The 144,179-nt window shown below is 46.0% G+C and overlaps 1 protein-coding gene and 1 pseudogene across 1 annotated transcript; one reads left to right on the forward strand and one right to left on the reverse strand.

Annotated features, from left to right (window-relative positions):
• Positions 1-32,049: 32,049 nt before the first annotated feature.
• LOC141129517 (uncharacterized) lies at positions 32,050-121,633 on the reverse strand. Its single transcript, XM_073617599.1, has 5 exons — positions 121,549-121,633; positions 66,436-66,777; positions 58,070-58,321; positions 51,930-52,157; positions 32,050-32,408 (listed from the first exon to the last, which is right to left on the reverse strand). The coding sequence occupies exons 1-5, from the start codon at positions 121,601-121,603 to the stop codon at positions 32,212-32,214; spliced, it is 1,074 nt and encodes a 357-aa protein (XP_073473700.1). The 5' UTR covers positions 121,604-121,633; the 3' UTR covers positions 32,050-32,211.
• LOC141129890 (ATPase MORC2 pseudogene) lies at positions 82,958-90,723 on the forward strand (annotated as a pseudogene).
• Positions 121,634-144,179: the final 22,546 nt, after the last annotated feature.

Below are 144,179 nucleotides of genomic sequence, written 5' to 3' on the forward strand. Positions count from 1 at the left end.
GATCAAAGATCAGCTCAGGAAGTGGTGGTCGGACCTCAAATTAAGGGAGCATGAACAGTACAGAAGGATCAGGAGAGTGCTGCAAAAAAGTAAGTAGTTGTGCTGTGTTCCTATTCTTTATTTTTATTACGTTTGTGCTGCTCCATGTGCTTTTCTTAACTGTTGTACAGTTTAAAATGGCAACTTTCATGTTCATGGGCACATTGTTCATTCGTATGAAACATTGTTCGTTCGGCCTAGAAAACACCATTGTTTTGGCCATATGCATTTGAATACATTTTTGCTAGCCTACTTCTCTTAAAATAATTTGGTTGTGTAGATGGGTTTATAACTAGAATGAAATGCAAACTAGATTGTGTGTAAGGAGAGGACACTCAGCAGCTGTTTACACATCTGGACACTGGAGCACTAGTGTGGGACACAAGAACACCCTTTTTATTAGGGGGCCCACACAGGTGCTCCAGTGTATACTATAGGGGGGTCTCCATCTGTGAAGCTTGGACAAGACAGGTAAAGTATTCAAGCTTGACAAAGGATGAAAATATTTCTTTATCTTTCAACTCTGCCAAAATAGGCAATTGTACCCCACTTCCAAACAATGTTTCATATTCCTATTTCTGCCATGAAATATCTGTGCTAAGGAAAGGCTCCACTCATCAGAGGAGACCACAGACCCCCCACCTCGGGAAGAAGGTGAAATTCCCCAAAGCCAACAGGAGGAGGAGGAAGGAGACGTGGTGGAACTAGTCACCACAACAGGTGAGTGTCTGCGACCACAGGCTCAGGTAAGAGATGGATGCCGCCATATTTATAATACATGGTGTATTTTTGTTTCTCTGTTTTTAGGTGATCGTGATGTTGTGGATCCAGGTCATTTCACCAGTGAAAGTGCCCAGATCCTGATCGGGGAGATCATGGGGTGTAAGAAGGACTTGGAAAACATACAGAAAAACATCAATGATGTTCAAAACAAAATGAAGAACATCATTTATGTTTTAGGGAGAGTTTAAAACACCTCCAAATCCCTTCCCTTTTTTTGTGCTTTTTGGAATCTAAAAATGTCTCACATTTTTTTACATATTCTCAAAAAGCCAAATTTTGAAGATGCACACAGTGTGTCAACATGTGCTATCTGCCATCATGGGAGATCAATGTAGGCATTTTGGGGGTGCAACCCCTTCCTCAATAATAAAGTAGCTGAGAGGAAGGGGTTGCACCCCCAAAACACGTCCCTTGATCCCCGTGATGGCAGCTAGCACATATTGACACTCGGCAATTTGTGTGCATCTTCACAATTTGGCTTTTCCTGGGGTGACTTCACCCCATCTGAACGCAATATCAAACACAGTTTATAAATACTCATGTGTGATATTGCCTTCAATTTATAACAAAGTTGAACTTTGTAAGTTCCAGATTTGTGTATTTCTTGTTGGTTTTAAACATGCCTGTTTTACCTTAAATGGGCATTTCTACTTTTATTAATGTGACCAAAAAATTGTTATACAACAAACATGTTGGTTTGTTTTAAAAAACCTTTTATAAATGCACATGTGATTGTGCTGATATTAAAAAGATTGAGAATCAAGAATGTGTGGATTATTGTTTCAATGCTCGAAAACTTTTTTTGTGGTTAAATTGTGGTTTTCTGTGACAATGGGGGTTATTTCCTAAGAGCAAATCCACTTTGCACTACAAGTGCAGTTTCAGTGCAGTCTCAAGTGCACTTGTAGTGCAAAGTGTCTTTGCCTTTAGTAAATAACACCCAACAGTGCTTTCTAACTTTACACAATAACGCCATTTTCAGGACTCCCCAAATTTCAGTCATGGTCAGCTAAAAGAAACGCAAGCAGTAAATGTAAGCAAAGATTTGTTCAGTTTCAAATATTTTTTTATTTAAAAAATGTCTCACATTGTCTGGCATATTGATGGCCCCCCAACCCGCAAAGTATTCCATGTATCTTAGACGGACCTTGCGGGCACTCTGGGGGGGCAAGCCAGGACGGCCAGCTTCAAGCGCCGTCAGGGTTGGTTCATTGAGATTAATAATTCCGGCTTCAAGCCCAACTGAGCCAGCATAGTTCACAGAATTTCTCCTTAAAAAGTTGTGGAGAACACAGCAAGCCAGGATGATGTGATTGAGTTTATACTCCGCCATGTGTATCGGTGTAAGAAATAGGCGGAACCAGCTGGCCATTATTCCAAACGTGTTCTCCACCACTCTTCAGGCTCTGGCCAGCTGGTAATTAAAAACTCTCTGGTCCGGGATGAGGGTCCTCATAGGGAATGGCCGCATAAGATGGTCCCCCAGCGCAAACGCTTCATCCGCAACGAAGACGAATGGGAGTCCTTCCGCATTGTCTTCTGGAGGTGGCAAGCCCAAGCTGCCATTCTGGAGACGCCTGTAGAACTCCGTGTGGGTGATGACTCCACTATCTGACATCCGGCCATTCCTCCCCACGTCCACATACAGGAACTCGTAAGTAGCCGACACCACCGCCAACATCACAATACTATTAAACCCCTTGTAGTTGTAATAGTATGACCCCGAGTTTGGTGGTGGGACTATGTGGCTGTGTTTCCCATCAATTGCCCCTCCACAGTTAGGAAAGTCCCACCGCTGGGCAAAGTGGGAGGCCACAGTCTGCCATTCCTGTGGGTTGGAAGGAAACTGTGGAGTCAAACAAGAAAATAAAATTAATAATTTTGCACATAAACATGGAAAGCAGATTAGACACAAACATTCTTGGCCAACATCAGTATTACATTTATTTTAGGAAGTATTTAAAGACAAAGGTATAAGGTCCACCTATCAGATTCCTCCCCCCTCTCATGGGTCATTTAAAAGAATTTATGGGGGAGAGATGTTTTGAACAGGTAACCCTCTCCACTTCATTGAGAGATGAATGCCTAAATAATGTGTATTACTTGGAACAGCCCCTCCTTACTTACACTATTGACAGCCCACTGGACAGGTAAGAAGTGTCATAATACAAAGATATAAATACACATTGTACACATTTTAGCACATTTGTACATTCTGCTATTACCTATCAAGATAATAATAGGATCCAAAAACTTTAAACAGTACCATTTGAAAGTATTCAGGCAGGCCCTTGCACTACATGCTTTGGGGAATTCATCCATAAATCTGACCACAAAAGAGGTGGGTATAGTGTGTATGGGTTTGGCAAAGTCAGCAGAGGATTGAGGATAGATAGAGGATTGGTATCAGCTGAGTAAGCAGTTGGGGGGAGGGAGGGTTCCAAATGGTTTTTGGACCCAAAAAAAGCCTCTGGCACTCTGTCTGAATTTCAAGCACACATCACAATTTACAACATTTTAGGGGGTATTTAGGTTAAAGCACTACTATGGAGCTGACAAAATACATTGTTAAGTGACTACACAAGGTGAATATAGGCCCAGGAGAGCATGCTGGGGAGGTTAGTAAGGGCAAATATGTATGAAGGACAAAAAAATTAACTAAAAATGCAGCATGCATGAGGACAAAGGGGACATTCACAGCATATTCCAATCAGGGTAATTAGGGAATGAGGAAAGAAATACAATATATTAACAAACATTAAATGCAATAAAATGTGATGTTAAAGGATAAAAATCTTACCCTAATATACTCCTTCTGCAGGACCTGGATGATGGCAGAACAGGTCTCCGGGATAATGATCCCCAGAGTCTGGGGGGAGATGCCTGTCGAGAACTTGAGGTCCTGCAGGCTTCTCCACGTCGCCAAGTACCGCAGGGTGGCGACGAGCCTCTGCTCTAGAGTGGTGGCTTGCCACAAGCAGGTATCCTGCCTGCTGATATAGGGGGTCAGCAAAGTCAACAAACGGTGAAATATGGGGTCCGTCTTCCTGAGAAAGTTCCTGAAATCGTCAGGATTATTCTCACAGATCTCATGGAGCAAAGGCATGTGACAGAACTGGTCACGATGAAGCAACCAATTCTTGGTCCATGAACTCCTCCTCGCCCTGTTCATGGAATGGGCTTGTGTCAAAGTAAGGACCCCAACACCAAGCCCCCGCACAGCACGAACTCTACGATGAGTATGTATATGTAATATGGCTAGAAAACGGTCGGCTGCACAGAACGAAGTAACAGAACGCACTGAAGAACAGCAAGGCCTTTGAAGAGCGACCTGAAAATTAGTAACAAACGAACAAGAACACAATGACAGGTCAATGGGAACTCGCTGCACGCACTGAAGACCAGATACAAACCCACAAGCACAAACTGAACAGCAGAAATACGATCTGAAAACCACGAGTCTGAAAAAGCACGAATCGTCTCTCACCAAACTTTTACTAACACGAGATTAGCAAAAGGAGCCCAAAGGGTGCCGCGCTTACTACTGAACTGCGCTTTTATAGTCTTGTCATGCGTGGTGTACGTGACCGCGTTCTTGGCGTTCAGAAATTCCGACAACTTTGTGTGACCGCGTGTATGCAAAACAAGTTTGAGCCAACATCCGTCTGAAAAAATCCATGGATTTTGTTGTCAGAATGTCTGACCGTGTGTACGGGGCATTAGTCTGCTGGGGCTGCCAAATCCAATCCAAGATGGCGGCACCCGGCGGCAGTGTCACATGATAGGTAGCCAGGAAATGAGATGCCTAATATATGCCCCCTAAGAGCTTGAAGGTGCTCCTTGGATTTTGGGCCCCATTATGCTGGTAGGATGCAAAAATAGTCAGACACATGTGGTATCCCCATACATGGGAGGAGTAGCAGAATGTGTTTTGGGGTGTATCTATAAGTTGGCCCATACTGTGTGTTATAAATATCTTATTAATCACTTTTTTACCCCCTTCATGACCAGGGCATTTTTTGATTTTCAGTACTGCGCTACTTTAACTGGTAACGCGGTCACGCAACACTGTACCCAAATGACATTTATATAATTTTATTTACACAGAGTTTTCTTTTGGTGGTATTTTATTTTATTCCATTGGGTTTTAAAAAAATATTTTGAAATAATATATATTTTCTACTTTCTGTTATAAAAAAAGTCCAATGAATTCAAATTTCGTCATACATTAAGGCCAAAATGCTACATGACTTTGGAAAAACAAATCCCAATAAGTGTATATTAACCGATTCAGCCCCGGAAGAATTTACCACCTTCCTGACTAGAGCACTTTTTTGTGATTCGTCACTGCGTCGCTTTAACTGACAATTGCATGGTCGTGCGTCATTGTACACAAACAAAATTGACGCCCTTTTTTCCCACAAATAGAGCTTTCTTTTGGTGGTATTTGATAGCCTCTGCCATCCTACCTTCTTTACAAGCCGCTGGTTCCATTAATGGTTTAGCCTTTGCCCATCATAGTAGGCATATCCCCCCCACAAGGATGTTCTGGGTTTGAGAAGCACAGTGATGGACCATTGCCTTGGACCTGTATAGCACCCTGTTGTTAACTACACATATTGCAAATAGGGATGAGCCGAACACACCCCGGTTCGGTTCGCACCAGAACCTGCGAACGGACCGAAAATTCGCACGAACGTTAGAACCCCATTGACGTATATGGGACTCGAACGTTCGAAATAAAAAGTGCTCATTTTAAAGGCTAATTTGCATGGTATTGTCCTAAAAAGGATTTGGGGACCCGGGTCCTACCCCAGGGGACATGTATCAATGCAAAAAAAATTTTTAAAAACGGCCGTTTTTCCGGGAGCAGTGATTTTAATGATGCTTAAAGTAAAAAAAAAAGTGAAATATTCCTTTAAATATCGTACCTGGGGGGTGTCTATAGTATGCCTGTAAAGTGGCGCGTGTTTCCCGTGTTTAGAACAGTCCCTGTACTAAATGTCATTTTTACAGGAAAAAATCTCATTTAAAACTGCTTGCGGGTTTAATGTAATGTCGGGTCCTGGCAATATGGATGAAAATCAGTGAGACAAACGGCATGGGTACCCCCCAGTCCATTACCAGGCCCTTTGGGTCTTGTATGGATATTAAGGGGAACCCCGCACCCAAATTAAAATAAGGAAAGGTGTGGGGCCACCAGGCCCTATATACTCTGAACAGCAGTATACAGGCGGTGCAAACAAGACAGGGACTGTAGGTTTGTTGTTAAGTAGAATCTGTTTGTCATTTTGAACGGGTACATTTTTAACGTGTTTAGCTCCAGCCAAAAAATCTTTTTTAAGCTTTTTGAAAAACATAGGGAAGGGTTATCACCCCTGTGACATTTGTTTTGCTGTCTGTGCTCCTCTTCAGAAGATTTCACCTCACTTTTTGTCCCAATGACAAATGTTTTTTGAAAATTTGGGTTTTTTTGTGGAACAAGGATTGGAAAGCATCAGTGGAAAGGAGAAATTTTTTTCCCATATTAACTCTTACAGGAAAGAATTTCCCTTCCTAGGGGTAGATTTCATCTCACTTCCTGTTGTCTCCTTCCATTTGCAAGTAGGAGTCGTTTGTAAGTTAGATGTTTGAAAGTAGGGGCCTGCCCTATATACTCAGCAGAAATTTGGCCCTTAGGTGTTGTTGTGGCCACAACACGTAAGCCCTCACAGGGCCCTGCTGTGAAATATTAGATCAAGAATTGTAATTACATGCCCCTGTTAAACAGGGGCAGAAAAACTGGGCCTTTGGTGGTGGTGGTGGTGGTGGTGCTGGTGCCACAACACTGTAAGTCCTCACTCGCTCTTGGTGGGTGCAGAAATGGGCCCTGCTGTGAAATATTAGATCAAGAATTGTAATTACATGCCCCTGTTGAACAGGGGCAGAAAAATTGGGCCTTTGGTGGTGGTGGTGGTGGTGGTGCTGGTGCCACAACACTGCAACCCCTCACAGACACTCTAGTTGGAACGCAGGAACGAGCCCTGCTGCAAAGTATTGCATCAAAAATTGTAATTACATGCCACTGTTGAACAGGGGCAGAAAAATTGGGCCTTAGGCACTGGTGCTGGTGCTACAACACTGCAACCCCTCACAGACACTCTAGTTGGAACGCAGGAACGAGCCCTGCTGCAAAGTATTGCATCAAAAATTGTAATTACACGCCCCTGTTGAACAGGGGCAGAAAAATTGGGCCTTAGGCACTGGTGCTGGTGCTACAACACTGCAACCCCTCACAGACACTCTAGTTGGAACGCAGGAACGAGCCCTGCTGCAAAGTATTGCATCAAAAATTGTAATTACACGCCCCTGTTGAACAGGGGCAGAAAAATTGGGCCTTAGGCACTGGTGCTGGTGCCACAACACTGCAACCCCTCACAGACACTCTAGTTGGAACGCAGGAACGAGCCCTGCTGCAAAGTATTGCATCAAAAATTGTAATCACATGCCCCTGTTAAACAGGGGCTGAAAAATTGTGCCTTAGGCACTGGTGGTGGCGCCCAGAACCAAAAATGTTCTTTCAAGCTATCAGCGTGATGATTGAGGAGGAAGAGGATAATTACTCAGGGATAGTCACTCAGCATCAGCATAGGCAGTCTTTGAAGGGATCTGAGATTTAAAAAAAAATTATTCGGTTACATCAGCATCAGGTGCTTGGTAGCTGGTGGTGGTCCAAGACTGATTCATTTTTATGAAGGTCAGTCGATCGACCGAGTCGGTGGACAGACGCACCCTGTGATCGGTTACAAAGCCTCCAGCAGCACTGAATGTGCGTTCTGAAAGAACGCTGGATGCAGGACAGGCCAGTAGCTCAATTGCATACTGTGCAAGCTCTGGCCAGTGATCCATCCTCAAGACCCAGTAACCCAGAGGATTTTCGGTGGGAAAGGTGTCCAAGTCTGATCTTGCCCCTAGGTATTCCTGCACCATGTAAAACAGATGCTGGCGATGGTTGCTGGAACTGATCATACCTTGGGGCTGCGGACCAAAAAATTGTCTGAACGCATCGGTCAGACGGCCACCTTCTCCACCGCTCCTTCTTTGACTGACCAAAGCCTCAGCAACACGTTGTCCAGAAACAGGAGTTTGTAACCTCCCAGTCTCTGGGAACGCGTTGCACAGACCTTTCTGCAAGGCCTCCCGAAGATGTTTCATCCTCTGCTCCCTCTGCGATGGCAAGATAAGGTCCGCAACCTTACCCTTGTAACGTGGATCAAGGAGGGTTGCCAGCCAGTATTGGTCCTTCTCCTTGATACCACGAATACGAGGATCCTTACGCAGGCTTTGCAGGATCAGGGAGGCCATGCAGCGTAGGTTTGCTGAGGCATTCGGTCCGGAGTCCTCTGGGTCACTAAGGACGACATGGTCCGCAGCCACCTCCTCCCAGCCATGTACAAGTCCATGTGTTTCTTGGGACTGATCCCTTAAAGACTGCTGCTGATGCTGAGTGCCAGGCTCCACCTCCATACTGACACAATCTTCCTCCTCCTCCTCCTCCTCCTCCTCGTCCTCTTCCTGTGTGATCGGCGGCATGCAGAAACACTGTCTGGATAAAGGGGGCCTTGAGAGCTAAGGAAGTCCACCTCTTCCTGCCTCTGTTCTGCCTCAAGTGCCCTGTCCATTATTCCACGCAGTGTGTGCTCCAACAGGTGGACAAGGGGGACAGTGTCACTGATGCATGCACTGTCACTGCTCACCATCCTCGTGGCCTCCTCAAATGGTGACAGGACAGTGCATGCATCCCTAATCATGGCCCACTGGCGTGGGGAAAAAAAAACAAGCTCCCCTGACCCTGTCCTGGTGCCATAGTCGCACAGGTACTCATTGATGGCCCTCTGCTGCGTGTGCAGCCGCTGCAGCATGGCCAACGTTGAGTTCCACCTGGTGGGCATGTCACAGATTAGGCGGTTCTTGGGCAGGTTAAACTCCTTTTGGAGGTCCGTCAGCCGAGCACTGGCATTATATGACCGGCGGAAATGCACACAGACTTTCCTGGCCTGCCTCAGGACATCCTGTAAGCCCGGGTACCTGCCCAAGAACTGCTGCACCACCAAGTTAAGGACGTGAGCCAAACAGGGCACATGGGTCATTTGTCCCTGTCGAAGAGCAGAGAGGAGGTTGGTGCCATTGTCGCAAATCACCATTCCTGCCTTAAGTTGGCGTGGTGTCAACCACCTCTGAACCTGCCCCTGCAGAGCTGACAGAACCTCTGCCCCAGTGTGGCTCCTGTCCCCCAAGCACACCAGCTCAAGCACCGCATGGCATCTTTTGGCCTGCGTACTTGCGTAGCCCCTTGAATGGCTACGGAGCACCGCTGCTTCCGAGGACAAAGCACAGGAAGAGGCCATGGAGGAAGAAGAAGAGGAGGGGGTGGAGGAGAGAGGTGTGTCACAATCATTAGCATTTTGGAGGCGTGGTGGCGGAACAACCTCCAACACTACTGCACTTTGTCCTGCATCCTTCCCAGCTGCCAGCAGAGTCACCCAATGCACCGTGAAACTTAAGTAACGTCCCTGTCCATGCCTGCTGGACCATGAGTCAGCGGTAATATGCACCTTACCGCTGACGGCCCTGTCCAGCGAGGCATGGACATTGCTTTTCACATGCCGGTAGAGAGCCGGAATCGCCTTCCGTGAGAAAAAGTGGTGTTTAGGTACCTGCCACTGAGGAACCGCACATTCCACAAACTCATGGAAGGGGGCAGAGTCTACCAACTGAAAAGGCAGCAGTTGAAGTGCTAGCAATTTTGCCAAGTTAGCATTCAACCGCTGCGCATGTGGATGGCTGGGAGCAAACTTCTTTCGGCGGTGCAGCAGCTGGGGCAGGGAAATTTGCCTGGTACAATCTGACGTCGGTGTACCAAAAGCAGATTGCCCACAAGTACTTGGCTGTGACACACCTAATTCTACGCCTTCATTCCTCTCAGTGCAGGTCTCAGAGAGGACTGAAGGTATAGTGGGGTTGGAGATCTCAGCTGATGAGGAGCAAGGAGAGGTCCTCTTTGTTCTTTGGTGTGGGTCTTTTAGATACGCTTGCCAACGAACTGCATGGCAGGTCAACATATGTCTGGTCAAGCATGTGGTACCCAAGCGGGAGATGTTTTGGCCACGCGAGATACACTTGAGACATATGTTGCAAATAGCAGCGGTGCGATCTGATGCACTCGTCTCAAAAAAGGCCCACACCAAAGAACTTTTTGAATAACGCACAGAGACTGCAGCGCCCTGCACATGTGGAGCTTTGGGGTGTGATGCAGTCAATGTGCTGCCCTTAGGCTGGCCCCTGGAGGGCATCCTGCCTCGTTGGTGATGTGCCACCTCCTCCTCCTCCTCCTCTCTCCTATCAGGCACCCACGTTGAGTCAGTGACCTCATCATCCCCTCCCTCCTCATCACTGGAGCAAACCTGGCAGTATGCTGCAGCATGACTGCCAGATTGCTGTCCTTCTTGGGCACCCCCTCTGTCTGCGCTCATGTTACTGCCTTCATCGAGCTCAGTATCATCATCAGAGCCTTCCAAAGGCTGGGCATCCTCCTGGAGCATGTACCCAACACTGTGGTCAAACAGTTCGAGGGACTCCTCAGGAGGACATGGTGGGGCTAGGGAAGGAGTCACTGATGACATTGAGCCGAGGGAAGAGGCCGCTGCTTTGCCAGACAAAGTACCCTGGGCATGGGTGAGAGAGGATGAGGGGGATGAGGACGGCTTGGTCATCCACTCGACCAAGTCTTCCGCATGTTGTGGCTCAACATGGCCAGCTGCCGAAAAAAAGCCCAAGCGTGTCCCACGGCCACATGCTGATGAGGATGCACCGTCTCCATGACCAGCACTAGACACAGAGCCTGCTTGCCCTCTCTTATTGGCTTGTGACTGTCTGGCTCTCCTTCTTGGCCTTCCAGACATACTAATGGCCTGTAGCTGCACTAAGCTGGGATATATATACATATATATATATATATATATATATATATATATATATATATATATATATATATATATATATATATATATATATATATATATATATATATATATATATCCCAGCTTAGTGCAGCTACAGGCCATTATATATATATATATATATATATATATATATATACTGATACTGCAGCTAGCAAAATCAACTGCCTGCCTGTAGTATGAGAACACCACCAACCTTCTACAGGTAGCTTTAGCTGAGCACTGTGAGGTGGACGCACCCCACTAACTTGTAGGTTTAGCTGAACACTGTGAGCAGGATGCACCCCACTAACTTGTAGGTTTAGCTGAACACTGTGAGCAGGACGCACCACACTAACTTGAAGGTTTAGCTGAACACTGAGCAGGACGCACCCCACTAACTTTTGTAGGTTTAGCTGAACACTGTGAGCAGGACGCACTGCACTAACTGTAAATAGTCTAGCTGCCTGACTGTGGTACTAATAGGATCAAAAGAACACCAGTAATTTTCTTCAGGTAGCTGTATATACTGTAACAAGACAAGCCTGCCTGTCAGTAGGAAGATAACAGGAACGGATCTAGCTGAACACTGTGAGCAGGATGCACTGCACTAACTTGTAGGTTTAGCTGAACACTGTGAGCAGGACGCACTGCACTAACTTGTAGGTTTAGCTGAACACTGTGAGCAGGACGCACCGCACTAACTTGTAGGTTTAGCTGAACACTGTGAGCAGGACACACCCCACTAACTTGTAGGTTTAGCTGAACACTGTGAGCAGGATGCACTACACTAACTGTAAATAGTCTAGCTGCCTGACTGTGGTACTAATAGGATCAAAAGAACACCAGTAATTTTCTTCAGGTAGCTGTATATACTGTAACAAGGCAAGCCTGCCTGTCAGTAAGAAGATAACAGGAATGGATCTAGCTGAACACTGTGAGCAGGACGCACTGCAGTAACTTGAAGGTTTAGCTGAACACTGAGCAGGATGCACCCCACTAACTTGTAGGTTTAGCTGAACACTGTGAGCAGGACGCACCGCACTAACTTGAAGGTTTAGCTGAACACTGAGCAGGACGCACCCCACTAACTTTTGTAGGTTTAGCTGAACACTGTGAGCAGGACGCAGTGCACTAACTGTAAATAGTCTAGCTGCCTGACTGTGGTACTAATAGGATCAAAAGAACACCAGTAATTTTCTTCAGGTAGCTGTATATACTGTAACAAGACAAGCCTGCCTGTCAGTAGGAAGATAACAGGAACGGATCTAGCTGAACACTGTGAGCAGGATGCACTGCACTAACTTGTAGGTTTAGCTGAACACTGTGAGCAGGACGCACTGCACTAACTTGTAGGTTTAGCTGAACACTGTGAGCAGGACGCACCGCACTAACTTGTAGGTTTAGCTGAACACTGTGAGCAGGACGCACCACACTAACTTATAGGTTTAGCTGAACACTGTGAGCAGGACACACCCCACTAACTTGTAGGTTTAGCTGAACACTGTGAGCAGGATGCACTACACTAACTGTAAATAGTCTAGCTGCCTGACTGTGGTACTAATAGGATCAAAAGAACACCAGCAATTTTCTTCAGGTAGCTGTATATACTGTAACAAGACAAGCCTGCCTGTCAGTAAGAAGATAACAGGAACGGATCTAGCTGAACACTGTGAGCAGGACGCACTGCACTAACTGTAAATAGTCTAGCTGCCTGACTGTGGTACTAATAGGATCAAAGGAACACCAGTAATTTTCTTCAGGTAGCTGTAAATACTGTAACAAGACAAGCCTGCCTGTCAGTAGGAAGATAACAAGAACAGATCTAGCTAAACTGAATACAGTGTATATATATATATATACACAACACCTGGGATGCATATATATACACAATACACTGTAAGTGCAGCTAACTGACTGACTGTTCTGCCTAATCTATCTAACTCAAATCAAATGTCACTGTCTGTCTCTCTCTCTCTCTTAATGAACGCCGTTACACACACTACACAGGGCCGCCGTGCAGGCGGCCTTATATAGTGTGGGGCGTGTACTAAATCCCCTGAGCCATAATTGGCCAAAGCCTCCTTGGCTTTGGCCAATTACGGCTTTCTGTTCAGGCGGCGCTGTGATTGGCCAAGCATGTGGGTCATAGTGCATGCTTGGCCAATCATCAGCCAGCAATGCACTGCGATGCCGCAGTGAATTATGGGCCGTGACGTGCCACACTAATTTGGCACGAATGGCCCATATCGTTCACAATTCGACGAACGATCGAACAGCCGATGTTCGAGTCGAACATGGGTTCGACTCGAACACGAAGCTCATCCCTAATTGCAAATATTGAGGTGATCACTCTAGCAGGATTCAGTGTCTGAAGCAACATCATTACAGGCCATCAATACCACATGGGGCCAGGTCTGGTTTCCAATATATTATGGATGTAGCACTTATCTACATGCATTGCTGTGACGGGAGTGACTTTTGGGTGCAGGGTGACCAAGAAAATAATGAACCCTGTATATGACCATATTAGAAATAGTGGCTGATTCATAATGCTGGGACAAATACTGTTAGGAGATGCTGATGTCAATTCCAGCCACCTATCTCTGTCTGTGTCTGCTATAATGTAAATTAGTCTAGTATGACTTGTCGCAGCTTCTAAGAGTCTTTCACTCATTGTGCTAATTAACCCAGCAATTGTATGAAGGAGTTCTGTATTGAGATGTATGATAATGTGTATTGTATAGTTGGTGAGCTAGAAGACGGGAAGTCTGTCCTAAAGGTCTTGTCTCTGAGTCACCTAGGCTGTCTAAAAGATTTGATAATTAGCTCATGGTAATTAGGTTTCTGGTTACAGGTTGTATTTTCATCCTGCTGTATATATTTGTGTGAGATCTCTAAATAAAGAGTCATTCTTGTTTGACCCTCAAGACAGAGCCTTGTCTCGTACTTGGGGTGAGAATTATTTGTATGGGTTTCTTGTTCAGTTGATTGGGGTGTTCGGTAGCTGCCTTTCTGTTCAGAAATGGAATGTCCTAAACGGCTTTAACCCCTTTCATACTCGGGGTGTCGTTACAATTGGTGGCAAGCAGCGGGATGATTCCCACAGCCCAGAAGGACAGCTACAAGAGGACACAGGCCAATGGAAGCATGGTATGAACAGCTAAAGCAGTCTACCCTCAAGGTCTTACTGGAGAACCGGGGCTGACCTGCCAACAACTGCAAGAAGAGGGACATTATCGCAGAACTAGTCGAAATGGATACAGCCGAAAGACCCAACATAACCGAAAGGCCCAGCGTAACAGACAGGACACCAAAGAGGCAAGTTTTGATCAGGCTGTTAACATAAGACTGGCACATTATGGCCCTAACCCTACAGCGGAGGTCATAGACCGATTTATAGGGGCTGTGGAGTCAAATCGGCTACAGCAAAGAGGTGCTGCAGCAGCAGGAGTCACAACAGCACCAACTGAAAGGAGAAAGGTACATTTTGCTGCTTTTAAAAATTTTATTGAAACGGAAGGGGAGATTGATGAGTACCTTGCCGATTTTGAATGGCAATGTGCCCTACACTGGGTGCACACAGAGGAATGGGTTACCATTTTGTCTGGGAAATTGTCCAGCCGGGCCAGTGAAGCATTCAGGACCATCCCAGATGAGGAGATTATAAACTATGGGCCGGTAAAAGAAGCACTTTTGGCCAGGTATGCCATCACACCGGAGGCATACCGGAGGCATACGAGAGACAAGCAAGCAGACTGGAGACTCATACACCGAGTGGGCATGCCACCTATACTGCACAGTATCCCACTGGGTCACTGGATGCCAAGCAGTATCCGGGGAAGAGAGGCTGCAGCTGTTCCTGCTGGAGCACTTCATTGACAAGCTGTCCCCAGAAGTCAGAGAGTGGGTCCGAGACCAAAAACCTTTCACCTTGCCTGAAGCAGCTAGCCTGGTGGACAAATACACAGATGCCCACAAACTGGATAACCCTGTGGTCAAGACAACAGCTCGGGTGGATTATCGATCAGCGGCACCCCCTCCAGCTGGCACCTACCAACCACAGTCATACCGCTCTACAGCACCACCTCCAGCGGCCAGTTATTCTCAGCAGCCCAGGTTCAACTCCCAGGACTACTCACAACCCATCAGGTGTTTTGGGTGTAAACAGCTAGGGCACAAAAAGCCATACTGTCCGTTGAATCCAGTCAGGCAGTCCCAGTCATGGAGAAAGCCAGCAGGGGGGAATCCCCTCACATCCATGCCTGTGGCTCACTGCGTTGAGGAGGAAGAACATTGGGGCGTCCTGCACGAGGCTGATCCAGTACAAGCAGCTAACCAGGACAACAGGCAGCAACACAGGCAGACTGTACGGGTTAATGGAAAGGTAGCCAATGGCCTATGTGATACTGGCGCCACCATGACCCTACTACAGAAGAACCTCATCCCAGAGTCAACACACCGGAGACACTGTAGCCATAAGGGTAGCAGGAGGCACCGTTTTCTGGCTACCCATTTCTTGTGTTCACCTGGATTGGGGGGTTGGTTCAGGACACGTGAATGTGGGGGTCATGAAGGATTTGCCAGTGGATGTACTACTGGGGAATGATTTGGCCCCCCTAATTTCTGCTTACTCCCCGATGGGCCCGGCTGAAGCCTACCCGTGCCCAGACCCGCCATGTTGGAACTGGCCTGGAAAGGCTATCTTCCCGACATGTACCTTAGATCAGGCTCTCCTAGGCTGGGATACGCCAGAGGCATTCTGGAGGGAAACCCGGGAGGACCTGGCCTTACACAAGTATAGGGCTAAGGCAGATACTCAGGAAAGAGGAATAGATGGGGAGCTTTGTGAATGGGTGGGGGATAGACTGTATATGTATAGGATCCCTAAGCCATCCCCGAGAAGTAAAGCCCCTTTGCAGAAACAACAGCTGGTGGTAGCTAAAAAAATTCCAGCTGGAGATTCTGTGAATCGGGCATGATGTACCACTAGCAGGACATCTAGGGTCCCGTTACAAAGCCCATAGAATTACACAGAATATCTTCTGGCCCAATTTTAACCAGGATGTGCGTCAGTACTGCAAAACGTGTGACACATGTCAATGGGTAGGTAAGCGGGGGAACAATCTAAGGCCAGACTTATGTCCATGCCTATTATTGGGGAGCCCTTTTACCGCATAGCCATTGACATTGTGGGTCCCTTGGCCAGGCCTATTCCACCCGGGAAGAAGTATATTCTCACCATGGTGCAGGGCTCAAAATATCATATCATACCCCACCCCACCCCTAAACACTCCCTCATAAATTCTCAATAAATGACACCTAAATGTTTTATGCAGAATTAAGTTATAAAAATAAATATTAACAACAACTTTATCCGTGCCCACCAATGCAAGCTGCCTGTGTCTACCAATGCAGCCTGTGCCCACCAATGCAGCTTGTGCCCACCATCCACCATGCAGCCTGTGTCCACCATCCACCATGCGGCCTGTGCCCACCATGCGGCCTGTGCCCACCATGCGGCCTGTGTCCACCATGCAGCCTGTGTCCACCATGCAGCCTGTGTCCACCATGCAGCCTGTGTCCACCATACACCATGCAGCCTGTGTCCACCATGCACCATGCAGTCTGTGTCCACCATGCAGCCCATGTCCACCATGCACCATGCAGCCTGTGTCCACCATGCAGCATGTGTCAACCATGCAGCTTGTGTCCACCATGCAGCCTGTGTCCACCATGCACCATAAAGCCTGTGTCCACCATGCAGCCTGTGTGCACCATCCACCATGCAGCCTGTGCCCGCCATCCACCCTGTGCCCACCATGCAGCCTACCTGTGCAGGGGAGGAGAGGAACAGTAGAGCGGCCCGGATGTTCAGAGCGCATATTCAGGGAACACAGCAATAACAGCTTTCATTTCAATTTCTGTGTTCCCGCCGCTCAACATCATATACAGCCCCGTCCACTGGCTGGGGAACATTGAATGACAGATCACACGTCCCGGGATTGGACGTGTGATCTGTCTGTCAAAGTCCCGGGACCAGGAGGAGGGGCTGTATCTGACAGCGAGCGGCGGGGAACACAGCAATGTGAAATGAAAGCTAAGCAGCTCTCTCTCTCCCATCCGTGATCGCTGGGAGAAGGATTCCCTTTCCACCCAAGCTGCCGGCGGTGCTCGCCCCCCCCCCCCCACTCCAGGCAGCCCTTCCTCGCCAGCCCTCAAAATGCACTTGCAAAATGTGAGCAGACGAGTGCAATTTTTGAAGGCTGCTGTGGTGGACTACTCCACCCGTTACCCAGAGGCAGTAGCTATGTCCAACATTGAAGCATAGACAGTAGCTGATGCCCTGGTTAAGATATTCACTAGAGTGGGGTTCCCTAAGGAGATTCTCTCTGACCAGGGAACCCAGTTTATCGCTGTGCTCACCCAGCAGTTGTGGAAGGTGTGCAATATTAAGCCCTTGCTGAGATCACCTTACCACCCCCAGACTAATGGTCTCTGTGAGCGCTTTAATGGGACCTTCAAGCAAATGCTAAGGACCTTTTCGGACGCTTGCAGAGACTGGGAGAGATTCCTGCCCCACCTGTTATTTGCATACAGAGAGGTACCCCAGGAAGCTACTGGGTTCTCTCCCTTCGAGTCATTCTATGGGAGAAGGGTCCGGCAGACCCCTCGATCTCATTAGAGGACACTAGGAGGGAGAGACAGAGCAGGGGGGACCTCCATAGTGCCCTATGTTCTGGAACTCAGGGACCACATGGAGCAACTGTCTCTGATGGTAAGGGAGAATCTCCAGGTGGCCCAGGGGAGACAGAAGAGATGGTACAGCGTATCTTCAAGGTTGGGCAGAAGGTCTTAGTGCTCAAGCCTGCGAAGACCGACAAGATACAGGCATCTTGGCAGGGCCCATATAAAGTAGTAGCCCAGGTATGTGATACTACCTATGTTATTGCCAGCTGTGCAGATGAAAGAAACCAGCAAACCTTTCATGTGAACATGCTGAAGGAGTATCAGGAATGGCAGGAGGATGTTGCTGCAGTATGTGCCCCTGCTGCGGATGACTCTGAAAGTTTACCCCTCCCTGACTTACTAGAGAGAGACCCCCAGACTGAACTCATTAGCCTCGTACAGCTAGGGGACCGGTTAAGCCCCACAAAGAAGCAACAGGCTAAGCGGCTTCTGTGGGAGAAACAGGCAAATTTCTCCCAAAAACCGGGCTACACGACCCTGGCTGTGCATAGAGACCCCTGGACAAGCACCCCTTCAACAGCCCCCCTACCGTATCCCTGAAGCAGTCCGAGAAGGAATGCGGAAGGAGATACAGGAGATGTTTCAGTTAGGAGTCATTGAGCCCCCCGACAGCCCTTGGGCCTCGCCTGTAGTCCTGGTGCATAAGAAAGACAGAACTACCCAGTTCTGTGTGGACTACAGGCGACTCAATGAGAAGACCACCCCTGACGCCTACCCGATGCCCAGGGTGGACGAACTGCTAGATCGTATTGCCAGGGGACGTTATTTAACTACAACAGACCTGTGTAAGGGCTAGTTTGGGGTGGGGCTGTATTCCAATGTTCTCTTGTGTCTGTCTGCCTTGGATATCACAGGATGTGTATCTCTATGGAGGGAGGGTGGATTCCACCAACAGCTCTCCCTGCTGATAAGACTGTTTAATGATGAGAAGTTAAACACAAGAAAAAAAGACCTCTCCTGCGCTCAGGTGTCCATGAACTGGATATGTGGTGCAGCCACCTATAGAAGTAATGCCTAGCATCTTGCAGCCCTCATTTGAACAATGGGTATTCAAGCTAAAAAAACAGAAAAGAAAGAGGGCGCACCAACCTAGTGCATTACCACTGATAAACTTTAATGCAGCATAAAAACAGTAAAAATTATACTCACAAACGAGCTAATAAAGATAGCTTTTGAAAGGGCGCAAAAGCGCTGTTTCTGTGGATCGACACCCCAGGACCTGTTGCCGAGAGGATCAGACCAGCGCAAATGGCTGATGGCTTACGCGTTTCGGGGGAGCACCCCTTTCTTCAGAACCTAAGTGGGCAATGGTTGGTCTCTCGAATTGCTCTCTCTATAAATGTATGTATGTGCCTGTGTCTACCCCACCCAATTAGTGACAACGCCCCCTCCCACAGGTATTAGGCACCACCCACCCATTCGGGTTAACCCTCCCTATCCCATCCCTCTGAGTGTGTTTCCACATTAGTAGCCAGAATATAGAGGGCAAACATCACTCTATATTGTCTGCTAAAAGAATGATAGTAATATTAGTACAAAAAGAAATTGATTAATAAAAAAAAAAAAATTAAATATAAATATCGATATAAATATAAACATAAAATCACTGAGCCAGCAGATCAATTTCACTCTCACCATAGGCTATGTACAACAGAACAGGGGAAGGGGGATTGGGTGCACCAAAGCAAAGACACCTCACCTCCTGCATGCAGCTCTAATTGTGTCCCCATGCCTCCGATCTACTGGGGTGGATGGTGCAGGGCTCCTCCGGCTCCCAGGAGCCATAATAGTGCCGCATGTCGTGTGTGGAACGCACGCCATTCGACAGACCAGGAAGTGCGGGCGTTCCTGCGTTCCACCCGCAACTTCCGGTCGATCGTGGCGTCATTTCCCCCTCCTCCGCAGGCGTCAGAGGTCACTGTGCACCATGAACACGGCCCGGAAGCGTGGGTGTGTTTGCGTTCCACCCACTGCTTCCGACCATCAAACCTATGGTAAATAATGCACGCGCATCTCAGTAAGGCCGCGCGCTCTCTACTAATCTCTCCACTACTATCATTATCATTGGCAGAGACGCGATCTGGCTATGCAGGACAGGCAGCATTCTACTAGCAGCGCTCAGCCCACTTTTCTCTAAGCCAGAAAACATTGGTGAAAAATGGAGGGGGAAAGGAATGTATAATTTAAAAAATTATTTAAAAAATAAGAATAGAATTGAAAATATTGTAATATAAATGTCGATTCCCAAAAAAGGAAGTGAAAAAAAGGGATAGTGGAAAACGGAATCCAAACCTATAATGTTGGTCATAATATAAAATTGTTAGATTAATAAAAGGAGTCCGCAGAAGTATCCTTCCAAGGTACAGTAGATCATACCATATCCATAAAATTCATAGATTGACATGTAACATATAATATACTTACTGTTAAAAAAAACTTAATGTTAAAAAACAACACATGGAAGTCCATAACAATTAGTCGTCATGATATCAGCATGATACTAATCTAGAGGAAGAAGGATTATAAAATAATAATAAATAATACATAGTATAAAATTCCTAAGAATACATATGGCATCTCAAAGTGAATACTGAACCTCATCAGCCTATATTAATATTAGTCACCATTAGACACAGCAATAGAGTGTTCCTACTAAGAGGCTACACCCCACTCCATGTAGATATAAAATATATATAGATATAGTGACAAATATGTACATAAACCATATAATAGTAAAACATAATGTGCCAAATGACCGTGGTACCCATCACCTCAGCATATACCCTGGAAGATACCTCTGCGGACCGGCAGGTCCTGGGGTGTCGATCCACAGAAACAGCGCTTTTGCGCCCTTTAGAAAGCTATCTTTATTAGCTCGTTTGTGAGTATAATTTTTACTGTTTTTATGCTGCATTAAAGTTTATCAGTGGTTATGCACTAGGTTGGTGCTCCCTCTTTCTTTTCTGTTCTCTAATGATGAGAAGTTAAACACACCTGAACTGTGTATCTATTGTCATTGGACAGTTTAACCCGCCCTGCTTTCCAAGGGTGGAGGGGAGTGTTTTGAGGTGGGATCTGTATAACGTGTTTGAATAAAGAATCATTCCTGCTTGAACCTGAAGACAGAGCATCTAGTCTCGTACTTGGAGGAGAATTATTTGTATGGGTTCCTTGTTCAGCTGATGGAAGTGTTCAGTAGCTGCCTTTGTGTTTGGGTATGAAATGTCCTAATGACTATAACCCCTTTCATACTCGGGGTGTCGTTACACTTGTATACTTATTTTACTCTGCTAAATGTGTATTAACATAATTTTTGTAAAATAGTTGTCTTTAGAAGTGAATCAACACAGCGCCAATTTGAGTCTTGTAGTCCTTCTAATCCAAATATATATCTCCCAAGTTTATAGAGTGATTAGGCTGGAGAAAGGGGCGGACAGCTCTGAAACACGTTGCCTGACCAGCCCATTCCCCCCATGTGTGTCCCTGTGTGTTCTCTGACTGGTTTCCTGTATCTCTCCACTGAGGAAGAGCATCTCCTAGAGTGCAAGTGCTGGATTTATCTGTGACAGCTTGGTCTGAGGACCGGGATCACCACCGTGCTCTGCCTTCTCCCTGGAGCTTTGGGGAAAGAACTTTCTTATGCTGCAATCTACATTTTGGGCGTAAGTGGATATTGTTTTATTGGGAGTTACATTTTTACATCACTAAAACCTGCTTGTACCCTGTGCTTTCTGTGCCAGTGCGATTCCTCCCAGATCCTGATGATGGCGCTGCAGGGGGAGGACAATGTGACTCTGGATGGATTATAGTACATGACATCCATTCTTCAGACTTCTATTTCCTCTGATGGACATTCCATCCTATCTACAGGACTCTTTATGGATAGTACTGCCCCACCCCCCACATATATCTCTTACATTGTGACTGTATATTCCTGTCACTGGATGTGTAGATTATATCTCTTCTTTATCAGCAATACACATGTGCAGAACAAATACATTTGTTAAGTTTCTATCAGTTATTGAAATAATTTTGTTTAGTTAAAATTTTTTAGTTCATTTTCATAATTAATTTATTTATTTTCAAATTTGATTCACATTTTCCAAATTTAGTCAAATTCAATTCGACCAAATTCAGAAAATTTGAATCAGCATTCGAATCACAATTAGCATTCAAATTTATTCTATTCAAAATTTGAATTTCAGTAAGATGGTTTTATTTTCTATTTTATTTTATTTTATTCTGTTCTATTCTATTCCTTTATTTTCTATTCTATTCTTTGCTGTTCTATTCTAATCTATTTTATTCAAAATTCAAATTTCAGAAGATGGTTATATTCTTTCTATTCTATTCTATTGTATTTTCATCTATTCTATTCTGAATTCAAATTGCAGAAGATGGTTTTATTCTTTCTTTTTTATTCTATTCAATTTTTTTGTTGTTTTCTATTCTATCCTCCTATTTCCAATTCTATTCTATCCTAGTCTTTTTAATTCAGATTTATTCCATTCAAATTTTGGAAGACGATCATATTCTTTTTATTTTGTTTCTATTTTATTGTATTATTTTGTATTATATTCCCTCATTTTCTATTCCCTTGTTTTCTATTCTATTTTATTCTGTTCTTTTATTTTCTATTCTGTTCTGTTGTACTATTCTTTTTGTAAGGATGTTAGAGTGCTGCTTTAACCACTTGACCACTGGGCACTTAAACCCCCTTCCTAACCAGACCAATTTTCAGCTTTTGGTGCTCTCACATTTTGAATGACAATTACTCAGTCATGCAACACTGTATCTATATGAAATTTTTGTCCTTTTTTTCACACAAATGGAGCTTTCTTTTGGTGGTATTTAATCACCGCTGGGTTCTTTATTTTTTGCGCCGTAAAAGAAAAAAGACTGAAAAATCTTTAAAAAAATACATTTTTCTTCATTTCTGTTATAATATTTTGCAAATTAGTAATTTTTCTTCATATATTTTGGCCAAAATGTATACCGCTACATATCTTTGGTAAAAATAACCCAAATCAGTGGATATTATTTGGTCTTTTTGAAAGTTATAGAGTCCAAAAGCTATGGTGCGAATATCTGAAAATTGATCACACCTGAATTACTGATGGCCTATCTAATTTCTTGAGACCCTAACATGCCAGAAAAGTACAAATACCCCCCAAATGACCCCTTTTTGGAAAGAAGACATTCCAAGGTATTTAGAAAGATGCATGGTGAGTTTTTTGAAGTTGTCTTTTTTTCCCACAATTCTTTGCAAAATCAAGGTTTTTTTTTTACTTTTTTTTTTTTCCACAAAATTGTCATATTAGCAGGTTATTTCTTACACACAGCATATGCATACCACAAATTACACCCCAAAACACATTCTGCTATTACTCCCGAGTACGGCGATACCACATGTGTGAGACTTTTACACAGCGTGGCCACATACAGAGGCCCAACATGCACAGAGCACCTTCAGGCGTTCTGGAGTACCCAGGCCAATTCTGACATTTCTCTCCTACATGTAAAAATCATCACTTATTAGCTAGAAAATTACATAGAACCCCAAAATATTATATATGTTTTTTTTAGCAAAGACCCTAGAGAATACAATGGCGGTCGTTGCAACTTTTTATCTCGCATGGTATTTGTTCAGCAATTTTTTTAATGCGTTTTTTTGGAAAAAAAACGGTTTTGTGCTTTACAAAAACCAAAACAGTAAAGTTAGCCCAATGTTTTTGCATAATGTGAAAGATGAAGTTACACCGAGTAAATAGATACCCAACATGTCACCTTTCAAAATTGCACGCGCTTGTGGAATGGCGCCAAACTTTGCTACTCAAAAATCCCCATAGGCGACGCTTTAAAATTTTTTACTGGTTACATGTTTTGAGTTACAGAGGAGGTCTAGGGCCAAAATTATTGCTCTCACTCTACCGATCGCAGCGATACCTCACATGTGTGGTTTGAACACCGTTTTCATATGTGGGCGGGACTTACGTATGCGTTCACTTCTGCATGCGAGCACACAGGGACAGGGTTGCTTTAGAAATTTTTTTTTTTTTTATTGTTTATTTTACTTTATTTATTTTAGTTTGATGCTTTTTTCCCCCAAAAAATGTTTTTGACCACTTTTTTTCCTATTACAAGGAATATAAACATCCTTGTAATAGGAATATGGCATGACAGGTCCTCTTTACAGTGAGATATGGAGTCAATAAGACCCCACATCTCACCTCTAGGCTGGGAAGCCTGAAATTAAAAAAAAAAATCGATCCTGGCTTCGATCGTAGCGGTGAGTCGGTAGAAGCGCGGGAGGGGGGGACATCCCCTCTCGCCTCCCGTAAGAACGATCAAGCAGTGGAACAGCCGCTATGATCATTCTTATGGTGTAGGGAATCGCCGGCTGAAAAAGCTGATATCTGAATGATGCCTGTAGCTGCAACCATCATTCAAATATCTCCGCACAAAGCCAAGGACGTTGTATGACGGCCGACGGGCGGGAAGTGGTTAAAACGCATTTTTTTTTTAACACAAAGTTGTCCATTTATACAATATTTCTACCACATAACATGTACATACCAAAAATGACACCCCAAAATAGATTCTCCTACTCCTCCTGAGTACGGCGATACCCCATGTGTGAGACTTCCACAGCCTGGCCACATAGAGAGGCCGAGTACAGCCGAGCATGGCTCAGCATGGCAGGGTATGGCGGGGTATTGCGGAGTATGGCGGGGTATTGCAGAGTATGGCGGGGTATTGCAGAGTATGGCGGGGTATGGTGGGGTATTGCGGAGTATGGCGGGGTATTGCGGAGTATGGCGGGGTATTGCGGAGTATGGCGGGGTATGGCAGAGTATGGCGGGGTATTGCGGAGTATGGTGGGGTATTGCATAGTATGGCGAGGTATTGCGGAGTATGGCGGGGTATTGTGGAGTATGGCGGGGTATTGCAGAGTATGGCGGGGTATTGCGGAGTATGGCGGGGTATTGCATAGTATGGCGAGGTATTGCAGAGTATGGCGGGGTATTGCGGAGTATGGCGGGGTATTGCAGAGTATGGCGGGGTATTGCGGAGTATGGCGGGGTATTGCAGAGTATGGCGGGGTATTGCGGAGTATGGCGGGGTATGGCAGAGTATGGCGGGGTATTGCGGAGTATGGTGGGGTATTGCATAGTATGGCGAGGTATTGCGGAGTATGGCGGGGTATTGCGGAGTATGGCGGGGTATGGCGGAGTATGGCGGGGTATGGCAGGGTATGGCGGAGTATGGCGGGGTATGGCGGGGTATGGCGGAGTATGGCGGGGTATGGCGGAGTATGGTGGAGTATGGCGGGATAATGCGGGATATGGCAGGGTAATGTGGGGCTTTGCAGAGTATTGTGGGGGTATTGCAGAGTATTGTGGGGTATGGCAGGGTAATGTGGGGCTTTGCAGAGTATTGCACAGTAGTAGGGATGGCTGAGCATGGATGGATGGATGGATGGCTGGATGTCTCTGTGCAGCACTGTGGGCACTACACATCCAGCCCACAGCGCTGCAGACATCCATCCATCCCCCTCTCCGCTCACTGTGTACCGATCGGTACACAGGAGGGGAGGAGAGGAACCGGCGTCATCAGATGATGCCGGTCTGTTTACATGTGATCGCGCCATCATTTGACGGCGCGATCACATGGTAAACGGCCGCGATCAGCGGCCATTTACCGGGATCCGTGGATGTGTTCGGGTGCGCGCCCCAGGGGGCGCGCGAGAGGGGAATTCTGGGAGGACGTCATAGTGCGCCCTCCCAGAGTTATCCAACCGCCCTGCAGCCGTCATTCGGCTATGGGCCGGTTGGTAAGTGGTTAAGATATGTTATACAAGAAGAAATGTATTTTGCTTTCTTATGCAGAAAATTAGAAGTGCAAAGATTATTTGCGAGCTATGTACTTGAACAGGATGTACATGTGGTTAGCCTGACATTTTAATATAGACAATGAATAACAAAGTTATAACATGTTAGAAGTTGGGTCTCTGGAACATTGGCAGATTGCCTAGCATTCATGGTCACATATATATAAACTTATATTTAGATATAAATAGTGCACAATAAATAAATAAATTGTGTAAGTGATCCAGCACAATACCTCTAATATAAATAAACCAATAAAAATTATATAAAATCTACAATATTGTTGGTGTGTATAATAAATGGATATTCCTCAAAATAAAAAATATTTACACAACTAATCAGTGAATCATTAATAGTCCATAAGTGCTGATTAAACGTGGATAAAGTGCTGTTATAATAAATACAATGTAAACGAACACAGTGAACATGAGTTGATAGATGATCTTGTGATTTTCGTGATAACCACACCACCGCTATGTGCTCACAGAACTCTCACCTTAGCGGCACAGTAAGAATGCCTAATTGTATCCTTTAAAGATGTAATCCTCGTAGCCGGGATAGTGGTGTTGATCCGTTCTGTTTATGGGGAAAGACCCCTCCCTGTGGTTGGTGGACTCCACATATAAAATAATAATAAGGCCTCCAATAGGGTAATAACGTAATGCTAAAGAGATTTATTAAAAGGTAGCCGCTTACATTACAGTAAACACTGTTGCGCCAAACATCAGCAAAGAAACAGCGTGATAATGATACCCAATACGTCACTTCCGGTCCACGCTGTGTATTTCTGGTTACGTCCTACGCGTTACGTCATAGAGAGAGAGAATATATCTTAGATAGATTGAATATCTTTACTTTCTTGGTAGGATTATTACAAAAAAAACAATTTGAACAAACAGGTTGTACCTCCATCTACAATATGACAAAGCGCTCGTGCGTGAAACGCGTCGTCAAGGCAAATCCAGGACAGTGGCCCCAGCTAGAGCCTTGCCACAGCGAGCATTGATCCATTGATCCATCCATCCGTTAACCCTGTGAAGCTTCCACATTAGCCAGTAGTGGTTTTTCCAGCAACTCCATCCCCATCATTCCCTCCCGGTCAGATGGTTTCTGATCAGTCTCCCTGTTGGCTTCATTTCATTCAGTCTATTTATCTCTCATTGAATCTCATCAACTTTTATTTATTTGTATTGACTTTATGTTTTTCCTAAGAGCCCCAGGCCGTTCTGACAGATGTGAGCTCTGTTTAGCCTGTCGGCACTTTTATTTCTCCCCTGATTAGCCTCTCAGGTCTAGTGTTGGCCTCTGGGCAGTGTCACTATGTCCCAGTGAGGAGTTTTTACCCCTCCATCTGGAGACTCAGCGGCTTGTATTCCACCCGCTGACATCCCGGCGGCTCCCCTGTGCTGACGTCATCACTCATCGCCACGGAGCTCCAGCTAGGCCGTCCTCCTCACGGCGGAGCTTCGGCTCAGCGCACGCCACAGCCACTCGACAGCGTACTGCAGCCGGCGAGCTCCCCTGTACGATGCTAGTCTTCCCACACCATGGGGCAGTCGTGATCGTTCTCCTCTTCACTTTCTTCTGCTCCCATCATTTCATCCATTGCCTCCTATTGTAAGTACTACTCCGGTTCCACCATTTCACTCATTGTTTTCGGTTGGGGATTTTTTTGGACTGATCTCCTTTACTGGTCTCCTGTTGCTCGAAGGCTGACTGTCCATCAATGCAAGTGCCTTTTACATATTGAAACTTGATGCTATACCATTTAACTTCTTAAAATCTTGTCATTGTGTTTTTTAATCTTGTGTTACTGTGGTGCTTCCTGCAACATTTTTCTATAGTTTGGTTTTATTATTTATTAGGCATTTTTGTCAATTATTATTGGTTTATTAAACTACTTCATTGATTTATGTCTGTTGCAGTTTGCTCTTAATGTACCCTGAGCGCTGGGCTCTATTTGTTTCTTTACAATATAATATTTGTCACCTTCCACAATGGAGAATAATATCCCAAAAAGTCAGAATTGCAGTAAAAACTGTAACCAGAAAAAAGACGACGTCACCCAACATGAAAGACTAAAGACAACATTTACAGACAAAGGTTACTCCCAGGAGAACATAGAAGAGACCAACCATTGGTTTTTGGAGCCTTCACCCAAAACTAGAAAGAAGTAATAGCAAAATTCAAGGAGTGAGAAGAATTACTCAATACAATTATTCCTCGTCCCGGGAATGTCATGTTAGTGAGAGGCTCCAGTACAGACTACACACCCAGTACAATCAGTCTCACTACTTCTCCTGAAGAACTACAATCAGTCTCACTACTTCTCCTGAAGAAGTACAATCAGTCTCACTACTTCTCCTGAAGAAGTATAATCAGTCTCAATACTTCTCCTGAAGAAGTACAATCAGTCTCACTACCGCTCCTGAAGAAGCACAATCAGTCTCACTACCGCTCCTGAAGAAGCACAATCAGTCTCACTACTCCTCCTGAAGAAGCACAATCAGTCTCACTTCCTCTCCTGAAGAAGTACAATCAGTCTCACTACTTCTCCTGAAGAAGCACAATCAGTCTCACTACCGCTCCTGAAGAAGCACAATCAGTCTCACTACTCCTCCTGAAGAAGCACAATCAGTCTCACTTCCTCTCCTGAAGAAGTACAATCAGTCTCACTACTTCTCCTGAAGAAGTACAATCAGTCTCAATACTTCTCCTGAAGAAGTACAATCAGTCTCACCACTTCTCCTGAAGAAGTACAATCAGTCTCACTACTTCTCCTGAAGAAGCACAATCAGTCTCACTACTTCTCCTGAAGAAGCACAATCAGTCTGACTACTTCTCCTGAAGAAGCACAATCAATCTCACTACTTCTCCTGAAGAAGTACAATCAGTCTCACCACTTCTCCTGAAGAGGTACAATCAGTCTCACTACTTCTCCTGAAGAAGTACAATCAGTCTCACTACTTCTCCTGAAGAGGTACAATCAGTCTCACTACTTCTCCTGAAGAAGTACAATCAGTCTCACTACCTCTCCTGAAGAAGTACAATCCGTCTCACTACTTCTCCTGAAGAAGTAGAATTCAGTTCAGGAAACATCAAGAGGAACCTCCAACCCATCACCTGTCCAGCAGAATAGTAATACACGGTGATGGCACTTCTGAGTCACTTTTATCACCAATGACCCCAAGTGCTTCAGATATATTGAAGGTGGATAGGTGGGGGTTGGGGCACTGACAAATACCGAGATGCCTCAATGTAAAATTATGATGTCATCTATCTGTTTCTAAGCATATTTATTATAACACTAATACAAAATAAATTGATTACCTTATTAATGTCTTGATCTGCTTCCTTAAGGGCTCCTTCACACCATACATGCATGAAAACTGATGGGAACTGAAGGGAAAACCGACATCAATTTCACATCAATTTTCACACGCGTCAGTTATGTGCCCTATTCACGCCAATATTGATGTCATGCCAGTTTTTTTCCCGTGCAGAAAAAATCCTCATGTGATACCAGTGTTGTGGCCCTTGCACAACGCATGCAGAAATGGTGTGAACGAGGCCTCAATGTCCACCTCTATTCATTGAGATACACTTTAACCGCTTGCCGACCGGCTCACGCCGATATACGTCGGCAGAAGGGCACGTACAGGCAGATTAACGTACCTGTACATTGCCCTTTTAGAAGCGGTTTGCGGGCGTGCCCGAGCGCCCGCCGTGACCTCCGTGAGTGTGATCGCGGGTCCCGCAGACTCGATTTCCGCGGGGATTTCCGCGGGGATTCCCGCGATCGTCTCATGGAGACCAAGAACGGGGAAATGCTATGTAAACAAGCATTTCCCCGTTCTGCCTAGTGACAGGACACTGATCACAGCTCCCTGTAATCAGGAGCGGTGATCAGTGTCGTGTCACACGTAGCCCCTCCCCCCACAGTTAGAATCACTCCCTAGGACACACTTAACCCCTTCACTGCCCCCTAGTGGTTAACCACTTCACTACCAGTGTCGTTCACACAGTAATCAATGCATTTGTATAGCACTGATCGCTGTATAAATGACAATGGTCCCAAAAATGTGTCAAAAATGTCCGATGTGTCTGTCATAATGTCGCAGTCCCAATAAAAATCGCAGATCACCGCCATTACTAGTAAAAAAAAATAATGATAATAAAAACTATCCCCTATTTTGTTGACGCTATAACTTTTGCGCAAACCAATCAATAAAGGCTTATTGCAATTTTTTTTTACCAAAAATATGTAGAAGAATGCGTATCGGCCTATACTGAGGATAAAAAATGTTTTTTTATATATTTTTTGGGGATATTTATTATAGCAAAAAGTAAAAAATATTGCGTTTTTTTCAAAATTGTTTATTTATTTTTTTGTTTATAGCGCAAAAAATAAAAACCGCAGAGGTGATCAAATACCACCAAAAGAAAGCTCTATTTGTGGGGAAAAAAAGGACATCAATTTTGTTTGGGAGCCACGTCGCACGCCTGCGCAGTTGTCAGTTAAACGACGCAGTGCCGAATCGCAAAAAACGATCTGGTATTTTGCCAACCAAATGGTCCGGGGCTGAAGTGGTTAAGGTACCCACTGTCCGGGCACAATAGGGTCATCTCACTGTCTCCTGGTAGAGAGCTCTAGGTGGACTAAGTGAACCTTAAATAAAACAACCTCAATGTTTAAATCTATATATATATAGCGAAAAGGATCCCTCATATAATGGGACTTTAACGGCTCAAAAAGTATATTAGTCTACAAATAATATAAATGTTATTCAATCACATAAAAGTGTATATAAAAACTTTTTTACATAAGAAATTACATGAGAAAAATATGCAAGGGTACAGTATACTTCTACTTATTTGTACATAATAGATCATAGTCCAAATCACATAGAACCACTGACGCGTTTCATAGACATTTGGCTCCTTCCTCAGGGGGAGCTCTGTGAACAGTACAAAGTAATATGGAGAGTACCCAGGGAAAAGATAATCCTTCTCACAACCCCAGAATAGGAGAAGTGGATAATCGCCACCTGTATCCGATTTCACACCCCCTAAACAAAAGGGAGGAAGAGGGGAGAACAAGGAGGTGTAGGTCCCCAGACCAGCAGGCCAGTCGATGGGCACTGAGATCCCCCCGAACTGAAATATCCAAATTTGATGTCCCCGGATCCAAGCAAAACTTAAAGTGATTGTAAAGGCTCGCTTTTTTTAATTTATTTTTTAATAACAAACATGTTATTCCTCCCTCCTCTGTGGTTGTTTTGCTCAGAGCAGCCCGGATTATCCTCTTCTGGGGTCCCTCTTCTGCTGCTCCTGCCCCCCCCTCCATCCTTTGAGTGCCCCTCAGCCAGCAGCTTGCTACAGGGGGCATCCAAGCCGAGTCAGAGCTCCGTGTATCCATTCAGACACGGAGCACCGACCTGGCCCCGCCCCCCTCTCCCCTGATTGGCTGACTGACTTTGATTGACAGCCACGGGAGTGTCCAGGATGGCTGAGTGGACATCGCTGGAGAGAGAAGGGGCTCAGGTAGGTAATTAGGGGGATACTGGGGGGGCTACTACACAGAAGATTTTTTATCCTAATGTATAGAATGCATTAAGATAAAAACCTTCTGCCTTTACAACTCCTTTAATGTCAGAGTAGTATAACAGATGAACAAATCTTTGTCCTTAAGCCATCGTTCACATTGGAGCGACTTGTCATGTGACTTGACAGGCCAAATCGCATGACAAGTCGCACCATGTTGCCGGTAATCACACTGTTCAAATCAGTGCAATGCTGACTTTGCGGCCCTGCGGCGCTTTAAAAAAAAGAGATTCCTCCACTACTTTTGGTGATTTTGGGTGTGACTTGCATAGACATCTGTGCATGAAGTTGCACGGATGTCTTCCAAGTCTCACCCGAAGTCACATTAATATGCAGCTTTGAAATTTCAGGTGAAGTCGCACGATTTCAAAGCCGCAGTCAATGTAAATGAGGGCTAAGGAATCATAAATGATTCCGAGCTTCAAGGGGCCTTGTGATTTGGATGGTCAGGTCAGCCAATGTCGGGTAATAGCTACATCTTGATGTCATCTAGGGCTGGTTGGATAGTCGATGACCTTCTCTAGGTGTCATCAGCTGGTAGAATGTAATTTCTAAAGGCTCGGTGAGTGATTCTGAGGAAAGACTGACAGAACTTTTTATATTTTCCTTCAACCAATCAAAATTACCCAAATTGCTCTTCTGGTTCAGTTATGGTCTGGATTTGAGTTTCCTCTAATTAGCATCTTGAGAGTCTGAGATTCCTCTTATAGCAGCTTTATCATATTGAAACTGCTGACACCCCACTTCTGGGCTCATCATCATCATCCCTCAAGATGTTGTGATGTATGCCCTCCTCCCCCCCTCCATATCATGTACAATCAGATGGAGCAATATATGTTACAATTCATGGCAACAATTTTTATGGAAGTTTCATTTGAAGACAATTTTCCCTGAGCTGAGCTGATCTGACACATGTTGTGATTGGTTGATTCCGTCACTGCTATTACTTACACACACTCTAAGACACTACATCTACAATCTCACAAACTAAAGACATTTCAGGTGTATACATCTATATCACTTTATAACTAATTACATTCCAACTATTATTGGTGGTCAATACACAAGGTCAGCAGGAGACACAGATATGACCATGTACTGCAAGGTGCTCCATTCTGTAGATGTGTTTGTGACCTCATACAACTTCCAGGATGAATCTGGTTACATCTTTATGTTCCTTCATTATAGGAAGTTGGTTCCGTTTCCATCTCCATCTGATCACTTCTCGTCCTCCTCACACTCCGATTCTTCTCATTCTTCTCATTCTTCATCTTCCTCCGGTCATTGACTATAAAGATGAGGAGCCCAGTGTAGAGGACAAAGACCGCACCGGATGACAGGAAGTGACCCCAACCTGACCAAATTTCTGGTAAATGGAGATAAAATATGGAGATACCATGAAAGAGATATACAGAACCCCAATATAAAATATCAGACACAGGCAGATCATTCAGTAGGAACTGTATCAGGGAAGTCACAATAATTACAATGTGGAGATTCTTCTTCTCTTGATAAAGATGTAGCTGGTCCTAAATCATTCCATACACATGGAGAATAGAAGGGGGTCAGATTATCATCAGACAATGACAGCGGGCCGGGTGAGGACATGTCCATGTGAGAGTCACCAGCCATCACATCTATAAACATTTCCAAAAGTATATGAACCCCCTATGAGGGGGAAGGGATGGAGATCACGGCTACTTTATGAAATCTGCTGACCTTATACTGGGATGTTTAATGGTCCTGAAATGGAAATAATTAGCAGGTGTTGTGTGCTCAGCACCCTACATTCTAATCACCCAATCAGAACAGAGCTCTTCCATCTCCAATTACAAGGTTTCCCTCTCCTGAGGGCGCCATCCTCTGGTATAGTGTGGGCGATGTCCCCACTAAGGATGAGCAGGAACTTAGGTGTGGATGGAATTTTGGGTGTTCAGACAAAATCCAAACTTTTGGGATGTTCATCATGAAATACTCTGCTGAATGTCCCATAATACATTGCAATCATCTGTCTTTTGTCAAATTCTATAGTTATGGTTGTAGACAAACTTGCACCCCACATACTATAAGAGTAAATTGTCCCAGCAGCCCCTCCTCAGTGTATGGGAGTTCAGTGTGGGGGGCAGATGACAGTATTACAGGGAGAGAGAGTTGACAATGTATTGTTCTACTCCAGGTATACAGCGATATATACAGTGCAATGTACAATACTATATCAAGTGCTGTATAGTGTCAGTGATACTTTCCAGTGAATTGCAATTCCTGTGGATAGAGAGAGTGAAGTGTAAGCCCACCTGCATTTATAAAACATAGCTGGATACTAATATTTATATGTAAAGTTGAACCAGGGAATATCCAATTGCCTCTCGGGGGATCAGGAAGGATTTTGGAGCAAATTGGATCACGCGTTATTGCCTTTTTTGCCTTCCTCTGGATCAACTGTGAGAATAGGATTTTGTATATATATATATATATATTGTGGCAGAGCGTTGCCCTGCCAGGGTCTAGAAGGAGGAGGTGACCCAGAATTCTCAACCAGACAGGTTGAGGGGCTCCAGGGAGCTTGTAACATGGAGAGGAAACTGTCCTTTTAGTTTCCTCCTTTCTTAGAAAGGTCCACTTTGGGACCTGAAGCCCGGGGATTTCTGAGATCTGGGTGGGATAAAATCCCCAGTAGGGATGAGCTTCGAGTTCGAGTCGAACTCATGTTCGACTCGAACATTGGCTGTTCGCAAGTTCACCGAACAGCGAACAATTTGGGGTGTTCGCGGCAAATTCGAATGCCGCGGAACACCCTTTAAAAGTCTATGGGAGAAATCAAAAGTGCTAATTTTAAAGGCTAATATGCAAGTTATTGTCATAAAAAGTGTTTGGGGACCTGGGTCCTGCCCCAGGGGACATGGATCAATGCAAAAAAAAGTTTTAAAAACGGCCGTTTTTTCAGGAGCAGTGATTTTAATAATGCTTAAAGTCAATCAATAAAAGTGTAATATCCCTTTAAATTTCGTACCTGGGGGGTGTCTATAGTGTGCCTGTAAAGGGGCGCATGTTTCCTGTGTTTAGAACAGTCTGACAGCAAAATGACATTTTGAAGGAAAAAACTCATTTAAAACTACTCGCGGCTATTGCATTGCCGACAATACACATAGAAGTTCATTGATAAAAATGGCATGGGAATTCCCCAAAGGGGAACCCCGAACCAAAATTAAAAAAAAAAAATGACGTGGGAGTCCCCCTAAATTCCATACCAGGCCCTTCAGGTCTGGTATGGATATTAAGGGGAACCCCTGCCAAAATGTAAAAAAAAAAATGACGTGGGGTTCCCCCTAAATTCCATACCAGACCCTTCAGGTCTGGTATGGATTTTAAGGGGAACCCCGCGCCAAAAAAAAAAAAAACGGCGTGGGGTCCCCCCAAGAATCCATACCAGACCCTTATCCGAGCACGCAACCTGGCAGGCCGCAGGAAAAGAGGGGGGGACGAGAGTGCGGCCCCCCCTCCCTCCTGAACCGTACCAGGCCACATGCCCTCAACATTGGGAGGGTGCTTTGGGGTAGCCCCCCAAAACACCTTGTCCCCATGTTGATGAGGACAAGGGCCTCATCCCCACAACCCTGGCCGGTGGTTGTGGGGGTCTGCGGGCGGAGGGCTTATCGGAATCTGGAAGCCCCCTTTAACAAGGTGACCCCCAGATCCCGGCCCCCCCCCTGTGTGAAATGGTAAGGGGGTACATAAGTACCCCTACCATTTCACGAAAAAAGTGTCAAAAATGTTAAAAATGACAAGAGACAGTTTTTGACAATTCCTTTATTTAAATGCTTCTTCTTTCTTCTATCTTCCTTCATCTTCTGGTTCTTCTGGTTCTTCTGGCTCTTCTGGTTCTTCCTCCGGCGTTCTCGTCCAGCATCTCCTCCGCGGCGTCTTCTATCTTCTTCTCCTCGGGCCGCTCCGCACCCATGGCATGGGGGGGAGGCTCCCGCTCTTCTCTTCTTCTTTTCTTCTCTTTTTCTTTTCTTCTTTTCTTCTCCGGGCCGCTCCGCAATCCATGCTGGCATGGAGGGAGGCTCCCGCTGTGTGACGGCGCTCCTCGTCTGACAGTTCTTAAATAACGGGGGGGGGCGGGGCCACCCGGTGACCCCACCCCCCTCTGACGCACGGTGACTTGACGGGACTTCCCTGTGACGTCACGGGGAATGCCACAGGGAAGTCCCGTCAAGTCACCGTGCGTCAGAGGGGGGCGGGGTCACCGGGTGGCCCCGCCCCCCCGTTATTTAAGAACTGTCAGACGAGGAGCGCCGTCACACAGCGGGAGCCTCCCTCCATGCCAGCATGGATTGCGGAGCGGCCCGGAGAAGAAAATGAAGAAGAGAAGAAGAGAAGAAAAGAAGAAGAGAAGAGCGGGAGCCTCCCCCCCATGCCATGGGTGCGGAGCGGCCCGAGGAGAAGAAGATAGAAGACGCCGCGGAGGAGATGCTGGACGAGAACGCCGGAGGAAGAACCAGAAGAGCCAGAAGAACCAGAAGAACCAGAAGAACCAGAAGATGAAGGAAGATAGAAGAAAGAAGAAGCATTTAAATAAAGGAATTGTCAAAAACTGTCTCTTGTCATTTTTAACATTTTTGACACTTTTTTCGTGAAATGGTAGGGGTACTTATGTACCCCCTTACCATTTCACACAGGGGGGGGGCCGGGATCTGGGGGTCACCTTGTTAAAGGGGGCTTCCAGATTCCGATAAGCCCTCCGCCCGCAGACCCCCACAACCACCGGCCAGGGTTGTGGGGATGAGGCCCTTGTCCTCATCAACATGGGGACAAGGTGTTTTGGGGGGCTACCCCAAAGCACCCTCCCAATGTTGAGGGCATGTGGCCTGGTACGGTTCAGGAGGGAGGGGGGGCCGCACTCTCGTCCCCCCTCTTTTCCTGCGGCCTGCCAGGTTGCGTGCTCGGATAAGGGTCTGGTATGGATTTTTGGGGGGACCCCACGCCGTTTTTTTTTTTTTTTTTGGCGCGGGGTTCCCCTTAAAATCCATACCAGACCTGAAGGGTCTGGTATGGAATTTAGGGGGAACCCCACGTCATTTTTTTTTTTTATTTTGGCCGGGGTTCCCCTTAATATCCATACCAGACCTGAAGGGCCTGGTATGGAATTTAGGAGGACTCCCACGTCATTTTTTTTTTTTAATTTTGGTTCGGGGTTCCCCTTTGGGGAATTCCCATGCCGTTTTTATCAATGAACTTCTATGTGTATTGTCGGCAATGCAATAGCCGCGAGTAGTTTTAAATGAGTTTTTTCCTTCAAAATGTCATTTTGCTGTCAGACTGTTCTAAACACGGGAAACATGCGCCCCTTTACAGGCACACTATAGACACCCCCCAGGTACGAAATTTAAAGGGATATTACACTTTTATTGTTTGACTTTAAGCATTATTAAAATCACTGCTCCTGAAAAAACGGCCGTTTTTAAAACTTTTTTTTGCATTGATCCATGTCCCCTGGGGCAGGACCCAGGTCCTCAAACACTTTTTATGACAATAACTTGCATATAAGCCTTTAAAATTAGCACTTTTGATTATTCATGTTCGTGTCCCATAGACTTTAACGGTGTTCGCATGTTCGAACGAACTTTTTTCCTGTTCGCATGTTCTGGTGCGAACCGAACAGGGGGGTGTTCGGCTCATCCCTAATCCCCAGTCCTGGGTCCTGATTTTGAGAACAGCCAGCATACTGATTGGTCAGGTGTGTGCTGGGCTTTTAGTAGTAACCTGACCATAGTTCTGGGCTCCACCCCGGCAGATAGGAAGTCTGAGTACCAGGAGTCAGGAGGGCTCCACGTGGGAACCAGAGCAGCAAGAGGCTGCTAGATATATACACCAAGGTGGTCGGTGAAACAGTCTCTGTATGGGACAGACAAGGGCCTGGAGGGTAAGGCCAGAGCTGCAGTGCTGCAAGTGAGAGCCAACTAGGCTGAATGTCATTTTTTGTTGATGGAAAAAGGAATGCTGAAAACCCCTGTGAGGGAAACCTATGTTTGTTTGCTGAACTTACTTTTAATAAAAAGGGGCAAACAAGAAAAAAGAACATAAAACACAACATAAAAAGAAGAACCAGCGAGTGGCGGTGTCCTTAAAGCTTTACATTGGACGTTGGTCCTTTACACGTGGTGGAGAATGCGGGGACAATCTGAGATCCCTACAATCAAGTAAGTTCATCTGTTCTATGAACTGTGTTTGGACGCATGAGACTGCATAATCTGTGTGTGCAGGTGAGGAGAACCTGCAAGAGGAAGGTAACTAGCCTTAAAGAGACAGTGCTCCAATTTGTTGCTGAACTGTGCAAAGTTATTCTGGAGTGACTATACAATACAATGCAATACTATACAGTACTATGCAATACAAGCAAAACGTTTAAATACATTTTGACTTGATATACAAGCGACGTCTTGATATACAAGTAGCGTCATGTCACAAATGAGTATAAAAGAGAAGAGAGGCGCCTCTAAGTGTAGCAATATGGTTCCATTTATTGAAGGTTCAGCATTTAGCAACTCACATTGTTGATGATTAAAAGAGGCACATCTAATGGCCCGTACACACGGGCGGATTTTTCGATGGAAAATGTCCGATCGGAGCGTGTTGTCGGAAATTCCGACCGTGTGTGGGCTCCATCGGACATTTTCCATCGGAGTTTCCGACACACAAAGTTTGAGAGCAGGAGATATCCGTTGTCGGAAATTCCGATCGTGTGTACACAAATCCGACGGACAAAGTGCCACGCATGCTCAGAATAAATAAAGAGATGAAAGCTATTGGCCACTGCCCCGTTTATAGTCCTGACGTACGTGTTTTACGTCACCGCGTTCAGAACGATCGGATTTTCCGACAACTTTGTGTGACCGTGTGTATGCAAGACAAGTTTGAGCCAACATCCGTCGGAAAAAATCCTAGGATTTTGTTGTCGGAATGTCCGAACAAAGTCCGACCGTGTGTACGGGGCATAAGTATGCAGACATCCGGGGTAAAGCTGTCCACATAGACCATCCCCCGCACCGCCATCAATGTTATCCTTTCCACGCTGTGCTTCATGGGAGCTTCAAGCCTCGCTTTCAAATCGCTCTACTGCAGGGTAGTCTTCCCGGTCACGCAGACTGACAGCGGTGAGAGCCGGCAGTGCGGGGGATGGTCTATGTGGACAGCTTTACCCCGGATGTCTGCATACTTAGATGTGCCTCTTTTAACCATTTGCCGACCGCCGCACACCGATGTACGTCGGCAGAATGGCACGGGCAGGCATATGGGTGTACCTGTACGTCCCTGCTTCCCAGCAGGCGGGGGGCCTGATCGGGTCCCCCCCCGGTGCCTGCGGCGGTCGGAATTGTTCCAGGAGTGATCCGTGCTCAGGGGGAGGCCACCGATTCATGGCCATCCCCTCGCGATTGCTCCTGACTGAGAAGCTTCCTCTGCTCCTGTAATGTAAACAGAAGCAGGAAGTGATGTCATCTCTCCTCGTGCTGGTCTTTTTGTTCCGGCACCGAGGAGAGAAGACATCAAGTAAGTTTTTACCAACACTATACTAACAGTGGAACACGTAGGCACACAAATCACCCCCCGATCACATTTAGTGACACAGGTGACGCTAGTTAGGGAGGTAAGTATTTAGGTTCGCCGTAAGCATTTTATAGCGTCAGGTACCCCCATATAATACCTAATAAAGGTTTTAACCCCTTGATTGCCCCCTAGTTAACCCTTTCACCAGTGATCACCGTATAACTGTTACGGGTGACGCTGGTTAGTTTGTTTTTTACACCCGTCGTTTATTACCTAATAAAGGTTTAACCCCCTGATCACCTGGCGGTGATACAAGTTAGGTTTTAGGGTCAGATAAGGTCTGTGTCGCCCCAGGCAGCATCAAGTTAGCGCCAGTACTGCTAACACACACGCACACAGCATACACCTCCCTTAGTGGTATAGTATCTGATCAGATCTATACTAGTGTCCCCAGCAGTTTAGGGTTCCCATAAACGCAGTGTTAGCGGGATCAGCCCAGATACCTGCTAGCACCTGCATTTTGCCCCTCCGCCCGGCTCAGCCCAGCCCACCCAAGTGCAGTATCGATCGATCACTGTCACTTACAAAACACTAAACACATAACTGCAGCGTTCACATAGTCAGGCCTGATCCCTGCGATCGCTAACAGTTTTTTGGTAGCGTTTTGATACAATCGCTGACAGTCAGGAGCTTTTTTACCTGTGAGTCTCACTACTGTATAATCTAAATTTAGAGCCCAAAATGGCAAATCGAAGGTACACTAGTGAAGAGTAAGGATGAGCTTCGAGTTCGAGTCGAACTCATGTTCGACTCGAACATTGGCTGTTCGCAAGTTCGCAGAACAGCGAACAATTTGGGGTGTTCGCGGCAAATTCGAATGCCGCGGAACACCCTTTAAAAGCCTATGGGAGAAATCAAAAGTGCTAATTTTAAAGGCTAATATGCAAGTTATTGTCATAAAAAGTGTTTGGGGACCTGGGTCCTGCCCCAGGGGACATGGATCAATGCAAAAAAAAGTTTTAAAAACGGCCGTTTTTTCAGGAGCAGTGATTTTAATAATGCTTAAAGTCAAACAATAAAAGTGTAATATCACTTTAAATTTCGTACCTGGGGGGTGTCTATAGTATGCCTGTAAAGGGGCGCATGTTTCCTGTGTTTAGAACAGTCTGACAGCAAAATTACATTTTGAAGGAAAAAACCCATTTAAAACTACCCACGGCTATTGCATTGCCGACAATACACATAGAAGTTCATTGATAAAAACGGCATGGGAATTCCCCAAAGGGGAACCCCGAACCGAAATTTAAAAAAAAAAATGACGTGGGAGTCCCCCTAAATTCCATACCAGGCCTTTCAGGTCTGGTATGGATTTTAAGGGGAACCCCGCGCCAAAAAAAAAAAAAACGGCGTGGGGTCCCCCAAAAATCCATACCAGACCCTTATCCGAGCACGCAACCTGGCAGGCCGCAGTAAAAGAGGGGGGCGAGAGTGCGCCCCCCCCTCCTGAACCGTACCAGGCCACATGCCCTCAACATTGGGAGGGTGCTTTGGGGTAGCCCCCAAAACACCTTGTCCCCATGTTGATGAGGACAAGGGCCTCATCCCCACAACCCTGGCCAGTGGTTGTGGGGGTCTGCGGGCGGGGGCTTATCGGAATCTGGAAGCCCCCTTTAACAAGGGGACCCCCAGATTCTGCCCCCCCTGTGTAAAATGGTAAGGGGGTACTTACCCCTACCATTTCACTAAAAAACTGTCAAAAATGTTAAAAATGACAAGATACAGTTTTTGACAATCCCTTTATTTAAATGCTTCTTCTTTCTTCTATCTTCCTTCATCTTCTTCTGGTTCTTCTGGTTCTTCCTCCGGCGTTCTCGTCCAGCATCTCTTCCACGGCGTCTTCTATCTTCTTCTCCTTGGGCCGCTCCGCACCCATGGCATGGGGGGAGGCTCCCGCTCTTCTCTTCATCTTCTTCTTCTCTTCTTCTCTTCTTCATTTTCTTCTCCAGGCTGCTCTGCACCCATGCTGGCATGGAGGGAGGCTCCCACTGTGTGACTGCGCTCCTCGTCTGACAGTTCTTAAATAACAGGGGGCGGGGCCACCCGGTGACCCCGACCCCCTCTGACGCACGGGACATGATGGGACTTCCCTGTGGCATTCCCGTGACATCACAGGGAAGTCCCGTCAAGTCACCGTGCGTCAAAGGAGGGAGGGGTTACCGGGTGGCCCTGCCCCCCGTTATTTAAGAACTGTCAGACGAGGAGACGCCGTCACACAGCGGGAGCCTCCCTCCATGCCAGCATGGATGCGGAGCGGCCCGGAGAAGAAAATGAAGAAGAGAAGAAGAGAAGAAAAGAAGAAGAGAAGAGTGGGAGCCTCCCCCCATGCCATGGGTGCAGAGCGGCCGAGGAGAAGAAGATAGAAGACGCCGCAGAGGAGATGCTGGACGAGAACGCCGGAGGAAGAACCAGAAGAGCCAGAAGAACCAGAAGAAGAAGAAGATGAAGGAAGATAGAAGAAAGAAGAAAGAAGAAGCATTTAAATAAAGGAATTGTCAAAAACTGTCTCTTGTCATTTTTAACATTTTTGACAGTTTTTTAGTGAAATGGTAGGGGTAAGTACCCCCTTACCATTTCACACAAGGGGGGGGGCCGGGATCTGGGGGTCCCCTTGTTAAAGCGGGCTTCCAGATTCCAATAAGCCCCCCGCCCGCAGACCCCCACAACCACCGGCCAGGGTTGTGGGGATGAGGCCCTTGTCCTCATCAACATGGGGACAAGGTGTTTTGGGGGGGCTACCCCAAAGCACCCTCCCAATGTTGAGGGCATGTGGCCTGGTACAGTTCAGGTGGGGGGCACACTCTCATCCCCCCCTCTTTTCCTGCGGCCTGCCAGGTTGCGTGCTCGGATAAGGGTCTGGTATGGAATTTAGGGGGACTCCCACATCATTTTTTTTTTTTTTAATTTTGGTTCGGGGTTTCCCTGTGGGGAATTCCCATGCCGTTTTTATCAATGAACTTCTATGTGTAATGTCGGCAATGCAATAGCCGCGAGTAGTTTTAAATGGGTTTTTTCCTTCAAAATTTCATTTTTCTGTCAGACTGTTCTAAACACGGGAAACATGCGCCCCTTTACAGGCATACTATAGACACCCCCCAGGTATGAAATTTAAAGGGATATTACACTTTTATTGCTTGACTTTAAGCATTATTAAAATCACTGCTCCTGAAAAAACGGCCGTTTTTAAAACTATTTTTTGCATTGATCCATGTCCCCTGGGGCAGGACCCAGGTCCCCAAACACTTTTTATGACAATAACTTGCATATAAGCCTTTAAAATTAGCACTTTTGATTATTCATGTTCGTGTCCCATAGACTTTAACGGTGTTCGAGTGTTCGAACAAACTTTTTTCCTCTTCGCATGTTCTGGTGCAAACCGAACAGGGGGGTGTTCGGCTCATCCCTAGTGAAGAGGCCTACACGTTTCTGAGCATGACAGATAGTGAAGAGGAAGTCACTCATCTGTTAGATTCAGGCTCAGAATACGATCTGACGACGGAGTTGTGGTCCCTGCCAAGGTCAGGCGTACCAGACCCCAAACTTCTTCTGAGTATTTTGCAGATCTCGCTTTTTGTCACAAAGTTTTGAAAGTTGAAAAAAGAAAAAAAAAAAATTTTTTTTTTCTTCATTTTCAAAAACAAATGAGAGCTGCAAAATACTCACCATGCCTCTTAGCAAATAGCTTGGGGTGTCTACTTTCCAAAATGGGGTCATTTGGGGGGGGTTTGTGCCATCTTGGAATTTTATGGCCTTCAAAACTGTAATAGGTAGTGAGGAGTGAAATCAAAAATTTACACCCTTAGAAATCCTGAAGGCGGTGATTGGTTTTCGGGGCCCCGTATGCGGCTAAGCTCCCAAAAAGTCCCACACATGTGGTATCCCCATACTCAAGAGAAGCAGCAGAATGTATTTTGGGGTGTAATTCCACATATGCCCATGGCCTGTGTGAGCAATATATCATTTAGTGACAACTTGTTGTAAATTTTTTTTTTTTTTTTTTTTTTGTAATTTTTCAATCACTTGGGACAAAAAAATAAAATATTCAATCGGCTCAACCTGTCTCTTAGCAATTTCCTTGGGGTGTCTACTTTTCAAAATGGGGTCATTTGGGGGAGTTTTGTACTGCCCTGCCATTTTAGCACCTCAAGAAATGACATAGGCAGTCATAAACTAAAAGCTGTGTAAATTCCAGAAAATGTACCCTAGTTTGTAGACGCTATAACTTTTGCGCAAACCAATAAATATACGCTTATTGACATTTTTTTTTACCAAAGACATGTGGCTGAATACATTTTGGCCTAAATGTATGACTAAAATTGAGTTTATTGGATTTTTCTTATAACAAAAAGAAGACAATATCATTTTTTTTCAAAATTTTTGTTTTTTTTTGTTTTTTTTTCCATTTATATCGCAAAAAATAAAAATCGCAGAGGCAATCAAATACCATCAAAAGAAAGCTCTATTTGTGGGAAAAAAAGGATGCAAATTTTCGTTTGGGTACAGCATTGCATGACCGCGCAATTACCAGTTAAAGCGGCGCAGTGCCAAATTGTAAAAAGTCCGTCGGTCACTGAGCTGCCAAATGGTCCGGGCTGAAGTGGTTAAGCCCCGGAAGGATTTGCCCCCTTAAAGTGGAGTTCCACAAAAAAATGGAACATCCGCTTCTCTGGTTCCTCCCCCCCTCCGGTGTCACCTTTGGCACCTTTCAGGGGGGAGCAGATATCTGTCTAATACAGGTCTGTGACGTCACGCGTAGGGATGGGACAGGCACCTTCCACTGACAGAAGCGTACGAGCTCGCCGCTCGTTGGATGTATGCGCTTTCTGTTGTACACTGTGTGAGTACCTTTTATACTTTTAATAAAGCGTGTTTGGTTTAAAAATTACTACACTATATTGCATCCCCTTCCTTTTTGTGGCCACCCTGCCCCCTGAGGGTCTAAGGCTCCCACCTATTAGAGTGATTGGTCTATGAAGGAAGTTTGCTGTTTGCACTAATTCACCGATTGGCACTTTAAGGACTGATGAGCTATTGAAGACATTTATTTATTGCACAAGTCACTATTTTTGGAGTGTATATATGTCTTTATGTTTCCTGCCTTTTGAGCACTGATTTGTTTGCACTGGACACTTTAGATTATTAAGTACGCTCTGAGATCTCCTCGGACGTACAGTATAACACTGTATTCTTTTTAATCTTATTTGCTACATATTGGGTTTATTAACCTTTTGAAACCCACATACTTATATATGCACGATTTGATTTGGTTGACACTGCATGTTTTGCATTGTTTATGATGATGATATTGCATTTTATTTATATGCAACAGTTCAGGTATATTGATTTACCACTTTTTGAGATTAGATATACCCTATTGCAGTTTGTACCTCACGTTACATAGTTACATAGTAGGTGAGGTTGAAAAAAGACACAAGTCCATCAAGTCCAACCTATGTGTGTGATTATATGTCAGTATTACATTACATATCCGTGTATATTGTGGTCATTCAGGTGATTATCTAATAGTTTCTTGAAGCTATCAATGCTCCCCGCTGAGACCACCGCCTGTGGAAGGGAATTCCACATCCTTGCCGCTCTTACAGTAAAGAACCCTCTACGTAGTTTAAGGTTAAACCTCTTTTCTTCTAATTGTAATGAGTGGCCCCGAGTCTTATTAAACTCTCTTCTGCAAAAAAGTTTTATCCCTATTGTGGGGTCACCAGTCCGGTATTTATATATTGTGGGGTCACCAGTACAGTATTTGTAAATTGAAATCATATCCCCTCTCAAGCGTCTCTTCTCCAGAGAGAATAAGTTCAGAGCTCACAACCTTTCCTCATAACTAAGATCCTCCAGACCTTTTATTACCTTTGTTGCCCTTCTTTGTACTCGCTCCATTTCCAGTACATCCCTCCTGAGGACTGGTGCCCAGAACTGGACAGCATACTCCAGGTGCGGCCGGACCAGAGTCTTGTAGAGCGGGAGAATTATCGTTTTATCTCTGGAGTTGATCCCCTTTTAATGCCAATATTCTGTTTGCTTTGTTAGCAGCAGCTTGGCATTGCATGTCATTGCTGAGCCTATCATCTACTAGGACCCCAGGTCCTTTTCCATCCTAGATTCCCCCAGAGGTTCTCCCCCCAGTCTATAGATTGACTTCATATTTTTGCCACCCAAATGCATTATTTTACATTTTTCTACATTGAACCTCATTTGCCATGTAGTTGCCCCTCCCCCATTAATTTGTTCAGGTCTTTTTGCAAGATTTCCACATCCTGTGGAGAAGTTATTGCCCTGCTTAGCTTAGTATCGTCTGCAAATACAGAGATTGAACTGTTTATCCCATCCTCCAGGTCGTTTATGAACAAATTAAATAGGATTGGTCCCAGCACAGAACCCTGGGGAACCCCACCCCTGACCATTCTGAGTACTCCCCATTTATCACCACCCCCTGAACACGCCCTTGTAGCCAGTTTTCAATCCATGTACTCACCCTATGGTCAATGCCAACGCACCTTATCTTGTACAGTAAACGTTTATGGGGAACTGTGTCAAATGCTTTTGTAAAATCCAGATACACCACGCCTACGGGCCTTCCTTTATCTAGATGGCAACTCACCTCCTCATAGAAGGTTAATAGATTGGTTTGGCAAGAACGATTCTTCATGAATCCATGCTGATTACTGCTAATGATATCATTCTTATTACTAAAATCTTGTATATAGTCCCTTATCATCCCCTCCAAGAGTTTACATACTATTGATGTTAGGCTAACTGGTCTGTAATTCCCAGGGATGTTTTTTGGGCCCTTTTTAAATATTGGTGCTACATTGGCTTTTCTCCAATCAGCTGGTACCATTCCAGTCAATAGACTGTCTGTAAAAATTAGGAACAACGGTCTGGCAATCACCTGACTGAGTTCCCTAAGTACCCTCGGATGCAAGCCATCTGGTCCCGGTGATTTATTAATGTTAAGTTTCTCAAGTCTAATTTTAATTCCGTCCTCTGTTAACCATGTAGGTGCTTCCTGTGTTGTGTCATGAGGATAAACACTGCAGTTTTGGTTACTGAAGCCCACCGATTCACTCGTGAAGACTGAGAAGAAGAATAAATTCAATACCTTTGCCATCTCCCCATCCTTTGTAACCAGATGTCCTTCCTCATTCTTTATGGGGCCAATATGGTCTGTCCTCCCTTTTTTACTGTTTACATACTTAAAGAATTTCTTGGGATTTTTTTTGCTCTCCTCCGCTATGTGTCTTTCGTGTTCTATCTTAGCCATCCTAATTGCACCCTTACATTTCTTATTGCATTCTTTATAAATTCTGAATGCTGTGGATGATCCCTCAACCTTGTATTTTTTGAAGGCCTTCTCCTTTGCTTTTATATGCATTTTTACATTGTAGTTAAGCCATCCAGGATGTTTGTTCGCTCTTTTAAATTTATTACCCAATGGGATACATTGGCTAATGCCCTTATTTAATATGCTCTTAAAGCAAACCCATCTCTCCTCCGTATTCTTTGTTCCTAATATTTTATCCCAATTTATGCCTTTTAGCAAGGTTTGTAGTTTTGGGAAGTTGGCTCTTTTGAAATTCAGTGTCTTTGTGTTCCCTTCATGTCTCCTATTTGTGTGATTTATACTGAAACTAATTGACCTGTGATCTCTGTTACCTAAATTGCCCCGTATTTCCACATCTGTGATCAGGTCTGTATTGTTGGTAATCAGTAGATCCAGTAATGTTTTATTTCTAGTTGGTGCGTCTACCATCTGACCCATAAAATTGTCCTGCAAGACACTAAGGAACTGGCGAGCCTTAAATGAATGCGCGGTTCCCTCCGCCCAGTCTATGTCTGGATAATTAAAATCCCCCATTATGATAACACTTCCCATCCTTGCTGCTAATCCAATTTGTGATAGGAGATCCGTCTGCACTTCCTTCCTCAGGTTAGGGGGCCTATAGCCCCCTAACCCCCGTTTCTTTATATTATTTTGCATTCACTGGTAGCACATCCCACGCCCTTTTTTGGGCTAGTTTTATACACAAGGATACTAGGAGTGTCATAGCACGTTTGCTATTTATTTTTTTATTTTTTTATTTTTTTTTTTTTGGATTAGCGCAGCACCATCCCCACTATTTAGTTTACAATATCTCTTTTTAACCTCCCTGGCGGGATGATTATGTCAGATTTTTGATGCTGAAAGCGGTACAATTGTTTTACATGGAAATTTGGTTTTTTATATTGTAGGTCTGGAATTCTTAGGAATAACTCACTTAAACCTGTCCAAACCAGAGTCTAGTAGACATCCCGGGTATGATAAAGTTTGAAATACGAAATCATAAATTATAATATAATAAATAACTATAAATAATAACAAATAATAATATAATAATAATAAAAATTATTCAATAATGTAATCAAATCAAAAACACTGAAATTTGCTGAGTTGCAGAATTGTCGCTCTCATTACTTTCAGTGTTTGATGACGGATTTCTCCACAAATCACGATCGATCAATTCTGCGAGTGATTCTAATTTATTATCGCTGTTTTCTAGCTGGTCTAAAACCACTTTTGATGTAAAGGGACGGTTTTTGGTTGCTATGGACAATCTCCAGTTTCCAGGCAGAAAGAACAGTATATATAATATAAAACTGCATGCAGGACACGGGACAAACCACTAGGGACAAAAGGGAGGTGAAATAATGTGATCCAGGAATGTAATCTATAAGATCACAGTGTATTGTATGTATTGTGTGTTTCACTTTTTGAATTTGGCGCCGTGCTCCGTCCTCGTGTGTCACAACGATCGCAGGGAACGGAGCTCGGCACAGTGATAGATGGAGCGGAGGACACGGCTCACACACACAGCGGGGGAGACATCGCAGGATCCTGGGGACAAGGTAAGTAACTTTGCCTGGATCCTGTGATGAGATCCCGAGTGTGGCTCGGGGGTTACCGCTTGTGGTACTGAAAATTCCCCCCGAGCCACACTCAGGAATACCGCCAGGGAGGTTCAACTAACACTGCTCAGACAAGAAAAAGTCTCTTATGTTCAGTTTTGTTACATTTTATTGTCTAAGGATTGAAAAAAATAAATATTGTTGCAATACAATATCATGAAAAGAAAGCCTGGCTTGTCCTTAAACATATATGTATGACCTTGTTATCTTCTGTAATGCCAAAATGATTTCTGAACAAACAAGTTTATAGCAGAACTGTAAAAATTGCTCAGCTCCATAGATGAACAGGTGTGAGGGGGGAGGGGTTACATTGCTGGTAAATGACAGATCCTGGCTGTATACTTCAGTTTGTAAACAGATGACCGGGGATTCCCTTCATCTATACCAGACCCTTATCCTAGGAGAGAATCTGGTAGAGGTGTTAATGAAGGAACAATCACACATAAGAAAAGTGTGAGGGTCCTCCTCAAAATACATGGATCTCATGGTATGGATGTCAAGCAGGAGCCTACACAAAATAATAACAAAATAAATTGTATGAGGTCCTACCAGAGTGCATAGAAGACCCTTATCAGAGAGGGCAGCCTGCCAGGTCAGGACAGGAAGAAGGAGTGTGCATCCTCCCTATTGTACCATACCAGACATGCCCTCAGTATGGGGGGAGGGTACCCTGCCATGAGGACAAGGGCCTCTTACTCACAACACTTGTGCAGTGGTTGTGGGGGTCTATTTAAATCTGGAAGACCCCTTTATTAAAAAAAAAAGTGGTCTCCCTCTATATGAATGAGAACCTCTGGGTATTCTTTCAAAAAAAATATGAAAAATAGTAAATAAAGACACTTTTGACATGTCCTTTATTTAAAAAAATCAGTAAGCTAAAAAAAAAATCCCACAATGTAAATCCTTCATTAATAATGCCCTCCAGAAATGCAGATCCACAATGTTGTCCGCTGACTCACTAAAAGCATAAAACCCCCCGACAGATGACACAATCCTCCTCTGACAACTGCTCACCACAAATGACAGCTCCCTGTCCCCACCATGGAACTTTCTAGAAGAGTATAGTATACTTGTAGTTTGTTTGTCTATACCTCGATCAATTTTGGTTTTGCCAATGATCTAAAAGTATATCTTCATAATAAGTTCTCCTCTGCTGGTGTCTTCCGTATTACCCATTGGGGAGATTTCCCCTCATTTCCTATCATGGTGACCACACAGGAAGTGAAAGGAAATCCTCCCAATATGGAGCAAGACAGCAATAAAAAACTGCCAGAAGTTCTAACTCTTCTTATCTCTGTTATAATATTTTATAAAAAGTCTTAGCTGGAATTGGACTTCATCTACAAATGTCCTGGTAGATTTTTTGGGAGAAAAATAGAACGTCTCACAATTATAAATTGTGAGATTATGAAGCAGCTCATTCTGGTGTCCTCCTCACATTATGTACTTGTATGAGGTCTTCTACTGAATGTTGGGTCTCTGTTCAAGTTTTTTATCTCTGTCCCTCTACATAAAAACTGTATTTTATATTAGGACTTGTTCTGTGGTGTGGTCAGTGGTGAAGGGTTGGTGGCCAGTGTCCAGGGTTCCCTCCTAGGTAGGGGTGACACAAGTCCAAAACCACCCAAGATACACTGCCTGAAAGATATCAAAGCTGACAGCAAATCATAGGTGTTGGAGGCATTGCCCACCCCGCAACTGCATGTATGCAATGGGCATGCTGTGGGGTGGTGTTGTATATGTTGTAATATGTTCACCGATTTATGTGGGACATTGTTGTGTGTATGTACACATGCAGTCAAAGTTGACCAGGCCAGAATAACAATGGTTGATTTGTCCAACTGAATTTTAACAGCTGAAGACTCTTTGATGTGTTAATCTTATGCAAGTCTATTTGAACATCTCAAAGGGTATTCAGGTGGTATCTGTTAATCTAATCGAATTACATATATCTAAAGGGGACTTGTTGATGTTGATATGCGGGAGTGCAAATTGGGGTGGTTCACGGCTGTTCACGGCTGGGGGTTGTTGTCTGTTTGATAGACTAAAGCTTATCAAAGTCCTAAATTGAAACGGCCAATCAAATTGCTCAGCCATTCAATATTTAGTGAATATAACACGGCATTCAGTCTATAGTTTTTGGGTGAGGCTTGTCTGTGTATGAGGTGAGGCTTGTCTGTGTATGGCTGGGAACACACAGGCCTAGGAATATGGGTCTCTGAATTATATCTCCTCTGTCGGATTTTTTTTGTCATCTGTGGACTTTGGACTTTGTTCTGTGTTGGAAGTCAATAAAGTGCATCTCTCTGGAAGAATTGGGTTGCTGCGGAAGAGTACTTACTAATTGATTATCATACCCACGATACCACTATACTATACCACAATATATATTAAATCACTACAGGTGGGGGATACCTCCACTGCCCATTATTGGCTGTCAGCTTCTCTGTGCCCTCTAAGAATTCTTCACTCAGGGAAACCAACCCTGTGGCCCCATCCATGATACACCTCTGGGTGGAATCTACAGTCAGGTCCATAAATATTGGGACATCAACACAATTCTAATCTTTTTGGCTCTATACACCACCACAATGGATTTGAAATGAAACTAACAAGATGTGCTTTAACTGCAGACTTTCAGCTTTAATTTGAGGGTATTTACATCCAAATCAGGTGAACGGTGTAGGAATTACAACAGTTTGTATATGTGCCTCCCACTTTTAAAGGGACCAAAAGTAATGGGACAATTGGCCGCTCAGCTGTTCCATGGCCAGGTGTGTGTTATTCCCTCATTATCCCATTTACAAGGAGCAGATAAAAGGTCCAGAGTTCATTTCAAGTGTGCTATTTGCATTTGGAATCTGTTGCTGTCAACTCTCAATATGAGATCCAAAGAGCTGTCACTATCAGTGAAGCAAGCCATCATTAGGCTGAAAAAACAAAACAAACCCATCAGAGAGATAGCAAAAACATTAGGTGTGGCCAAATCAACTGTTTGGAACATCCATAAAAAGAAAGAACACACCGGTGAGCTCAGCAACACCAAAAGACCCGGAAGACCAAGGAAAACAACTGTGGTGGATGACCGAAGAATTCTTTCCCTGGTGAAGAAAACACCCTTCACAACAGTTGGCCAGATGAAGAACACTCTCCAGGAGGTAGGTGTATGTGTGTCAAAGTCAACAATCAAGAGAAGACTTCACCAGAGTGAATACAGAGGGTTCACCACAAGATGTAAACCATTGGTGAGCCTCAAAAACAGGAAGGTCAGATTAGAGTTTGCCAAACAACATCTAAAAAAACCTTCACAGTTCTGGAACAACATCCTATGGACAGATGAGACCAAGACCAACTTGTACCAGAGTGATGGGAAGAGAAGAGTATGGAGAAGGAAAGGAACTGCTCATGAACCAAAGCATACCACCTCATCAGTGAAGCATGGTGGTGGTAGTGTCATGGCGTGGGCATGTATGGCTGCCAATGGAACTGGTTCTCTTGTATTTATTGATGATGTGACTGCTGACAAAAGCAGCAGGATGAATTCTGAAGTGTTTCGGGCAATATTTTCTGCTCATATTCAGCAAAATGCTTCAGAACTCATTGGACATCTCTTCACAGTGCAGATGGACAATGACCCAAAGCATACTGCGAAAGCAACCAAAGAGTTTTTTAAGGGAAAGAAGTGGAATGTTATGCAATGGCCAAGTCAATCACCTGACCTGAATCCGATTGAACATGCATTTCACTTGCTGAAGACAAAACTGAAGGGAAAATGCCCCAAGAACAAGCAGGAACTGAAGACAGTTGCAGTAGAGGCCTGGCAGAGCATCACCAGGGATGAAACCTAGCGTCTGGTGATGTCTATGCGTTCCAGAATTCAGGCTGTAATTGACTGCAAAGGATTTGCAACCAAGTATTAAAAACTGAAAGTTTGATGGATGATTGTTAAGCCGTCCCATTACTTTTGGTCCCTTAAAAAGTGGGAGGCACTTATACAAAATGTTGTAATTCCTATACCGTTCACCTGATTTGGATGTAAATACCCTCAAATTAAAGCTTAAAGTCTGTAGTTAAAGCACATCTTGTTCGTTTCATTTCAAATCCATTGTGGTGGTGTATAGAGCCAAAAAGATTAAAATTGTGTCGATGTCCCAATATTTATGGACCTGACTGTATATGGGAAGGGAAAAGGCTCTGATGGAAGCTGATCATTCTGTTATGTTATGTATTTCCTGGATTGTAATCTTTGTATCTGGAATATTTTATCTCTCGGTAAAATCTTTAGTAGTAAATTCAGCCTGGAGACATTTCTCTCATTCACCTGCACAGGAGATGTTGATGGATCTACTTAGATTATTGATCTGATTGGTGACATCACAGCGGAGGGTTCCGGAGACCGGAGGAGGAAGAGTTACCCGGCTGTGTGAGGAGACGGATCTTCCATCCAAACTCCAGGAATAACGAGGATCTGATCCTTTCACCAAACATTCGGCCACTGCGCTCCCATCCGGGAGACAGGAGGAGGTCACAGTGATGTCAGAGAGGGGGACTGGGGGAGGGGAAATCACATTATGGGAAGATTAGAAAAGCAGAAAAAAGAAAAACAGAAATGAATGAAGTATACATAGCTCCCAACTGTCCCTGATTTGGAACCATATCCCTCTGTCCCCCTCATTTGTCCCTCATTTTGGTCTGATCTATATAATTGTATATAAAATGTATTATTTAAAAAAGTATTTCCCAGAGCTAAACCTTTCATCCAAATTCTAAATTGCTGCATTTGTAAATATCAAAAGTCAATATAAAGGAATAGTAGTGGTACAAAAAAGCACTTGTGGATTTAACTAATAATTTTTTTTTTGTAGAATTATCCTTTAAGGGGGTGTGGCAGGGGGTGTGTCCTATGGCCACAGCCTTTTGCTAATAGGTGTCCCTCATTCCCATCTCAAAATGTTGATGTCTCCTCCACCATGTCTCCTCCACCATGTCTCCTCCACCATTGCTCCTCAACTGTGTCTCCTCCACTATGTCCTTTCATGTCAGGTGTCAGGAACGTGTTACCAGCCATCAGGCTAAGACCTGCTGTTATTTGCTGACAGAGAACATCCATAGGTAAGGCCCTCCTTTCAGGCTCCATTTGGCTGAATGGTACTGTCACCTACCTGTATGCAGACCCTGAGATGATGGGGAAGGTCTCTTGTACAGTTCCCATCTGAGAACCGATGGATGTTGAGACAGGGTCTACAGGGGTGAAGGAAAGGCACAAGTGTCAAGGTGTAGACACTGAGCAGGAACTTGGGGGCGCCGATATCTGAGGAATCAGACGTATAGCTGACAATGTGCTGTGGAGATGCCGAGTTCAGTTGAAGGTGGAGCCAGGTGAAAAGCCTGGTTTGGTAATAGCCATGTAGAAAGACAGCAGGATGTGAGAAGAATCAGAGTCAGGAAGAGGCAGAAGTTGGCAACAATAATGTACAAAACATATTCACTCTCAGTACCGGGATTTAGGCTCTCAGTTTAAGACTAGGCAAATCTCACCTGAGACAGCCCTGGCCTGGAAGCGATGGTGATTGGCCAGCTAATCACTGTGTTCACCTTTAAAACCCCTGTGTCAAAACACCACCAGTGCTTGTGGTAGCATACCTACCTTTGTGTGTTTGTGCTTGACCCAGCTGATGTCTTCTCTGATCTACTTGTTCTGACCCTGCTCTTCCTTGCTGCTGATTCTGTACTAGGGATGAGCCGAACACCCCCCCCCCATTCGGTTTGCACCAGAACATGCGAACAGGCAAAAAATTTGTTTGAACACACAAACACCGTTAAAGTCTATGGGACACGAACATGAATAATCAAAAGTGCTAATTTTAAAGGCTTATATGCAAGTTATTGTCATAAAAAGTGTCCCAGGGGACATGGATCAATGCAAAAAAAAGTTTTAAAACGGATGTTTTTTCGGTAGCAGTGATTTTAATAATGCTTAGAGTGAAACAATAAAAGTGTAATATCCCTTTAAATTTTGTACCTGGGGGGTGTCTATAGTATGCCTGTAAAGGGGCGCATGTTTCCCGTGTTTAGAACAGTCTGACAGCAAAATTACATTTCAAAGGAAAAAAAGTCATTTAAAACTACTCGCGGCTATTAATGAATTGCCAGTCTGACAATACACATAGAAGTTCATTGATAAAAACGGCATGGGAATTCCCCACAGGGGAACCCCGAACCAAAATTTAAAAAATGACGTGGGGGTCCCCCTAAATTCCATACCAGGCCCTTCAGGTCTGGTATGGATATTAAGGGAAACCCCGTGCCAAAATGTAAAAAAAAAAACGGCGTGGGGTCCCCCCAATAATCCATACCAGACCCTTATCTGAGCACGCAACCTGGCAGGTCACAGGAAAAGAGGGGGATGAGAGAGTGGCCCCCCCTCCTGAACCGTACCAGGCCACATGCCCTCAACATTGGGAGGGTGTTTTGGGGTAGCCCCCCAAAACACCTTGTCCCCATGTTGATGAGGACAACGGGCTCATCCCCACAACCCTGGCCGGTGGTTGTGGGGGTCTGTGGGCGGGGGGCTTATCAGAATCTGGAAGCCCCCTTTAACAAGGGGACCTCCAGATCCCGGCCCTCCCCCCTGTGTAAAATGGTAAGGATGTACAAAAGTACCCCTACCATTTCACTAAAAAACTGTCAAAAATGTTAAAAATGACAAGAGACAGTTTTTGACAATTCCTTTATTTAAATGCTTCTTCTTTCTTCTATCTTCCTTCATCTTCTGGTTCTTCTGGTTCTTCTGGCTCTTCTGGTTCTTCCTCCTGTGTTCTCATCCAGCATCTCCTCCGCGGCGTCTTCTTCCCTTCTTCTCCTCGAGCCGCTCCGCATCCATGGCATGGGGGGAGGCTCCCGCTCTTCTCTTCATCTTCTTCTCTTCATCTTCTTTTCGGGCCGCTCCGCATCCCGCTGTGTGACGCTTCTCCTCTTCTGACGGTCCTTAAATAACGGTGACACACGGTGACTTGACGGGACTTCCCTGTGGTGTCACGGGAAATGCCACAGGGAAGTCCCGTCATGTCCCCGTGCGTCAGAGGGGGGTGGGGTCACCAGGTGGCCCCGCCCCCCATTATTTAAGAACTGTCAGAAGAGGAGAAGCTTCACACACTGGGAGCCTCCCTCTATGCCAAAAGCGTCCCGAAAAGAAGATGAAGAGAAGAGCGGGAGCCTCCCTCCATGCCATGGATGCGGAGTGGCCAAGGAGAAGAAGGGAAGAAGACGCCGCGGAGGAGATGCTGGACGAGAACACTGGAGGAAGAACCAGAAGAACCAGAAGAAGAAAAAGATGAAGGAAGGTAGAAGATAGAAGATAGAAGAAAGAAGAAGCATTTAAATAAAGGAATTGTCAAAAACTGTCTCTTGTCATTTTTAACATTTTTGACAGTTTTTTAGTGAAATGGTACTTTTGTACCCCCTTACCATTTCACACAGGGGGGAAGGCCTGGATCTGGGGGTCCCTTTGTTAAAGGGGGCTTCCAGATTCCGATAAGCCCCTCTCCCGCAGACCCCCACAACCACCAGCCAGGGTTGTGGGGATGAGGCCCTTGTCCTCGTCAACATGGGGACAAGGTGTTTTGGGGGGCTACCCCAAAGCACCCTCCCAATGTTGAGGGCAGGTGGCCTGGTACGGTTCAGGAGGGGGGCTGCTCTCTCGTCCCCCCTCTTTTTCTGCGGCCTGCCAGGTTGCATGCTCGGATAAGGGTCTGGTATGGATTTGTGGGGGGACCCCACGCCGTTTTTTTTTTTTAATTTTGGCGCGGGGTTCCCCTTAATATCCATACCAGACCTGAAGGGCCTATTATGGAATTTAGGGGGACCCCCATGTCATAATTTTTTTTTAAATTTTGGTTCGGGGTTCCCCTGTGGGGAATTCCCATGCCGTTTTTATCAATGAACTTTTATGTGTATTGTCGGAAGGGCAATGCATTAATAGCTGCGAGTAGTTTTAAATGACTTTTTTTCCTTTGAAATGTCATTTTGCTGTCAGACTGTTCTAAACACGGGAAACATGCGCCCCTTTACAGGCATACTATAAACACCCCCCAGCTATAAAATTTAAAGGGATATTACACTTTTAGCATCATTAAAATCACTGCTCCCGAAAAAACTGCCATTTTTAAAACTTTTTTTGCATTGATCCATGTCCCCTGGGGCAGGACCCAGGTCCCCAAACACTTTTTATGACAATAACTTGCATATAAGCCTTTAAAATTAGCACTTTTGATTTCTCCCATAGACTTTAAAGGGTGTTCCGCAGCATTCGAATTTGCCACAAACTCCCCAAATTGTTCGCTGTTCGGCGACCTTGCGAACAGCCCATGTTTGAGTCGAACATGAGTTTGACTCAAACTCGAAGCTCATCCCTATTCTGTACCATTTGAATTTGGATTGTCACACTGACCAACTTAAAAGGCAGTTACATTTTTAATGCCAAGTAAGTCTGGGGTTGCAGGAGCTCCCCCTCAAAGAAGGCGGGTAATGTCTGTACCAGGGCAGTCCCTTTAAGACTGAGTAAATCTCACCTAAGACACCCCTGTCCGGTAAGTGATAGTGATTGGCTTAGCTGTTCCTGGTATAAAATGACACTGTGGGGGAGACACGGTGGAGGAAACAAGGTGGAGGTGACATGGTGATGGAGAACTGATAAAGGAACATGGTGGATGAGACACGGTGGAGGAGACAAAGGCAGAGAGACACATTTCTGGAACATGGTGGAAGAAGACATGATGGAGGAGACACAGTGGAGGAGACATGGTGGTAAAGGATATGCGGTGGAGGGGACTCAGTGGAGGGGACATGATCGAGGAGACACAGTGGAAATGGCAGGGGAGACACAGTGGAGGGTATATGGTGGAGGAGAAGCAGTGTAGGGGGCACAGTGAAGGAGACAAGGTGGAGGAGACATGATGGAGGAACATGGTTAAAGAGACAAACTGAAGGAGACATGAAGGAACAGACACAGTGGAGAAGATGTGGTAGAGGAGATATGATGGAGGGGACATGGTTGAGGTGATAACGTGGAGGGGACATGGTGGAGGAGACCTAATGGAGGAAACACAGTGGAGAGGACATTGTGAAGGAGATATGGTGAGGGAAATGGGTGGAGGGGACATGAAAAAAGGGGACATGGTGGGGGAGGCATGGCGGAGCTGATTTCTTAAGGGAGTAGAGCATATTCACTCTACAAGGTGGATTTTAAGTTACCTTAGTGAATGAAGTAAAGATAGGTGAAAATTTATTTTGCAAACATTATCCAATCATGTGCAAGGAAATAAAAAAAAAGACAGGATATTTCCTTACACCCATTCACTAAGATAAGTGGAAGTAACTGTACAAAGTGAAGATGCTCAACTTCTTTAGTAAATCCACCTAATGAGACACTTTATTGAATATGATGAACCCAAAGGATTGATATATCGATAGAGATCTCTACTGATTTATTTCAGACAATTAAATACAATTTCCTTTATGGATGGAGATGGTGAATTAGATGATTCTTTATAAATTTACTTTCTCTACAGATAACTTGATGACCTGAAACCTAAAGAAAATATCATTTCAATGAAGAGTGGAGATGGGGGGTGGGGTTGGTTGGTCCTATTTCCCAGATTGGATACAAAGGAGCTTTTTATTGATATAAATCTCATTTACTGGATTGCAGACAAATATATATTGTCAGGACTTTTATTCAGGGGGAACGCAGTTCCGGGAACCTCCATCACTGAATGTGTGTAATGGAAGGGATGCTGGGGAGTGCTGGAGGGTCTATTGTTGCTGTCTGCTGGGGGATCTATTGTCACGGGGATCTATTGTTTCTGGCGGGTCTTTTGTAACTGGGGAGGTTTATTGTTGCTAGTGGAGGATCTATTGTTGCTTTGGAGTCTTATGTTGCTGGGAGGGAGAGGTGTATTGTTGCTGGCTGCTGGGAGATCAATTGTTGCTGGTGGAGGTCTATTGTTACTGGGGGTATTTTGTTGTGGGGGGGTCTGTTGTTGCTGGGAGGGATCTACTGGTGAGGGAGAGTTCTACTGTTGCTGGCTGTTGGGAGATCAGTTTTTGCTGTAAAAGGTCTATTGTTGCAGGGGTGGATCTATTGTTACTGGGAGTCTATTGTTGCTGAGAATTCTATTGTTGGGAGGAGGGGTCTATTATTGCTGGGAGGGTCTATTGTTGCTGGGAGGGGTACATTGCTAGTTGGGGATCTATTGCTGCTGGGATACAAATTATAATTCATACAAATTACATGGCATCCCAAAATGATAGGTTCTGTATTCTCTAAAGGGGGAGTACTTGGGGGTGGGTAGGGGGCGGAGACAAGGGGTGACAGGTATCTACACCTGCTCTCTCAGAAAAAAAATCCCTTTATATTGTCATCTACAGACATTTCTCCATCCACTTCTGATGTCTCCTCACCTGGACAGGTGACCCCGGCTCTGCTCTCCTCCGACCGGCTGACCCCATTCTTCACAGTACAGGTGATGTTCCAGGGCCCCGGTGACCCCACAATGGCTGTAATGTTATTGGCGGATGTGGAATATCTCTCCTGGGATCCTCCAATCACAGATAGACGGATATTTGGCTTAGTCCCCGCCTCCACCCTGCAGGAGATCTCAGCGCTGCCATTCTGGGGACATGAGACATGGAGGAGCGGAACCGATACTGGAACTGAGAGAGACAATCATTTCCATTGATCAGATCCAATATATACACAGCATGCCCCTCCCCCATCCTTACCTATAATCAGGTGTGCAGACATCTTCCTGGAGACTGGAGGAGATAGATTGTGTCTGTGTGCACCCCTCCCCCAAACACTAAATCCCCCCACTAACATGACACCCATTTTCTTCAGTCATGTGACCCCCATCAGGGTTGTCACCCCACACAACTTTTATTTACTGACAAAACATTTAGAATCTACTAAAGAAGCTCATTATATTACTGACAACCTGAAATATGACAGAAACACCTATTAGAGACAACTCTTTCCTAAGAGGTGAAACCTGATTGGTTGGTGTTGGCAGAAGCTCCGCCCTCCATTGGGGATCTGTCACCCCGCCATCAATGGTCACATCTACCACATGGGGACACCGAGCAGAAGGCACAGCACAGTTCAGATCACAGCAACTTCAGGAGGGCTGAGCACTACAGATGTGAATCCACAGGGAATGGTGAGGATGGCAACAATGTAAAAAATAGTCAACCAGCGCTAATCACATAATATTGAACTAGAGCAGCTGTGGTACTGAGGATAAAACTTATCAAATCCCAAATATACAATTCATAAAAATCAGTACAGCGCATAAAAGATTCATCACTTGAAGCAATAGTATTCATAAAAAATGTCCATATTGAAGAATTTCCAATTTGTGATCCAATGGTGCGAGTGACATCCACACAAGATGAGTGACTGTAGTGAGATATACCTCCACCAACGATAACACTAGCCGCTCACCTCAGCTGGTAGACCCCTGAGTGAATCAGTCAGGTCAGAAACAGCCTTTTCCTCACAGGGAAGTAAACAGAAGCAGGTACACTTGTGGCCGGTCAAATATCAATCTTTGTAGAGCTCGCAGTGATCACATGTAATAAAATAAAGAACATCTAGTGCTCTCTGTATGTTGCATAAAAGTTTTAATGTAATAATAGTAGGAAAACTTACAAACGTAGCACTGTTCCCCAGTGCGGAGGATAAAAAGCCTAATGGGATGATCCACGGAGATCAGCGAGCGAGACGCGGGTGACGTCACGATCCTAGTCACGTGATGTGTTCCGTACGCGTTACGTCCCTTGTAATGGGCGGGACTTCTTCAGCGGCGACGGCATGACGTGATCCACCCGCTATAAATATAACTCAGCTGATCGGAACAGCCAATGGCCTTAGTGTGTACTAAACACCATGGTAACCCATATACGGAAACGAAAGCAATGGTTCTTATGACAGAACAGCAAAGGGGTCAGCATTAGCGATAATATAAACAAACGCAACTAAACCCATAGTAACTTTGTAGGTGTAATGTCACTATAAATGGCTAATATATATATAAAACACCATCCATATAGGATGTCTATTTTTGTGAAACAACCCGCGTACTAGCTCGATTCCGTGGAACATCCTAGTGCATTACATAATAATACTGGATTAAAATTCAAGACATAATTATATTCAAACATAAAACTCAAATGAATTATCGGTCAGAGATAAAACAATTGACGTCAAACTCGACGTTCAAGCCTCTAGGTAAAAGAACCTTGGTCTCGTGAATCCAATGGGATTCCCTACGACTAAGTTGGCAAAGAAAATTTCCTCCCCTCCAATGTTTATTGACTTTTTCGATGCCCCAGAATTTTAATCCTCTGGGATTTTGACCACGTACTAATTTGAAATGTTTGGAAACAGTATGAGCTTTTAATCCTTTTTTAATGTTATTGACGTGTTCACCTAGATGAACATGGAGGGGCCTGGAGGTCCTTCCGATGTATTGGAGGCCACATCCACACTCCAACATGTAGACGACCCCAACTGTCGTACAGGTGATCAATTGATCAATTTTATATTCCTTGCCAGTGGAAGTGGCAGTAAACTGTTTCTGTTTTTTATTGTTGCATTTGGAATGTCTGCAGGCTGCGCAACGCCCACAGGCATAAAAACCTGAAAGAAAAGAGAACAGTCTATTGTCTGTTTGTATGGGGGGGATCTACCACTCCAGGTGCTAGACGGTCCCTTAAGGACGGAGCTTTTTTGTAAATGAAAGACGGGCGTGGTGGCAGCAGGGGACCCAGCACACGATCTTGCTTCAGGATCGACCAGTTCTTCGCAACCAACTTCTCAAATTGTTTGTGTTGGACATTGTAATTAAGTATCATCTTAAAGTTGGGAGTGCTAACACTGGTATCCCTGACTTTATTGGAGACCAACTCAGACCTGTCCATAGCTAAAACTTTTTCCATATCACTCTTTAAAACTTGTTTATCATAACCTTTTTCATGGAATTTAGAAGTAAGCAACATAGATTGAGTGATTTAATCACTATCATATGTGCAATTTCGTCTGAGTCTCACAAATTGTCCCCTAGGAATGTTACATAGCCATGATTTGTGATGGCAGCTCTCCAATGGGATAAAAGAATTACGATCTGTAGGTTTAAGATAATTACACAATCCAAACTTATCGTTATCCTTCCGGATCTCCAAGTCTAAGAACACTATTTTTTCTTCGCTAAAGTTCCAGGTAAGCTGAATATTTTTGGTATTAGCATCAAGTGTTTGCACAAAGGTATCTAAACTGGATTGATCGCCCTCCCAGATCATTATCAGGTCGTCTATGTACCGTTTGTAACAAACTAGTTCTGGGGGACGGTGCTTGAACACTACATCTTCCTCCCAGTGGGCCATAAATAAGTTGGCCACACTGGGAGCAAAGCGGGCGCCCATCGCAACGCCCCTCTTTTGTAAATAAAATTGACGATTAAACCAAAAATAATTCTTAGCTAGACAAAAACGCAAGCACTTTAAAAGAAAATTCTTGTGTCTAATTGAGAGGTCAGAAAACCTGGATAGAGCCCATTGGACCGAGGACAAAGCATCCTCATGTCCAATAATGGTGTAAAGGGACCCTACGTCCGCTGTCACCAAGATACTTGAGGAAGAGCATCTAGTTGATTCGATAATTTGAATAATATGTTTCGTGTCTTTCAGAAATGCTTCAGTTTTATTCACTAGCGATTGAAGGAAATGATCGATGTATTGACCAACCCTAGAGGAAATGGAATCTATGCCATTGACTATGGGCCTTCCAGGGGGATTAACACTATCCTTATGGATTTTCGGAAGGCAATAAATAATTGGAGTTCTACAAAATAAGGGGTCCAAATAGGACGCCTCCTTTTTTGTCAGAATCCCATGTGTCTTCCCCTCCTCTATTAGCCAGTGTAGTTCGTCTTTATACATCAACATAGGGTCCTTATTGAGAATCTGATAAGTGTCTGGATCATTTAACAGTCTGTGTAATTCTGTCAGATACTTTGATTTATCTAAAATGACCAGGCCACCACCTTTGTCTGCCGGGCGTATTATAATGTCATTCCTAGCCTCCAGAGCTTTCATGCCCTGCCTGATATACTGTGGGTCCATTACCTTTCTTACTTTCATCCTGTCCAAATCATTGAATAGCATATTTTTGAACACCTCAAGGTACGTGTTATTAGGGTTCAAAGGATTGAAAGTAGATTTATTCCTTAAACCGGAATGTGAATCTTTTACAGTAACGAGTGGTCTAGTGGGGTTTGACAAAAAATATTTTTTCATTTTAAGGTTTCTGACAAATTTGTGAATACTCACATAAGTTTGAAATTTGTTCATATTTTGGATGGGAGCAAATTTGAGCCCTCTATCGAGGACCCTCATCTCGTTTTCATTCAAGGGACAACTGCTCAAATTATAAATTCCAGAGCCTAATGGGGCTTTTTCTTTTTGTAATCTCCTACCCCCTCTCCTTCTTCTCTCTCTTTTTTCTTTTTCTGGGGTGGCCTTTTGTTTGTGGAGATGGTTGCGGTTGATGTTTCCACCATTCCATTTGGTTGGTCTGGTGCATCGGTGCTCCCCTCCCCGGCCCGCTCTGAGCCCCTGAAAAATCCCCTCCCTCATTAGAGTTATGATGTTGTATCGGGGTGAACCCCACTAGACCACTCGTTACTGTAAAAGGTTCACATTCCGGTTTAAGGAATAAATCTATTTTCAATCCTTTGAACCCTGATAACAAGTACCTTGAGGTGTTCAAAAATATGCTATTCAATGATTTGGACAGGATGAAAGTAAGAAAGGTAATGGTGGTGGCCTGGTCATTTTAGATAAATCTAAGTATCTGACAGAATTACACAGACTGTTAAATGATCCAGACACTTATCAGATTCTCAATAAGGACCCTATGTTGATGTATAAAGACGAACTACACTAGCTAATAGAGGAGGGGAAGACACATGGGATTCTGACAAAAAAGGAGGTGTCCTATTTGGACCCCTTATTTTGTAGAACTCCAATTATTTATTGCCTTCGGAAAATCCATAAGGATAGTGTTAATCCCCCTGGAAGGCCCATAGTCAATGGCATAGATTCCATTTCCTCTAGGGTTGGTCAATACATCGATCATTTCCTTCAATCGCTAGTGAATAAAACTGAAGCATTTCTGAAAGACACGAAACATATTATTCAAATTATCGAATCAACTAGATGCTCTTCCTCAAGTATCTTGGTGACAGCAGACGTAGGGTCCCTTTACACCATTATTGGACATGAGGATGCTTTGTCCTCGGTCCAATGGGCTCTATCCAGGTTTTCTGACCTCTCAATTAGACACAAGAATTTTCTTTTAAAGTGCTTGCGTTTTTGTCTAGCTAAGAATTATTTTTGGTTTAGTCGTCAATTTTATTTACAAAAGAGGGGCGTTGCGATGGGCGCCCGCTTTGCTCCCAGTGTGGCCAACTTATTTATGGCCCACTGGGAGGAAGATGTAATGTTCAAGCACCGTCCCCCAGAACTAGTTTGTTACAAACGGTACATAGACGACCTGATAATGATCTGGGAGGGCGATCAATCCAATCTAGATACCTTTGTGCAAACACTTGATGCTAATACCAAAAATATTCAGCTTACCTGGAACTTTAGCGAAGAAAAAATAGTGTTCTTAGACTTGGAGATCCGGAAGGATAAACGATAAGTTTGGATTGTTTAATTATCTTAAACCTACAGATCGTAATTCTTTTATCCCATTGGAGAGCTGCCATCACAAATCATGGCTATGTAACATTCCTAGGGGACAATTTGTGAGACTCAGACGAAATTGCACATATGATAGTGATTAAATCACTCAATCTATGTTGCTTACTTCTAAATTCCATGAAAAAGGTTATGATAAACAAGTTTTAAAGAGCGATATGGAAAAAGTTTTAGCTATGGACAGGTCTGAGTTGGTCTCCAATAAAGTCAGGGATACCAGTGTCAATGCTCCCAACTTTAAGATGATACTTAATTACAATGTCCAACACAAACAATTTGAGAAGTTGGTTGCGAAGAACTGGTCGATCCTGAAGCAAGATCGTGTGCTGGGTCCCCTGCTGCCACCACGCCCGTCTTTCATTTACAAAAGAGCTCCGTTCTTAAGGGACCGTCTAGCACCTGGAGTGGTATATCCCCCCATACAAACAGACAATAGACTGTTCTCTTTTCTTTCAGGTTTTTATGCCTGTGGGCGTTGCACAGCCTGCAGACATTCCAAATGCAACAATAAAAAACGGAAACAGTTTACTGCCACTTCCACTGGCAAGGAATATAAAATTGATCAATTGATCACCTGTACGACAGTTGGGGTCGTCTACATGTTGGAGTGTGGATGTGGCCTCCAATACATCGGAAGGACCTCCAGGCCCCTCCATGTTCATCTAGGTGAACACGTCAATAACATTAAAAAAGGATTAAAAGCTCATAATGTTTCCAAACATTTCAAATTAGTACGTGGTCAAAATCCCAGAGGATTAAAATTCTGGGGCATCGAAAAAGTCAATAAACATTGGAGGGGAGGAAATTTTCTTCGCCAACTTAGTCGTAGGGAATCCCATTGGATTCACGAGACCAAGGTTCTTTTACCTAGAGGCTTGAACGTCGAGTTTGACGTCAATTGTTTTATCTCTGACCGATAATTCATTTGAGTTTTATGTTTGAATATAATTATGTCTTGAATTTTAATCCAGTATTATTATGTAATGCACTAGGATGTTCCACGGAATCGAGCTAGTACGCGGGTTGTTTCACAAAAATAGACATCCTATATGGATGGTGTTTTATATATATATTAGCCATTTATAGTGACATTACACCTACAAAGTTACTATGGGTTTAGTTGCGTTTGTTTATATTATCGCTAATGCTGACCCCTTTGCTGTTCTGTCATAAGAACCATTGCTTTCGTTTCCGTATATGGGTTACCATGGTGTTTAGTACACACTAAGGCCCATTGGCTGTTCCGATCAGCTGAGTTATATTTATAGCGGGTGGATCACGTCATGCCGTCGCCGCTGAAGAAGTCCCGCCCATTACAAGGGACGTAACGCGTACGGAACACATCACGTGACTAGGATCGGGACGTCACCCGCGTCTCGCTCGCTGATCTCCGTGGATCATCCCATTAGGCTTTTTATCCTCCGCACTGGGGAACAGTGCTACGTTTGTAAGTTTTCCTACTATTATTACATTAAAACTTTCATGCAACATACAGAGAGCACTAGATGTTCTTTATTTTATTACATGTGATCACTGCGAGCTCTACAAAGATTGATATTTGACCGGCCACAAGTGTACCTGCTTCTGTTTACTTCCCTGTGAGGAAAAGGCTGTTTCTGACCTGACTGATTCACACAGGGGTCCACCAGCTGAGGTGAGCGGCTAGTGTTATCGTTGGTGGAGGTATATCTCACTACAGTCACTCATCTTGTGTGGATGTCACTCACACCATTGGATCACAAATTGGAAATTCTTCAATATAGACATTTTTTATTAATACTATTGCTTCAAGTGATGAATCTTTTATGCGCTGTACTGCTTTCTTATGAATGGTGAGGATGGGGCAGTAATCAGAGGACATTGTACATACGTCTCTCCCAGATCTTCTACTATATAATGTATGGATAGAAAGACACAGGGAGGACACTGCTAGGACTGGGGGTGGGGGTTGGATGGACTTACCTTCTACATGGACGGTGTATAGAAAGACACGGAGTGGGGAGGACACTGCTAGGACTGGGGGTGGGGGTTGGATGGACTTACCTTCTACATGGATGGTGTATATAAAGACAAGGAGCGGGGAGGACACTGCTAGGACTGGGGGTGGGGGTTGGATGGACTTACCTTCTACATGGACGGTGTATATAAAGACACGGAGCAGGGAGGACACTGCTAGGACTGGGGGTGGGGGTTGGATGGACTTACCTTCTACATGGATGGTGTATATAAAGACACGGAGCGGGGAGGACACTGCTAGGACTGGGGGTGGGGGTTGGATGGACTTACCTTCTACATGGACGATGTATATAAAGACACGGAGCGGGGAGGACACTGCTAGGACTGGGGGTGGGGGTTGGATGGACTTACCTTCTACATGGACGGTGTATATAAAGACACGGATCGGGGAGGACACTGCTAGGACTGGGGGTGGGGATTGGATGGACTTACCTTCTACATGGACGGTGTATATAAAGACACGGAGCGGGGAGGACACTGCTAGGACTGGGGGTGGGGGTTGGGTGGACTTACCTTCTACATGGACGATGTATATAAAGACACGGAGCGGGGAGGACACTGCTAGGACTGGGGGTGGGGGTTGGATGGACTTACCTTCTACATGGACGGTGTATATAAAGACACGGAGCGGGGAGGACACTGTTGGGCTGGGGGTGGGGGTTGGATGGACTTACCTTCTACATGGATGGTGTATATAAAGACACGGATCGGGGAGGACACTGCTAGGACTGGGGGTGGGGGTTGGATGGACTTACCTTCTACATGGATGGTGTATTTAAAGACATGGAGCGGGGAGGACACTGCTAGGACTGGGGGTGGGGGTTGGATGGACTTACCTTCTACATGGACGATGTATATAAAGACACGGAGCGGGGAGGACACTGCTAGGACTGGGGGTGGGGGTTGGATGGACTTACCTTCTACATGGACGGTGTATATAAAGACACGGAGCGGGGAGGACACTGCTAGGACTGGGGGTTGGATGGACTTACCTTCTACATGGACGATGTAATAATCGCTCTGTATATGGTGTCCTGTAGAGTTGTGTATAATCACACCATATCTCCCATCATTCTCCAGAGTCACATTGGATATGATCAGACTTCCATTCTCTGATATCCTCATATTGGAGAATAATTTATTCTCAAATTTCCTCAGTGTACATTCCCTGTGTGTAAGTATTATGGTGCCACTGCGTCTGGTTGGGACTTCATAACTCCATTGAATCCGGTCACATCTCCCTCTATCTGGATGGTTGAGGGTGAGATGACGTCTGATGGGGAGGAGAAGGTCAGATCCCGGCCGGGTGAATATTTCCTCCTGAATACCATTTCCTGTACAGACAGAATACAGATCCCAGTCAGGTCACAGTGTACGCTCCCCTCCCCCCTCATATAACACACATTGATGTAGAACCATCTGGAATCTCATGAGACTAATGAATAAAAAATCTGGATCGGGGAGGGGCTTGTTGTCTAGTACCCAGGAGCTGCAATGGGCACCAGGCCCGCCTCCTATCCCTCCTTTTCCGCCCTCTGGGTGTGGGGGATTGAGCGGGCTGGTGTTCTCATGCACTTCGGCGCCACACATGAGGACCACATGTGTGACGTCATTCTTCTGCGTCACTGTGCTGGCGTGCTTTCCGCCATCTTGGCTGATTCATGTGTGGGGGCGGTTCTTGGCTACAATTCCTTGGCGGTGGACTCCTCCCACTATTTATCATGCCAGCGTGACGCTGGGAGAGGCCTGGGGGGGAGACATGTGAAGGACGGAAACATTTGTTTTGTTTCGATTCATTATTTACATAAATTAGTTTAATCCGTTTAATTCGTTTTCAGAATTTGCTTTGTTTATTCAAATCAATTCAAATTTTCTAATTCAAATTCGGATCGATTCAAAAAGTTTTTTCAAATCAATTTCAAATAGTATTCAAATTTGAAAAGTTTTCAAATTCAAATTCTTTTCCAATTTCCAAAGAAAAAAATAGAATAGAAAATAAAGGAATAGAATAGAAAATAAAATAATAGAATATAATAAAGTAAAACAGAACAAAATAGGATAGAACAGAATAGAATAGAATGGAATAGAATAAAGAATAGTATTAAATAGAAACATTCTGAAATTCGAATAGATTAGAAAAGAATAGAGTAGAATAAAATATTCTATTTTTTTCTATTTTATTATTTTCTATTCTATTCTTTTATTTTCTATTCAAATTCTATTTGAAATTCAAATTTTGGAAGATGGTTATATTCTATGTTATTCTATTTGTTTATATGTTATTCTAGTTTATTCTGTTCTTTTATTTTCTATTCTATTTTGTTGTGTTTTACGCTATTATGTTCTATTCTTTTATTTTCTGTTATATTCTTTTATATTCTATTTTTTTTTCTATTCTATTCCTTTATTTTCTATTCTATTTTATTCTCTTTGGAAATGTGAAAATGATTAAAAATTTGAAAATGATTCAAATTCAAATTTCATCCAAATTTTTTTTTGTTATTTCAGAATCGTTTAAACACTAGAGGACCAGCCGCCTCAGTTATACTGCGGCAGGTTGGCTCTCCTAGACAAATTGGCGTAGTTATATGTTGGCTGCTTTAAGACCACTAGGAAGTGTGCACATGCCCGCGGTGCAACGACGGTGCCCGGTGGCCACGATGTCCACCAGACATCTGCAATCACTCCGGAGGGAGAGACAGAATGGAAATCTGTCAATGTAAACAGAGAGATCTCCGTTCTGTCAGGAGAGAAGAGACAGATCTGCTGTTCATGCTAAGTATGAACAACGATCAGTCTCCTCCTCCAGTCAGTCCCACAGTTAGAATCACTCCCTAGGACACACTTAACCCCTTGATCACCCCCTGGTATTAACCCCTTCCCTGCCAGTGATATTTATACAGTAATCAGTGGCTATTTTTACCTCTGATCGCTGTATAAATGTCATTGGTCCCAAAAAAGTGTCAAAAGTGTCCGATCTGTCCGCCGCAATGTCGCAGTCCCAAAATCGGGGGTTTGACTTCATTGTACAATCTTTTGTCCTATTTTTGATTATGGATCCAATTATAACTTCTACCATATCATTTGTTGAAAGGTAGTCTCATCATTGGTTCATATTTCTCCTTTTAGACGCTCCCTGTTGCTATCTTGGGTTCCTCCAAACTGCAACTATACATCTACTTTGATGCCTTAATTGGATTATAATATCTGGGGGCTCCTTTTCATGTTTAAAGGCCAATACAGACTATATGGATGTCGGATTTTGCACCATAATATTTTTTGGCACGTAAGTTTTGGCATATCCCTGGGAGGGCCATACAAACCTGTCAGTCCTGTAAAGCATTTGAATTGTTGTTTATAAATAAAATGTTTTGTACTGATATTATGTTTTTGTAATTCTAGAAATGGCAAATTGTCCCTGATGAAGACTATAATTTTTATATTCTCGAAACACGTCGGACTGTCATTGCCATAACTGTTAATTACCATTTATGATTTAGTTATTTCTTTTTTGTATGATATATGTTTTTTGTTGTGATCAATCTTTTTAAAAAATGTTGTACTTTACATAAATTCTACGTTTAACGTACTTTTCTATTAAGAATTTCCTTCAAATTTATTTTGAATTGCCTTTAAAATCCCATCACTGAGGTTCAGCCTTTTTGTAAGTAGGAGTCATTTGTAAGTCGGATGTTTGAAAATAGGGGACCGCCTGTATATACTATACGGCCTGCCCCTATATACTCTGCGGAAAATTGGGCCTTAGGTGTTGGTGGTACCAGAATACTGTAAGTCCTCACAGTTACTCTTGGTGGACGCTGGAACGGGCCCTGCCATGAAATATTAGATCAAAGATTGTAATTACGTGCCTCTGTTAAACAGGGGCAGAAAAATGGGCCTTAGGCAGTGGTGGTGGTGCCCTGAACAGAAAATATTCTTAGAAGCTATCATCATGAAAATTGAGGAGGAATAGGATAGTCACTCAGCATATACAGTCTTCACAGGATCCCACATCCATTGAAAAATTAATTGGTTACATCAGCATCAGGTGCTTGGTAGCTGGTTATCCAAGACTGATTCATTTTTATGAATATGAGCCGATCAACAGAGTCTGTGGAAAGGCGCACTCTGTGATTGGTTACAAAGCCTCCAGCAGCACTGAATGTGCGTTCAGAAAGAACGCTGGATGCAGGACAGGCCAGTAGCTCAATTGCATATTGAGCAAGCTCTGGCCAGTGGTCCATCCTCAAGACCCAGTAACCCAGAGGATTTTCGGTGGGAAAGGTGTCCAAGTCTGATCTTGCCCCTAGGTATTCCTGCACAATGTAAAACAGACGCTGGCGATGGTTGCTGGAACCGATCATACCTTGGGGCTGCGGACTAAAAAACTGTCTGAACGCATCGGTCAGATGGCCACCTTCTCCACCGCTCTTTGACTGACCGAAGCCTCAGCGACACGTTGTCCAGGAACAGGAGTTTGTAACCATTTACACCTCATTTAAAGTCCCGTGGGCGACCTTTATTTTCTTTTTCTTTGATATTAGGGATGGAGGTGTTTTATGTTAGGGGTCAGCTTTCAGATTTCCTTTGCAATTTGTACCCAGGTGGAAGACACCATAATGCCCTTTATCTGATGCTGGTCCTAGATCTCATATGGGTTACAGTGATATTGTCATTTTTGAATGACATGCTGGTATATATTTTTTACTATTATCATATTTATGCTGACCATGTACCTGCAGGACCTAGCTCCTCCACTGCGCCCCTGTTGGGCCGGGCGGTCTGGTTTATCCTCTGGGAGCTGCGATGCACAAATGGGGATTCATTTCCCCAGCTGTCCCCATCTCTCTGGTCTTCCGGAGGGGCGGGGCCACCAGTGCATCGGCGTCATGCCTCTCCACGCCCACTTGGGGAAGCCCGCAATCCAGCGGTATTCCCCTCCCTGATGGGCGGGACGTGTCATCTAGGCGGTGGCCAGGGATCGCGGGCGCCTGCCTCTGTGAGGCGAGCGCGTTGCGATCCCCTCTGCCCCGGCCTACGCATGACGCTAGGGGCGGAGAACTCGGCGGATGTCCGGGTATAAGGATGGGTGGTATCAGCATGGCAAACTTTTCCGCTATCACTCTTCTCCAACACTCAGCTGGGACACTTCACTACATCGGTAGGCACTTTGTTTTTAGCTTCACATGTATACTTTGAATCCCCAGTGTACTTATCTCCACATGCTCACTTCAGTGTGTCTGATTTACCCCCCAGATCCACACTTCTTTCACTTCCCTCTTCCTTTCACATGGAACCACTAGTAGTTCAGTTTATTTTACCACCAATATCTTGTCTCCCTATCTCACTGTGTTTCATCTCCTTTCACTTCCCCACTTTCCCTCTCTTCTCTCCCTCTTGGTCTTGTTCCCCCTTTTTTTTTTTTTTTTTCTTTTCATTTCTTTTCTTCTTTTTTCTATTTTCTCTTTTTCTTCTTTCTGTTCTTCCTCACTTCACTTCCTCACTTTACCTTCTCCTGTCTTTTCTCTCTCTTTTCTCATTCACTCCCCCACCCTGTACCCTCCTTTTTCTCTTTTGCTCTGCGGGACACCTCGGGCTTATCCAACTTCATATCTCTATGACAATACCAATGCCACCATTTAGGACAGTACTAACGCCATTACTTTAGACCTTTGTTCATCATTATATTCTGTACTTGATGCTATGATACTTTATACTTTCAAGACCTAAAATCTTATATTATAATACATTTATTTTCACACAGTGAGTTGCCCTGCAGGACATATGGGAACAATTTGGGTCCACGCTCTTTTCTCTTCTCTCTTTTTCTATTGCCATGCTGCCCCCCAAGTCCGGCCTCATTCCTCTGGCTGGGTCCTCGGTCTCTTCAGCTCCCGGGGGAGACACCTTCTGCCGACACCTTCGTGTCTGGAGCCTTGGTCTTATAGGTAAGTCTGGGATGATCGGTTCTGGCTTCTTGCTTTCATCCAATCATAACCGATACTTTAATTATACTTTAACCTGTTTTTACAGACAGCAGATATGCACATCAGCCCCTGATGAAGCGAGGAAAGCTCGCGAAACGCGTCGGGTTAGAGATGTACTATGCATACCTGTACTACATGTATTACTATTATATTATGGCTGTGTTTTAGGATTACTATGCATTGTTGCTGTTTTATGAACCTTTCACCCATACCCATGTCCTATTATGGATTATGTTGTTTTCAATAAAATATTTGTACTGTAATACCTGTCTACCCTTTGATCACCATTTACACCTCATTTAAAGTCCCGTGGGGGAGACCATGCAGCATAGGTTTGCTGAGGCATTCGGTCCGGAGTCCTCTAGGTCACTAAGGACGACATGATCCGCAGCCACCTCCTCCCAGCCATGTACAAGTCCATGGGTTTCTTGGGACTGTAAATGATCCCTTAAAAACTGCTGCTGATGCTGAGTGCCAGGCTCCACCTCCATGCTGACACAATCCTCCTCCTCCTCCTTGTCCTCTTCCTGTGTGATGGGCGGGCACGCAGGAACACTGTCTGGATAAAGGGGGCCTTGAGAGCTAAGGAAGAGGCCATGGAGGAAGAAGAAGAGGAGGGGATGGAGGTGAGATTTGTGGCAGAATCACCACTAGTAGAATTTTGGAGGCGTAGTGGCGGAACAACCTCCAACACTACTGCACCTTGTCCTGCATCCTTCCCAGCTGCCAGCAGAGTCACCCAATGCGCCGTGAAACTTAGGTAACGTCCCTGTCCATGCCTGCAGGACCATGAGTCAGCGGTAATATGCACCTTACCGCTGACCGCCCTTTCCAGCGAGGCCAAGACATTGCCTTCCACATGCCGGTAGAGAGCTGGAATTCCCTTCCGTGAGAAAAAGTGGCGTTTGGGAACCTGCCACTGAGGAACCGCACATTCCACAAACTCACGGAAGGGGGCAGAGTCTACTAACTGAAAAGGCAGCAGTTGAAGTGCTGGCAATTTAGCCAAGCTAGCATTCAACTGCTGGGCATGTGGATGGCTGGGAGTGAACTTCTTTCGGCAGTGCAGCAGCTGGGGCAGAGATATTTGCCTGGTACAATCTGACGTCGGTCTACCGATAGCAGATTGGCCGCAAGTACTTGACTGTGACACACCTAATTCTGCACCTTCATTTCTGTCAGTGCAGGTTTCAGAGAGGACTGAAGGTATAGTGGGGTTGGAGATCCCAGCTGATGAGGAGCAAGGAGAGGTTCACTTTGTTCTTTGGTGTGGGTCTTTTAGGTACGCTTGCCAACGAACTGCATAGCAGGTTGACATATGTCTGGTCAAGCATGTGGCGCCCAAGCGGGTGATGTTTTCACCATGCGAGATACGCTTGAGACATATGTTGCAAATAGCAGCGGTGCGATCTGATGCACTTGTCCCAAAAAAGGCCCACACCAAAGAACTTTTGGAATAACACGCAGAGACACCAGCGCCCTGCACATGCGGAGCTCTGCGGTGTGATGCAGTCAGTGTGCTGCCCTTAAGCTGGCCCCTGGAGGGCATCCTGCCTCATTGGAATTGTGCCACCTCCTCCTATCAGGCACCCATGTGGAGTCAGTGACCTCATCATCCCCTCCCTCCTTATCACTGGAGCAAACCTGGCAGTATGCTGCAGCTGGGGGAACATGACTGCCATATTGCTGTCCTTCTTGGGTACCCTCTCACTCTGGACTCACGTTACTGCCTTCCTCTAGCTGGGCATCCTTCTGGAGCATGTACCCAACACTGTGGTCAAACAGTTCGGGGGACTCCTCAGGAAAACATGGTGGGGCTAGGGAAGGAGTGACTGATGCCATTGAGCCGAGGGAAGAGGCCACGTTGGCAGCTGCTTTGCCAAAGTACCCTGAGCCTGGGTTAGTGAGGATGAGGAGGATGAGGACGGCTTGGTCATCCACTCTACCAAGTCTTCCACATGTTGCGGCTCAACACGGCCAGCTGGCGAAAAAAAGGACAAGCGTGTCCCACGGCCACGTGCTGATGAGGATGCACCGTCTCCACGACCAGCACTGTTGCCTCTAGACACAGAGCCTGCTTGCCCTCTTTTATTGGCTTGTGACTGTCTGCCTCTCCTTGTTGGCCTTCCAGACATACTAATGGCCTGCAGTGAGATGTAGCTGCACAAAGCTGGGATGTATATATACTGATACTGCAGCTAGCAGAATTAACTGCCTGCCTGTAGTATTATTAGTATGAGAACACCAGCAATTGTCTTCAGGTAGCTTTAGGTGCACACTGTGCAGAGGACACAGTACACTAACTGTAAATACTGCAGCTGCCTGCCTGTGGTATTAATAGGATCAGAAGAACACCAGCAATTTTCTTCAGGTAGCTGTAAATACTATAAAAACACTTGCCTGCCTGTCAGTAGGAAGAGAATAACAGGAACGGATCTAGCTAAACTGAATACAGTATATATATATATATATATATATATATATATATATATATATATATATATATATATATATATTCATACATACACACAACACCTAGGATCCATATATACAGTGGGGATGGAAATTATTCAATTATTCAGACCCCCTTACATTTTTCACTCTTTGTTATATTGCAGCCATTTGCTAAAATCATTTAAGTTGATTTTTTCCTCATTAATGTACACACAGCACCCCATATTGTACACACAGCACCCCATATTGTACACACAGCACCCCATATTGTACACACAGCACCCCATATTGTACATACAGCACCCCATATTGTACACACAGCACCCCATATTGTACACACAGCACCCCATATTGTACATACAGCACCCCCATATTGTACACACAGCTCCCCATATTGTACACACATCACCCCATATTGTACACACAGCACCCCATATTGACAGAAAAACACAGAATTGTTGACATTTTTGCAGATTTATTAAAAAATAAAAAATAAAATATCACATGATCCTAAGTATTCAGACCCTTTGCTCAGTATTTAGTAGAAGCCCTTTTGATCTAATACAGCCATGAGTCTTTTTGGGAAAGATACAACAAGTTTTTCACACCTGGATTTGGGGATCCTCTGCCATTCTTCCTTGCAGATCCTCTCCAGTTCTATCAGGTTGGATGGTAAACGTTGGTGGACGGCCATTTTTGGGTCTCTCCAGAGATGCTCAATTGGGTTTAAGTCAGGGCTCTGGCCGGGGCCATTCTAGAACAGTCACAGAGTTGTTGTGAAGCCACTCCTTTGTTATTTTAACTGTGTGCTTAGGGTCATTGTCTTGTTGGAAGGTAAACCTTCGGCCCAGTCTGAGGTCCTGAGCACTCTGGAGAAGGTTTTCGTCCAGGCTATCCCTGTACTTGGCCACATTCATTTTTCCCTCGATTGCAACTAGTCGTCCTGTCCCTGCAGCTCAAAAACACCCCCTCAGCATGATGTTGCCACCACCATGCTTCACTGTTGGGACTGTATTGGACAGGTGATGAGCAGTGCCTGGTTTTCTCCACACATACCGCTTAGAATTAAGGCCAAAAAGTTCTATCTTGGTCTCATCAGACCAGAGAATCTTATTTCTCACCATCTTGGAGTCCTTTAGGTGTTTTTTAGCAAACTCCATGCAGGCTTTCATGTGTCTTGCACCGAGGAGAGGCTTCCGTCGGGCCACTCTGCCATAAAGCCCTGACTGTTGGAGGGCTGCAGTGATGGTTGACTTTCTACAACTTTCTCCCATCTCCCGACTGCATCTCTGGAGCTCAGCCACAGGGATCTTTGGGTTCTTCTTTACCTCTCTCACCAAGGCTCTTCTCCCCCGATAGCTCAGTTTGGCCGGACGACCAGCTCTAGGAAGGGTTCTGGTCGTCCCAAACATCTTCCATTTAAGGATTATGGAGGCCACTGTGCTCTTAGGAACCTTAAGTGCAGCAGAAATTTTTTTGTAACCTTGGCCAGATCTGTGCCTTGCCACAATTCTGTCTCTAAGCTCTTCAGGCAGTTCCTTTGACCTCATGATTCTCATTTGCTCTGACATGCACTGTGAGCTGTAAGGTCTGATATAGGCAGGTGTGTGGCTTTCCTTATCAAGTCCAATCAGTATAATCAAACACAGCTGGACTCAAATGAAGGTGTAGAACCATCTCAAGGATGAACAGAAGAGATGGACAGCACCTGAGTTAAATATATGAGTGTCACAGCAAAGGGTCTAAATACTTAGGACCATGTGATATTTCAGTTTTTCTTTTTTGATAAATCTGCAAAAATGACAACAATTCTGTGTTTTTCTGTCAATATGGGGTGCTGTGTGTACAATATGGGGCGCTGTGTGTACATTAATGAGGAAAAAAATGAACTTAAATGATTTTTGCAAATGGCTGCAATATAACAAATAGTGAAAAATTAAAGGGGGCCTGAATACTTTCTGTCCCCACTGTATACACAATACACTGTAAGTGCAGCTAACTGACTCACCTGCCTACTCCTACTACGCGGCCTTATATAGTGTGGGGCGTGTACTAAACCCCCTCAGCCATAATTGGCCAAAGCCACCGTGGCTTTGGCCAATTACGGCTCCCTGTACAGACGGCGCTGCTGCAGTGAATTATGGGCCGTGACGCTCCACTCGAATTTGGCGCGAACGGCCTATAACGTTCGCAATTCGATGGACGGTCAAACAGGCGATGTTCGAGTCCAACATGGGTTCGACTCAAACTCGAAGCTCATCCCAACTGATAACACTGAACATTGGGGTACACCACTGACAACACTGAATCTTGGGGTACACCACTGACAACACTGAACCTTGGTGTACCCCACTGACAACACTGAACCTTGGTGTACCCCACTGACAACACTGAACCTTGGTGTACCCCACTGACAACACTGAACCTTGGTGTACCCCACTGACAACACTGAACCTTGGGGTACACCACTGACAACACTGAACCTTGGTGTACACCACTGACAACACTGAACCTTGGTGTACCCCACTGACAACACTGAACCTTGGTGTACCCCACTGACAACACTGAACCTTGGTGTACACCACTGACAACACTGAACCTTGGGGTACACCACTGACAACACTGAACCTTGGGGTACACCACTGACAACACTGAACCTTGGGGTACACCACTGACAACACTGAACCTTGGTGTACACCACTGACAATACTGAACCTTGGGGTACACCACTGATAACACTGAACATTGGGGTACACCACTGATAACACTGAACCTTGGGGTACCCCACTGACAACACTGAACCTTGGGGTACACCACTGATAACACTGAACCTTGGGGTACCCCACTGACAACACTGAACCTTGGGGTACACCACTGATAACACTGAACCTTGGGGTACACCACTGATTACCTTAGACCATTCAGAGTAAGAATCATTAACCACTACTCTCTGAATTCTGTTTTTTAGCCAGTTTTCTATCCATTTACAAACTGATATTTCTAAGCCTGTAGATTTTACATAATGATATGTGTTCCATATTTGATAGGAATTTAAAGCTTTTTAGTTGATGTCACCAAACAAATTTATAAAATGCAGAACAATAATGAGTAATATGTTGTTGGTACTGTGGAGCAACTTACTTTATTATTTGTTACATATTAGTGCTTAACCACTTTCATCATTGCGGATGGATGTCATATGATGTCCTCCCAGAACATTCCCCCATGTGGCCTTGCAGCCTGTGCAGTGGGCGTGATCTGTTATCCCCTGTGTCCACCAGACTCAGCCAACGACAGATCACTGTACCGGCCCACTGCTGGAACCATGTGATCGCTGTGACCAATCACAGCAGATCACATGACAATTATAAACAATGGATGGCTTCCTTTCATACCATCCATTGTGTTGCTAGCTGTGATTGGTCACAGTGATCACATAGTACAGACGGGGCCAATCACAGCCCATCTGTACCATGTAATTAGCTGTGGCCAATCACAGATAATCACAACAATACTCACTGAATTAATCAGTTTCATTCAGTAAAAATGGTTGCTTATAGCAATGAAATTCATTGTTATAAGCAATCGTAATGTGTAAAAAAATCCTGATCACTTCCCCAGAGTAGTACGGTGTGTACACTGTGAGTACACTGTGACCAGAGTATTGCTCTGGTCACAGTGTGTTAAAAAAATAGTAAAAAAAAAATTGAAAAAAAATGATGATGATTATTTTATTTTTTTACATACTGTCACCAGTCAGTGTCCCTGATCACCGCCACACATGTTATATGATGATGCTGTACTGTACTGATGACAGTATGCAAAAAAAAATGTTTTTAAATTTCCAAAAAACGGTGTCAAAAAATGACAACTCCAAAAAACTCGCCATGCCTCTTACTAAATACCTTGGACTGTCTACTTTCCAACAGAAACAAGGAAAAACACGTTCTCTTTTCAAAATTTTCAGTCTTTTTTGTTTATTTAGCAAAAATTAAAAAACCCCAGAGGTGATTAAATACCGCCACAAGAAAGCTCTGTTTATGTTCAAAAATAATAAAAATGTCATATGGGTACAGTGTTACCATACTTGCATAGTTACATAGTTACATAGTTAGTCAAGTTGAAAAAAGATAAGTCCATCCAGTTCAACCTTAAAAACAATAAATAAATAAAATAAAAAATATCGTACAATCCAATATACCCAATTTTATACCCTCAGTTGATCAAGAGGAAGGCAAAAAACCCCAGCAGAGCATGCTCCAATTTGCTCCAGCAGGGGAAAAAATTCCTTCCTGATCCCCAAGAGGCAATCGGATTTTCCCTGGATCACCTTTACCTATAAATGTCAGTACCCAGTTATATTATGTACATTTAGGAAAGTATCCAGGCCTTTCTTAAAGCAATCTACTGAGCTGGCCAGAACCACCTCTGGAGGGAGTCTATTCCACATTTTCACAGCTCTTACTGTGAAGAAACCTTTGCGTATTTGGAGATGAAATCTCTTTTCCTCTAGACGTAAAGAGTGCCCCCTTGTCCTCTGTGTTGACCGTAAAGTGAATAACTCAACACCAAGTTCACTATATGGACCCCTTATATATTTATACATGTTGATCATATCCCCCTTATTCTCCTCTTCTCAAGAGTGAATAAATTCAGTTCCTCTAATCTTTCCTCATAGCTGAGCTCCTCCATGCCTCTTATCAGTTTGGTTGCCCTTCTCTGCACTTTCTCCAGTTCCCCGATATCCTTTTTGAGAACTGGTGCCCAAAACTGAACGGCATATTCCAGATGAGGTCTTACTAATGATTTGAACAGGGGCAAAATTATGTCTCTCTCTCTGGAGCCCATACCTCTCTTAATACAAGAAAGGACTTTGCTCGCTTTGGAAACCGCAGCTTGGCATTGCATGTTATTATTGAGCTTATGATCTACCAAAACCCCCCAGATCCTTCTCCACTATGGATTCCCCCAGATCCTTCTCCACTATGGATCCCCCCAGATCCTTCTCCACTATGGATCCCCCAGATCCTTCTCCACTATGGATCCCCCCAGATCCTTCTCCACCACGGATTCCCACAGTTGTACTCCCCCTAGTATGTATGATGCATATTCTTAGCCTCCAAGTGCATAACTTTACATTTCTCAACATTAAACCTCATCTGCCACATAGTCGCCCAATTAGACAGAGCAAGCATTGAGGTCGGCTTGTAAATTGGAGACATCCTGTAAGGACGTTATTCCACTCCATAGCTTGGTGTCATCTGCACAGACAGAAATGTTACTTTTGATGCCAGACCCAATATCATTTATAAAGATATTAAAAAGTAAGGGTCCCAACATTGAACCTTGGGTTACACCACTGATAACCTTAGACCATTCAGAGTAAGAATCATTAACCACTACTCTCCGAATTCTGTCTTTTAGCCAGTTTTCTATCCATTTACAAACTGATATTTCCAAGCCTGTAGACTTTACCTTACACATGAGCCACGTGTGCGGAACTGTGTTGAACGCTTTTGCAAAATCCAAGTATACCACGTCCACAGCCACCCCTCTGTCCAAGTATACCACGTCCACAGCCACCCCTCTGTCCAAGTATACCACGTCCACAGCCACCCCTCTGTCCAAGTATACCACGTCCACAGCCACCCCTCCGTCCAAGGTTTTACTTACCTCTTCATAAAAAAAAAATCAGGTTTGTCTGACAACTTCTGTCTTTCATGAATCCATGCTGTCTGTTGCTTAAAATGTTTTTTTCCAGCAAGAAGTCGTCTATGTGGTCTTTTATTAAACGCTCCAGTATCTTCCCGACTATAGAAGTTTAACTAACAGGTCTATAGTTACTTGGTAAAGACTTTGATCCCTTTTTAAATATAGGCACCACGCTCGCCCTGTGCCAATCCAGTGGTACTATTCCCGTCATTAATGAGTCCCTAAAAAATAGATACAATGGCTTTAAAACTACAGAACTCAATTATTTTAGGATCGGTGGGTGGATGCCATCAGGTCCAGGTGCTTTATCCACCTTTATTCTGTCTAAATATTTCTGGACCATATCACTTTTGAGCCATTGTGGATCATTCGGGGCTGTGTCACTACCACCCCCATTATGGAAATGAGCTCCTCCATGCTCCTTTGTATACACAGAGATGAAGAAAGTATTTAATAAATTAGCCTTCTCTTTGTCCCCAGTCACCCACTCCAGATTATTTTGTAAAGGGCCTACATGCTCAGACCTGCCCTTTTTACTATTAATATATTTGAAGAATTTTTGGGGGTTTGTGCTACTATCTTTTGCAATCTGTCATTCGTTTTGTATTTTCGCATCCTTCATTTCCTTTTTACATATTCTGTTAAATTCTTTGAAACATTTAAACGACACTAGTGTTCCTTCATTTGTATATTTTTTAAAAGCTCTTTTCTTATTGTTTATAGCTTCTTTAACTTTGGCTGTGAGCCACATAGGTTTTGTTTTTAGCCTTTTAAACTTATTGCCCATGGAAATATACTTTGCAGTGAAATCTCAAACAGTTTTTTTGAAGAATTCCCATTTCTGTTCTGTTTATCAATGCAAATATTCCCTCCCAGTCTAAATCCTGGAGAGCAGCCCTCATCCTTGGAAAATTTGCTCTCTTGAAGTTAAGTGTTTTTATCTTTCCCGTATGTATTTCTTGTTTACAGCTAACATCAAATGAAATCATGTTATGGTCACTGCTACCCAGGTGTTCCTTTTATCTAGACATTAGTAATAAGCTCTGCATGGTTTGAGATTACCAGATCCAACAGAGCTCCATTCCTAGTTGGGGCCTCAAACTGCACCATAAAATTATCCTGTACTAGGTTTATACATTTTTGCCCTTTAACTGTCCCAGCAGTGCCATTACTCCAGTCAATTTCCGGGTAGTTAAAATCCCCCATTATTATCACTGATCCCAGCCCTTTCCATCTGTGCAAGGAGCTGAGTTTCCACCTCCTCGCTAACATTGGGTGGTCTATAACAAACTCCAATGATTAACTTTGAACTACACCCATCTATATGCAGTTCCACCCATCATGCTTCAGACTCATCACACTCTCCATCAACCAGGTCCTCTTTCACGCTTGCTTTGAGATCACTTCTCACATAGAGACAGATCCCGCCACCTTTCCTTTTTACCCTGTCTCTCCGAAAGAGAGCATAGCCAGGAATATTAATAGCCCAGTCATGTGAGGATTGTAGCCAAGTTTCAGCAATACCGATTACATCATAGCTCTCCTCATGCACCAGAGCTTCCAACTCACCTATTTTGCTTGGCAGACTTCTGGCATTGGTGCACAAACACTTTAATGCATTATTACATTTTGCTCTGGAGTTTTTCATATCATTTTTAGTAGTACAAATGGCACTATAGTTTCCAATGGCTGTTTGCAACAGGGAAATTTGTCACCTGCCATAACCCTCCCCCCATCTATCCCCATTCCACCCTCCACTAATGTCTGACCCCTAACTGACCTGTCTGCCCGATGTAATTCTAGTTCACCCTCCCCCCTCAATCCTAGTTTAAATACTCCTCCAGCCTTCCCATAAACCTCTCCCCCAGCACAGCAGACCCCCTTCCATTCAAGTGCAAACCGTCTTTAGCATATAGGTTGCACCCCAATGAAAAGTCAGCCCAGTGCTCTAGAAACCCAAATCCCTCCTCCCTATACCAGGTCTTTAGCCATGCATTCAGCTCTCTAATCCCCTTGCCTTTCCTGTGTTGCGCATGGTACAGGAAATATTTCAGAGAATATCATCTTGGAGGTCCTTCCCTTCAACTTGCAGCCTAGTTCTTTAAATTGATTCTTAAGGAGCCTCCACCTTCCATGTATACTGTCATTGGTTCCAACGTGGACCAAGACAGCTGGGTCATGCCCAGCCCCTCCCAGTAATTTATTCACCCGGTCCACCACATGCCGAACCCTTGCACCAGGGAGACAGCAAACCATTCGGTTGAGGCGATCCTGGCGACAAATTATTCTATCAGTCCTTCTGATTATAGAATCCCCTATTACCACCAACTGTCTAGGCCTACCTGCATTCCCCTCACCACCTCTACTAGATGGGCTGCTCTCCCGCCTGTTAGGGGTAGCAGTGACATCTAGGGCTGCCACCTCTGTGTTTGCCACCTTCACATCTTCACCAAACTCGGCAAATTTGTTTTGATGCACAAACACAGGACTGGCCTTCCTTTTCTGCGAGCCCCTTCCACTCCCTCTAACTACATTAACCCATCTTCCTATCTGATAATCCTGACTTTCCCCTCCACCCTCCACATCAAGCCTACTGACCACCTGCTCAGTGAGCATAGGACCCCTTTCAAGGTTGTCCTTTCTGCCCAGTGTTGCAACTTGCTACTCCAGATCTCAAATGCGAGCTTCCAGAAGGGCAACCCGCTCACATCTGTCACAGCGTCATCCATCCTGGAGCTGTTGCACCAATTTTGCATACATGTGGCACACTGTGCACTGAGCAAAACCTTCAACCCTGCTAGCACTCATCTCCCAGTTACAATACAGTTACTTAAAGGAAGTGAAAGACATTACTTACAGGTTAGAAGACTCCTGTTTTCAACTCCTGGTTATTAACTCTCCATTTTAGTTCAAAAATCAACATGCAAGCCACCAGTAGGGAGCAAGCTCCTAGGGGAGTTTTTAAAGATACTTTTATACACCTGGGAACAATTAACCACCCCCCCTAATTAGCAGGAAGAAAAAAAAAAAGTGTGAGAAAAAAACAAAAACTGCTAGCTATTGCTTGCCAACTGTCCCAAATTTCCTGGGACATTCACAGGTGACCAGCCGTCCTAACCACCCACAGGCATGAGCATTGAAACTGCGCCACACACCTCCTTAGGTAACCAGGTGCCATAACCGACAGCGGTGGCCATGTCTCCTCCATAGCTTGCTCACAGACAATGTAAGAGAGGGAAAAAAAAAAGCAACTTATTCAACCGAGTCACCACCGCCGACGATACAACTCCATTTCTCTACAGCCGAGTGCCTCATATGCCCGCTGCTTTCACAAATATGAAGCAGATACTATTGAACCTTGAGCTTCAAATTTAGGGCTACCAAGATCAACATTGAATGACGCCTCGATTATCGACTATAGGTTCATTTTTATGTTCAGCCCCCATAGGCACTGAGCAGTGGGATCATGGCATTAACAAACTATAGCAGTTTGAACCGGGCCCAGTTGACCTTTGAGTATCTGCACACAACGCATGAATTCCTTTTTGGTGCTTTGGCTTAATTAGTTGATAACGCAAGAGATGTTGATGCTACAAGAATTGATATTTACACAGTGCAAAGGGAAGATCTAAGAGGGGGGGTTATACTTTGTTTTCTTGATGATGGAACAGGAATGGATCCAAGTGAAGCTGCAAGTGTCATTCAGTTCGGCCAGTCCACCAAAAGAACTCCTAAGTCCACTCAAATTGGGCAGTATGAAAATGGTTGGAGGTCTGGCTCTATGAGAATTGGAAAAGATTTCATCCTTACAATGACATGTTTGTTTATGTCGCATACATTTCATGAAGAAGAAGGAATTGATGAGATTATTGTTCCTCTACCTACATGGAATTCAAAAACGTGTGAACCCTTGACAGGTGATACAGATAAATTTGCCATCGAGACAGAGCTTATTTACAAGTATTCCCCATTTCACTCTCAGAAGGACGTTATGGAGCAATTTAGTAAGATAACTGGAGAATCAGGTACACTTGTTATCATTTTTAACTTAAAGCAAATGGATTCTGGAGAACCAGAACTTGATGTAGTTTCTGACTCAAAAGACATTTAGATGGCTGGGACTCCTCGAGAAGGAATGAAACCTGAGCGACATTCGTTTTGTGCGCATGCAGCTGTCCTTTATATTAATCCAAGGATGAGAATCTTTATTCATAACCAAAAAGTTCAAACAAAATGGCTATCTTGTTGCCTTTATAAGCCCAGATCGTACAGATATACATCAAATCGATTTAAAACCCGGGCGGAGCAGGAGGTGAAGAAAGCAGAACATATAGCCAAAATTCCGGAGGAAAAGGCACAGGAAGCAGAGAGCAAAGCACGAGCAATGGAGTCTTGACTCGGAGATGACTTGTCTCAGGAATCAAGGACTTCTCTAAGGCAAGTGCAGAATGCTGCAATTACAATCTGTCGGGAGGCAGATGTCAAGAAAGGAATTAAGGAAGCCAAGCAAAGGGCCCTAAAAGAACCAAAGGAGCTAAACTTTATATTTGGTGTGAATATCGAAGAGTGGGAGCTGGATGGCATGTTTGTGTACAACTGCAGCCGCTTTAATTAAAATGTATGAGAAAGTTGGCCCACAGCTTTCAGAGATAGGAATGGCCTGTGGAGGTATAGTGGGAGTAGTTGATGTCCCCTATCTTGTCCTGGAACCTACACACAACAAACAGGACTTTGCAGATGCAAAAGAGTACAAACACATTTTGAAAGCTATGGGGGAGCACTTGGCACAATATTGGAAAGACATTGGCATCGCTGAGAAAGGAATTGCAAAGTTCTGGGATGAGTTTGGTTATATATCGGCAAACTGGAAACAACCTCTATCGTCAGAGTTAGGGTATAAAAGAAGACGAGTAATGGAGATTCCAACCACTATTCAGTGTGACCTGTGTTTAAAGTGGCGGACGCTTCCATTCCAGCTGAGTGCTGTGAATAAAGAATATCCTAATACATGGATATGCTCTATGAATCCCAATGTAGAACAGGATAGATGTGAAGCTCCAGAGTTAAAACAAAAACTTCCTGTCGGAGTCCTTAAGAAAGAATTTATTACACAAGAAGACAAAAAAAAGCATCTCAGTGAGAAGATCAAACATCAGCAAGAGAAGCTGGAAGCACTACAGAAACTGTCAACGTTCAAGTGCAGACCTATAGAAGCTCCCTTTGGAGGTTAGCACATGTCCATCAGAGCCGCCTGTGCCATCAACTCGTTCGCTACGACCAAAATCACCACCCCTGCCAGCAGTATTGAAAGATACGCTTACATTGCCACCCGGGCTTCACCTTTTGGTTCTTCCCCTTGGTATCCACAAGCTGGTCTCCTGTGATGGAGAGCCCTGGTTCCCGGTGCCAAGCTATTGGCTGAGTGAGACTCTGCTCTGTCTCACTCTCACTGCGGCTGCCTCTTGTCACAAGCATGTCACCCGGAGAGGGACAGTCTGAGCAAGCAACTTTCTGGGTGGCTGCACATTGAATCCTCCGCTCACCGCCCAGTGCATGAGGGGAGGGGGGTGGTTTGTCCTGGGGGGGTCTGTACATATAGGGGGGTTGTCCTGGGGGGTCTGTACATATAGGGAGGTGGGTTGTCCTGCGGGGTCTTTACATATGGGGGGTTGTTCTGGGGGTCTGTACATATAGGGGGGGTGGTTTGTCCTGGGGGGTCTGTACATATAGGGGGGGGTGGTTTGTCCGGGGGGTCTGTACATATAGGGGGTGGGTTGTCCTGGGGGTCTGTACATATGGGGGGTGGTTTGTTCTGAGGGTCTGTACATATAGCTGGGGTTGGTTGTCCTGGGGGGTCTATACATATGGGGGGTGGGTTGTCCTGGGAGGGTCTGTACATATGGTGGGGTGGGTTGTCCTGGGAGGGTCTGTACATATGGTGGGGTGGGTTGTCCTGGGATAGTCTGTACATATAGGGGGGTAGGTTGTCCTGGGAGATCTGTACATATGGGGGTTGTCCTGGGAGGTCTGTACATATGGGGGGTGGGTTGTCCTGGGGGGATCTGTACATATGGGGGGTTGTCCTGGGGGTCAGTACATATGGGGGGGTGGGTTGTCCTGGGGGGGTCTGTACTGATGGGGGGTGGTTTGACCAGGGGGGTCTGGACTGATAGAGGAGGGGGTGGTTTATCCTCAGGCAGATCTGTACTGAGGGAGGGAGTCTGCACTTAGTGAGGGGGATCTATACTGTAGGGTGGGGGTGACACCATGTTTTTTCGCACAGGGTGACACCATCCCTAGTGATGCCACTGGTAACTGGGGACACCTGGTGTAAGGGGGGCCTCTGCTGGGGACACCTGATGTAGGGAGGGACTCTGCTGGGGACACCTGATGTAAGGAGGGACACTGCTGGGGGCACCTGATGTAAGAGGGGACTCTGTTGGGGACACCTGATGTAAGGAGGAACTCTGCTGGGGGCACCTGGTGTAAGGAGGGACTCTGCTGGGGGCACCTGGTGTAAGGAGGGACTCGGCTGGGGACACCTGATGTAAGGAGGGACTTGGCTGGGGACACCTGATGTAAGGAGGGACTCTGCTGAGTGACAACTGGTGTTAGGAGGGACTCCGCTGGGGACAACTGATGTAAGGAGGGACTCCGCTGGGGACACCTGGTGTAAGCAGGGACTCTGCTGGGGCCACCTGGTATAAGGAAGGACTCTGCTGGAGACATCTGATGTAAGGAGGGACTCTGCTGGGGACACCTGATGTAAGGACGGACACTGCTGGGGAAACCTAATGTAAGAGGGAACTCTGCTGGGGACACCGGATGTAAGGAGGGACTGCTGGGGACACCTGATATAAGAGAGGACTCTGCTGGGGACACCTGATGCAAGGAGGGACTCTGCTGGGAACACCTGATGTAAGGAGGGACTCTGGTGGGAACACCTGATGTAAGGAGGGACTCTGCTGGGAACACCTGATGTAAGGAGGGACTCTGCTGGGAACACCTGATGTAAGGAGGGACTCTGCTGGGAATATCTGATATAAGGAGGGACTCTGCTGGGGACACCTGATGGCATCTGGTGGCAGGCGATGTGACAAGTGACAAACTCAGGGCTCCCGCTGATTCTGCATTATGGTGAGTTAAACTATTTCATTTTATATTACAATGTAGTAATAGAAATAATGCGTTGACACCATAACAACCATAGTGCCGGATGATTGAAGCGCTAACACCAGGTGTTTGGAGTATCTTTATCTGTTGATTGTTAAACTTTCTGGAATACACATTTCTATTGTAGTGTAGGATCTGGGCCTGCTGTTCTTTCTTTCTTTCTCCATCCCTCATTCATCTCAGACTCTAACCACATCCCCTTTGAGCCATGCCCATTGTGACAAACCTAGCCGGTACAGAGGCTTTTGGAGGGGACTAAATGCTAGCCTCTTGCCTACTGATTTTGGACCCTGGCATTTGGGGGAACGGTGCTCTTTGTGAGTTGTATGCCTGGGAACCCTTGAGGTGGCGTTACTTTAGATTCAGGTCCATGTCCCCCAAGACACACAGACTCTGGGGACCCTGGATATGCCATATTACAAATAGTGACTGAGAAAATATATATTGGATTACTTAAAATGGGACAGTAATATTTATACACAATATCCCTCAGGATATATGTAAAGACTATTCTTGGCTTGTTTGATTATGAACTTAACATGTTAATTGAAAGAGCTGATCACATTGGCTTCTGTACAATGTAGGAGACGGGCCGACTCCTAGTGGAGCTCCTGCTGTTGTGAGACTATATCCTGTGTTTAAACTTATGATAATGTATCATCTACTGTGTGAAGCTCGGTGACAACAAGTCTGACCTGTGGTGAAATCCTGATTTATCATAACAATGACCAGGCTGCTGAAAGGGATTAGTTAATGAGCTCATTAACTAATTAGCTCATTAGGTTTCTGGTCACAGATGTATTTTCAGAGTAATATGAGCAGGAGGTATACACCTCCTTTTTTTACTATATATAAGACTTGTATCCCTTTCAAGAAAAAGTCATTCCTGTTTTTAGGCTGATTGAAGTGTTCGGTAGCTGCCTTTGTGTTCGGAAATGGAATGTCTTAAACAGCTTTAACCCCTTTCATACTCGGAGTGTCGTTAACCCATTCTCGCTTAAATCACGCCCATTTTTCATTTTTACTTTTCTCGATAAGTCCCGCCTTCAAATGAATGACCCACGCCCTAATTAAAGCAAGACTCCGCCTGCAGATAAAAAAGTGTCCCTATATATTTTTTATTAATGTTGGCAACTACAGTCAGGTCCATAAATATTGGGACATCGACACAATTCTAATCTTTTTGGATCTATACACCACCACAATGGATTTGAAATGAAACTAACAAGATGTGCTTTAACTGCAGACTTTCAGCTTTAATGTGAGGGTATTTACATCCAAATCAGGTGAATGGTGTAGGAATTACAACAGTTTGTATATGTGCATCTCACTTTTTAAGGGACTAAAAGTAATGGAACAATTGGCTGCTCAGCTGTTCCATGGCCAGGTGTGTGTTATTCCCTCATTATCCCATTTACAAGGAGCAGATAAAAGGTCCAGAGTTTATTTCAAGTGTGCTATTTGCATTTGGAATCTGTTGCTGTCAACTCTCACTATGAGATCCAAAGATCTGTCACTATCAGTGAAGCAAGCCATCATTAGGGTGAAAAAACAAAACAAACCCATCAGAGAGATAGCAAAAACATTAGGTGTGGCCAAATCTGTATGCGTTACGTGACTTTGTAATTGTCATTCAAAGTGTGACAGCGCTGAAAGCTGAAAATTGGCCTGGGCAGGAATGGGGGGAAGGTCCCCGGTATTGAAGTTATTAAGGCATTTATTCTGTAAATTATGTGTAGCGCAGGAGTTTTTGCCACCTAAGTTACTATGCAAATATGTGATGTGCTTTCAGTAAAGGAACGGCTCTCTCTAGTGTCCTTGTTTATGTTAAAACTCAGTCAAGACATTTTTTCCTTCAATGCTTGAAACACAGCGCTGCAATGCATTATGGACTGTGTAGTTTAATGAGGAAGTGACTCATATGTTTAACTGAGTTTGGGACATACCTATCCACGATGCCCAGTTCACTTACCCACAAACCCAAGCCACAGAACAGCCTGCTGGGTAAGGATATAAAAGGGACAGGCGTGGCATGTTTCTGGCCTCTTGGGACGCGATTCAAGGCCTGCCTACAGTGACTTCTGTGTGTGACCGACAGACTGCAGCTTACAAGGCGTGGAGCGGAATCGGCTCGGCCTCTGAGGAGCTCCAGAGCACAGTCATCTGGACCAGCATGCGATGGACCAGAGAGCCCAGGATTTCTGAAGTTTCCATCATCACAGTCATCAGGAGTGACACGGTATGACGGCGCCAGCTTGGACCAGACTGAACTTCCAGGAGAGGAACTTTGCAGGCATCTGGACCTAGTGTGGTGAGCGGGCACTTGCCCATATCAATAGAGCGTACTGTTGCTGTGTTGCAAAGTTACAGATGGCTGGTGGGATTTGTAGTCCTACAGAAGTATTCTCATTCAGCCATAGCTCACACACAGTGGAACTGCAGGACTGCTGTCCATGTGTTATAAGTTAATGTTACAACACATCCACCGCTAAAGAGGAGTTATACTAATTGCCTTTTGCCACAAGTATACAACTATCAAAGTATTACTCACTGTACAACCTACAATTATTTGTTTCACTATCTGGATTAAAAATACTGCAGTCTAATAAGCTAGCTGAAGAAAGAAGATGACAAGAGACTTTTACCTATGGTTATATAGCATTATGACCCACTTTAACAATATTGAGAAGTACATTGCAACCTAGGGGAGCCCTTGAGCAGGCAAGATAAATATCTGTATTGTATTACCTTATTGTATTACACCTGATGTTGCATTATTAATTTGGTGTGTGTATGCTCTGAGGCGGGGGTGGGAAACTGCTCAGTGTCAAGGTTTTGCCATATGGAGCATAAGTCCCACTTGTCGTCTGTCTGCATATTCAAAGCAAGTGACAAAGGAATGTTTTGGGTTCACACATGCACACCTTAATTGATGTTACACTCACGCTGTATATCAGAATTATCACTATGTCTAATATGTGAACAAGTTTCCAGTAAACTGTTTGTGTGGTTAAGGTACAAGGCGTGTGAGACTCTATTACTCATTACAGCTGGTGGAGTAGCGGATACCTAGGTAATGGTTAATATACAGTATATTGTGTTATTGCTGTGTTGCTCTTACCCATTGGGCCTTACACACACACTACCACACAGTTGTGCCTAGGGGGTAGAGGCTATTTTCTGGGGTTGAGAGGCAGAGTGCAGGCCCAATCAATTACCAGCAGCCCTTTAGGGGGTAAGTGCTACACGTGGGGGCTCGTCCGGGATTTCTGCGACTCTGAAATCTAAACCCCCACACAGGGTACCCCTTTTAGCACTAGAATGGACCCCCTCACTGTGGTTCAATAGTGCGAAGCAGAAGGCATCCGCTCAGAAGCGAGTGTGGTGATTGAACTCCCAGAAGAAGCCTGGGAGGAAGAACAGGTCAGTCAAGTTGTGAAGGCACTGTCCCCAGACCGGAAGTCATGGGTGATTGCCCTCAGACCAGATCGTGGGACCTCTCACACTTATGCACTGTTGGAGTGGAGAAAGGGGGTCCCTGAAAACTTCAAAGGTACAAGTGTGCAACTGGCTAACAAAACAAAGTTTTGCATAACACACCCCCAGGGGCAGGAAAGAAACCTCACCAGCTCCAGACAAACGGAGTCAGCTACAGGGAAGCCTTGGTTTCAGTCGACTGCAAACAAATGTGGGCTAGAGCCCCCTTTGAACAAGAAGAGGGATGTTAAAGAAACCCCCAAGTTCCACCAGAAAGATCCCCAACTGGAGCAACAATTAGCTGACCTGAGACAGCAGTATCATGGTATACAAAAGAGGTTCCAAGAGACCTCCAGACTGATGGCAGAGCAGATTAGAGAGCTAGATAACAAGTACAAGGGCTCAAGAGACAGTCATCCAAGACAAGGACCTTTTTCAGTCAGAGAGAGATTCCCCAAGGTAACCTGCCAGAGGTAAAAAACAGGAAGGACTTTAAGATTGCTGGTCGGATAGGTGAAAAGAAAGAGAAAGACCAGCTGTCCTACACAAACCTGATGCACCACATTGAGGTGGTCAGTCCCGGCCTACGTCTCAGAGGCATTCTGGAGATGAAGAATGGACTGACCCTAGTACAACTCAGGAGAATAGTAAAAAGCTACTATAAAGAGGAAAGTGCTTCTGAACTGTACCACCAATTGATAAATATGGCACAGAGCAATAGAGAAACTCCTCAGGATTTTTTGTTCAGAACCATGGAGTTGAAGGACCGCTTGTTGTCTGTCTCACAAGAAGAGGACTCCGACTTTGGGATGGAACTGATACAAAAGAAATTCCTAAGGTCCATGGCTACGGGACTGAGAAGTGACTGTATCAAGTTCCAATTAAGGCAGTATTTGAACGATCCTTCCATTCCAGATGAGGTGCTTATTAGGGATGAACCGAACACCCCCCTGTTCGGTTCGCACCAGAACATACGAACAGGAAAAAAGTTTGTTCGAACACGCGAACACCGATAGTCTATGGGACACGAACATGAATAATCAAAAGTGCTAATTTTAAAGGCTTATATGCAAGTTATTGTCATAAAAAGTGTTTGGGGACCTGGGTCCTGCCCCAGGGGACATGGATCAATGCAAAAAAAAGTTTTAAATGGCCTTTTTTCAGGAGCAGTAATTTTAATAATGCTTAAAGTCAAACAATAAAAGTGTAATATCCCTTTAAATTTCGTAGCTGGGGGGTGTCTATAGTATGCCTGTAAAGGGGCGCATGTTTCCCGTGTTTAGAACAATCTGACAGCAAAATGATATTTGGAAGGAAAAAACCCATTTAAAACTACCCGCGGCTATTGCATTGCCGACAATACACATAGAAGTTCATTGATAAAAACTGCATGGCAATTCCCCACAGGGCAACCCCAAACCAAAATTAAAAAAAAAAAAATGACGTGGGAGTTCCCCTAAATTCCATACAGGGCCCTTCAGGTCTGGTATGGATATTAAGGGGAACCCCAGCCAAAATTTTTAAAAAAATGACGTGGGGTTCCCCCTAAATTCCATACCAGACCCGAAGGGTCTGGTATGGATTTTAAGGGGAACCCCGCGCCAAAAAAAAAAAAAACGGCGTGGGGTCCCCCCAAAAATCCATGCCAGACCCTTATACGAGCACGCAACCTGGCAGGCCGCAGGAAAAGAGGGGGGGACGAGAGTGCGGCCCCCCTCCTGAAGCGTACCAGGCCACATGCCCTCAACATTAGGAGGGTGCTTTGGGGTAGCCCCCCAAAACACCTTGTCCCCATGTTGATGAGAACAAGGGCATCATCCCCACAACCCTGGCCGGTGGTTGTGGGGGTCTGCAGGCGGGGGGCTTATCGGAATCTGGAAGCCCCCTTTAACAAGGGGACCCCCAGATCCTGCCCCCCCCCCTGTGTGAAATGGTAAGGGGGTACTTACCCCTACCATTTCACTAAAAAACTGTCAAAAATGTTAAAAATGACAAGAGACAAGACAAGAGTTTTTGACAATTCCTTTATTTAAATGCTTCTTCTTTTTTCTATCTTCCTTCATCTTCTTCTTCTGGTCCTTCTGGCTCTTCTGGTTCTTCCTCCGGCGTTCTCATCCAGCATCTCCTCCGCGGCATCTTCTGTCTTCTTCTCCTCGGGCCGCTCCGCACCCATGGCATGGGGGGAGGCTCCCGCTCTTCTCTTCATCTTCTTCCTTCTTCTCTTCTTCTCTTCTTCATTTTCTTCTCCGGGCCGCCCCGCACCCATGCTGGCATGGAGGGAGGCTCCCGCTGTGTGACGGCGTCTCCTCGTCTGACGGTTCTTAAATAACGGGGGCGGGGACATCCGGTGACCCGCCCCCCCTCTGACGCACGGTGACTTGACGGGACTTCCCTGTGATGTCACGGGGAATGCCACAGGGAAGTCCCGTCATGTCCCGTGCGTCAGAGGGGGCGGGGTCACCGGGTGGCCCCGCCCCCCATTATTTAAGAACCGCCAGACGAGGAGATGTCGTCACACACCGGGAGCCTCCCTCCATGCCAGCATGGGTGCGGAGCGGCCCGGAGAAGAAAATGAAGAAGAGAAGAAGAGAAGAAGGAAGAAGAGAAGAAGAAGAAGATGAAGAGAAGAGCGGGAGCCTCCCCCCATGCCATGGGTGCGGAGCGGCCCAAGGAGAAGAAGATAGAAGACGCCGCGGAGGAAATGCTGGACGAGAACGCCGGAGGAAGAACCAGAAGAGCCAGAAGAACCAGAAGAGCCAGAAGATGAAGGAAGATAGAAGAAAGAAGAAGCATTTAAATAAAGGAATTGTCAAAAACTGTCTCTTGTAATTTTTAACATTTTTGACAGTTTTTTAGTGAAATGGTAGGGGTAAGTACCCCCTTACCATTTCACACAGGGGGGGGCGGGATCTGGGGGTCCCCTTGTTAAAGGGGGCTTCCAGATTCCGATAAGCCGCCCGCCCGCAGACCTCCACAACCACCGGCCAGGGTTGTGGGGATGAGGCCCTTGTCCTCATCAACATGGGGACAAGGTGTTTTGGGGGGCTACCCCAAAGCACCCTCCCAATGTTGAGGGCATGTGGCCTGGTACGGTTCAGGAGAGGGGGGGCGCACTCTCATCCCCCCTTTTTTCCTGCAGCCTGCCAGGTTGCGTGCTCGGATAAGGGTCTGGTATGGATTTTTGGGGGGACCCCACGCCGTTTTTTTTTTTTTAAATTTGGCCGGGGCTCCCCTTAATATCCATACCAGACCTGAAGGGCCTTGTATGGATCTTAGGGGGACTCCCACGTCATTTTTTTTTTTTTAATTTTGGTTCGGGGTTGCCCTGTGGGGAATTCCCATGCCGTTTTTATCAATGAACTTCTATGTGTATTGTCGGCAATGCAATAGCCGCAGGTAGTTTTAAATGGGTTTTTTCCTTCCAAATGTCATTTTGCTGTCAGACTGTTCTAAACACAGGAAACATGCGCCCCTTTACAGGCATACTATAGACACCCCCCAGCTACGAAATTTAAAGGGATATTACACTTTTATTGTTTGACTTTAAGCATTATTAAAATCACTGCTCCTGAAAAAACGGCCATTTTTAAAACTTTTTTTTCCATTGATCCATGTCCCCTGGGGCAGGACCCAGGTCCCCAAACACTTTTTATGACAATAACTTGCATATAAGCCTTTAAAGTTAGCACTTTTGATTTCTCCCATAGACTTTTAAAGGGTGTTCCGCGGCATTCGAATTTGCCGCGAACACCCCAAATTGTTCGCTGTTCGGCGAACTTGCGAACAGCCAATGTTCGAGTCGAACATGAGTTCGACTCAAACTCGAAGCTCATCCCTAGTGCTTATAGAAGAAACTAATGAGGCAGCCAAGATGGAGATGGAAAGGGAGAAGAAGCAGAAGAAAGATCAGCCCCACAACACAATCAGACCAAATGAATGCCAGTCTAATGTCTTACAGTGTTCTCAGGAACCCAGTGTCCTGACAGTGACTACTGATCCAATGTCTTGGTTCCCACCTATCCAACACCTGCCAAGATGTGACTCTGAACTGGAAAAGCTGCTCCAGATGCAAAAGGAGATGTTGGAGTTAATGGCTCTGTTGACTGCCAAGCTAATTGCTCCACAGAGCAATGAACTCTGATCGCCCTTGAAGCAGACAGGTTCTATGGTCGCTCAGACAGAGAAGCCAGCAAAACAAGGGATCAGTTTCAACTGTGGAGGAGTTGGACATTATCGCCAAGTGTGTCCGAGCCCAGTAAAGCCTGAGACACAACACCAAAAGCCGGCGGGAAACTGGAGAGGGCCCCAGTGAAGGAGTCAACTGGGTGCCCTACTACATCGGCTAACTCCAAACAATCCAACGATACAAAGAAACTACAGCGGGATTTAAAGGCCCCACCGAGAGTTCCAGTAGCTGCCTCTAAGCGACTCAGTGTCCCACTGCCTTTAACTCAGACAACTGGGCATCAGGAAGTCAATGCATACCAGACTCCCAGAGCTCAACTTAGGTTCAAGCCGGATCAGAGCCTCAACAAGAGAGGGGCCAAGATTCTAATCACTGAACAGGCCCAACCTGTCACCTCCCATGGGTTCCCTTCCTAGTTAGTGGGACCCTCCAATTGTCTCCATCCAGATAGAGGGAGTTTATACCAAGGTCCTTTTGGATACTGGAGCTCAAGTAACTCTTCTCTACAGAGACTTCTACGACAAGCATCTCAAACACTTGCCACTACAGAAGTTGGAAGAGCTGGAAATATGGGGCCTGGGTACCCAGAACTTCCCTTATGATGGCTATCTACCAATCAAGCTGACCTTTGACCCCAGCGTGGCTGGAAAGGCCGAGACCTTTGATACGTTGGCAGTGGTTTGTTCCCGCCCACCAGGGGCTGGCAAAAGTCCCCTCATCATCGGAACCAATACTGACCTAGTCAGAAGATTATTAACACCTCTAGTCCAAGAGCAAGGCACTCCTACCATGAGTGTGCACCCTATGTTGAGGCAAGTCTATCGGAGCCTTGTACAAGAGCAAAAGGCCCCACTGGAAGGAGTGGGAAAGATCTGGCGCTTGGACGAAAGTGAGAGGTTCATACAGCCGGGTGAAGTAGTTTGTTTGAGAGCATCCGTCAAGCTTAGCTGGAAACAACCAGGCCCTTTCATTGTCCTTGAAGCGGGCAGAAGGAAGATAAGGGGTTGGAGATAATTCCAGAGGTGATATCAACTAAGGCACTACAGAGAAGTCACGGGAGAATCTCAGTCAGTGTTCGCAATACCACAGCCTCACCTGTGAAGATGCCAGCTCGGATGCTGTTGGGAGAAGTAAACCAGGCTACCCCAGTCTCACCATGTGAGTTGACGAGGGGAGAGAAGGATGAAATCCCCGTGGAAGCATTTTACCCAAAGAATACTCCTCTCACACCTGCCTTGATGGAAAGGGCTAAGACCCAGTTCCTAAGATGGCAAACTGCATTCTCGAAGAGTGAGTTTGACGTTGGGCGTGCAAAAAGTGCCCAACACTGGATCCGCCTGGAGGAAGACAAGCCTTTCCGAGAAAGAGTCAGATGGATTCCTTTGGTGGACTTGGAGGACCTGCGAGAACAGCTGGCTGAGCTGAAGAGAACTGGAATTATCCGAGAGTCTCGGAGTCCATATGCCTCCCCAATAGTGGTAGTAAGGAAAATGAATGGGTCATTGAGGTTGTGCATCGACTACAGGACATTGAACCGAAGGACCATTCCTGACCAATATACCACACCCAGGATAGAAGATGCCCTACAGAGCCTGTCAGGGGCAAAGTGGTTCAGCGAGCTGGACCTGAAAAGTGGATACTACCAAATCCCCATGCACCCTGAAGAGGGAGAAGACCGCTTTCATTACCCCAGTATGCTTCTTCGAGATTGACCGCATGCCTCAAGGTCTGTCTGGCGTCACAGCCACCTTCCAGAGATTGATGGAGAAGACTGTGGGTGACATGAACCTGATTGAAGTATTGGTATACCTAGATGATATCATCGTGTTTGGCACGACTTTGGAAAAGCACAAAGAGCACCTGGAGAAGGCCCTGAAGAGGCTCTATGACAAAGGCCTGAAGCTCTCAATGGAAAAGTGCCAGTTCTACAAACCTTCAGTCAATTACTTGGGCCACATCGTGTCTGCCGAAGGGGTGGCTACAGATCCTCAGAAACTGGAAGCTGTCACCTCCTGGCCGAGACCCACTAATGTGACCCAGCTTAGGTCATTTCTGGGATTCTGCTCATATTACCAGAGATTTGGCCAGGGCTTTGCTAAAATAGCTCGCCCACTCAATGAGCTATTGAGAAGTGAGGAGGAAGACAATGATTCAGATTCAGTTAAGCCTGTAAAATCATCAGTATGGCCCAGGAATCCCAAAGAGTCTATAAAAGAGCATTGGACTACTCGGGTGTGAAGAGGCTTTCAAGAAGTTGAAGTGGAGCCTTACAACTGCTCCAGTATTGGCCTATGCAGATCCAGCCAAGCCCTACGAACTGCATGTAGATGTCAGTCGAGAAGGGTTGGGGAGAGTGCTGTACCAGGAGCATGACGGACATTTAAGGCCTTTTGCTTATGTGAGTCGGAGCCTGGCACCTGCTGAGAGGAAGTACCACAATCACAAGCTCAAATTCCTGGCCTTGAAGTGGGCAGTAGTGGACATACTGAGGGACTACCTATATGGCGCAGAGTTCATAATCAAAACAGATAACCCTCTCACATACTTACTCACTACTGCAAAGCTGGATGCCACAGGCCATAGATGGTTGGCTGCCCTCTCGGGTCTTACCTTCAGTTTGAAGTATAGACCGGGGGTCAGGAACAAGGATGCAGATGCTTTGTCGAGAAGACCCCACTGTTCCCGAGACTCCTCAGAGGAATGGACCCATCTCACCCCCAAGGGAGTGAGGGCCCTTTGTGAAGGGGCAGAACAGCAAGCAAGAGGTGGGGCCAGAGCTGAAGAAATTGGAGTGTTGGCTGTTGGAGTGCCCAGAGGCTATTGCAACATCACCCAAGTCGGAGATGAAGGTCTGCCAAAACTTTCAAAAAGGGATCTGCGTAGGGACCAGTTGGAAGACCCCCTCTGCAGTTTGGCATTGAAGGCACTAGAGAGCAAATGCCCTGATTTACTTCTTGCTGACTCCTTAAAAGAAGGGCGTTTAATACACCGAGAGTGAGATCAGTTGTAGTTGCAACAAGCGGTGGTCTACCGAAGGGGCCCCTCTGAAGAGAAATGACAGTTGTTCTTACCAGAGAAACATACAGAGAAGGTGTTTTGCGCTCTACATGATCATCATGGCCATCTAGGGTCCGAAAGGACTTTCCAACTTGTGAGAGACAGATTCTATTGGCCCTATATTAGGACCGAAGTCGAGAGTTACTGCCATTCTTGCCTTAGATGTATTCAGAGAAAAAACTTTACCTCAACGAGCCGCTCCAATGGGCCACCTAGAGAGTCAAGGACCATTGGACCTGGTGTGCATTGATTTTCTATGCTTGGAGTCTGAGCTGAGTGGGCAGGGAAATGTCCTGGTGGTAACTGACCATTTCACCTGTTATGCCCAGCTATTTCCTACAATTGATCAACAGGCATCTACGGTGGCCAAGATCCTAGTAGAAAAATTCTTTCTCCATTATGGCCTACCACAGTGTATCCACTCAGACCAAGGAAGAGATTTTGAGAGTAGTCTCATTAAAAGAATCATAGATCTGTTGGGCATCCAGAAATCCAGAACCACTCTTTACCATCTTCAGGGAGATCCTCAACCAGAGAGATTCAACCAAACTCTCTTAAGCATGCTGGGAACTCTAAGGTCTGAGCAGAAACAACACTGGAGTAAGTGTGTAAATGTGAAAATCCTTCGCGCTAAAGTGATTCAGAGGAATTAGAGTGACAATCACAAAGTGAAAGAATGAAAACTAAAAGTGAAAAAATTATATGATGACATCAAGGATGATTGCAGCGAAATCGGAAAGTGTACACATGGCACTCAAGAAAAAGAATAAGGGTAAGAGGATTTCGCGCATATAGTCTATCATATAAATAAATAACTAAATAAATAAATACACATCTAATAATAATAATATGTGGGTGTATACCAATAACAAATCTTAAATAAAGTGCATCAATAAAGTACCCATGCTGGAAATTCATATATCCCAATACATAATCACATTAAAAATCAAATCAAACGCATGTGCAAAAATGCAGAAACATGTGCAGCAAAAGTGCCAAACTGCAAACAACGTAGTGTGGGGTGATTCCAATATATGGATATATCAGAAAAGAGTTCATAAATAACCATAAAAGTTCATAAGTATTGATGGTAATAAAAAAGGGTGTAGATGATAATGATAATAATAATCTTCATTAACCGACTGGCGGCTCAACCAGGCTCTCTAGACTCTCACCTCAAGGATGGAAATAACAGGCATCAGTGTATATCTTTCTCTGTTGTGATAACAGCAACGTTCCCCTCTGCTTACTGTCAGGCACCTCAGGGATGGAAACAACTGGCAACAATGTTTCACTGTATTAATAAGGCAGCGTTCACCTCTGTTAGATATCAGGTACCTGTAAAATAGACTGGGAATTTTTTCCACCTAGGCTGTGACAGCCCGGTGGGAGGAGGGGGAGGAGAAGAGAGGAGGCCTCTGATGGTGTAGTATTTCGAATAAGCAGTTTATTGAATATAAAAACGAAGTGGTCTCTTACATAAAAACAAGTAAAATTCACATGTAAAAGGAAGGAGCGGCGTCCGAAGCGCCTCCTTACGTGACTTCCGGTATAGTCAATTCTCTGCCACGCCCTACGCGTTACGTCACCGCTCGTGACTTCAACTGGGGAAGTCACGAGCGGTGACGTAACGCGTAGGGCGTGGCAGAGAATTGACTATACCGGAAGTCACGTAAGGAGGCGCTTCGGACGCCGCTCCTTCCTTTTACATGTGAATTTTACTTGTTTTTATGTAAGAGACCACTTCGTTTTTATATTCAATAAACTGCTTATTCGAAATACTACACCATCAGAGGCCTCCTCTCTTCTCCTCCCCCTCCTCCCACCGGGCTGTCACAGCCTAGGTGGAAAAAATTCCCAGTCTATTTTACAGGTACCTGATATCTAACAGAGGTGAACGCTGCCTTATTAATACAGTGAAACATTGTTGCCAGTTGTTTCCATCCCTGAGGTGCCTGACAGTAAGCAGAGGGGAACGTTGCTGTTATCACAACAGAGAAAGATATACACTGATGCCTGTTATTTCCATCCTTGAGGTGAGAGTCTAGAGAGCCTGGTTGAGCCGCCAGTCGGTTAATGAAGATTATTATTATCATTATCATCTACACCCTTTTTTATTACCATCAATACTTATGAACTTTTATGGTTATTTATGAACTCTTTTCTGATATATCCATATATTGGAATCACCCCACACTACGTTGTTTGCAGTTTGGCACTTTTGCTGCACATGTTTCTGCATTTTTGCACATGCGTTTGATTTGATTTTTAATGTGATTATGTATTGGGATATATGAATTTCCAGCATGGGTACTTTATTGATGCACTTTATTTAAGATTTGTTATTGGTATACACCCACATATTATTATTATTAGATGTGTATTTATTTATTTAGTTATTTATTTATATGATAGACTATATGCGCGAAATCCTCTTACCCTTATTCTAACACTGGAGTAAGCACATAGCAGCCATAGTGCACGCTTACAACAGTACTACAAGTGATGCCACGGGATATTCTCCATACCGCTTGATGTTTGGACGGGAAGCCCGGTTACCAGTGGATCTGGCTTTCGGTACATCTCTGGACCATACCTCAGTAACTTCTCACAGAGGGTATGTGGACAGACTGCAGAGAAGCCTGAAAACCGCCTATGATAAGGCTCAAGCTGCATCGGATGCCAGAGGACAGAGGAACAAGAGAAATTTTTACCTCAGGGTGTGAGTACAAGACCTACAACTGGGAGACAAAGTGTTGTTGAGGAATCTGGGCATACCTGGGAAGCACAAATTGGCTGATCGTTGGAAATCACAGCCCTATGTTATATGCAAACAACTCCTAGGGTTGCCAGTATACCAGATTCAGCCAGAAGGAAATACAGGGCCATTAAAGACTTGGCATCGAAACCACCTACTGCCCCTGGACGACGTAACTCTATTACAAAACGCCGCGTAAGGTGAGCTACGTGTTTGTGTCACCTCCCACCGCTGCTGTGATACCAGTACCAGTAGGACGGGTTGTCTGTGAGCTTCCGGCCGGCACTCCAGACTTTTTTCCTAAGCGCTTAACATTGAATACCAACATGTGAGTGTTTCTTTTTTTGATTTTGCAATACAGTTTAACGATTTTACACTATTGGAGCTTTTCTATTTTATATCACATCCACTCTGTTGAGAGCTTGATGTTCCATCATCATACCAAGGCTCACTCTGACCCTCTGTAGTGGGGGGTCATGAGTTTCTGGTAAGCGGCCAGTCTCTCTATATATGGTGGTGGACCAAGCACTTTGCTTTTATTCAGCAAGATTTCAATTGATTTCTATTAATCACCTGGGTGATTCATCTATATTGTCTACATATGGACTTTTTATTTTCCATTGTTGCATATGAGTAATGTATACTTATTTACTTGCTATTTATTTATTCACATTTGTATTTCATTATATTATATATGCTCTATATATTTTTTTACTTATTCACTAAGGAGGATTGATGGTCATCTGTATGGTCACCAGTCTCCTCTTCGGTGCAATTCCATTTTTCCATTTTTGATTTACTGTGCTTGTGTTGCATACAGGAATTCACAGCTTTTTTCATTTTTCACTGTTTACACACTTCACCTATGCGCAGTTTCTTTCTTTCCCCTTTTTCTTTACATCTATACAAGACACCACGGTGTCAGCTGCAGGTGTACAGAACAGCCTCCCTTCATATGATAATTGGTGGGAGGCTCCTTTGTCAGTTCTGTGTCACTGCTTAAAGGCAAAAACATGTAGCAGGTCACGAATTTTGAATATCTTTCGGGACCAAAGATTCAAAGTAGGGGAAGTATGTAGCGCAGGATTTTTTGCCACCTAAGTTACTATGCAAATATGTGATGTGCTTTCAGTAAGGGAACAGCTCCCTCTAATGTCCTTGTTTATGTTAAAACTCAGTCAAGACATTTTTTCCTTCAATGCTTGAAACACAGCGCTGCAATGCATGATGGACTGTGCAGTTTAATGAGGAAGTGACTCATATGTTTAATTTAGTTTGGGACTTACCTACCCACGATGCCCAGTTCACTTACCCACAAACCCAAGCCACAGAACAGCCTGCTGGGTAAGGATATGGGACAGGCGTGGCATGTTTCCGGCCTCTTGGGACGTGATTCAAGGCCTGCCTACAGTGAGGTCTGTGTGTGACCAACAGACTGCGGCTTACAAGGCATGGAGCAGAATCGGCTCGGCCTCTGAGGAGCTCCAGAGCAGAGTCAGCTGAACCAGCATGCAGATGGACCAGAGAGCCCAGGATTTCTGAAGTTTTCGGCATCACAGTCATCAGAAGGAGCGACGCGGTGTGACGGCGCCAGCTTGGACCAAACTGAGATGTTACAAATAATGATAAAGTCACGTGCAATGTGATGCAACGTGTCGGGAGGAGCCAGTGACAACATCTGATGTGTCTGTTTGAAGTACACTGGATGCGGTAGGAGGAAAAGAATTTGCTACGAGCGTCCGGATGTTCTCAAGCGCTGGGCATTTTAGAAGTACATGTGAGTGGATCTACTTGTGCCTTTGATGCTTTTCATGCTGATCATTGCGCAATGATGTATTTCTTTTATTCCATGAGAGATTTATCTTAATCAGTGGAGTGGAGAGACGGAGGGGGATGAAGTAATTGAGCACCATTTATCCTGTATAGTTTGCTGGGAATGGTGCTTCTAATCTGACTACACTTTGCCTTTTCTTTATATTTGTTATATTTTGCATTCGTAACATTGGAACTGTCACGGGCATGGCCAGAGCGGAGGCTGTTGGAGAGGACTGTGTGCAAGCCTGTTGCCCACCGATTATGGGCCCTAGCATTTGAGGTGAATGAGAAATCCAGTCTGAACTGTATTAATCGGACTCAGTCATGTATATATTGTATGGGGACTCCTTACTGTATATTTGTGTCCCTGAAGAGGGAGGGGGGATTGCTCCAGCAGCCCCCTGCTGATAAGACTGATTCATTCTGCTGGGACACATCCTGTGAGGAGATGCTGGTGTTATCAACATGTGTTTATGTTGGGGGCGTGGCCGGCCGGAGACTGTGATGGACGCCTAATCACACAGCTCGTCAGCCAGGGGAAAAGATAAACAACACAGGCCGCACCAGAGATACCATCCGCAGCCATCCTTACTCCTGTGACACAGGAGAACACAATGCAGACCTCCAGGAAGAGATTCACGAACTACCAGCATCAAAAACTGACTGAATTTGCCTACAAACCGGCGTTCAGTGAGCAGCAAGATGGCGCCGGCCCGGACGGACCGCGGAACTCATACACGGACCTACCAGACGAGATTCCGGAACACCACCAAGACACAGGTACCCAAGCTGAGACCCCTTGCTCCCCAGGAGATGACCCCCTGCCAGGTAGCCCAGCAAAAGCTAAAATGAGGCTGGATGCGCCGCCGATGCGGCCGCAGCGTCAGCTAATTGAGGCCCAGGCTCCAAATCCCCTCACTATGCACCAGGCCTTACACTCATCCATGGCATCTTTCCCCACCTCAGGCCAGCCGATCATAGATACCACCCTAAAGGACATGTTAATATCCTTACAGTCCTCGCTGATGACTGACCTATCCTCTATGTTTCAGAAAATCACCTCTGATTTACACTCACTAGATGACAGAGTGCACAACACTGAAAGAGGCCTCACTGAATGTACCACCACAATAAATGCAGTCATTGACTCATATGAAGCTGTGAAAGAGGAACAAGTATGGGTGCGCGCCAAGCTGGCCGATTTGGAAGACAGATCACGCAGGAACAATGTTAAGCTAAGAGGCATCCCTGAGTCCATACTACCTGCGGACCTCCCAAGGTACGCAAAAGAGCTGATGCACACCATTATACCTGAAGCATCTCCGAGGGACATTATAATAGACAGGATCCATAGAATTGCTAAACCATCCCACTTGGCAGCCTCTGTCCCAAGAGACGTCCTTATGAGGGTACATTTCTATCACATTAAAGAAAAACTTCTCATGGGAGTCAAGGCTAAATCACCTCTTCCTGCTCCTTACACAGGAATTCAATTTTTCCCAGATCTCTCCAAGTTTACCCTCCAACTGAGACGCCAGATGAACCCGATCACCAAGAGCCTCCAGAACCACAAGGTGCCCTACAAATGGCGCTACCCAGCCACTATCATTATTGTGAGGAATGGTCAATCTCATTCGATTGTGAACCTCGACAGAGGCCTCAAGCTCCTGCAATCATGGGGCATAATTCCGGAACCTCCTCCCACAGCTCCACCCAGCAGAGGAACCAAATCACCTCAAGGTGACACAAACCGCAACTACACTTGAACTGCACACGTCTACCAGTTTAAAGGCCGAACGACGATACTACAGCTCCCCTGAGCTCTGACACCATGCGAACCCCTGTTCTCACTCTCCCGAGTTACTAACTTTTTGAACCCCACTACGGAGGCTTCAAGGTGCTATGCACCTCCTCTATATCCTTTGCATTTTCTTTTTTTTTTGGTTGCTCTTATAGGATAAGCGTCTCTACTACTATCCAAGCGGTTAACGAACTTCCTAACCCTACACACTGAGCAGTGATCTTTGATTTTATCCTTTTATTTCTTTTTTTGTTTATTATATCTAACGTATTGCTCTATTTGCAGTCTTTTGGGCACTTCACTTCCAGATAGTGACCTTCCGTCTTCCTGCCTTCAAGTACAGCTGCCAGGTATCTTGAGACACCGAACCCACCGACGAACTGTAAGTGTTATACAATCCACTCACCAACAAAACATTCACAAAATGCCGATCAACATACTTTCGATAAACGCCAACGGACTCAACCACCCCGCCAAACGGCACTCACTATGGAAAACCGCCTCGGCTCTCCAAAGTGACATTCTGTGTGTCCAGGAAACCCATCTGCTAGCTTCAAACGCTTCCCTTTGCAAAAACCACTACTTTCCTCATATCTTTCACGCAACGCACTCCACCAAAGCTAGAGGTGTCATGATAGCGGTCAAGAATTCAGTGGACTTCCAGCTACTAAATGTCACATCAGACCCCGAAGGTCGCTTTATTATCTTAATTTGCAACATCAATAGAGTGACATATTCTATAATAAACCTATACGCACCAAACTCCCATCAATTGAAATTCATTCGCAGAGTCATGCGTTCCGCCAAACCCATTCAAAAGGGTCACGTAATAATCTGCGGAGACTTTAATCTAGTACCGGACATTCACATGGATTCTACATCACCATCCAAAAGGAGAGACTCACCCCTGAAAAAATTCATCTCTTCCCAAGATCTTTATGACGTATGGCGCTGCCATCGCGGCTCAGAACGAGACTTCACTTTTTTCTCCTCAAGACACAGCTCGTATTCGAGAATAGATTTGTTCCTAACCGACAAATACATTCTCCAAAAAATATCAAATTCTGTGATCCACACCACGGTATGGTCGGACCATGCTCCTATATCAATAACCATACAAGATTCCAACCTAGGACAAAACGCATTTATATGGAGAGCCAACAACTCCATTATTCAAAACGACAAATACACCACAGAAATAAAAGATCACATTAACGACTTCTTCTTGTTAAACAAAGGATCGGTCTCCGACCCTGCCATGGTGTGGAGTGCGCACAAGGCGTACATGAGAGGTATGTTACTTAAAATGGGTGCTTACCACAAAAGAAAGAGGACGCAGCGTGTGGATGAACTCATGGCCCAAATAGAGACCCTAGAACTAAAACATAAATCTGCCCCACATAACCCAACGACAAACCAATTACTATCCCTAAGACAGGAACTAAAGGTTCTATTGCTCCACTCATACGAATTTCTTCAAAGGAAATTCAAAGCGACTACCTATTCCACTTCCAACAAAGCGGGGAAAAAACTTGCACAGCGACTTAAGGGCAGACGAGTGAAAACTAAAATACCCCTTCTAATCCACCCACACACATCAATCCCACTAAGTGACCCCCAAGACATAGCTGACGCTTTCAGTGCCTACTACGGGGACCTCTACAACTTACACAGGGACCCCCACACCCTGCAACCTTCGCAAACTGACATAGACAATTTCCTACACAACCTTAAACTTCCCACTCTGACTGACGACCAACTAACGGACTTAAATGCCCCCTTTACATCCCAGGAGATTAAAACCACCATAGAATCACTACCTAACGGTAAAGCACCGGGACCCGATGGTATGACAGGGGAATATTATAAGCAATACGCCCCTCAACTGGTACCCCACCTTACCGAACTATTCAACCACGCTGCCTCCTCTTCCTCCTTTTCCAAAGAATATCTATCAGCATTGGTCATAACACTACCGAAGCCAGGGAAAGCATCTAATGTCCCCCAAAATTTCCGCCCGATATCCCTACTCAATCTCGACCTCAAAATATATGCTAAAACAATTGCAACAAGACTAATCCAAATCATGCCAATGTTAATCCACCCTGACCAGTCAGGATTCACTAAGGGTAGACAATCTTCTGACGCCACCAGGAGAATGATCAATATCATACACCAAGCTGAAATCACAGGAACGCCTTCTCTGCTCCTATCCTTGGACGCAGAGAAGGCGTTCGATAGAGTCCATTGGACTTACCTACACACGGTCCTCAGGAAATTTGGATTTCAGGGCACCATCTTGAACGCCATTATGGCATTATATTCAAATCCAGAAGCCCAAGTGTATACGGAAGGCATGCTGTCTCGCCCATTTCCCATTACCAACGGTACACGCCAGGGCTGCCCATTATCACCGATCATATTCAACTTACTCATGGAACCCCTGGCGGAACACATTCGTTCCCACCCTAACATATCCGGCCTAATAACCGGCAATGTACATCACAAAATCAGCCTATTCGCTGATGACGTTATTCTTATCCTTACCAACCCGTCTGGCTCCCTGGCTGAGGTGCAAAAATTATTGAACTGGTTTAGCTCGGTATCGTACTACAAGGTTAACACCTCCAAATCTTTTATACTAGATGTCAACATAGATGCCACTATGAAAAACTTATTACAAACGCAATATCCATTTGCTTGGGCAACTACAGATATAACATACTTGGGAATTCACTTACCAAGAACAACTAAAAACCTTTACTCATGCAACTTCCCACCTCTTCTCCAGACTATCCAAGCGGCCAACCAACAAATAGCAAAACATGAATTGTCTTGGACGGGCAGACTAGCGGCCTTCAAGATGATCTGCCTTCCCCAATTGCTTTACTACTTCAGAACTATCCCAATCCCATTACCAACTAGATTCTTCAGATCCCTACAAACACTGTTTAACAGATTCCTGTGGAATGGCAAGCGCCCCAGGTGTGCCCACTCCAAACTAACTAAACACAAACTAGCCGGGGGTATGGGCTCCATAGATTTCGAAGATTACCACTTGGCAGCAATTCTAGCCCAACTACCAGGGTGGTTCCATCCCAATCCAACAACTTTATGGGGACAAATAGAAGAAACATCGCTCATCCACCCTAACCTAAAAACCTGGTTACTTAGTATCCCGTTGGGCACAGTAGTACCGACATATTTATCCCCTACCATGAAGGCCTCAGCACAAGCATGGTCGAAGCTAAAAGCCTCCCACACATATACGTCTGTCACCCCACAAACCCACATACCCTTGCAAGTTCTTCATCACTTAATACTAGACCTCCCACTAACATCTTGGACTAAGAAGGGTATACAATCACTGCAAGATATACTTCATGACAACAGCATTAAACCATTTCCCCAATTACAATCTGAATTCAACCTCGCCACAACCGACTACTTTACCTATCTACGCATACGTCATCGCCTAAGTACCATAATCCTCCCTAATTATACCATCCACCCAAAGACCTGGGAATACCTCACTAATACTGACACAAAAACCAAGGGCATCTCATATTTTTACAATACATTACACCAAAAACAGACCTTCTCCAAAACAACTGAACATCATAAATGGGAAAAAGATTTAGCCTGCATATACACAGAATCCCAATGGCAGCAAGCTCTTAAAACAGTCTATAAAGCCACTAAATGTGCGGCCCTCTGGGAGCTCATGCAAAAAATTTCCTTACGTTGGTACCTAACCCCTGCCAGACTGTCATCCTTTAACCCCAAAAACCCCAATACCTGTTGGAGATGTAAATCATCTATAGGGGACATGTTCCATGTTTTCTGGTCATGCCCCTCCCTCCGTACCTATTGGGAAAAGATCTTCCGATTAATATCAACAATAACCCACATTGAGATCACACCCTCACCTGCACTAGCAATCCTAAACCTGACTATTGAGGACATTCCATTTCCCTTCAGGCATGTCACTACACACATTCTCCTGGCAGCGAGACTCAACTTAACTAGACAATGGAAGTCGGATGGTCACCCGACACTAACCCAAGTAGTGGACATAGTTGCCCTACACTTCAGCTACGAGATCACATTAGTAGCCCACACGGGCCAAGCAACAAAAACACGCACCTACTGGCAACCCTGGAAAGACTGGACTGACACTGCATCCACCACATGATCACATGATGAAACAATACTTTTTCTTGACCGAGCAATACTGTATTCCCTCCCTAGTTCTCTCACAAAGGTTCTGCTTAATATCCTTTAGACATTTTAGGCTTATAAAAGTTGTACACCGGCGCTCTGCGCTGGAGTGGCACTAAGGATCCCAATTGGGGTGCCACGCCAGGGCAGTGGGCTGCTAACGGTAATAATGTAAGAAATGTCTCTTTTACCTTTTAAGGAAATTTAAAACGTATTCATAAACTGTTGCATATGTTTACCGCGAACAGATACTCTCAACCTGTTAAAGTTTAGCTACATCCTGTTAAAACACTTAGACGTCGTTGCACGACGTACAGTTCTAATTGTACAATGTATTTACTTGTAAAATCTAATAAAAATATGGAATAAAAAAAAACATGTGTTTATGTTAATTGAGAGAGCTGATCATATTAGCCACCAGCCCTGGCTAATAGACGAATGGTCTAGGCTGAGGAGGGGGGAGATTGTTGTTTGTATTGTTAATTGTATTAATGTGTGAAGCTCGGTGCCCACAAGACTGTCATCTGGTCTGGGTACATTTTGTAGTAAATTAGCTCATGTTAATTAGGTTAGCTTTGAGTCATCCCTGCTGTATAAAGGTCTGTGAGATCTCAAAATAAAGGTAGTTCTGATGTACTCCAAGACTGGTGTTGTCTAGTTCTTGGGGTTCCTATAGCCAGATCCATTGGACTCGTGTTCCAGAACTTAGGAAGCGGTATATGAAGGAAGCACTCAAGCAGAGTGTGGGGGCGTTCCGTGACATTGGTGGCAAGCAGCGGGAAAGCTTCCTGAAGTCTGGGACATCCAAACTTCCATCTGGATCCAAGGCCCAGATAGCAGAAGAGGAGAGGTACAGATACCAGCCGCCATGGATGAGGAATTCAGAAGGAGGTTGCGAGAGATGCAGATACAGCACAGAGGACCAGTATCGGAGCAGGTCCTGCTGGGATGGTGTGATTCTATTCGCTGCAAACTCTGGAAGGAAGCGCTAGCCCGTGAGCAGCGACACCAGGGAAAAGTTCTCCCCTCCATCGAGGAAAGGTACTGGTCGCAGTACGGACTGCGGGTGCGGTTTTTGGGAGAAAAACCACACAAGAAGCAGACAGCTGAATTAAGCAGGCTGGTCTGGGCAGAGATGAAGCTGGATGAGAGCTACAGAGCCCTCCGGTGGCATGTATCCCAAGCATGTCCCTGGATAGCGGATGACAGCCCAACGGAAGGCTTAAGCTACGGCGGCTTGGGACTGTTGTTTGTGAAGCTGACAGGGGACCCTAACTTTGGGAGTGATTTGGAGCGGCGGGTGGACGAAATCATGGATTTCAGAGAAGGGCTACTGAACATTTCGGAAGTGCACTGGGCACAGGAAGATTTGGAGTTTCTGGCCATTCAGGAATGGGAGCTAGAGATCGCCTACAGACGGCTGCTAGACATTGCTCAGTGCCAGGGCTGGGCTCCCTTTGCCTGGGACTATCAGGAAATACCAGCTGACAACCCTGAAATCCTGGCTGAAGAGTCGGCAATGTGGCAGAGCGATAGTGTGCTTTGCCAACCTGCCCCCACAGCTATGGAGGCGGAGGTCTTATGGCGGAGGCAGCAAGTGCTGACTGACCTTGATGATCCTGTTTCTGCATGGGATGATCTTGGATGGAGGAATGTGCCTGTCCAGCAGCATGCCAGAGAATCTGCAGTGGAAAATCTGGAGATTGCCATTCCCAAAACTGAAGTGCTGACAACAGGGCAGAGCTCTGCTAACCTCTGCCCAGCACTGATAACATCTTCTGGGTTCCATGGACAGGAGATGGTGAACCTCTATCCACAGACACCAGTTATAGAGGTAGAGGATTTAATAGACTTTTCTGCTGAGGAAGAACAACCTGATGAGCCTCCAGCAGAAGAGCTGCTATCAGGGCCAAAGTTCACTGTGTTCTGCCCAGCACCAACAGTGGCTTCAGCCTTCCTGAGAGAAGAGGTAGTCGGCCTTTCTCCCACAACAATGACAGGGACATGTGATTTTCTGCCAGCAGCATCTATGGAGTTAAAACAAACTTCTCCAGCTGAAGATCTGGTAACTGAACAGAGGGTCCAAGACCTCTGTCCCACACTTTTACCAATTCCAGAGACTGGGGATTTAATAGACGTTTCTGTAGAGGAGGAACCACCTGGCAAACCCCCAGCAGAAGTTCTGGCAACCGGACAGAGGGTCCAAGACCTCTGCCCCACACCTGCAGCAATTGTGGAGGCCCAAGGTGAGGAGGTTGCAGTCTATCGCGAGCTGCAGATCAGGATCCAAGGAGAGAATGCAGTCATCACCTCACAACTGCAGCTTTATCTGGTGTCGGTTGATGGGGCTTCAGTCCCCACCTGTATACCCCAGGGATGCTGGGCAGTCGGCCCAGATCCCCAACAGCAGGATGGAGTGAGCCCAGTCCCCCTGTCTTCTCTCCAGCAGCAGAAAGGATTCCAGGGAGAAGGGCCAGTCCGGGCGTCTCCCCAGCGGCAGATATGTTCTCTGAGAGAGGCAGAGGATGGCTGGGTGAGTAATGCACTGTTTGGGATGATTTGTTTGGGGTACTGTGTGGGTACAGGCAGTAGAGGACTGGAGCTGTGGACTAACTTCGGAGTCAACCCGTCTGGGGTCTCCTCCTGTGTTAGTCTCCTGCCGAAAGGGGAGAAATGTCACGGGCATGGCCAGAGCGGAGGCTGTTGGAGAGGACTGTATGCAAGCCTGTTGCCCACCGATTATGGGCCCTAGCATTTGAGGTGAATGAGAAATCCAGTCTGAACTGTATTAATCGGACTCAGTCATGTATATATTGTATGGGGACTCCTTACTGTATATTTGTGTCCCTGAAGAGGGAGGGGGGATTGCTCCAGCAGCCCCCTGCTGATAAGACTGATTCATTCTGCTGGGACACATCCTGTGAGGAGATGCTGGTGTTATCAACATGTGTTTATGTTAATTGAGAGAGCTGATCATATTAGCCACCAGCCCTGGCTAATAGACGAATGGTCTAGGCTGAGGAGGGGGGAGATTGTTGTTTGTATTGTTAATTGTATTAATGTGTGAAGCTCGGTGCCCACAAGACTGTCATCTGGTCTGGGTACATTTTGTAGTAAATTAGCTCATGTTAATTAGGTTAGCTTTGAGTCATCCCTGCTGTATAAAGGTCTGTGAGATCTCAAAATAAAGGTAGTTCTGATGTACTCCAAGACTGGTGTTGTCTAGTTCTTGGGGTTCCTTTAGCCAGATCCATTGGACTCGTGTTCCAGAACTTAGGAAGCGGTATATGACGGAAGCACTCAAGCGGAGTGTGGGGGCGTTCCGTGACAGGGACTATCACTATCTTGGCTATCTTTTTTGTAATAGAGGGCTGCAGTATGCCCCCATTATTGGTGACTGAACTTAGCGAGTATTGATGATATCTTTTTATGTGCATATTGCTGACTTTTTAACATATTTATTTGTTTCTATCACATAGCACTTTTTATAGCACATAGCACTTGATTTATGCAATTATCACTAGTTCATCACTGCTCTAATTAGGAGCCTGTGCACAGTATTAGGAAGTTAATTATAGCGCACTATTGTTTGTTTAAATATTGGACCGAACTGAACTTCCAGGAGAGGAACTTTGCAGGCATCTGGACCTAGTTTGGTGAGTGGGCACTTGCCCATATCAATAGAGCGTACCGTTACTGCATTGCAAAGTTACAGACAGCTGGTGGGATTTGTAGTCCTACAGAAGTATTCTCATTCAGCCATAGCTCACACACAGTGGAACTGCAGGACTGCTGTCCATGTGTTATAAGTTAATGTTACAACACATCCACCGCTAAGGAGGAGTTATACTAATTGCCTTTTTCCACAAGCATACAACTATCAAAGTATTGCTATTACTATACAACCTACATTTACTTGTTTCACTATCTGGATTATAAATACTGCAGTCTAATAAGCTAGCTGAAGAAAGAAGACAACAAGAGACTTTTACCTATTGTGATAGTGTGGTACCCCACCAGTGTATTGGTCCAGGATTCTCAACCAGGCAGGTTGAGGGGCTCCAGGGTATTTGCTTGTTTGAGAGGAAACTGACTTTTCAGTGTTCTCATTATTTAGTAAGGTCCATTTTGGGACCTGGAGCCTTGGGATTTCTTAGAGATCTGGGTGGGATGAAATCCCTAGTCCTGGGTCCAGGTTTTGGGACTCACCGGCACACTGATTGTTCAGGTGTGTGGGCCTGATAGCAGAGTCAGGACAATGATTCTGGGCTCCACCCAGAGAGACAGGAGGTCTCCAGGAGTCCAGGCTTGCAAGGGAGAACCCAGAGAGTGCAGGTGTGCACTGAATTAGCCAGAGAGTGCAGGTGTGCACTGAAGTATCCAGAGAGTGCAGGTGTGCACTGAAGTATCCAGAGAGTGCAGGTGTGCACTGAAGTATCCAGAGAGTGCAGGTGTGCACTGAAGTATCCAGAGAGTGCAGGTGTGCACTGAAGTATCCAGAGAGTGCAGGTGTGTGCACTGAAGTATCCAGAGAGTGTAGGGGTGCACTGAAGTAGCCAGAGAGTGCAGGCTGTAAGGTAAAAGCCAGAGACCTGAGTCTGAGGTCGCTGACAGTAGTCAGGAGAGCTCCATGTAGGAGCCTGAGCAGTGGTGTGTCTGCTGTTGGAGAGAGCCAGGTGGCTCGGTATTTTGTATGCAATGCTGCATGTGTAAGCCAGGAGGCTAAATATCCTTTTATTTAAAGCTGATGGTGAAAACCCCCTGTGAGGGAAACTACTTTTGTTTTCATTTCTGGAACTTTGATTTTCTTTAATAAAAGTGGGCCAAAAAAGCCCTGAAAAGGAATCATCTGTGTGGACTGTTCTCGCTAGCGGGTGCTACACTTGAGCTAAACAACCCCCAAACCTTACACTGTGGTTATATAGCATTATGACCCACTTTAACAATATTGAGAAGTGGGTTGCAACCTAGGGGGAGCCCTTGAGTAGGCGAGATAAATATCTGTATTGTATTACCTTATTGTATTACACCTGATGTTACATTATTAATTTGGTGTGTGTATGCTCTGAGGTGGGGGTGGGAAACTGCTCAGTGTCAAGGTTTTACCATAATGAGCATAAGTCCCACTTGTCGCCTGTCTGCATATGTTTCTCAAGTGACCATCAAAGTTTTGGGTTCACACATGCACACCTTGATTGATGTTACTGTCACTCTGTATATCAGAATTATCACTATGTCTAATATGTGAACAAGTTTCCAGTAAACTGTTTGTGTGGTTAAGTTACAAGGCGTGTGAGACTCTATTACTCATTACAGCTGGTGGAGTAGCGGATACCTAGGTAGGGTGCCCACGTGTCCCGGATTGCCCGTGATTGTCCCTTATTTCAGATTTTTGTCCCATGTCCTGGGCACCTTCATTCCAGGACTATACAGTGTCCCGGAATGAAAAAAAAACCACACCGCCGGCACCAGTCCGACTCCGCCACCCTTATAATCATTATACATAAGTGAGTAACACATAACACACATCATATGCCTATTGCCTAACTGGTTGCTAGGCTAGGGCCGCCCGCCCCGCGTCTAGCAACCAGTGATGTCAGCTGACACCGTCCGTCATGTGGGCAGTCAGCGCAGTGGGCAGGGCTACAGCTGAGTGGCGCGCCTCCGAGAGACAGAGAGAGCAGCCGCCAGCCTGGCCCAGGCAGCCACACTTACTAGCCTGTGCCCAGTCAGCTCAGCTGTGCCCACTGCCCAATCAGTGCCAGTCCCGGGGCTGCTGACTACTCCAGCAGCCGCCAGCCAGTGCAGCAGCAGCACATTGCCAGCAGCACAGCCTGACTCCGAGCTGCCCGACTTCTCCAGTCTCAACTTCTCTCCTGAGCCTCTTCCGAGTCCTCCCTCCCTCCAACCCACGAGGTCCGTGAGTTTGCCTCCCGCCAGACAAACTTCCAGGTTAGTGTAACTTACACTTCTTTGTTAAAGTGAGCACTGAGCAATGCATGCTCCCCCTCCGTTCTGCTGCTGTCCCCCACCCCCCTCCATTCTGCTGCTGTCCCCCACCCCCCTCAGTTCTGCTGCTGTCCCCCACCCCCCTCAGTTCTGCTGCTGTCCCCCACCCCCCTCAGTTCTGCTGCTGTCCCCCACCCCCCTCAGTTCTGCTGCTGTCCCCCACCCCCCTCCGTTCTGCTGCTGTCCCCCACCCCCCTCCGTTCTGCTGCTGTCCCCCACCCCCCTCCGTTCTGCTGCTGTCCCCCACCCCCCTCCGTTCTGCTGCTGTCCCCCACCCCCCTCCGTTCTGCTGCTGTCCCCCACCCCCCTCCGTTCTGCTGCTGTCCCCCACCCCCCTCAGTTCTGCTGCTGTCCCCCACCCCCCTCAGTTCTGCTGCTGTCCCCCACCCCCCTCAGTTCTGCTGCTGTCCCCCACCCCCCTCCGTTCTGCTGCTGTCCCCCACCCCCCTCCGTTCTGCTGCTGTCCCCCACACTCCCCCTCAGTTCTGCTGCTGTCCCCCACCCCCTTAAGATCTGCTGCTGTCTCCCACATTCCCCCTCATTTCTGCTGCTGTCCCCCACCCCCTTCAGATCTGCTGCTGTCCCCCACACTCCCCCTCAGTTCTGCTGCTGTCCCCCACCCCCCTCAGTTCTGCTGCTGTCCCCCACCCCCCTCATTTCTGCTGCTGTCCCCCACCCCCTTCAGTTCTGCTGCTGTCCTCCACCCCTCTCAGTTCTGCCACTGTCCCCCAGCCCTCTCCGTTCTGCTGCTGTCCCCCACCCCCCTCCGTTCTGCTGCTGTCCCCCACCCCCCTCCGTTCTGCTGCTGTCCCCCACCCCCCTCCGTTCTGCTGCTGTCCCCCACCCCCCTCAGTTCTGCTGCTTTCCCCCTCCGTTCTTCCTCCGTGTCCCCCTCCATTCTGCTGTCCCCCTCCGTTCTTCCTCAGTGTCCCCCTTCGTTCTGCTTCTGTCCCCCTCCATTCTTCCTCCGTGTCCCCCTTCGTTCTGCTGCTGTCTAAGGGACTTAGTTAAAGCCGGTGCACATTGCATATCACCTGTCTAAACTGGTTACCACTGTTTGCTTTTTTCCCCCAAAAAAAATTGGCAAAAAAAAGTATTAAAAACCATCTTTTTTTGGGGGGGGGTGTCCCTGAATGGCAGTTTGGAAATGTGGTCACCCTATACCTAGGTAATGGTAAATATTCAGTATATTGTGTTATTGCTGTGTTGCTCTTAACCATTGGGCTTTACACACACACACTACCACACAGTTGTGCCTAGGGGGTAGAGGCCATTTTCTGGGGTTGATAGGCTGAGTGCAGGCCCAATCAATTACCAGCAGCCCTTTAGGGGGTCAGTGCTACATATGTAATTATTGTGTTTCACTGTAACAGGACGTTGATTTCTGTGCTTGCGGTGGCTGCCCAACACACACAGGGACGCCCCATTCTTCTTAGGACCTGGTCTTTGGAATCTGGGTGCCCCTTTAATGCATGGAGGGTGGTACGGTGGGTGGATCTCCACCTTGTTCATCCATTTGGAGACGTATGTGCGCACCTTCTGTCATGTTGGTGTGTGGCGACGTCACCTATTGTAGACACATGCAGAACTGCACCAATGAGTTGTCAGCTGTCAATGGGCTTCCCCACTGACAGCTACATTTTTAAAAAAACATTTGGCGGTAAAAAAATTGTAAAAAAAAAAAAAACAGCATGGGGTCCCCCCAGTCCATACCAGGCAATTATCCAAGAATGCAGCCTGGCAGGTCAGGAAAGGGGGTGGCGAGTTAGTGCCCCCCCCCCGAACCATACCAGGCCACATGGGGGCCACAACATGGGGGGTGGGTGCTTTGGGGCAGGTAAGGGTGGGGCCACTTGGCAGACCCCCACAATCACAGCCCAGGGTTGTGGAGAAGAGAGCCTTGTCCCCATCAACATGGATAAGGGTCTGGTATGGATTTTGGGGGGGGCCCAAGCCATTTTTTTCAATAGCTGGGTGCCGGAAATTGTAACTGCGAGTCAAGTTGAATGTGATTTGACTTGTTATTTTCTTTATAAATGTCAGTTTTGCTGAAGCAGGCTCTATACATGGTACAGATGCACCACTTTACAGGCAGACTTATGGGACCCCCTGACACTATATTTAAAGGAATTTTTAATTTTTATTGTTGCACTTTAAGCATCATTAAAATCATTGCTGCTGAAAAAACAATCACTTAAAAAAAATTGCATTGATACATGTTCCCCAGGGCAGGACCCGGATCCCCCATACCCTTTTTATGGCCAATTACTTGCATATAAGCCTTCAAAATGGGGACTTTTGATTTCTCACGTTCGGCTCTCATAGACTTCAATGGAGTTTGCTGTTTGGGGCAGAACTTTTCACCTGTTCGGGAGTTCTGCTGAGAACTGAACAGAGGGGTGTTTGGCCCATCTCTATTTACAGGCATCATTGGTGTTTGTGGGTTTTAATCATTAATACATTACAGGGCCGTCTTAATCGCATCATGGGCCCCTGGGCAATGTAATGCTCTGGGGCCCCTACAATAGAGACAGTGCAGGTAAACAGACATCAAGTAGGTAGAAGGTAGACAAGTGGAGCTTCCCCATTTTTGGGTGGAGTTCCGCATTAACTACATGAACAATCATTCTGTACAGCAAAGAAACAGTGAGAAAATACTACATACCCACCTCCTACCCGGCCACTGCACATAAACGGCCGGGTGGGCGCTCTCCCCTTCTGAGTGGACGTTCAGGAACGTCCCTCAGAAGGAGCATTCCCATGCAGCGGCGCGATCCAGATGCGCTCGTGTCACCCGGACACAGCGCATCCCTGATCGGCAGTAGGGCTCTGTGATTGGCTCTCCTGATCACATGACGGCCATGTCGAATCACAGCCGTCATGTGATTTAAACACAGAGCCGGTTGCTAGGCGATCGGCTCTCCTCTCCTCACACGGAAGTTGTCAGTGAGGAGAGGAGAGCGGATCGCTGCAGCCAGCTGGTGATCAGTGAATATGAGCTGTTTTTTACACACTGATCACCAACCTAGTGTCACCATAATGTAAAAAACACAAAGTGAATACACATGTCCCCAAAACACATGTCTCCACACAGTAAAGATACCTGTCCCCCACATATGTCCCAGTAAAATCACATGTCCCAATGATAATCTGCACACATATGTACGTGATCACCTGCGCACATCTGTACATGATCATTTGCGCACATATGTCCGTGATCACACAAACCAATTATTATACACTTAACGGGATTTTTTTTACCAAAGACATGTAGCAGAATACATTTTGGCTTAAATTTATGACAAAATTAAATTTTATTGGATTTCTTTTAAAATAGAAAGAAGAAAATATAGTTATTTTTTCCAAATTTCCACTCTTTTTTCGCTTATATCGCAAAAAATAAAAAACGGAGTCGTGAATAAATACCACCAAAAGAAAGCTCTATTTGTGTGAACAAAATTATAAAAATTGCATTTGGGTACAGCGTAGCATGACCGTGCGATTGTCATTAATAGTGCGAGAGCGCTGAAAGCTGAAAATTGACCTGGGAAGGAAGGGGGGGGGAAGTGCTCAGTATTGAGGTGGATACATAAAGTAACAAATCTGTCCTGTGCATATAATAGATCTGCTAGAATGATGCTCAGGACAGTTGTAACAATATAGACACAGAAGCCAATAAAAATCATGAGGCACCATCCAGCCTGACAGAGCCTCAGATACCCCAACATTGTAACCCCTCTACATCTTATATACATCCAGCATTCCTAACTCCACCCAACCCCCCCCACCACCACACACACCAGGTTTACCCCTACCGTTGTTATCCTGTTACTACCTCCACACCCCTGAATTCTCAACCCCAAAAAGATATCCCCCCAGCACTCAGACCCTTCTACACCCCAGATATCCCCCCTGCACTTTGATCCCTCTACACCCCAGATATCCCCCCAGCACTCTGACCCCTCTACACCCCAGATATCCCCCCAGCACTCTGACCCCTCTACACCCCAGATATCCACCCAGCACTCTGACCCCTCTACACCCCAGATATCCCCCCAGCACTCTGACCCCTCTACACCCCAGATATCCCCCGGCACTGTGACCCCTCTACACCACAGATATCCCCCCAGCACTGTGACCCCTCTACACCCTAGATATCCCCCAGCACTCTGACCCCTTTACACCCCAGATATCCCCCCAGCACTCTGACCCCTCTACACCCTAGATATCCCCCAGCACTCTGACCCCTCTACACCCCAGATATCCCCCCAGCACTTTGATCCCTTTACACCCCAGATATCCCCCCAGCACTCTGATCCCTCTCTGCACCCCAGATATCCCCCCAGCACTCTGACCCCTCTACACCCCAGATATCCCCCCAGCACTCTGACCCCTCTACACCCCAGATATCCCCCCAGCACTCTGACCCCTCTATACCCCAGATATCTCCTCAGCACTCTGACCCCTCTACACCCCAGATATCTCCCCAGTACTCTGACCCTTCTACACCCCAGATATCCCCCCAGCACTCTGACCCCTCTACACCACAGATATCCCTCCAGCACTCTGACCCCTCTACACCCCAGATATCCCCCCAGTACTCTGACCCTTCTACACCCCAGATATCCCCCCAGCACTCTGACCCCTCTACACCACAGATATCCCTCCAGCACTCTGACCCCTCTACACCCCAGATATCCCCCCAGTACTCTGACCCTTCTACACCCCAGATATCCCCCCAGCACTCTGACCCCTCTACACCCCATATATCCCCCCAGCACTCTGACCCCTCTACACCCCAGATATCCCCCCAGCACTCTGACCCCTCTACACCCCAGATATCCCCCCAACACTCTGACCCCTCTACACCAGAGATATCCCCCCAACACTCTGACCCCTCTACACCACAGATATCCCCCCAACACTCTGACCCCTCTACACCCCAGATATCCCCCCAGCACTCTGACCCCTCTACACCTCAGATATCCCCCCAGCACTCTGACCCCTCTACACCCCAGATAACCCCCCAGCACTCTGACCACTCTACATCCCAGATATCCCCCCCAGCACTCTGACCCCTCTACACCCCAGATAACCCCCCAGCACTCTGACCCCTCTACACCCCAGATATCCCCCCAACACTCTGACCCCTCTACACCCCAGATATCCCCCCAACATGCTGACCCCTCTACACCAGAGATATCCCCCAACACTCTGACCCCTCTACACCCCAGATATTCCCCTCAGCACTCTGACCCTTCTACACCCCAGATATTCCCCCCAGCACTCTGACCCCTCTACACCAGAGATATCCCCCCAACACTCAGACCCCTCTACACCCCAGATATCCCCCCAGCACTCTGACCCCTCTACACCCCAGATATCCCCCTCAGCACTCTGACCCCTCTACACCCCAGATAATCCCCCAGCACTCTGACCCCTCTACACCCCAGATATCCCCCCAGCACTCTGACCCCTCTACACCAGAGATATCCCCCAACACTCTGACCCCTCTACACCCCAGATATTCCCCTCAGCACTCTGACCCTTCTACACCCCAGATATTCCCCCCAGCACTCTGACCCCTCTACACCAGAGATATCCCCCCAACACTCAGACCCCTCTACACCCCAGATATCCCCCCAGCACTCTGACCCCTCTACACCCCAGATATCCCCCTCAGCACTCTGACCCCTCTACACCCCAGATAATCCCCCAGCACTCTGACCCCTCTACACCCCAGATATCCCCCCAGCACTCTGACCCCTCTACACCCCAGATATCCCCCCAGCACTCTGATCCCTCTACACCCCAGATATCCCTCCAGCACTCTGACCCCTCTACACCCCAGATATCCCCCCAGCACTCTGACCCCTCTACACCCCAGATATCTCCCCAGCACTCTGACCCCTCTACACCCCAGATATCCCCCAGCACTCTGACCCCTCTACACCCCAGATATCCCCCAACACTCTGACCCCTCTACACCATAGATATTCCCCTCAGCACTGTTACCATATACCATAAATCCTCTTGTATTGTGACCCCACTATATCCCTGATACCCCCTACACTGTGGCCTCTCTACATCCCTGATACCTCTAGCACTATAGCCACCCAAGATACTCCAAGCATTGCTACCCCCTACACACCCCAGATCCCCCTCAGCATTGTTTTCCCCCCATACACCCTTGATATCCCCCAGCACCATTATTCCATCCATGTAGTACTCCCTTTTCCAGTGGAGATACAGTGCTCCTACCCCACAGCCTTCGAGTCCCGAGCATTCAAGCTGCATGGGGCGGGGTCAGAGCATCACTGGCACTCTGGCCCTTCCCCTCCTTGCTGGCTGTGAAATAATAGGTATCGTTCTGCACAGCATGGCGCATCGCTGCCAGCCTGCCTCCCCTGTGTATCCATCACTCTGAGTGCCATCATGGGGGCCCCCAATTTCGGGGCAGCGTGGGCTCAGGGAGCAGCTTCTTGGGGGAAAGTGCAGGGGCCCCCCATTAACATGGCCCTGATACATTGTAACAATATTAGTAATTGTTTATGAACAGATCAAAGCATCCTACACCCAACCCATCACTGATCAGACCCCCAACCCATCCTACACCCAACCCATCACTGATCAGACCCCCAACCCATCCTACACCCAACCCATCACTGATCAGACCCCCAACCCAGCTGTGCAATAAATATGTCTACTCCTTCTGTCCTCCTAATGCTCTGTGCTTTCTTTCAGTGTTAATGGAATCAATTATTAATGATTCCGGTGATGATTTTATGAATGAATGGCACCCAAATGCCCTTCACACATTTTGTAGGGTTGGGATAAGAGGAGTTTTGTTGTCAGAGGTCCATCATAGATTGGGGAGACCGGACAAACCCTTCTCCAGGGAAGGAACCTTCATAGATTCACAACTACCAACAATAAAATGGATGTTTCTGTAGCGGCCCATTTCTGCAGCAGAGGACACAATGATCTCAGGATCATATCACTGATGAGGAACTTCAAATCACAGAAAAAGAGGCTGGTGGAATGACAATCTATAAACAAATCCCAAACTCCAGACCGTGGTCTGAACAGGGACAGAGATTTTGTTTGCTGCTCTGGTTCTAAAGAGGACCAGAAGTTCCATTGTAACAAACAGCTAGCAATGTGCAATGTCTGCTTTGCAATAAAATGCCTTTAGAGTGATGTCATCACACGCTGACCAAAGATGATAGTTTCCTTTGTAGTGATGTCATCACACGCTGGCCAATGATGATGGTTTTATTTAAACTCCAAACTTTCTATTTGCTATAAAATACTTCCCCAGGCTGGTTCAGTTATAGTGAATATTCTCCATGGTTACAGCCGTGATATACAGCCCAGATCAATAAAAGTATACAATGTATATAAGGCTGGACAACCCCTTCAGAATCCTAGAAAAGCCAGAATGTCTATACTCACCAGAAGAGGCTTGGAGGAGGACACAGAGCAGGAGAAGATGAGTCACGGATCTCATGGTAAGGGGGGCTCTCGTGCAAATGACACAGATAGAGAATGTCTACAGAGGAAACTATGTGGTTAAGTCATTTCTGGGGGACGAGTCTACAGGAAAACCACATGTCATGCACAGAGGTGGCAGAATATCACTCAACCCCTTTTTATGCCCATTATAGAGACGACGACATTTATACCATCATACAACAGCTACAAAAATATTTCACTTCTCTCCCTGAGATGAATTCTAACAACACTTGTTTCAATAGAAATTTGACTATTCCTCCCACTGACACCAATGATGAGGCACTATTCCTCCAACTGACACCAATGATGGGGCACTATTCCTCCAACTGACAACAGTGATGGGGCACTATTGATCTTTTATTGAAAAGAATCAAGCAACCAATTTTATACAAAAGTAAAAAACAAAACCATAGTACAAAACGTCAACAGAAATCCAAGGAATACACATCCATGTTCAGAATATATACAATATATACATAATCCACTACCAACTCATTTTTAGTAAACTATTTACATAAATCAGCAGAGAGGGCCTAAGAGGCACAACCCATCACCTATGTACGCAGCCATTCAACCAAGCCCCCCGACTCCGCTTGTCTCTCTCAAGCACCCGAATCTTCCCCACCTCATGCAAAATGTCATACACCACCACCTGAACAGGAAGGATTTTATGCCGAATGCTGACCTGACACCGTGCGTTCCAAGTGAAATAACGGACTACTAGGCTAACTAAAAAAAAGTGTATCTAAATAAAAAACCCCACCAGTATTGAATGCTCCGTACACCCACTCAGCATAACCCAGCCTGGAGAGGAAAGGAACACCGAGGGCCCGCCCCACCTGTTTGTACACCTCTATGTTAAAAGGGCAATGAAGCAGAAAATGGTCCATAGTCTCCTCCTCACCTGCACACTCCTCCCGAGGACAGCTACGATCCATCCCACTGCGGAATTTCAATAGCCTCCCATGAAAGCACAACCAGGCCAGATCCCTAAATTTAGGGGGTACTCTGTCCAAATTAATCAGTCTTAACCCTGCCCTCAAAACTGGCCCTGGGCAATCCCTTAAGGCCAGTGGGTCATGAAAGACTTCGCTCAAGACTCAACTCATAAGGACTTTCCTCGGAACCGATCTGAGATCTTCAGCCGACAATCGCCACTGCCGTAGTAACTTCAGGCACGGAGCGACATAGGCTGGTAGCTGACCACAATGGCCCCTGAGATTCTTCACTTGGCCACCTTCTTCCCAAAGTCGTAGAAAAGGCCTAAACCAAGATCTAAAAATGTCTACCCATCCAGGAGGTTCCACTGCAAGCATATTACCAATGTTAAACTTGAGAAAAAGCAGTGAAAAGAAAAGAACTGGGTTGACCATACCTAAGCCACCCTCCCTCCTGGATAGATAGGTGACATTCCTCTTGATGGGGTTCAGTCTGTTCCCCCACAACATCTGGAAGAACACACTACTGACCCTAGCATAGAGAGACACTGGCAAGATGCAGACAAAGCTGACATTCAAGAAGATCGGAATCAGGTAAGTCTTAATCAGATCAACCCTTTCCCTCATAGATAACTTCCATCTCTTCCAGCTGACCACCTTAGTATTGGCAATTTCCAGTCTGCCTTCCCAGTTTTTGAGGCCATAATCGCCTTGTCCAAATTCAATGCCTAGAATCTTAATTCTTTCCTGGGGCACTGGAAAGGTGTCCGGGAGATCAAACCCCTCATCTTCCTTTCCTATCCAGAAAACTTCACTCTTTTCCTGATTGATCTTGGAGCCTGATGCTTCAGAATACCGTGATGTCAGAGAGACCACCTCCTCTGCTTCATCCGCCCCGGTGACAATCACCGACACATCGTCCGCATAGGCAACAACCCTCAAAGGCGGCTCACCCAGGAGCCTCACTGGCACCCCACACAACATGCCGCTCTCTAGCCTCCTGATGAAGGGGTCGATTGCAAACACATAGAGCAGGGGACTCAGGGGACAACCTTGACGCACTCCAGAGCCAACCTCAAAGGACTGCCCAATCCAACCATTAAAAAGAGGAAAGCTTTCTGCCCCCTTATACAAGACTTTCAACCAATTGACAAAACCACCCGGCAGACCGTACTTACTAAGGAGCAACCACAGGCACTCATGGTTAACACGATCAAAAGCCTTTGCCTGATCCAATGTCAGCAAATACTTTCCCCAGCCTGCAGCCCTGCATCACTCCAAGGCCTCCCGGACAGCTAAAACCGCTGTGAAGGTGCTCCTACCCTGGACCGAACAATGCTGATGGCGAGAAAGCAAAGACGCTGCTACTGACGATAGGCGCCAGAAAAATATCTTTGCCAGTATCTTTCTATCAACATTAAGAAGGCTGATGGGGCGCCAATTCTCAATCATCGAAGGATCTTTACCCTTTGAAAGAAGAATCACATCTGAGTGCCTCATGGAAGGGGGAAGTACCCCCTCAGCAAGGCAACTGTTAAAAACTTCTACCAAATGTGGGGCCAGAATAGACTTAAAAGCTTTGTAAAACTCAGCCATCAAGCCATCTAGTCCAGGTGACTTTTTGATTGCAAGCTGTTCAATTGCCCTCATCACCTCTTCAACTGTGATCTCCTCTGTCAAATTCATCAATGGAACATCTTCATCATTTAGACATGGAGTAGAGTCCAAAAAGCTTTCCATCTTGTCACGGTCAAGCTCTTTCCTCCCAAGAAGGTCAGCATAAAAGGACCTCACGACCTCCAGAATCCCTGACCTGGACTTTGTCAAGGAACCTGTACTGTCTTTAAGGCCAACAACCATTTTAACAGCTACACCTTGTTTGCAGTTCTGGTAAGGGTCAGGCAAGTGGTACTTCCCATAGTCCCTCTCCAAAGAGGCATGCCGGTCATATTGACACTTCCTGAGAAGGAGTTTCACTTCGGAGATTACCCCAGGACCTACTCCTCTCGAGACAAGAATATCCAGCTTCCTCCGTAAACGTTGGTAGGTCATGTATTTATTAAACTGTTTTCTATTGGCTAGGCCCCTGAAGAATCCAGCAATCCTCTTTTTGGTCAGCTCCCACCACTCAGCCTTGCTGCTACAAAAGTCAAGGATGGTCACCTGTGCCTGAAAGAATTCCTCAAAGGATTGTCTAACATGTTCTTCCTTGAGTAGAGTCAAATTCAATTTCCAGATGCCCTTGCCCCTCTGAGGGGCATCTGAAGCATTCAGGACCACAGATAGCATACAGTGATCAGAGAACTCTACTGCCTGCACCACTGGGGGCGAGAAAGCAGAGGTCTCCTTCAAAAAAACCTATCTATCCTACTCTGACTACTACCACGATGAAAGGTGAACCCGGTGTCATCCGGGAGGTAATTAATGTACACATCCACAAGACCAGCATCTCTAACCATACTATTTAAAAAAACGCTATCATATCCCAGCCTGTCCTTGAAGTCCTTCCTGTCCTTGGGCCTAGTTACTGTATTAAAGTCACCTCCAAAGACCACTTGCCGGTGTCTTGCCGAGAAAGTTCCCTCGGCGGATAAGTTCCCCCCCTGTACTGCGCAGGCGCAGCGCCTGCGCAGTACGTACTACTGTCAGCCGCCGGAGATAGCCGAAGCTCAAATGCTTCAATCAGCTGTACACGGCGCTTGCGTCCTAGGTCCAGGTTCCTTCCCCACCATCCAAGTGGACCTAGAGGGGGAATCTAAAAGTGCCAAGCGCAGCGAGGCCATGCCCGAAATGTGGCGAGCGAAGCATGGCGAGCAAAGCGAGCCCGCGAGGGGCCCTCTTACAGGCGCCGTGTACAGCTGATTTTCAGCTGTTCTGCTTCGGCTATTTCCGCCGGATCCTACTGCGCAGGCGCAGTAGAGGGGGGATCTTATCCGCCGAGCGGAACTTTCTCGGCAGAACACCGGGATGTAAAAAGAAATGGCTTGATCCTTGCACTTTGTCCTCCCACAAGGACGTCTAAGACCATACATCTCCCAATCTCCACCTCAATAACCCCCCGGACAGTTACCATGCCAATTTTAAACAACACCGCCACTCCGCCGTAAGGCTCGGCCGCAAGAGACCAGTAAGATGGACCATACCTCCACTCTCTCTTGGCCATATGAATATCTGCCAAGGAGGTGAGCCTAGTCTCTTGCAAAAATAAAATTTCAGCGTCTAATTGGCTGAACAAAAAGAAGGCCATAGAACGAGCTCTTACTGACTTAATGCTGGCGACATTTATTGTCACCACTTTTAACGGAGGGGGAACCGCCATTTGGGTTATTGGGTGGATTGCTTCTTAGCTCCCCTCTGCTGCTCATCACCAGAAGCCTTTCTTTTTTTTGAGGCCGCTTCAAACTCCATCTCAGAATCTGAACTTCGCCCTGAAGAAGCTCCAGGTGAAGAAATATCCCATTTAGAGGACCTATGATGGTTGGAGACAGGCACTGGAGCCCCTTCCTTCCTCACCACCTGCTTCTTCCGCTTTCCAACCTTCCTTCTCTCCTCCAGGTACTGCAGGTCTGCTTCAGGGATGCCCTCATCTCTTGTTTTTTTCTTTGAAGTCTTTACAGAAGACTCCCTTACAGAGGAAGTAGTACACGCTACCACTCCTGGTGGGGGGGTGCTCCCTTTGAGTCAGACTTAGAAGGGGTAGACTCCTGGGGGGTAACTGACTTGGGGGGCACAGACTTGTAAGGTTCTGACACAAGAGGAGAGAGTACAGTAGGCTGGGGGGACACAGAGACAGATACAGAAGGAATACTTACAGACACAGGAAGGGTGGCCACAGTAACTGGGGAGGGATCCTGAGCAGGACCAGGGGAGTCGGTCACCGCAGAGGAGGATGGTACACCAGGGGCCTCTTCTCCATCCTGTCCAGCCTTGACAAGTCATCAATTACCTCCTTCTCCATATTGTGCCAGGCTTCAGGACATCTGCTATAGGGGTGGCCAAGGCGCAGGCACAGGTTGCACCGGATCATCTCGGTGCAGTCCTTAGCCATATGACCCTGACCCCGTTACACTGAACATATCAAGGCTGAACAAGAAGAGCTCAAATGCCCCTTTTCTCCACAGCGGTGACACAGCTTCGGCTGACCAGGGTAGAAAATAATCATCCTATCCCTCCCTATAAAAGCTGAGGAGGGCAGGTGACGGACAACATTCCCATCCCTGGCCAACCTGACTGTTACTGACCAACCCCCAGTCCAGATGTTACGCTCATCAAGGATTTTGCTGGGCTTAGTCAAAATCTCACCATAGTTCCTTAAGCAGACCTCTAGGTCCCGAGCAGGAACACTCTCATTGGTGAGTATGATGGTGATCTTTTTCACCGTTGACCTTTGCGAAACCGCAACTGGGGCCAGACCTTCCCATTCAGGTCTTGACCTGCACCGAGCCTCATATCGCTCCCAGAACAGGTCAAGACCCTCTGGCCTGGTGAAACTAATGGTATAATCCCGTGTCCCAGCTACATGTATTAGAGCATACAGGTCGTTTGCCCCAAAACTCATCTCCAAAATCAAATCCACCACTGCACGCCGTGCTGGAGGGATTGCACCACTTTCCCATTTGAGCATTACCACATTTCTTCTCGGACCTCCAGCAGAAGCCAGAGACCCAAGACCAGATCCCGGGGTGCCCAAAGTGGTAGGCTGCAGGAGGAAACCCTGCTTGGGAGCGGGGCTACCAGGAGCAGAGCGTACCACCTGAGCAAATGTAGGTTTATCAGGGCCAAGGCCCCACACTGAAGTCACAGTAGTCTGTACATTACAATTATTATTCACTGCTTGAACGGAGTTGGTAGGACTGTCCATCACACTTGTACTGGGATGATTTTTATCAGTCACACAAACATTCACATTACCATGAGGAATAATCACAGTTTCTGCTGCAATACCAGCTGTCTCCTGAAGCTGTGCTGTAGAGTCTTCAGCAGCTGTGGGGCAAACAGCTTTAGACTCAGCTAAAAGGAGGTTAAAGCGGTTGTATAGCTATTTTTTAAACTTTTACCTACAGGAAAGCCTATAATAAGGCTTACCTGTAGGTAAAAAAAATATCTTCTAAACCTGTACGGTTTAGGAGATATTCCCCTTGCAAAGAGCCGCTGACTGCAGCGACGCATGCGCACAGGGGATTCTCGGCTGAAAGGCCGGCAGCCGCCGGACTTTGCCGGAAAAGAAGTCTGCCACGCGCATGCGCGGGAGTTACGACATACCTTAGAGCGACTTACCTTAGAACGAGGTGCTGGCATCTCACCCGATCCACGCCGAGGAAGCTGACATTTCCTCTCTGCGTGCCTTCCGGGTATCGCGATGTGAGTGGCCGGAGCCGTGATACCGGGAAGGCACGCCAAGAGGAAATGTCAGCTCCCTCGGCGTGCACCGGGTAAGATGCCGGCGCCTCGTTCTAAGGTAAGTATCTCATAATGAGCTAGTATGCAGTGCATACTAGCTCATTATGCCTTTTCCCTTACAGGTGTAGGGAAAAAAAAAGTCAGCGGGTTTACTACCGCTTTAATTGGTTTTGCTGAATCTTGCAGTTCCTCTGAAGGAATGTCATTTTTTACATGCAAACTTTGCTGTACTGCAGCATCAGCAGGTACAGCATTGCTACACATAGGACTAGCAGCCTGATTGTCACTGGGCACATTGTCAGTATCAGTCACAGTGTTCACAAAAACTGTTTTATGCACCACATGGGGCTTGACGGGCTTTACCTTGTCAGGCACATTATCAGTAATGTCCTCCTCATGAAATACCAACTGATCACCCCGCATAGAAGACTCCATTGCCTGGATTACCCTGAGCATGCCTCCTGAGTCCTGGGAAGGCATGGGGCTGCTTACCTCTCCCTGAGGGGGCAGGGGGTCTGAACTGGGGGTCTCCTCCTCCACCTCCATCTTTGTCATCCTCACAAACCTTCTGTCATTGCAGAATTTTTCCTTGAAGGGCCCATCTTTGCCTTCCATCAAGGCCACAATGGTTTCCTGATGTTCCACCCGGACCTTGGCCAGTTGGATCTCCGGATCCATGGACCCACGTCTCTGGCTATGCAAGCCCTCACGCTGCCTTCTCAGGCGCTTCACCTCCACTCTCAGTTTATAGAGTTTGTCTCTTTCCCTATTCAGGACCTTAATCCCGGCCACCACTCGCTCCTGAATTGCCTCTGAGCCTTCACCCTCACCAGGGGCAGAGAGATCACCAGCCATGGTTTGTACAGGGGCAGGCATGTCACCCGATGGCCCAGGAGATGGCTGCAAGCTTCCAGCAGGAGAGGCCCTGCTGTCCTCCATGGCTTCCCCAGAAAGGGGCCAGGAGAGCTGGGAGAGATTTCCTCACCACTCCCCTCTCACACGGATCACCTGGAGGAGCTCCAGACACCTTCCTCCTGACACACCTGTGCTCCAATGATGGGTGGGGCACTATTCCTCCCACTGACACCAATGATGGGGCACTATTCTTCCCACTGACACCAATCATGGGGCACTATTCCTCCCACTGACACCAATGATGGGGCACTATTCCTCCCACTGACACCAATGATGGGGCACTATTCTTCCCACTGACACCAATCATGGGGCACTATTCCTCCCACTGACACCAATGATGGGGCACCATTCCTTCCACTGACACCAATGATGGGACACTATTCCTCCCACTGACACCAATGATGGGGCACCATTCCTTCCACTGACACCAATGATGGGGCACTGTTCCTCCCACTGATACCAATGATGGGACACCATCCCTCCCACTGACACCAATGATGGGGCACTATTCCTTCCACTGACACCAATGATGGGGCACTATTCCTTCCACTGACACCAATGATGGGGCACTATTCCTCCCAATGACACCAATGATGGGGCACTATTCCTCCCACTGACACCAATGATGGGGCACTATTCCTCCCACTGATACCAATGATGGGGAATCATTGTAATAAATTTGGCATGAAATGTCCAGTTTCAGGTGGAAATGTGTAAAGGGATTATAGTAAAGTATACTCCGAGTCTGCTTTTTATGTGGAGGTCACACCCCAAACCTTCGACTTGTCATGACTCACCTCTTATGAGTCCTATGGTGGGGAGAGCATTATTAAACCTTTTATAATCTTCAGATGGTTTTGAAATTCAACTTACATTTAAACATTTTCTTTTTCTTACAAGATGTTTAAAAAGAGACCCTGTCACCAACTTAAAGGACTGCGGATCAAAGCAAAAGTCGGGTATTTTATAATATGGTGTTTTTCCTTTCCATAAACAAATTGTATTCATTTGCATTGTGGTTCTGAGCCGACTAGAAAATGTGATTTCTGCAGGAAAAGTCAATTGTCAAGAAGAGCCTTGTACATCATAGCCCTCTCCCTTTCTAGGAGTGTGTCTGTGCTGGCCCAGCTCCCCTGCCACTCCCCCTCACCTGCTTACATATCCTTGAATAGCTGCTAAATGATACTTAGTATGATGGCGCTGCCAAATCCAATCCAGGTAGTCAGGAAATGAGATGCCTAATATATGCCCCCTAAAAGCTTGAAGGTGCTCCTTGGATTTTGGGCCCCATTATGCTGGTAGGATGCAAAAATAGTCAGACACATGTGGTATCCCCATACTCGGGAGGAGAAGCAGAATGTGTTATGGGGTGTATCTATAAGTTGGCCCATACTGTGTGTTATAAATATCTTATTAACCACTTGACGTCCTGAAGGTTTTACCCCCTTCATGACCAGGGCATTTTTTGATTTTCAGCACTGCGCTACTTTAACTGGTAACGTGGTCACGCAACACTGTACCCAAATGACATTTGTATCATTTTATTTGCACATAGAGCTTTCTTTTGGTGGTATTTTATCGCCATTGGGTTTTATTTTTTTATTATATAAACAAAAGGAAACTGAAGATTTTGAAAAAAAAATTATATTTTCTACTTTCTGTTATAAAAAAGTCCAATGAACTCAAATTTCGTCGTACATTGAGGCCAAAATGCTACATGACTTTGGAAAAACAAATCCCAATAAGTGTATATTAACCGCTTCAGCCCCGGAAGAATTTACCACCTTCCTGACCACAGCACTTTTTTGCGATTCGGCACTGCATCGCTTTAACTAACAATTGCGTGGTCATGCGACGTTGTACCCAAACAAAATTGACGTCCTTTTTTTCCCACAAATAGAGCTTTCTTTTGGTGGTATTTGATAGCCTCTGCCATCCTACCTTCTTTACAAGCCGCTGGTTCCATTAATGGTTTAGGCTTTGCCCATCATAGTAGGCATATCACCCCCACAAGGATGTTCTGGGTTTGAGAAGCACAGTGATGGACCATTGCCTCGGACCTGTATAGCACCCTGCTGTTAACTACACATATTGCAAGTGAGGTGATCACTGAAGCCTCATTACAGGCCGTTCCTACCACATGGGGCCAGGTCTGGTTTCCAATATATTATGGATGTAGCACTTATCTACATGCATTGCTGTGACGGGAGTCACTTTTGGGCACAGGGTGACCAAGAAAATAATGAACCCTGTATATGACCATATTAGAAATAGTGGCTGATTCATAATGCTGGGACAAATACTGATGTCAATTCCAGCCACCTGTCTCTGTCTGTGTCTGCTATAATGTAAATTAGTCTAGTATGACTTGTCACAGCTTCTAAGAGTCTTTCACTCATTCTGCTAATTAACCCAGCAATTGTATGAAGGAGTTCTGTGTTGAGATGTATGATAATGTGTATTGTATAGTTGGTGAGCTAGGAGACGGGAAGTCTGTCCTAAAGGTCTTGTCTCTGAGTCACCTAGGCTGTCTAAAAGATTTGATAATTAGCTCATGGTAATTAGGTTTCTGGTTACAGGTTGTATTTTCATCCTGCTGTATATATTTGTGTGAGATCTCTAATGCCGCGTACACACGGTCGGACTTTTCAGCTACAAAAGTCCGACAGCCTGTCCGACAGACTTTCGACGGACTTTCGACGGACTTGCGGCGGACTTTCTAACGAACAGACTTGCCTACACACGATCACACAAAAGTCCGTCGAATTCTTACGTGATGACGTACGACCGGACTAAAATAAGGAAGTTGATAGCCAGTAGCCAATAGCTGCCCTAGCGTGGGTTTTTGTCCGTCGGACTAGCATACAGACGAGCGGATTTTTCGACCGGACTCGAGTCCGTCGGAAAGATTTGAAGCATGTTTCAAATCTAAAGTCCGTCGGATTTGAGGCTGAAAAAGTCCGTTGAAAGTCCGGAGAAGCCCACACACGATCGGATTACCAGCCAGCTTTAGTCCGTCAGCGTCCGTTGGACTTTTGTAGACGAAAAGTCCGACCGTGTGTACGCGGCATAAATAAAGATTCATTCCGGTTTGACCCTCAAGACAGAGCCTCGTCTCGTACTTGGGGGGAGAATTATTTGTATGGGTTTCTTGTTCGGCTGATCAGAGTGTTCGGTAGCTGCCTTTGTGTTCAGAAATGGAATGTCCTAAACGGCTTTAACCCCTTTCATACTCGGGGTGTCGTTACAATTGGTGGAAAGCAGCAGGATGATTCCCACAGCCCAGAAGGACAGCTACAAGAGGACACAGGCCAGTGGAAGCACGGTATGAATGGCTAAAGCGCTCTACCCTCAAGGACTTACTGGAGAACCGGGGCTGAACGGCTAACAACTGTAAGAAGAGGGACATTATCGCAGAACTAGTCGAAATGGATAGAGGCGAAAGACCCAACATAACCAAAAGGCCCAGCGTAACAGACAGGACACCCGAAGAGGCAAGTTTTAATCGGGCTGTTAACATAAGACTGACACATTATGGCCCTAACCCTACAGCGGAGGTCATAGACCGAGTTATAGCGGCTGTGGAGGCAAATTGGCTACAGCAAAGATGTGCTGCAGCAGCAGGAGTCACAGCAGAACCAACTGAAAGGAGAAAGGTACATTTTGCTGCTTTTAAATCTTCATTTGAACGGAAGGGGAGATTGATGAGTACCTTGCCGATTTTGAACGGCAATGTGCCCTACACCGGGTGCCTACAGAGGAATGGGTTACCATTCTGTCTGGGAAATTGTCTGGCCAGGCCAGATCATTTCAGGACCATCCCAGATAAGGAGATCATAATCTATGGGCTGGTAAAAGAAGCACTTTTGGCTAGGTATGCCGTCACACCGGAGGCATACCGGAGGCGGTTCCGAGAGACAAGCAAGCAGACTGGAGACTCATACACCAAAGGGGCATGCCGTCTACACCGCACGACATCCCACTGGGTCACTGGATGCCAAGCAGTATCCGGGGAAGAGGTGCTGCAGCTGTTCCTGCTGGAGCACTTCTTTGACAAGCTGTTCCCAGTAGTCAGAGAGTGGGTCCGGGACCGAAAGCCTTTCACCTTGCCTGAAGCAGCTCGCCTGGCGGACGAATACACAGATGCCCACAAACTGGATTTACCCTGTGGTCAAGACAACAGCTCGGGTGGATTATTGATCAGCGGCACCCCCTCCAGCTGGCGCCTACCGACCACAGTCATACCGCCCTACAGCACCACCTCCAGCGGCCAGTTATTCTCAGCAGCCCAGGTTCAACTCCCAGGACTACTCACAACCCATCAGGTGTTTTGGGTGTAAACAGCTAGGGAACAAAAAGCCAGACTGTCCGTTGAATCCAGCCAGGCAGTCCCAGTCGTGAAGAAAGCCAGCAGGGGGGAATCCCCTCACATCCATGCCTGTGGCTCACTGCGTTGAGGAGGAAGAACATTGGGGCGTCCTGCATGAGGCTGATCCAGTACAAGCAGCTAACCAGGACAACAGGCAGCAACACAAGCAGACTGTCCAGGTTAATGGAAAGGTAGCCAATGGCCTACATGATACTGGCGCCACCATGACCCTGCTACAGAAGAACCTCATCCCAGAGAGTCAACACACTGGAGACACTGAAGCTGTAAGGGTAGCAGGAGGCACCGTTTTCCGGCTACCCATTTCTTGTGTTCACTTGGAATGGGGGGTTGGTTCGGGACACGTGAATGTGGGGGTGATGAAGGATTTGCCAGCGGATGTACTACTGGGGAATGATTTGGCCCCCCTTGTTTCTGCTTACGCCCCAATGGGCCCCGCTGAAGCCAACCCAGTGATTACCCATGCCCAGACCCGTGCTGCTGGAACCGGCCCGCTTGCTGCTGAGATCCAGGAAAGACTATCTTCCCCAACATGTATCTTAGATCAGGCTCTCCTAGGCTGGGATACCCCAGAGGCATTCGGGAGTGAAACCCGGGAGGACCCGGCCTTACACAAGTATAGGGCTAAGGCAGATAGTCAGGAAAGGGGAATAGATGGGGAGCTTTATGAATGGGTGGGGGATAGACTGTATAGGATCCCTATGCCATCCCCGAGAAGTAAAGCCACTTTGCAGAAATGACAGCTGGTGGTACCTAAGCAATACCAGCTGGAGATTCTGCGAATCGGGCATGATGTACCACTAGCAGGACATCTAGGGTCCCGTCACACAGCCCATAGAATTAAACAGAATTTCTTCTGGCCCAATTTTTACCAGGATGTGCGACAGTACTGCAAAACGTGTGACACATGTCAACGGTTAGGTAAGCGGGGGACAACCCTAAGGCCAGACTTATGTCCATGCCTATTATTGGGGAGCCCTTTTACCGCATAGCCGTTGACATTGTGGGTCCCTTGGCCAGGCCAAGTCCACCTGGGAAGAAGTATATTCTTACCATGGTGCAGGGCTCAAAATTTCAAGTCCTGAGCTACTAGCCAGGCCTCAAGGGTTACTCGCCACCAGTTGCCCCACACAAACCCGACCCACAACACGCCCCGCCCCACCCCTAAACACGCCCTCATAAATTATCTCATTAAATGACACTTAAATGATTTATGCAGAATTAAGTTATAAAAATAAATATTAACAACTTTATCCATGCCCACCAATGCAAGCTGCCTGTGCCTACCAATGCAGCCTGTGCCCACCAATGCAGCCTGTGCCCACCATCCACCATGCAGCCTGTGTGCACTAGGGATGAGCCGAACACCCCCCTGTTCGGTTCGCACCAGAACATACGAACAGGAAAAAAGTTCGCTCGAACACGTGAACACCGTTAAAGTCTATGGGACACGAACATGAATAATCAAAAGTGCTCATTTTAAAGGCTTATATGCAAGTTATTGTCATAAAAAGTGTTTGGGGACCTGGGTCCTGCCCCAGGGGACATGGATCAATGCAAAAAAAGTTTTAAAAACGGACGTTTTTTCAGGAGCAGTGATTTTAATAATGCTTAAAGTCAAATGATAAAAGTGTAATATCCCTTTAAATTTCGTACCTGGGGGGTGTCCATAGTATGCCTGTAAAGGGGCACATGTTTCCCATGTTTAGAACAGTCTGACAGCAAAATGACATTTGGAAGGAAAAAACACATTTAAAACTACCCGCGGCTATTGCATTGCCGACAATACACATAGAAGTTCATTGATAAAAACGGCATGGGAATTCCCCAAAGGGGAACCCCGAACCAAAATTAAAAAAAAAAATGATGTGGGAGTCCCCCTAAATTACATACCAGGCCCTTCAGGTCTGGTATGGATATTAAGGGGAACCCTGGCCAAAATTTAAAAAAAAAAAATGACGTGGGGTTCCCCCTAAATTCCATACCAGACCCTTCAGGTCTGGTATGGATTTTAAGGGGAACCCCGCGCCAAAAAAAACAAAAAAAACGGCGTGGGGTCCCCCCAAAAATCCATACCAGACCCTTATCCGAGCACGCAACCTGGCAGGCTGCAGGAAAAGAGGGGGATGAGAGTGCGCCCCCCCTCCTGAACCATACCAGGCCACATGCCCTCAACATTGGGAGGGTGCTTTGGGGTAGCCCCCCAAAACACCTTGTCCCCATGTTGATGAGGACAAGGGACTCATCCCCACAATCCTGGCCGGTGGTTGTGGGGGTCTGCGGGCGGGGGGCTTATCAGAATCTGGAAGCCCCCTTTAACAAGGGGACCCCCAGATCCCGGCCCCCCCTGTGTGAAATGGTAAGGGGGTACTTACCTCTACCATTTCACTAAAAACTGTCAAAAATGTTAAAAATGACAAGAGACAGTTTTTGACAATTCCTTTATTTAAATGCTTCTTCTTTCTTCCTTCATCTTCTTCTTCTTTTGGTTCTTCTGGCTCTTCTGGTTCTTCCTCCGGCGTTCTGGTCCAGCATCTCCTCCGTGGCGTCTTCTATCTTCTTCTCCTCGGGCCGCTCCGCACCCATGGCATGGGGGGAGGCTCCCGCTCTTCTCTTCATCTTCTTCTTCATCCTCTTCTCTTCTTCCTTCTTCTCTTCTTCATTTTCTTCTCCGGGCCGCTCCGCACCCATGCTGGCATGGAGGGAGGCTCCCGCTGTGTGACGGCGTCTCCTCATCTGACAGTTCTTAAATAATGGGGGGCGGGGCCACCTGGTGACCCCGCCCCCCTCTGACGCACGGTGACTTGACGGGACTTCCCTGTGACGTCACAGTGAATGCCACATTGAAGTCCCGTCATGTCCCGTGCGTCAGAGGGGGGCAGGGTCACCGGGTGGCCCCGCCCCCGTTATTTAAGAACTGTCGGACGAGGAGACTCCGTCACACAGCGGGAGCCTCCCTCCATGCCAGCATGGATGCGGAGCGGCCCGGAGAAGAAAATGAAGAAGAGAAGAAGGAAGAAGAGAAGAGGATGAAGAAGAAGATGAAGAGGAGAGCAGGAGCCTCCCCCCATGCCATGGGTGCAAAGCGGCCCGAGGAGAAGAAGATAGAAGACGCCGCGGAGGAGATGCTGGATGAGAACGCCAGAGGAAGAACCAGAAGAGCCAGAAGAACCAGAAGAAGATGAAGGAAGATAGAAGAAAGAAGAAGCATTTAAATAAAGGAATTGTCAAAAACTGTCTCTTGTCATTTTTAACATTTTTGACAGTTTTTTAGTGAATGGTAGGGGTAAGTACCCCCTTACCATTTCACACGGGGGGGCTGGATCTGGGGGTCCCCTTGTTAAAGGGGGCTTCCAGATTCCGATAAGCCCCCCGCCCGCAGACCCCCACAACCACCGGCCAGGGTTGTGGGGATGAGGCCCTTGTCCTCATCAACATGGGGACAAGGTGTTTTGGGGGGCTACCCCAAAGCACCCTCCCAATGTTGAGGGCATGTGGCCTGGTACGGTTCAGGAGGGGGGGCGCACTCTGGTCCCCCCTCTTTTCCTGCAGCCTGCCAGGTTGCGTGCTCGGATAAGGGTCTGGTGTGGATTTTTGGGGGGACCCCACGCCATTTTTTTTTTTTTTGGCGCGGGGTTCCCCTTAAAATCCATACCAGACCTGAAGGGTCTGGTATGGAATTTAGGGGGAACCCCACATCATTTTTTTTTTAAATTTTGGCCGGGGTTCCCCTTAATATCCATACCAGACCTGAAGGGCCTGGTATGTAATTTAGGGGGACTCCCACGTCATTTTTTTTTTTAATTTTGGTTCAGGGTTCCCCTGTGGGGAATTCCCATGCCGTTTTTATCAATGAACTTCTATGTGTATTGTCGGCAATGCAATAGCCGCGAGTAGTTTTAAATGTGTTTTTTCCTACCAAATGTTATTTTGCTGTCAGACTGTTCTCAACACGGGAAACATGCGCCCCTTTACAGGCATACCATAGACACCCCCCAGGTACGAAATTTAAAGGGATATTACACTTTTATTGTTTGACTTTAAGCATTATTAAAATCACTGCTCCTGAAAAAACTGACGTTTTTAAAACTTTTTTTGCATTGATCCATGTCCCCTGGGGCAGGACCTGGGTCCCCAAACACTTTTTATGACAATAACTTGCATATAAGCCTTTAAAATTAGCACTTTTGATTTCTCCCATAGACTTTTAAAGGGTGTTCTGTGGCATTCGAATTTGCCGCGAACACCCCAAATTGTTCGCTGTTCGGCGAACTTGCGAACAGCCAATGTTCGAGTCGAACATAAGTTCGACTCGAACTCGAAGCTCATCCCTAGTGTGCACCATCCACCATGCAGCCTGTGCCCACCATGAGGCCTGTGTCCACCATGCAGCCTGTGTCCACCATGCAGTCTGTGCCCACCATGCACCATGCAGCCTGTGTCCACCATGCAGCCTGTGTTAACCATGCAGCCTGTGTCCACCATGCACCATGCAGCCTGTATCCACCATGCACCCTGTGTCCACCATGCAGCCTGTGTGCACCATCCACCATTCAGCCTGTGCCCATCATCCACCCTGTGCCCACCATGCAGCCTACCTGTGCAGGGGAGGAGAGGAACAGTAGAGAGGCCCGGATGTTCAGAGCACAGCACAGGGAACACAGCGATAACAGCTTTCATTTCAATTACTGTGTTCCTGCCGCTCAACGTCATATACAGCCCCGCCCCCTGGCCGGGGAACTTTGATTGACAGATCACCCGTTCCGGGATTGAACGTATGATCTGTCTATCAAAGTCCCAGGACAAGGAGGAGGGGCTGTATCTGACAGCGAGCATCGGGGAACACAGCAATGTGAAATGAAAGCTAATATCGCTGTGTTCCCTGCGCTGTGCTCTGAACATCCAGGCCGCTCTGTCCCATCCGTGATCGCTGGGAGAAGGACTACCTTTCCACCTAGGCTGCCCCCCGCTCCAGGCAGCCCTTCCTCGCCAGCCCTCAAAATGCACTCGCAAAATGCGAGCAGGCGAGTGCAATTTTTGAGGGCTGCCATGGTGGACTACGTCACCTGTTACCCAGAGGCAGTAGCTATGTCCAACATTGAAGCAGAGAAAGTAGCTGATGCCCTGGTTAAGATATTTACTAGAGTGGGGTTCCCTAAGGAGATTCTCTCTGACCAGGAAACCCAGTTTACCGCTGTGCTCACCCAGCAGTTGTGGAAGGTGTGCATAATTAAGCCCTTGCTGAGCTCACCTTACCACCCCCAGACTAATGGTCTCTGCGAGCGCTTTAACGGGACCCTCAAGCAAATGCTAAGGACCTTTGTGGACGCTTGCAGAGACTGGGAGAAATTCCTGCCTCACCTGTTATTTGCATACAGAGAGGTACCCCAGGAAGCTACTGGGTTCTCTACCTTCGAGTTATTTGATGAGAGAAGGGTCCGCGGAACTCCTGGACCACATAGAGCAACTGTTTCTAATGGTAAGGGAGAATCTGCAGGTGGCCCAGGGGAGACAGAAGAGATGGTACGATCGGGGGGCCCAAAAGCATATCTTCTAGGCTGGGCAGAAGGTCTTAGTGCTCAAGCCTGTAAAGACCGACAAGATGCAGGAATCTTGGCAGGGCCTATATAAAGTAGTAGCCCAGGTATGTTATACTACCTATGTTATTGCCAGCTGTGCAGATGAAAGAATCCAGTAAACATTTCATGTGAACATGCTAAAGGAGTATCAGGAATGACGATGTGCCCCTGCTGCGGACAACTCCGAAAGTTTACCCTCCCTGACTTACTAGAGAGAGACCCCCAGACTGACCTCATTAGCCTCGTACAGCTAGGGGACCGGTTAAGCCCAACAAAGAAGGAACAGGCTAAGCGGCTTCTGTGGGAGAAACAGGCGACTTTCTCCCAAAAACTGGGCTACATGACCCTGGCTGTGCATAGAGACCCTGGACAAGCACCCCTTTGACAGCCCCCCATACCGTATCCTTGAAGCAGTCCGAGAAGGAATGCAGAAGGAGTTACAGAAGATGATTCAGTTAGGAGTCATTGAGCTCTCCGACAGCCCTTGGGCCTCGCCTGTAGTCCTGGTGCCTAAGAAAGACGGAACTACCCGGTTCTGCGTGGACTACAGGTGACTCAATGAGAAGGCCACCACTGACGCCTACCAGATACCCAGGGTGGACGAACTGCTAGATCGCATAGCCAGGGGACGTTATTTAACTACAACAGACCTGTGTAAGGGCTATTGGCAGATTCCCCTGGCTGAGGATGCTATCCCCAAGTCAGCAATTTGTTACCCCGTTTGGCCTGTACCAGTCTAAGGTCATGCCATTCGGGATGAAAAATGCCCCGGCTACCTTCCAACGTATAGTGGATAGGCTCCTCGATGGCTTTCAGGATTTTGCATGTGCATACCTGGATGACATTGCAATCTACAGTGCGTCTTGGGAGGAGCACCTGGTTCACGTAGGGATGGTTCTGGACAAGATTCGGGCCACAGGCCTGACCTTGAAACCAGACAAGTGCCATCTAGGTAAGGCGGAGGTGCAGTACCTGGGACACCGAGTAGGGTGTGGGAACCAGAGACCAGAGCCAGCCAAGGTAGTGGCAGTAGCTAACTGGCCCACACCCCGTACTAAGACCCAGGTATTAGCCTTCTTGGGGACTGCAGGGTACTACTGATGTTTTGTCCCTGATAATAGTGCTATCTCCAAGCCCCTGACTGACCTGATGAAAAATAATTTACCTAGGCAGGTCCTGTGGTCTCCAGCTTGTGAAGCCACGTTTTTAGCCCTCAAGCAAGCACTTGTAAATGTCCCTGTCTTGGCTGCCCCAGTACCTAACAAATGTTTCCTTGGCCACACAGACGATTCCATGTTTGGACTGGGGGCTGTGCTGAGCCAAATCGGGGAGGATGGAAGAGAACACCCTGTCGCATACCTGAGCAGAAAGCTATTACCCTGGGAAGTGAGCTATGCGGCAGTGGAGAAGAAGTGCTTGGCCCTGGTCTGGGCCCCTAAAAAGCTGAACCCTTATTTGTATGGACAGGAATTTTCATTAGTCACCGACCACAACCCATTGGTCTGGCTTAACCGGGTCTCAGGAGACAATGGCAGGTTGCTGCGGTGGAGCTTAGCCCTGCAACCTTACAATGTCACCATCAGCTACCGACCCAGTAAGCAAAATGGCAATGCTGATGGGTTGTCCCAGCAAATAGACGTCACTCCGGCCTTCTAGTTCCGGATATCCCCAAGTTTACCGAGAAGGATCAAGCCAAGTCTGCCGGAGTGTTCCACAAGGAGGGAGCCATGTGACGGGAGTCACCAATAGGGGCACAGGGTGAATGAGAACCCCACTATGATCTGTGCTAGTCAGACTCAATGCTGTATATATGTATATATAATGTGTGCTGTCTCATTGTGTTGTGTACTATTTGCTGTGCTAGTTTGGGGTGGGGCTGTATTCCAATGTTCTCTTGTGTCTGTCTGCCTTGGATATCACAGGATGTGTATCTCTATGGAGGGAGGGTGGATTCCTCCAACAGCTCTCCCTGCTGATAGGACTGTTTACTGATGAGAAGTTAAACACACCTGACCTGTGTGTCCATTGTCATTGGACAGTTTAACCCGCCCTGTTTTCTAAGGGTGGGGGGAGTGTTTTGAAGTGGGATCTGCATAACATGTATTTGAATAAAGAATCATTCCTGCTTGAACCTCAAGACAGACCATCTTGTCTCGTACTTGGGGGAGAATTATTTGTATGGGTTCCTTGTTCAGCTGATGGAACTGTTCGGTAGCTGCCTTTGTGTTTGGGTATGTGACTTGGTTAAATTGATGATAGGCAACTCCTATCCTCATACTGATTAGTGGTTCCAAATTAATAATAACTACTGCAGTAGGGAACAGACACAAAAGATACGCTCAGCATCTTTCCAAATTCCTGTTCTGCTTTATTAAGACGCAATTGAAGGTTTTTATGCACATGATTACGTAGGTATCACTTTAGTATTACAATTGTACGTTTATGGTAACAAGGGGCGTTACATAGGCAGGCTAATTCTAATCAGGACTCAAAAGAATGTAAACATGTAATGAAATCATTATTAGTGCTGTGTGCACAGTGAGGGTCGTGTGCAATACATACAAAATACAATACAATTCTATACAGAACTTACAAATTTCCATTACAGTCTCCCCTCTTTTGATCAATATTTTGATCACTAACCATACCTGCTATAACCTTTAACCTGGAACCTCCACACACTTAGGTGGAGGTAGTCCTGGCCAAAGAGGCAAAAAAAACTCCATTGTGGAGAAAATAATAGCTGAGAAACTTTTTTCATTACCAAATGACTTTTCATTGTGAAAAACAAATGATTGATAAGACATATTTACAGAGTACTGGCTGTACACTCCTGTGGCCAGAATGGCCTTCTAGCTGAATTGTGGACATGCTGACTTATCAGCATAACACAGACAATTCTACATAAAATGGAAGACGTACAAAAGACAAATATGTCTTCAACATGGCTAAACTACTTTTCAAATATATATCCCTTACAATTAAAATAATTGAATCAAAAAGTACCCTAGACTGTGATCACAAGAGGGAAACAAATCAAACACAGAGATTTCTTTAATTTAGTCATTTTTGCAGTGTCTGGTGTAGATCCAGGTGACTTTTCCTTCAAGTTTTGCAAAAACTGTACATGAAATAGATGCTGTATTGAGTCTCCAAACATTTCCTTATATATAAATGTCTCTTAACAATCCACAAGTCACCTGGCTTTAGTTTTAGATCCTTCCAAACTTTTAGGATCTGGAATTGGGGAGAAAACACATAAATGAGTTTGTCAAAAAACCTTAAAAGATCAGCAACGTTCTCTGTGAGATCCGAATGGAGGACTTCAGCTGCTGAGACAAAATATAAGCAAGTGAGTAACACACTCCCAAACCAAATCCCATAGGGAGAGAGTCCAACATCCCCCTTAGGGGCTTCATAAAATATAAGAAAACATTCAGGCAAAAGTTTTCTAGTTTCTTACTCTACTTTTTCCACTACATTGTAGACAGTAGGGGGTGTAAAAATAAAACCTCAAAACTTCTAATAAGGACTCTCCTATAAAAATGATTTCTTTTGTTACTCTCTGTACTTACAAACTACTTCTGATAACACTTTTTACTGTGGCCTTTGCAGTAGCATTTGCCACTGGACATCCAGAAAACATGTCCATACAGACAAAATGCATACTCGTAAGATCCTGACTTGGGCATCTGGATATATCTTTCCTGTCGCATCATGGCAGCATACACGTTGGGTTGTGACTCCGCCTCCACAACCTGATAGGACCACATAGCTATAAATTAGAGAGTAGACACCTGCCCCAGTATTCTCTTATTTTTCCTCACCTGTCAGGACGCACGGATCAGCACCCCCTTACTGCTTCGCCCCAGCCAGGTTCTAAGCCTCTCCTGGATGGAAGTCCTTCTTGTACAGCCTCTAAACGAGCTAAATGGAAGGAGCCCCACTCTGGTGATCTCAGGGGCATACTCTCATCTCATTCAGCTGTCTGACCACAAATATAAGCCTTAAACAGGCTTCAAGTGCAGCAGCCCACAAAAGCCTTAAACAGGCTTGCTGGAGGAATGGCCAGGAAAACTTCATTGTGGCCTCATGAAATAAGCCTTAAACAGGCTTAGTTGTGTGCAGCGGTCTCCCCCCCCCCCTCTTTCCCCCTCTCCTACCAGTACCTCTGCCCGTCTGCTGGGCTCTGTGGTTCTCCAGATCTGCTGTCCGGAGCGCCGAGCGTTCTCGGCGTCCTCGCGCATGCGCGGTGCGTCGTTTGGGCACCGCTGGGCTGCTTTCCAGCTTCCAAGATGGCGCCGGGTGTCCCGCGGCGCTACTGCGCATGCGCGAGCGTCCGACGCTGATGGCGGCGGATTTAAAAGCCCAGCAGTAGCTGTATTTGCTGCTGCTGGTTGTCTATGCATGACAGATTGTTTGTTTGGACTCCAAAGCGCTCTACAAAGGTAAGTGGCCTTCCTTTACACTGCCTTTAAGTCAGGATTCCTGTTCCCCCTGAAGTCTCCTCTGCATAGCGCTGTTTATTCTTTCTCCCTGCAGGTTTCCAGTCCGCTTTCTCTCCATGGAGACCGCTGCCCCAGCAGATCACCGTCAGCCTATTAGGTAAGGGGGGGGAAGACAAATGTAAGTATTGTAGATTGAAAAAGAGAGCACTACTAACGCTGCCTAAATTGGTCAGCCCTACCAGGTCTTCAAGAACGTCTGCCTCAAGACAAAGAGAGTCCTCACGCAGGAGAAGTCGTTCCAGACACAGAAGGAGCCGTTCCTATCACAGAAGAAGCCGCTCGAGAGGAAGCCGCAGAAGAAGCCGCTCCCGGTCGCGCTCTAGACACGGCCGATCCCGCCACAGAAGATCGCCCTCACGCAGGCATCGTTCCCCCGCACGCCACTCCCGTCCTGCCGGGAACGCATGCTGGGTTTGCGGCGCAGCGGTTCTTCCGGGAAAACTGGTCTGTCAAACATGCCGGGAAGAGGCCACAAGAGAGAGAATCTTGGAGGTCGGAGATTCAGCTGGGGCTGTAGCCCCCCAGGCCTCGGTATCAGATGTGGATTTCTCCACTACTACCTCTCCAGCCCGGGCTAGCACATCAAAGGAGCAAGACTCCCTGTCTGATAATGAGGGTCTGGAGGTATCGGCCGGATTCAACTTCAGTCTGGTAGAGCCGTTTATAAAATCGGTTAAGGAGGCGATAGGATGGGAGGAACCCCGGAAAGCCCAACCGAAACAGAGGAAGTATTTTCCTCAGCTCAGAAAGGATCCAGAATCCTTCCCGTTCATTGACGAACTTGAGGACCTGATCAAGGAAGAATGGCAGAGGCCAGAAAAGAAGTCTAGTCTGAATAACAGGC

This window comes from Aquarana catesbeiana, linkage group LG02 (assembly GCF_042186555.1).
Source record: "Aquarana catesbeiana isolate 2022-GZ linkage group LG02, ASM4218655v1, whole genome shotgun sequence".
NCBI lineage: Eukaryota > Metazoa > Chordata > Amphibia > Anura > Ranidae > Aquarana > Aquarana catesbeiana.

Coding starts and splice junctions, on each gene's coding strand:
- LOC141129517 (XM_073617599.1), bottom strand. CDS start 121,603: ATGAGATCCGTGACTCATCTTCTCCTGCTCTGTGTCCTCCTCCAAGCC. Junction 52,158..58,069: donor AGCCGGGGTCACCTGTCCAG/GTGAGGAGACAT, acceptor CCCCTCCCCCAG/TCCCCCTCTCTGACATCACT. Junction 32,409..51,929: donor CATCAACATCTCCTGTGCAG/GTGAATGAGAGA, acceptor TCCATTTACCAG/AAATTTGGTCAGGTTGGGGT.